This window comes from Mytilus trossulus, unplaced genomic scaffold (genome assembly GCF_036588685.1).
Source record: "Mytilus trossulus isolate FHL-02 unplaced genomic scaffold, PNRI_Mtr1.1.1.hap1 h1tg000261l__unscaffolded, whole genome shotgun sequence".
Lineage (NCBI taxonomy): Eukaryota > Metazoa > Mollusca > Bivalvia > Mytilida > Mytilidae > Mytilus > Mytilus trossulus.
In genome coordinates this window covers 146,204-257,218 of record NW_026963321.1, presented here as the reverse complement: position 1 = coordinate 257,218, position 111,015 = coordinate 146,204, and the positions used below count along the sequence as shown (strand labels likewise).

Sequence of the window (111,015 nt, the reverse complement as noted above, 5' to 3'; positions counted from 1 at the left end):
TTAACAAATTTTATTTTTAGACAACAATTTCTGGAAAGAACTATACTAATAATTATCAAAAATATCAATTTTACTCAAAAATATTTTCCTCCTTAAATATATACACGGTAAAACTAATGTTCTAAATGCCTAGTTTTGTGTACACTTAACCTACACAAGGCCTACATTGACTATCTACTGTGTGTAGATAAAACATGATTTAAACTACATGTAAACATTGAGTTTTATCAATGGGAACGCAATTGTGTTTAGTTTACGTGTGAGTTACACTAACACAACACCGAATTTAGGTCAATGTGAACACGGCCTTAGTTTTTCTTCCAGTTAACATTACATACAGTTTGCAGTTAAAGTTTTTAAAACATTTATTAGATTCATAAAGTATCCTGGATTTTTACCAAACTTGTATTAATTCTTTTACATTTTTATAAAGTCGGAAGACTTTTATAGCTGACTATACGGTAAGGGGTTGTTGCTTTTTATGGCAGCACAGTGGCTTGTAACTGCTTTTACCCATGATATTTGGAAAGTTGTGCCATTGACAATCATAACACGTTTTTCTTATATATAAATTATATAATAATAATAATATCAAGTTTAAGTTCCGTTGTCAAATCTTAGATATTTAGGGGCCAACAATAACACAACTTGATGTAACGATGTATCAATGAGGGTATAAAAGATATCACTGAAAAGTATAGGTTGAGTCAAACATAATTTTTATAATTCTATTGATTTCAATTTCTTTTTTCTCGTTTTATTAGATCTCTTTAATTTTAAACTTAATATATATATATAGGTAAGATATACACTGACTGGCTGACAAGCAGACATTTGGATAATAATTGCGCACCAATAATTGAGTGTTGGTAACTTAACGTCCAGTGGCAAATATAGCATACCTTAGGACAATAACAAATTTACAACACAAAGAATAGGTAGGACCTGTAACAGAAGCCGTCCGAAACTTTGTTGGGGAAATTTAGACTTCCACTGGAAAATGTGGGTAAATTGGACCCCTAAGTTGTTTAAGGCTTCTTAACGTGAAGAGAGCATGGCATTCTCTACACGAGTCATCTGATTCAACCTATCCTGACCCAACGTGGCTGCGTACTTGTTTATCCTCAGTGTATATCCAAAAGGACGCCCCCACTTTTGCAAGGGTTTAACTGCTGGTAAAAAGAAGTATATGCTCCTGCCATTCTTGGGAGTATGCACCATTGACACACTTTCTACCACATGAATAAACCACTTCAAAATGATCCCTTCCAAACATAAAAGGAAACACAGAGGCATAACAAATTCCTCGAAATTTCATTTCACAAACAGCTTATTTAAAAAAATAATCATTCTTCTATAAACATTATCCATATGTTACAATGATAGGGGATCTTTTTACAAAAAATCCTTAGAAATGAATTGATCCTTAGTTCAATGAATCGACATTCATGAATTTTTCATGACTCCGTTTACTTTTATTATCTTGAATTATTTGGTGAAATGAGTCAGTGTAGAAACGTAATCAGAATAATATCATTATTATCAATACTATCCCGATTTTTTTTTTTAATTCTAATAAGTTTTAACCAACGTTAATGTTGATAATCATTTGTCGTTCTTGGCCTCAGCTTTTATATGTATGAACTACATGTATATGCCACTGGACGTTAAACAAACTATTTGCCACTGGACGTTAAAGAAACAATAATCGGTCTGGTGACATAAATGCAACATTATGAAGACAACCAACATATTATTGCTCAGAACTGTATTTACTGTAGGACACGTAAATCTGAAATATCATAACTGTCTTCACATGAAGACAGCAAGGAAGATCTGTGAAAAAATGCATATCTTTACTTTAGCACAAGAGGGAGCTGTACTTTGCATAACGCATTCTAATAACAGCAAGGACAAACGCAGTCAGATTTATGCACTGGCAGGACCTGAAAATGCGTGAGGGTTAGAACTATTAAAAAAATTCATAACCTTGGTATAAATTAAATTAGAATCGATGCTGTCCGAGATCCTGTAATCGTGATTTGGGTGAGAAAAATAATCAAAAATAGCTGAGTTAGACTACATGAATGAAGAAGGATAACTCGATATGACCGATTTTACTAACAAAGTTATAAAATAACCTGGTATTGTGTAATATGTAAAGAGGAACATTGGATTATCGCTGGTTACATGATGATGAACTCGTGCATGTCTTAATGTAAATTATCGGATATAAAAAAAAGTATACTACATAAATGAACTTGTTAAAAATCCTACACTTATATTTTGTCACAGCAAACTTCGTACTATAAAAAAAAAAAAAAAAAAAGTAAAAACACAAAAATACCGAACTCCGAGGAAAATTCAAAAAGGAAAATCAAAAATCAAAAGGCAAAATCAAAAGTCCAAACACATCAAACGAATGGATAACAACTGTCATATGATGGATTTAAAAGAACTGAATCCATTGTGGCCTTACAATTTATAACAAATGATAGCACCGTATTTGAAAAGTTTTGCCCCAGTCAAATCTAAAATGACGATGGACGATAATAAGTTTTATAACAAAGTTAATCATTTGAAATCTTATGTAGCGAAATTTTTCCATATCCTCTTGATTTCAGTTTAATAGAAAACATGTACATAGAACTTTTCCATTATATAAAGCCATACCACTTTAAAACTCATCATTTTTATTTTAAGAATTACGTCCTATACATCGGGCGCAGAACATTTGAGCGAAAAAATTAAAACTACTAGGGGACATTTGACCGCCAACGTTAGAGCCCATTTAAGCGCCGGATTAATCCGCTCACCTATATTTTGATAGCCCATATTAGCGAAAATTTACCTCATTGAATATATTTTCATCATGGAAATACAAATAAACTCATCAAAGATACCAGAATCAAAATTTTATATATACGCCTGACGCACGTTTTGTCTAAACATAACTCACCAGTGACGCTCGAATAAAAAAATTGCTTAAAAGGACAAACAGAGTACAAAGTTAAAGAGCATTGAGGACCAAAAATTCCTAAAAATTGTTGAAACGAACAAACTAAAATAATTTGTGTTGGATTCCGATGTAGGATAGACAAAGTATTTATAGAGGAATGTGCACCACAATCGAGAAAAGTTTAAGAGAAAGAGCAGTTGCTAATCCAATTCTATCAACAGTATTGTACAGGGGGTATATCTAGAGCCAATTACGTACGTTCTCTAGCTTATAAACTCCAGGCTAGAACAGACTATTAACATTTGATTTAACCTTTTAGACTTTTCGTTCTGCATTTTAATTGAAAGGTTTTATATTATTTTGTGTTGTGCTGTCTTGAGTATATTAGTGCTGTATTTGAATGGACATGTCTTAAGTCTATTAAACTTTTCAAAATTTATTATATATTATTTATTTACTAAAAAGGGTTAAAAATATTTCGCAAAAATGGGCTTTGACAAATTTAATTTTCGCTCAAATGGGTTCTACTTTGGCGCTGAAACGTCCTATTTTTTCGCTCATATGTCCTATCAATGCGCTCAAATGTCCTCCGCCGTATACATCCTGCCTTTTGCACATCATTGATGTTCCCCAATTCTGCAATGCATACATTTGTTATTATAGATTAAGTACAAACCAGGCACACCTTAAGGTGTCATACCACCAATTAAAATTTCCTATATAGATAAAAAAAAAAAATAATATTTTTGCAATATTATTCTATAACAGAACAATATACATCTTGAGATCCAAGTAACAACTTATAAGAATAAACCATTATAGGTCAAGGTACGGTCGTCAACACAGAGCCTAGGTTCACACCGAATAGCAAGCTATAAAGAGTCCAAAAAGTACAAGTGTAAAACCATTCAAACGGGAAAACCAACGGTCCAATCTATATAAAAAACGAGAAACACGTATGAACCACTCAAACAAACGACAACCACTAAAGATCAGATTCCTGACTTAGGATGTCTGTTTAAGGGATAGTCGGATTTTTATGTGTCTATGTTAAATTCAAAATTTTATGTTTTTAGTGTATTTTGACTTAGGTGGTGCTTATATATATTCAGTTATTAAAAATAATCTTACTTTAGATTATGATGTTATGCAATTGGATTTTAAAATAAATAATGGTCGATCATTATTTCTAACTGTTGCCTACTTAAATGAAATGTCCATACCTTTGCAATTTTAAGGCCTGTTGCAACTGACAATTTCTGACCCTATCCATCATATTCTATTTTCCATTGTTCAATTGCAGTAATTATTTAAAATCGTTAATTTGTTCTCGTTCTGAATATGCATGAAATATTTGTGACTGGACATAAAGCTTTTAAACAATCAATTAATCATTCAATCCTATTTTAGTTTAGGTCTCAGATTACTGTGTTTATAAGTACAAATAATTTAAGTTTCACAGCCTAGTACAAAGAATTCTTCCTATATAATTGAGGTTATCATGAAGTTGTTTGCGCGAACCGGCTTGCTTTAAGCTTTACCATTTAATATGGAATTTGCATTTCTAAAGTGGTCTATTCAAGATCACAACATAGATTATGTTATCAATATCGTATATTTTTCTAATGCTTATCCACGTTTGATTCTTTAGCATGTGTGGTGTAGTTCAGTTTGCAATTCTTCTTGCAATAAATGATCTCCAAGGGTTATGGTCGCGCTACTTTGTGTAACAGTTCCGGTCATGTGACAAATTTTCGACTACCAAAAAGTTCCTTACTTATACCTACCTGCCGGCTGCCAATAACAAGAATATATCAAAAATAGACAATTGATAACCTTATGGACTGAAGATGTTTAATCAAGAGCCCACTACAGATTTAGAGAATGATTACATCTTTGTCAAAAAACTGAATTTAGAATGTAAGTATAAGTAATTTATTGTGCTTCATATACCAAAGTTTGTAACAAACACTTAGAAATTGCATAGATATACATTGTACCATTTTGTTTACTCAAATTGTAATAAATAGCCTTTTTGTCATAGATTACAAAACTTCAGTTTACGTTTAAAATTCCAATTTTAACTACCCTTTATGTTTTACTATTCGGCTATTTGTAGTAGTTAAATACGTTTCATTATGGTTAGCACGCAAGAAACTTGTATAGATATATATTTGGTTCTAGTCTAATTTGATTTTTGAAAGATAACTTTATGGAAATCGATCATTCCTGATAGGAGTTTAACAAGGATCTTTAGGGTCAGATAAGTTTAATATAAATAATGTAGGCGGTTGTCAAGAATCAGTATAATATTTTCATCGCTTTCAAATCAAATATAATCTCAATGTATCTGTAAAATGATCACATAACCCTACGAAAAAGAAACGCATTTAATTTCACTGACAGATCTAGATAAATTGATGGTGTTGTTTAACTTTGCGGTTCTTTAATATCAGCGTGTCCTTACATCTCAAATATATATATATTATATATATATCCGTTTAATCCAGGCATTAGAAAATAAACTACTGAGACAAAAATAAAAAGACTGTATGAACTTGATTCGACACAGGAAAGCGACTTATAACTAGAATATACATGCTTATCTAAGTTTTCCTATTGTCAACTTCTCTTTCACGCGTTGTTACATAAACATGATCAACACCAGTTTATAGCCATGGCACTTATGGTCTTGACTGTATTGTTCGTAAAGACACGATTGAAGGTGCATGTCTTTAGCACATACTTACCAAGTTGATTAATTGAATTTATTCTGTTCGGACTTGACGCGGTTCCGACTGCTTTTAGTCCCGGGCCGCTTCACTGTGACGTTTCGGGTCATTTCTCCAGGGACCTCCAATGCATCTTCTTGCAATTTATAGCCTTATTTATTAAGTATCCAAATACATTTATAATCTAAGGATTCTGTCGATTAATCAACTTCTCCGTTCACTCGTGCGGCAGTTTTAAATGTTATCCCTGTCTTTACTTCAAACCCCTAGGATTTGGGTATTATGAAAATTGACATCATATAACTACTTCTATAGGTGTGTCGCGCACCAATTGGTCGCGCACAAACAACAAATTTCAGAGTATAATAGTTAAAGTCAAAGCCAAAATCTTAATCCAACTTACAGTTTGAAGTCACTTAGGTTACACATGTACTGTTTCGACACTAGAGTATTCATGACCATGGTAATAATGTTTGTTGAACTTTAAGGACAATCAGTTCAGGTCTTTTTATCGATGGCTCTAATCAATATACTTTATTAGAAATTCGCGCCATTTTAACAATATAGAATGCTTGTGTTGTTCTTTGTAATGAGGTTTTTTACGAACTTGTTCTTGCTCAAAATGCTCCACTTTAAATGCAGATATTGATGTTATTTAAAAGATAAAATCATCTGTTTGCTTTGTGTCCAGTGGCAATCATTTCAAACTCGAAAACAAGTCACGTGTATTAATTGATTTAGTGTTTGCATGGTATTTATTAACGGTAACGATAATTATTTGAGACCTCTGACGAATCACGATAAGGATATTCTTACGAATCACGGTTAAGTTTAAACAATTTGACGCTAACGGTAGCAGAGGTTGACTGTTTGACGCCTTACGATAAAGGGCATCCATACCCTCATATGATTCCAGGTGACGTTGTTTGTGTATATATATATATATTCTTTATTGCCTCCAGGAGGAGAGTGAAAATTATGAACATGATAAACACAATAATTAAACAATTGAACAAAATAAACAATTAAATTAAATCAGAAAATGTCATGATCAGTTGAAGTGAGTAAATTGTCAGTCAGCGACCCCCCTTGGAAAAGTTCTGGATCCGCCACAGTTTTACATCCGGCTCACATCAAAATAGTTGCCGGCTTAGAACATGTCTTACTGTCGGAGGAGAGATAGTCAGATGAATATATTTATATTTTCTAATCTATCCTTCGGTGTCAAATTGTAATACGACCTTGTCTTTCTAATCCCAAGACATCACCAAATATATGCACAATATATACTAATTCTGTAACTATAAAAAATTATACCAAACATTAAAGTTACGAATCGTTTTGTGCATACACACAACATACAAGAGCCTAAAGAACAACACATTAAACATAAGATTTACTGATGTTTTCTGGATTGGTAAGCAGTTCAAATTCTACTTGTGACACCCTTTTTCCGTCATGGCATTGAAGCTGGTGATATATTGTTATTATAGAAGGTCTTAACCTAAAAAGTAGACGCAAGTTTTACTACGTCAAATGGAAAAATTGAGTTCACCCCCGGTATTTGGTGGGGTTCGCGTTGCTTAATCTTACGTTTTGTGTTTTGTTTACTCTAGTTTTTGTTTGTCTTTTGGTCGTTTTTCGTGTTGTATCATGGCGTTGTCAGTTTGTTTTCGATTCGTGAGTTTGAATGTTCCTTTGGTATCTTTTGCCTCTCTTTTGTATGTTTATCTGTGACACCAATAACGATGGGCAATTCAGAATTTTATTTATAAGTGATGCGAGACTAGGTTCAGGCATAAAAATGAAACATCCAAAAAGGAAAGGGAAACTTTAAGTTATCCCTTGTGTAGTGCATGTAGTTTTGTTTATAAATGCTCCCCCACGCTATCAATGTATATGATAAAGTTTTAAGGGGTCAAACAAAGATGGTTGTTATAATACCCTCTGCTCATTGCATAGCTCTGAAACATATACGAAAAAATGTTCGATATTGGAGATTTTTTTTTTAGCAATATATAGGCTAAACATAAACTCGAAATCATATTGTTCTGAGATTGCCACTTTAAACAACCCTTGCAACACATTTTTAAGGGTCCTACTTCAATTTGGGAACCGCTATCCAGTATAAGTATCTTTTGCTGAATGTATGAAAGTTATGGAAGCACCATTTGTTTTGTTATAAAAATTTGGTTTCGTCCTGCATGAAATCATTGCTTCGGCACTAGACGTTTAAGCAGACAACAACTAATCAATCCGATAATTGATAAATAATAAGTAAATTTTGAATGATCTGGTATATCACATTTCTTCTATAAACATGATACAAAAAAGTATTTTTCAATACTTTTAAAACTATTGAAATAAAGTAAAATCTATGAATTTACATTAACAATTCAACAGATCAACTCTTTCTTTAGATAAATTCTCGCTTTTTTTTAAATATCATTTAACATATGATATTCTCGATATCCATTCAGATTGTTCATTATATTTTTTCATTATTGGAATTCACTTTTTTTCCTTTTCTTATCCTTTTCGAATTTTTCCTCTATGTAATGTGCGGTTACTTTTTCAATGATCAGGTTCTCTCTATCGCGATTTGTTTATTTGATTTGACGGACCTTTGCATATTCTTAATTTACAAGACTTCAGTCTACTTAATTTATTATGCAGATTTAATGCCTTACGTAAATAATTCAATTGGGATCGATCTTGTAAGATCATGTAAGCTTTCAAATTTTATGAAAGGCATACTTGTTAAATATTTTAACGGTGATTTAAACCTAAAATCGAGATGCAAAATCTGGCTTGTCAAATGCGACATTTTAATCTGATCAAATTGTATTTTACCTGCGGTACAAGTTAATCAATAAACCTTCCGCCAGGTGACGTTACTGTTGTCGTTGATAAACATCTTCACGAATAGATATTGATACGTTGGTGTATATTTCTTCAAGTGGTGTCAATTTTTAAAGGTGTTAATCAGTGAAATTGACATATTACAGCATTGTTTTCATTTACTGTTCTGCAACATAATAACATTTCATTACAAACAGTCATAATTTTTAAAAAGGTAAGTGTTTTAAATGCATAGAATTTCTCAGTTAGCTCTTTTTGTCGTATAGTTTACCTTAGCAACGAAATAAGACTGTTAAAAGAAAATGTTGAAATATTTTAAAACATCGATTTACTTAGTTGCATAAAAATCGATTTCTGATTTGTTGTCATGAATGTATAATATGATCATGTACGAACTTGATAACAATGTACTAATTATGTCCGGGTATTTACTTTAATGCCGTTACTATTTTGATTGGATTAAGGTATAGCGTGTGTATTTCTAATACGGCACAGATTTCAGTAACTCTATGATCCAAGGAGAATTTACAAAGATTTTTAAATATAGCTTTTGATAGGTATACATGTGTGTAGTAGGATACATTGATAGAATAATCGGATTAAGATACGTCTGAAAGAAGTCTAATTATAATACCCCTTAAATATACAGCCCGTTCTCTTTTCTTTCAAAAACGTATATATAAAGGGACTTAGACTTAACATATCTGATCATATGCACTAACCACTAGTTTTGTTAAAGAAGGGTGATAGAGTAGGACAAAAAAGGTAGGAGTCAACAATTATAGCTCGATACATGTATAACTTAATATACTATAGGGAAATGAGGTTTGATTGCAAATGAAACAACTATCCATCAGAGTCGAATTGGGATTTTAAGAAAATATATAGGTACAATGTAACTGTTACGCCTTCACCATTAAACAAAATCCATAGTCACTTAAAGTCAAACCTTGTATAACGATCATCACTCTTCTTTACTCGAAAACAAATCTCTTCAAATCAACCGCTACCCTTCTGCTAAACTGCTATTATTAGTTACATTTCAAAAACGTCTTCAGGATTTAAGAAATAAGTGTTAACAAATCGTTAAACATAGAGATTACTGTTGGCCAATTATTCGTTAAGTTCAAGTTTAATGTGTAAACATTCAATTTGTCAAACACATTTTTCTTCAATATAAATCAAATAAAACTACATTTGAAAAGAAAAGTGTTATTTTAATTTGCATAATATAGATTTTCCGTTTAAATTTAATGTGAGATTTTAATAAAGCGCCAACGATTCATTTATCCATGTTCTTTAGTCAATGTATACAAGTAAATCATTCACGTTCCGCTGTATGATTCCATAAAACTAAAAATAAAGGCATCTACATGTTTTGCTGTTGCTGAGTGTCAGTATTATTGACGTACATTGAATACCTCACATATCCTTTTATTCAAATATATCTGTTTAAAGAGGTGAGGTCAATTTCTGCTGCATTTACAGGTACTAGTATTTCATTAGCATGCCATTTAAAAAACATTACGATTTGCATAAATTGTCAGAATTACGTCTTCATATTTATAATTTGAATTTCTAACAATATGAATGTCATATAGTCATTTTGAACATTTTTCAAATAATCATAAATTGATGAAAATTACGCTTTTAATTTTTTCTGCAAGATTTGAATAACGATATTTGTCCAAAGATAAAAAAATAGGAAAGGCATTATAAACCGAAACCAATCTAAAGTCCATTCTTCGTGTCTTTTATGACAAATTGCAGCGATTTTTTTAATATATATTTAGAAGTGTCTGAAATAATGTATATCCGATTGCATAACATTTTTCATTTGAATGGTATTTGTAAAAATGTTGAAAAAAGATCTTATAAGTAAACCATTTAACTGTAAAAATGTTAAAAAATATGTTTACATATATAATTTGGACTTTAAATTACATGTATATGATGGCTATAAAGCCCATTAGCAGGTACTTATCGGTACTTGCAAGATATAAGAGGTAAAGTCACAGTTCATAAATTTTGAAATTATAATTCACTTTAGTTGCAACTCCCTTAGTGAAGACGGATCTTAGCAGATGTTGATTGTTCCGTTTATGTCCTTTAGTTTATTTACCTCTTGCAATCGTTAAAAAGCTTTGATACTTTTAAAAGACATTATCAAGATCCTACCTCTAGTGAACTGTTAATAAATGTAAATCCATGCACATGCACACAGAAATCGGTATCAGACTATACTTTCTAATTTTTTCCCTCTCAAAATTTCAAAAACTTTCAAACACGGATTCTGAATCACTTATGTTTTCTACATAGAACAATGTTTTTTTTTTTTTTACTTTCAATCTGTTTATCTTTCTTCATAAATCAACAATGCATACAGGGAAAATTAGTGGCAATCTGTCATGTTGTGTCCTTTTATGGCTTATTATGCGTAATGGGCTTTGCTCATTGTAGAAGGTGGTCCGGTAAACTAAAGTTGTTATTTTTTTTTGGCCATTTAGTCTCTTGTGAAGAGTTGTCTCATTGGCAATCAAACCACATCTTTTTTTTAATATTCAAGTTAAATGTTCCCGCTCTTATGTTTGATGAACGAGGTTCAACTATCTGCTTTTAATTGTTTTACTTTTATCTCAACTATTTGGTTTTCGATATTTCGCATATTTTACAAAATGATAATAAAACAGTTTTATTTTGTTTTAGGGGCAATGCCTGGTGATAAAAAGGGAAGCTGTGGGTCACAGGTAAGTTTCTGATATATTATTATGATTGGTATAGCTAATGCATCATTTTCCTGTAAAATGGTAAGTTCCGTACGTTCAAATGTTTCTTTTACTAGTAATATGTTCTATATATACTCTAAAGAATTACTAAAATGTTTGCATATTTATTACTAGTATCACGAAAGAGTTGTCGTGTATTGCTTGATCAGCTATATAAGGTTATGATATTGGATTGATTGATTGATTGTTGGTTGCTTAACGTCCAGTGGCAAATATTTCATGCATATTCAGGACGAGAACAAGTTCACAATAAATACAATAGGTAGGTTGATATAAAAGAGGCCATCTGGGATGATGGTCGGAGAAATTTTGACTGCCACCGGAAAATGAGGGTATATTGGATAGGGACAGAAATTTTGCCTTGCAACAGGCCACCTACGGAACCCCCAAAGAGTTGTTGCAAGGGTTCTTAACGTGCAAAGAGCGTGGCACTCTCTTTACACGAGGCATCGGATTTAACGTCCCTCTTCTGACCGGACGTGACTGCGAACTTGATACATCCCGCACAGCCAAACGGACGCCCCACTTTGGCAAGCGTTTTACTGCCAGTCAGGAGAAGACCAGGTGACCATATTTCTATACCCCAGTCACCCTTGGGGAATATATAAGGTTATAATATTGGAAGCGGAAATCACATGGAGAAGCCTGCTTGACTAACAGCCCACGCCCGATTGCCTTTATCAACCAAAACAAAATTTACCCAGATTTAAAGTCGGCAAAGCTTCGACAACTGCAACATAAGGTACCAGGTACTTTGGAATTAAGGTAACCGATAAACGGGGTATGGTGTAATGAATACATTGAATTTGGTTGGGGTGTACAATGTAGAAACATGTAATCTCGCGTTGTTTTCTTCGATAAACACATTCTAATCAGTGATATTAAAGTGTTATAATGAAATTGCTATCTCAACTTTCAAAATGTTTGTTTTTGAAAAAAACAACATGTAGCATTTAACAAAAAAAAATCACATATTTGCATCAAAAGGTGTATCACGCACACCTCCATACATACTAGATACTTATTAAGATGACAGTTGGATTGGGTTTGAACCCCCACCGCCCCCTAAATCTACCGTAGTCAAGTTTGCAATTCTGTTTATCGTCATATCAAGAGACTGAAATAAGAAAAGGTTTAACAATAAAACATATTTTAAACTATTCTTGAATCGGTGAAAAGTCAAGTACCTATCCAAATATTACAATTATGAGAACACTGATTATACAATAATGTAAAGAATTGTCATGTAAATAACAATTCCTTCTACAAATAGTTAAAAAAACTCAGCTATATAATTAAGTTGGATTCCCATTGATCAAGTACACATTGTAATTGAGCCTTTCTTGACATATATTGACACGATACAATGTTAAAATTTGCTTAACACACATATATATTCAATAATAGTATACAAATTACATATCATTTACATTTACGGTTAACAAAGGATATTCCTTTAAATACAATTCAAAGACTGTTTTGAAATGTCAAGGTTGCTTTTTAAAATCGTATAATCATCATGCCTCAGAAGTTCTTTTTAACAAATATATACAAACAAAACAAGGTTTTTTCCACCATTTCTACATAAGGAAATGCATTTACCAAGTCGGGTACATGGATGTTGTTTTTCTTCCATTTGATGTGTATGAACATTTTGGTCTTGTCATTTGATAAGGGCCATTTCGTTTTGATTTTCCTTGTCGGAGTTTTTGAAATTTTCCATCGTATCAAGCTGTATCTGAATACGTTTTAGGTATAACACAGCTGCAAAACGGTAGTCTAATTAAACTCCATGGTAGCTGACACATAACTCTACCCGTATTCAAACAAAGCACACTGCATGTATTAAGAAGTTAGAATACGGACAAACGGTATGAATTATTCATGCTGAAATTCTTATCTGAATAAATCTCGTAGAAACTACGCAATAGTCGATGATTTTTACACGATTCTTTCTCAAATGCACGTAGCATTGTGTTAAGCTTAAAATTTATACTGAAACTATTTACATGGTATACGGCCGAGAAAGGATCATAAAGGCTAAAACATGTTATATACATGTTATGTGTTTATCTCTACTCACTTTTCAGCCAAATAAGTGTTAGCAGAGACATATAATACATGTATTATATGTCTCTGGTTTTAGTTTGTTTCCCTTTTAATACTTTCTTCATAAAGTTTGAAGGTTGAAATATTACATTTCCTGCCCTTTTACAGTTTTGCTTTTGTTCTGTGTATATAAGTTTTGCAACAAAATATAGCTTGATGCCTTCTGAAGACTTAGTCCTTATTAATTTTACAAAACTTTTTTTCTGTCTGTTCGTTTTGTTATTGAAACATATGGTGTACATATAATATATCGACCTAGTGATAGATGAACAACAACATTCATGAAAGCAAAAAGTGTATTTTATCTTAATGACATTTTTAGCAATTTCACTAATATTTTACTCTATTAATCTATTATTATCATTTCGCTAGTATGAAAAGGCAAAAGATGAAGTATACGTGCTGATGAGATTTAGGAACGAGGTTTGTGAACTGGTGAGAACTGCCTGTTATAGAGAAAAGAAAGTCATCGAAAATTATAATGGAAGAGTTCTGGGACTTGCTTCAGGGGTAGGTTGAATATAGTATACTTATTTACAAAAGTTGTTGTTGGTGCAAAACACGCTAACTTTAAAGCATATAATAAACAAGAGCGAGGACAAGGATTAACTATAATTGACATGTCTTCTTTAAAGTTTACACAAGAAAGAAAACATACTCATGTTGTTATCGTTAAGATTATGTTTTATGATATCGTAACACAGTTAATGATAAAATCCGTTAACGACGTTTAATCCACACGTTTATGTTATTGTTTCATGAAACATAGAATCTGAAATCTATACGATCAAACATCTATATTTTATGAAGAATTTACTCTTATTTAGTTTATAGTTCTGTTTAATAGAATTGAGAAAGGAAATGGGGAATGTGTCAAAGCGACATCAACCCGACCATAGAGTAGACAACAGCCGATGCCCACCAAAGGGTCTTTAACATATTTATTTATAGTGGATTGGGAAACAAGTTTTGCAATTTATATTAATCCTTTTCCACTTTGCGGGTGCGAGTGCTGCCTTGTAGCAGCATTAGCCTACTCTTCGAAAACTACAAGGGTGTCTTTAACGTGCAAGAGATGTGTTTCTCTCTTAACACGGGCCAGCCAGTTATCGTACCCTTCCAACGGACTATCATCGCTTCCTCAAGACCATACTCGCAAATGGTGTCAAGGGAGAGCCGAAAATTGAGTTCCTGAAATTTTCATCCCAAATGGGAATAAAACCAGGAACCTTTGAGTTAGTAGTCCGATGCACAAACCACTTCACCACGGCTCTCTTCTTATTTGGAAGATAACCACAAAAAAAGATTTTGAAACAAACGAATTATTAGTTTTAGCGGTGTAATTTTATATGTTACTATCATTGCAGGTCACGATATACGAGGGAAACTGGCCATGCAATCAAGGGGTATTATTGATGCAATTTGTCAACAAAGAATGTGCTGAGCGGTGGCTTAACAGTGACAGAAAATTCCGAGACAAAGAGTGGCCTTTACCATCATCAAGTTTAGAAATTATCATTGCACCATTGAAATATAAGCCCCCAAAAAGTAAGCACTGTCATGTATTTTTTTATAATCTTGAAATTCATTTTCATTTTGTAGTTCGTGGACAGAAATAAAAACTGATCGTTGAAAGGTTGAACTGTTGTTTGATGGACATTTACCGTCCAATATTAGATAAATCAAAGTGCTTTTGTATTAGAAAACCCACCAAAGCCATGGCAAATACATATTTTTACAAATATTAAAACAAGTAAACATGTAGATATAAATCACTTTCTACAGAATCCCAATTCAAATATAGAACCAAACACGTCAATAATTACAATACATATTCAAATGTTAATGTTAAGGGAAAAAAGAATATTACAACATTGATATTTTCTCCATTTGATTCGGTTTTGATTACCGATTGACAGGTACCTTCATGTTAGAAACACTTTTATATTGTACCGGTACCGTAAGCAGTGTAATTCAGATTCTTTGTTCAGTTGCTAAAAAAAAATTTAAAACAAAAGCGACTGTATTTCTGGTTTTATCTTGTTGTTTTTGTTGAAATATGTTTAATGTATCGGTTTGGAAAGTACTTTCAATATATATTTAAATATGATTACAAATATACATAGAAATAAAAGATAAATAGTTGGTTCCATATTTTAAATGTTAGTATCTCCAACCTTTTTGCACATTTTAAGACTCGTATGTGAGTATGGATTATTTCTTTTCTAGGTCATTTAACTTTCCAACTAATAGAGTTGTCTGATTTTATGGATGCGCAGTTCCAGGACCGATATGTAGACAAAGTTACCCCATTACTTGACAGTTTTCATGTAAAACATGGCGTTGTTGCTTCTTATGACATCGATGGTTTTAGAAATGGTTGGTTTAAAAGGGGAAGTTACTGTGTATTGAATGCATATGATTCTCCATCCAATGTGGACGCATTATATTACTCAGGTATGTATCGTCAATTTTGATATCGATTTCTGGTTTCGAATTGTAAACAAACCAATTTCAAATTCCTATAAAATATGAGATGCATGCACTTCAGTAAATCAAGAGTGTGACAAAACTGATTGTTTTGGAGAGGTAGAAGTGTCTATTTTACATTATTGGTAGTTAATTTTTCTTTACCTAAAACTGGAATGTTCAAGATGGACAACTACATGATAACTTAGACTAGGAGCTTGAAAAATGTAAAATACTAGAAGATTGAGTTCCCCGTGACAGTTTTGTGTTTTCTCAAATAGACCGGCAATATGACGTGGACCTCTTACAAAATTATTCCCCATATATATGAAAATAATACACATTATTTTGAAGTTATTCCAGATTAAACAAAAAGTGTGTAAGAAAACACAAAATAACGTATTACATATATCATAAAATACAATTTAAAAATAAATTAATTGAAAAGTCTTTCGTGGCGTTATAAAAAATAGTTTGAGTACATTTTCTAAAGTTCATTGTTTTTTCAAATATTCTATTTATGATAACTAGGAGTTGTTCTTTTATCAAGTTGAACATATTCATAAGATTTCTAATTACATATATATGAAACGGGATAAGTACCAAGTGACGTTATCATGGTCATTAGGCTGAATATTAAAACATTTCCTTTGCACTTTGCAGATCAGTACGGTCAATTAAAAGAATACAGACAATCAGCCTGTAGGACAGAAAATGTAGTTTTTACGTTGGATCCTGAGCTGAAGCCACCAAAGGAGTAGTGTAATGACAGTCTTATCTTTCTTGCATTTCTGTATAGTAACTTACCTCATTAACCAAACTTTCTACCGGAAAAGAACATAGATTATAGCGTTTAAACATTTTCTAGATCTTTCTTGACCTTGATGTTCCGTCCATGAAACGCTTGCATTGTTGGTATTTTTGTATTTTTACTGATAACAACAAGGGACACAACTCCTATGATATAGCTGTATTAGCATAGATTTAACCACATTATTGGAGATGTATAGCCGAAATGAATTGCTGTTTAAATTTTTTGAAATTCTTCTCAGTTAGATAAGTATATTCTCGAACTTCTGTATACAAGTATATAAACATGAAAACGATATTATCACTGTCAGCATAGTGAACAAGAAATTTCAAAATAAAATTTTGCAATGGTAAAAGACTATATGCATATATCAAAATTAATTTTGAAACACATCATTTATTCATTGTTTGCTGTAACGTGATATGGTGTTTTGGGGTTTTACTTATATGTGAATTTCTTGTATATGAAGCAAAAGCACACATTAATAACATACACAAGTGCATGTGTCCTCAATATATAAACAGTATGGTCGCAATATAAGCTTAGCAAACTGGATTTTTCAAGTGTTTGCTTTTGAAAAGTTTAACAAAACTCATTCTTTATTATGTTGTCTCTATTACAGAAAACCAAGCTGTGATATTTGTTAGTATATTGCAATATACAAATATATATTTTGGAAGTTGCTTACATTTATTTTTTTGTCCAGAACAGTTTCTTATTATTGTTATTTTTTTTATGTACGAGACAATTATTATGTAGATGTAGATAATAAATCTTTGTATTACAATTATGATTGTCAGCTTTCTGTTCATTGTCTGGTTCAGTTTCACCCCGTATAACCCCGATACAAATGAATCCGGACGTTGACGCGTTCGAAGCGATAATCAGGACAACATTAGGGATGACAATAACTTTGAATGCCTCTCTAGAACTTATTTGAGTATATATAAATATGTCAATGAGCATGTTAGTATCTTTATTCAATTATACAGTTGTTGTAAGTTTTAGATATTGTATAAAACGTTTGATTAAACTGCTAGATGCAAAACGCACAGACATGGTGCAATTTCATACGGTTTACGATGTAAACAATGCTGAATATCTTTTTGTGCATACACCTTTGAGTATTAATACCTTAAGCAATACTAAATAACTATACATTGAATTAATACGTGCCTTCAAATGTGCCCTATAACTTAGAATAAACGCAATATCATACAAAATAAATTTTCTCTGACTGTATTGTTCGTTCCACCAAATGTGTCGCGTTCGTTGTGCGTTTTGAAATAATCACTGTACAGTTCGTTGACAAAAACCGTGACAAACACTTTCTTGTCAAGGTTTTCGAGATGGTGTCGGCGACCCTTTTTCTATATTTTATTGTAAATGTTTATCTGTTAACTTAGTCAAAGTAGTTGAACTAAAAATATCTGTCATACAAAGCCAAAATTGAAATATGTAACTCGCGTACATCTGTTTGGAATGTTTCTATTGAAAATTGAGACTTTCAATGTTTTTCCAGATGAAATGAACAGTTAATAAATATATTCCAGAGAAAAGAAAGTTTCAAAAAGTATAGAACAGTCATTAAAACTTTAATGACTTCCTTTTCACAATTTGAGGCTCTTCCAAATGCCGATGTTGGTCCAAATTCGCCTAGACGAAAGCAGACATACATGAAGGAGCTCGTTGAACTTAATTTGCCGAATGCCATAGATGGCATTCCAACTGCTTTAATTTTTTTATTACTTTTTTTACATGCGGAGCTTTGTAGATGTGATGTGATGGCCAGTGAGACAACTGTCCATCAAAGTTTAAATGAAGTTGGCGTATAAACTATTATAGTCCAATGTACAACATTTAACAATGAGGAAAACCTATACCATACCGCCGCCTAAAAAAGGCCCCGATATGAAAAAAAATATGAAAAAAACCCCGATTAAACTAACGGTTAATAACTTATGAAATGACAGATCTATATAACCCATGTACTGCAGGATTCTGACGTTGGACCGACAAAACAAAGTGCGGCAGGTTCAAACATGTGAGCCCCCAACCCTCTCCTTAACATAGAACACTGGTGTAACAGCACAACATGATAAAAAAGTTCAGTTGCAATTGACTAAACTCAAAATGTCGGTACAAGGCACAAAAACCATATACATAAAATATCGACAAAGGAGTAAGTGTAGTAACTGATAGTTATTTCAAAGCGAATTACAACTAATAAGTAAATCGTGTATCCAAAGTGTTTTAATTAGTATATCGTACGCTTTTAGGTAAAGACGTAATAGAACGCACGAACTTGTGCAATGCCAAATATGAACAGTATCGAGAGGATGTACGGTATTATGAGTTCTCATAAGTGTGCATAAATTGTAATAATGTTAAGTGATGTTTTGATTTAACAGGTAGAGCAAAACTTTCTATATTGCGGCCAATTGTTTTTTTTTTATTTATGAAAGAATTTGGTGAAGGGTGACTGGGAGATATGCTATAAGTTATCATGATCACTTTGGTCTTTTTCCGATCGGCAGTAAAAACTGACTGTTGGCCACCCATTTAGTTGTGTGGGATGTAACAGTACACAGTCACGTCCTGTCCGAATGGGAATATAAAATCCAATGTCTCGTGTAAAGAGAGTACCACGCTAACTACACAGTACGAACCCCTGCAAAAACTTTAAGAGAGGTCTATAAATAGCCCGTTGAAAGGCACCATTTGTGTCCTTATAAAATATACATCATTTTATCCAGTGGCAATCCAAACGTCCCTGACGTTATTCCGGAGGGTCTTCTCACAGGACTTACATGTATGTGTTGCTACTTTGTGCTTATCCTGAACATGCATGGCATATTTGTAAGTGATCGTTAAGCAACCAACAATCAGCCATTACGTACGCGTGTCATAAACAAATAAAAGGGTCCATATATTGTTAAGTACCAACAGTAAAGAATTAAGAAACACAGCAAATGTCTAAGGTTAGGTTGTTGATTGATGCTTTGCTAACCCATAATTTACCAATGACGCCAAGGGTAACTGGAGAATATAAATATGGTCCCTGTGGTCTTCTGTGAAATAAATCAAAATTTGAATGAAATGCATATGGGTGAGTATAGAATTTAAAGGTGTTTATAATAACCAGAATGACCTGACCAATCATTTAGATTTTTGCACCACAGTAGAAAGACTGTAATGTTCGAGGAATTTAAGCATAATCTTTATACCATAAAAATTAAACAAACACAAAAACATAATTAAAGAAAGCAAACCAGTTAATATTGAGTGTTGTCTCTTCATCTTTATATCTTCACATTAAAGTAACTGTATTACTATTGATGGCTATCAGTTACATGTTCCTTGCATACACCTATTCTTGAGCCTTAATGTAACTCTATGGTAATCTATGACCCCATTGGACCCGCCTCTGAGATTTAGGCCAAAAGGCTTAACCTATAATCCATTGATTATATTTGATTACTTTCTATATCAAATAGAAGATGCGGTATTGAAACAGCTCTTCGCAAGAGACCAAACGAAACAAAAATGAACAACTATAGGTCATCGTACGGCCTTTAACAATGAAAAAGCCCACACCGCTATTAAGCACACCGAAACAACAAATGTAGTCAGTGCATACGAGAAAACTAACGGCTCAATTTTGGCACAAAAGTGTGAACAAAAAAATATATACAACCACTGAATTACAGGCTCCTGGCTTTGGACAGGCACATACAGAATATGGCGGGATTAAACATGTTAGCGGGCACCCAACCCACCCCCTAACCGTACATTGACTGTTGTATGGTAAACACTTTCAAATATACTATGAAATTAGAAATCGGACGTGTGTATCTGTATGCTTTGTCATAGTTGCATCTGTTGAGTTATTGCATTTTCCTACCAACTCACACTTTTGTATACATGAGGATTTTTTTAAATGTAAAAATTTCCTCCAAGTGTTTTTCGACAATACAACTGACATTATGGGTTGCTGTCTGCATGTTATGATGGTAAATTATTATTTTCAAACACGCATATTGGTTATAATCATATCAAAGCACAATCTAATACATGCAAAATTCATTGACAAACGCAATATTTTGTCAACGAAGCGTACAGTATAAAAAGGTGTAATGACAACAAAGCGTACACAACATGAAAATAGAGTCATTTTAAAACGTGTATTTTTTTGTTTCTAGATACAACATAAACAAACGATCTTTATAAGTTTGTTGATTTATACTATGAAGTTTCCAAAAATGTATGTTTTAAAAACTATGAGGTACGAGAAACATAAAGTTTTGAATGTTTAAAAATACCAAGCACGTTTTATCATTGATATCTTCGTTCGTTTTTTGATGTTTGTATAAAAAAAATGTCACATTTTTGAAAAACCTTTTAGTAACTCATGAGTATTATGGCAAAGAATATATTGGTGCAAAATATACGAAGAATAGATATTGGATTGTCTTTAAAAGTATGAATTCCTTACTGTCTGAACTCAGTGCTATACGGTGTGCTCGACTCGGACGCGTCAACGTCCGGTTTCATCTGTATCGGGGTTATACAGGGTGAGTTTAAAAAATACCAGAGGGAAAGTCAAATTAATAGATATAAAATAAACTGACAACGCCATGTCTAAAAAAAGACAAACAGACAAATAATAGTACAGAAGACACAACAAAGTAAACTAAAGACTACGCAACACGAACCCAACCAAAACTGGGGGTGGTCTCAGGTGTTCCGGAAGGTTTAACCTATTGCCGCTTTGACATGTTTGTCTTATATATGGAAACGATACAATATACAAAACAAACATTGATTTTCACATGGCAAAATGTTTCTGCTACTTGAAAAATTTCAATGAAACTTTCTGTGTATACTCAATTAAAGCGCATCACAAGTACGCTAAATTTAGTCCCAGTTATTTTATTAATGATACTGGAAGATTAGCCCATTTTCTGTTTTCTTCATTAAACGGAAAAGGTTTAATAGATTAGTTTGTCTATTGTAAACGCATGCATTATAGGCCCAGCACCTGCCAAAAAAAAAAACCCAAACAATCCTTTGAATAATAAAAGCATATTTTTCATCAATTTACCTGTTATAATATCCAATTTAATTTGATTCCTACACTCAAACAGAATTGACAAATCAACTAATACATTAATTTTAAACGATCATGAAATTCCTTCTCAGATGTCACACTAGTGGTATGTGGTGCAATTTTAACACGATATGACATGAGAAACGGTTATCTATTTAGATTGGTAACTGAAAAATGAAATGAAACAAGTTTGCTTTTATGTCCATTTCATTTGACAAAAAAACAAACGTTTGTTACCCATATATTGAAAGAGTTAAATTAATGATTTTCCAACCAGAAAATCATGGAAGGGGTAATGAAGTGATATCTGGAGAACGCATTTTACCAGGTTTTTTTTCTGATTTTACAAAAAAAATAAAAAATATCATGGTTAAGTATTGATAGTTCTGTATCTCCGATCAGTTTTAACAACTAGATTGACGCCACTGATATTGGAAGTTTCGTCCTCGAGGGTTTCACTTCTCCGGGAGTCGCTCTATGATATAGACATGACATATCATTGATACGATCTACGATCATTTTCTGTAAATTTGATGTACAAATAAAAGCAACAATTATTTACCGTAATATTAAAAGTCATATAAATCGATTGAGAGAAAACAAATACAGGTTACAAACTCAATTCAAGAAAAACACGTTAACTATAAGAGGAAAACAACGGAAGAACAGAAAAACTGAAGTCCAACAAAAACAAACGCCAATGCAACATACGCAGAAACAAACTATTTGCTAACAAACGTCATATTCCAAACTTGGTATTGGCCATTTTAAGAAAATAATAATGGATTAAACCTTGTGTTATGATCTGTTATGGCTAGCCAAACATCCTGTTTATATAATTAGTTATCAAAAGTACCAGGATTGTAATTTTATACGCCAGACGCGCGTTTCGTCTACATAAGACTCATCAGTGACGCTCAGATCAAAATAGTTAAAAAGCCAAAACAAATACAAAGTTGAGGAGCGTTGAGGACCCAAAATTCCAAAAAGTAGTGCCAAATACGGCTAAGGTAATCTACTCCTGGGGTAAGAAAATCCTTAGTTTTTCGAAAAATTCAAAATTTTGTAAACAGAAAATTTATAAAAATGACCATATAATTGATATTCATGTCAACACCGAAGTGCTGACTACTGGGTTGGTGATACCCTCGGGGACGAAACGTCCACCAGCAGTGGCATCGACCCAGTGGTGTAAATAGTTATCAAAAGTACCAGGATTGTAATTTTATACGCCATTTTATATAACAATGTTAAAAATTCTGTTAAAATGACACTACGAGGAATACAGTAAAAATAAATGCGTGCATTATATAAAATGTCAAATCATTCGACACACTAAGGCTTATCCAAAGAAAAGTAGAAATACCTATTTTGGAGCAATGCCCCCAACTTCATATCTAAGTGGCCTTCTGACGGTTTTGATTAGTATCGTGTATGTAGAACAAACACCCATTTCGATACCAATTTATGAAGTTTACCCAAAACAAAACCGAGCTTAGATTTACGTATTTGATACATACCCAAAAAGGTAGATTTTTTCAAAACAAAAAAAATAGACACTGATTTTTATATTTTTATGATTTTTATAATAAACATAAATTAGGTACAAGTATCTCTTAAGTTTATAAGTCTCTTTTTACAAGTATTGTGTGTTTGAAAAAATCTCAAAAATACATATGTATTGTTATTTAGAAAATTGAAGATAATGTGGTGATCATGAAAGGGAAAACAGATATTCTTGGACTTCTCTATCACCATATGAGAAAGCATCATGACAATTTATAAACAATTAACACAATGAACATGAACACATTTTACTTCAAATAAAATTCTTCATCCATTTTTGACAATGTGCACAACTAAAGACTCTGTTATCTTTAGTCAGAAAGAAAATTTACTCATAAAACAACAGGATGAATGACCATAAACAATGCTGTTTTGTATGCTATGAATATTGAAGTTAATGCTAATAAGTCCTTTACCGATCAACTCCTTTGTGACCAATTATATTTATTGTCGTTTATAAGACCGTTTAGTTTACTATCATGCACGATGTTTAGCAAATCTTTTTGAATCATTAAGTTATGTTTTCCCGAACGAAATATATTACTAGTGAAATAGTTCACTCCTTGTTGCTTGTGTTGCTCATATTTGGTTTTGTGAGAGCTGTTTATGACGTGTTTTTATACATTCTTAAAACTTAGGGCTATGATGTTGCTAGTCTGTCTTCGATGTATGATTTTTAAACCTCCTATCCACATCTCTCTTTTTTAAACAATTAAACCAATAAGGATATCAACATGACATATCTACATCAATCGAAGAATATATTAATTCTATTTATTAATTTTTGTGCTTAAAATGGGTAAAACATGAAAATGATCGATTTGAAATTCCTCCCTAAAATGTTATGCAAAGAACAAAGAACACAGCAAAATCAATGGTTTTGATTTATCTATTTTATGTGTACATTTTTCAGTGCAGTTCTTAAGAAAGAAGTACTGTCTGAGTTGCTGTTTTTTTAATCCTTAAAACTCTTTTTATCACTCTAGTACACAAATCTATGATTCCTCACCAGATTTGTCTATTCTTTGGCCGTTTGACTACGCATGTCGAAATTCTATTAGGTTTCAGGTTTTCTTATATTTGACCTCAATCTTAATGAGGAGACATAAGTTGTTGAAATACGCATTTTCTGCATGGTCATTTGCAATGCTAATGTTATTATCAACTTTTACTCGAAATGCCCGACACAATATTTAGTGTTGTTGTACCTTTGTTTCCCTCGGTTTTGGTTTGTGACCCGGATCTGTTTTTAGCTTAATCGATTTATGACTGTTGAACAGCGGTATACTGCTGTTGCCTTTATACCTCCCTAAAGTGTAACGTTATACAATACACACATTTTATTTTCGATTGATGAGTTTGAATGTCCCTTTGGTATTTTCGCCCCTCTATTGTGCATTTGAATTCGTTAAGTTAATGTTATGTTCAACTATTTAATCGATATGCCTAACTCAGTGGTAATGTGTTTAATACTTCTAGCATATTGGGATACAAGATCAATGAAAATATCTTCTTTATTATATAAATAAAACATAAACTGACAACTTTTTCTGAACAATTATAACCCAGGTATATAAAACAATGACGCTTATACATACTATGCTTTAACAAAGAACATTATGAAGTGTTTTGTTGTGCAATATAAAGTAAACTACTCAGCGGTGAATAATAAGATTAAAAGTAGTGCAGCTGACTTGGTGATAAAAGAAAGGTAATTCACGTGTGATTTTGTAACTACTACTTCATCAGAAAATATGACCAAATGATATAATATAGTTAAAAAATAAACAGTCCAAACATTTTAGTCAGCTAAGTCTTTGATAATATCTACAAAATTTGACTCAAATTGTAGTACTGTAAATTCAGAAATAATTGCGAGGTTTTTATTAATGCGAGTAAATTCGATTGGGTGAGTGTAGCAATAAGAAGAACCCGCATTGAAATTCCCAAAATATTGACCTGCATTAATCTTTTTCGAAATCGCAATAATAAAACTTGCATTTTTGTCCATTCTTGAAGAATCGCAATAATAAATGCAAGCAATCATTTCTGAATTTACAGTATTCAAAATTGCATAACATATATGTTTAATTGATACATCGAAAAGAAGTTTTAAACAATGTCTTAATATTAAAAATTGAGTTAAATAGGTGACATAGTATTAGAAGTGAATAATTAAAATATCGTCCAAGTACTTCATTATTTGATTCTTCTTTTTGAAGGATATGACTTCTACACTAAATCTGTTCCATTCTTTTCATGAATCTGTAACTTTTGTAAATAAATTTCAAAAGGGCACAGCTGTACTACGAAATAAACATATAACTAATTGCTTTCATGCTTAGTGATTAATTGTTAAAACAAGATGTATTTGGATAAAAAAGTAATAAATAAGATGACATATTAACAAAATTATATGCAGTTTAATCACAGAATCTCTAGTTCATCACAGCCAATACTTTGATTGAATTTGAGTGAGTTCTGATATTCCATCTGAGTTTAGACAAAGTCAACGAGCTGGAACATTACAGTTGTATGTCTTCCTCCTTTTGTAATGTCCTTCAACTCCCTTCTCATGTTTTCTATTCGAGCTGAAAAGAAACAAAAAAAGATTCTCTGTAACATTCAATTAAAACTTCAGCGAAACAATCAATCAAGTAACTTCATTGCCATGTCCGAGGTTATTTTCAACATTTAGAGTGTTTATATAAAAATTCGTAAGGGTTCCGCGGAACCCGGTGTCTCGTCTACATTTGCGGTTAGTCGCAAGCTAAAAAAAACCGGGGGGGGGGGGGGGGGTGTGTTTAACACATTTTCACTAGATACTATCTTTTTATTGCACAATTTACTTCTAGATACTGTCTTATCATAAACAAGCTTCTGTCCAAGTTTTGTAGAAATCCAGAATAGTGTAGAACATTTCAAAATTTTTAACCATAGGGTATATGTCTGTGCACGTCGTCGTCAGTCATGTGTGATCGCTATGTCTCACTTTTGCGCCAAAAGTCGCAGGCTCGACAAAATGTATGTCTTGCTTTAAAACAAGGCATATATCATTACCTTTGTCTCACTCTCATTACTACTTAATCTGCAAGTTTAATAGTTTCATACTTTATGACCAGCAAGCATAAGTTGATTGTTTGTTCTCCCTAAGAACTAACTTTGATATTTTTAGTATCTTCATCTAATCAAAACATCGCAATGCCAGAAGATATTATTGGTAACATTTTATTTGCTGAATGAATACTTGTATAGATAATTAATTTGAAAAGATCTCATTTAGGATTTGTTTGAACTCTGAAATTTAACTTTGGCTGCAAGGTCACTTTTGATTTGAATATTCAGAAGAGTGAAGGAAAGCCAGTTCTAAATTTCTGGTTTAAATTCAAAAGAAACATAAAACAAAATACTGTGGTCCAAAATTTCGTGTTTAATCAGTGTCGTCTGCCAATATGTTGGGTTTTATGTAAACTGCCGGGTACGTCATTCTCTCACCTAGTATAATATGATACACACACGTAAGACGTCGACAGTTTTTAGATAAAAGTCTTACCGTATTTTTTTGTCTCGCTCCTTTTGAAGTTCATCGATTTTTCTTAGTTTTGCTTTATTAGTCTGATTGGTCTTTTCGTCAGTTTTTGAAATTTGAACATCGGTAAACTACAGTTCCCTTAATTTACAATTTTATAACACTCAACATTATCGTGAATCTGTTTTGTGCAACCACTTACGATCGTTATAGAATTCCCTGGCTTGATTTAATGAGTTGAATCTATGAACAGCCACCATTGTTCGTGACGTTGTCCACATTCCTCTCTCATTAACTATCCTGTCAGTCCATACAACAAACGGTTCACCTCTCTGGTATTTACTATCTTTTGTAAGAAGGTCTTCCATTGGTTCTTTTACATATTTATTCAACGCTTGTTTATTCATAACTTCTGGATATTCTGTCATTACATAGGTACTGCATTCAATATCTGAAAAAAAAAAATAATAAGTTTTTTTCTCTTCCTTAATTAAAATCATTACATCCAGTTTGATTAATACAAACACTCTTAAATCTTCAATTGCAGAAGTACAATGTCCTACATGCATAATACACGTCATAGTATTTACGGTACCAATTATACTTCAACGCATGCGCATCTCGACCATAAATGTCTTTTCAGTGATGCTTGAGGCCAAACTATTTGAAAAACCAAAACTTATACGTTGAAGAGCGGTTTAAACCAATAATGGCACAAAATAATGCCATATCCGGGCAATAGGTACTGTATTCGAATACGAAAAGACCCTTGTCATGCCAACTTTCATTTCAATAATCATTCAAATTACAAAACAAAATAGGATGTCCGAGTACACATTATACATTATATGAGTAGAATTTTGTAAACAATTCACAAAAATTAAATCAAGCGGTTTTGGATCAGTAACATATAAAAAAAGGCGAACGAATGGGTTTAAACTGTTATTTTGTATATTCACTATTAAATAATTGTTCTCTGCTTTAATGTGCATGCAACCAAATTTAGCCAATACATTTCTTTATTTTATTGTATTTCTTCGTAAAAAGAACACGTATCTTAAATACTTTTTTTGTAATTGTAATCGTTTTCGGAATGCTACAATTTAAACAAGATATTGTATGGTACCTAAATAAAAAAAAATGTATCCTGAAAAAGTCCCAACTTTTACTATCCTGGCATGAATACATTCCTTATATACTAGCATCTTGTGACACCCTTCATAACCAAAAGTGATAAATATTGTCTTCTAGAAACCTAGTAATTAAATCATGAAAGAACATAATTATATGAATATAAATACCTTACCATTCATAGGAATATAATTTATAGGTAAAATAAGTAGTTCCACTCCGTATGGTTCTGGGAAGGAGGAAATCTTGAAGTCAACATCATAATGAACCCATGTTTTAGCCTGATCCACAGATGGAAACCATAGACACAATATGACGTAGTCTGTTGCATATTCCTCGTTTCTACTTCCAGTTTGCTCATACCAGTAGTCTCCTTTCCTTATCATTGGAGACTTTATATGCCAGTTTGTGAAATCTCCCATTACACTTATCTGAAAAATGTTAGTATTTTTTATATCAACTAATGCTTTATAATAAAGTTTCTATTATTTATTATGTTTTCATTTATTTCACGTTGTGCTAAATTAATTAAAATGTTTAGATATCTTGGAAATAACTCGACATAGTGAATCTAGATATACATGTACATTCAAAGGTACGAATAAATGCCATCTCGTTAGGATGTCGCTTAGATGACATTTTTTGTTAGATGAAGTCTTAATTTACATGCCTATTTATGGCTTTTCTAAGTTTTAGACTTTAATAACCAACATGTGATTATGGTTTACTGTTTATAATAAATAGTATTATTTATTACCATTGACTACATTTCTACAGGACAATGACCAATATTCTTTGAAATGCTTTTCCTCGATGTACTTTTAAATCTTTAAAATATTTACATTATATAACATGAGTTTGCTCTTCAGAGTGTAAGAAAAATTTGGGATGATTGATCTCGAAAAGAATGGTAACCATACATCTAGTAGATGTTTAAATACCTTATCTGGAGTTGCTATTCCCTTCAAGTGACCAGACATCTTCAGAATACTCTTGTGTCTTTGGAAGGATCTCTTAATATCAAACATTGCATCCTTCTGTGTTCTGATGAACAGGTAAGCTCCACTTTCAGAACGAGCAGGCTGAACAAAAGAGCAGAAATAAATACTAATTCAATACAGAAATCATCTCCATCCAAATAACAATTTATAAAAGTAAACCATTATAGGTCAATGTACGGTCTTCATTTCGGAGCCTAGGTCCACATACATGTATATGAAAACAATTGTTAGAGTTATATTAAAACTACTTATTGAAAAGAAGAAACTCGAATGTCGGAATAATTCACAGTTCCTGTTCCGTGCAATTAAAACAAAACGTTTGTGATATTCATGCCAAATAAAAACAATATTGTCATTCTTTTTCATATGATGCCAAAATATTGATCAATGAGTAAACACAAGACTAATGGGACTATATATAGCTAGTTGTTCAAATCATCATTGGGACTTTTACTTCTATGGCCTTGATTTGGGTTTTTTTTGCAAAAAATCGGCAAGCGACACGTCATAGATTGAAGTAATTATGGATTTATGAATCTTGTTAACACTTTTTGTTTGTTTTCAGTACATACATTTCGCTAATTTGAAAATATTATGATCTACACTTATACAAAGTTATCTTGACCTTATAATCATATAAAAATGACGTTATCTGTAAACTTTAAAGTTTTTGTTATGAATACAAAAAGTTTTCTATTTAAAATATTATATATAGTTTTACTTACTCGCTGGATATTTGACTTGTAGTCAGTCTATAAAATAATAATAATAAAACACTTTTAAAACGTTATAACCCTAATCATACAAAACACCATATCAAATTAAGGTTTACACATTAAAAGTGCAAATGTTGGAAGATAAAATAACTGCAAAATTCAACTGTAAGCACGTTTTACAACCATTTGTCATAGTTCAAATGACTTTAACACCAGTCAACAGCTTTTGTATTATAGAATGAACATCTGAAATTATCAATATTTAACAAAAAAAATGTTTTTTTTCTACATTTGTTGTCTTTACACCTATTTGCGTGAAGATAAACGCAAGCAAAGTCTCATTAAAAACCGTCTCAGGTACAAACAGAAAACATTGCTTGTATCGATAATCTTTTCTAGGAACTGCATGATTGATAAAAAGGATTCCAGAGCAGTGAGTGCCTATGTTGAAATTTTTGCTCAGTTTTTCTAATGGAATGAACTATATATATTTTCAGTGGTTGTCGTCTGTTTATGTGGTTTATAATTGTTCTCGTTTTTTTGTTTAAATATAGATTAGACCGTTGGTTTTCCCGTTCGAATGGTTTTACACTTATAATTTTTGGGACCTTTTGCTGTTCGGTGTGAGCCTAGGCTCTGTTGTGAATACCTTGACCTATAAAAAATTCTTTTATAAATTGTAACTTGGATGGAGAGTTGTCTAATTGGCACTCATATAACATCTTCCTATACCTATGTATATATATTATCTTTTTATTACTTGTGTACTTTTCATGTAACAAAGGTACAACTATTAACTAATCTAATGACATATTGGTATCATACCTGTGGAGCAATGTTTAGTGGCAGTCGTTGTTGAGTGTCATATTCAAATTCCATATTCCTGTGTCGGACCTGTAACAAATTAAAAGATGATAAATAAATTGGTCCACTAGAGAGCACCATATTTCATGAGAAACAAAACATTGCATAGCCTAGACTGATTTTTGTTCTTATTTAAAAAAAGTTTGTATTATCCTTTATGTATATGCTTGATACTTTTCAAGTACACAGAATAGTATAACGTCAATAGTACCAAAGAAAAGAGAAACATTGTTATATCGGCACAAAATTGGTTATTCTAAATTTATATGGATATAAAAAATACTGCGTGAAATCATTTTATTATGCAAACGTTCTCATATTTACGCTTTACCTTTTCTGACTAGTGTTATCTGTTTTAAATTAGTCTAAACAAGCGTTATTTGTGTTGCAAGTGCCATTAAGTTATAATTTGGAACTTATTGGTTGTTAAAATGTTTCTACATTATTATTATTATTATTATTATTAAGTTTTCCTGTTTTCTATTTCACATATTAAACTCAAGCGTTGGAAAATGGATTTGGAGTAAAATTAAGTGTTAGATGTGACTAATATGACTAATATGGCTATTTTTAGAATACAAAGGCGGATGCTTAAACTGACCCTGAGCTCCTTAGCAAGTTCATTTAAAATGCATTAATTTAAAATTATTCTTGTGCCTTGCTTGCAGTTACGCATATCTATTATATAAAGTATAGGGAAGCTTCTGTGCATTTGCAATTGCATTAAAGCTGAAACTATGTTGAACACATGAAAATGTTATTTTTATAAAAGAAATAATTAAGCTGTTGTGTAAACATCGTTTCATATTGAAAGTTCAAAAGGTGGTTTTTTTAATCTCTAGATTTATTAAACATACAAATATTTAATACACATGCAATTTTTTACACAAAGTATAAGTGAAGACAACATTTAAAAAAACCACAAACACAACACATATTTGTTATCGTAATCGTCTAGAAAGAAAAAAAATGGTTATACACATTCAATCATGCCATTAAATGTCCAATAAAACCACCAAATGGCTTTTAAATACATTTCATATTAGTCTCGTCACAATTTAAGAGTTGCCAACCTGTTGTATCTAAGCATTGATTTTTTTAGTATTAAAGAGTCGGCTTATAATAATACATGTATGGTCCGTGCTTCGATTTTTATTTTCTTAATGGACGTCAACTGGTGTAATTTGAACACCATTAACTTACTGTTGGTGTGGTACGAATGTCAATGACTGAGACAACTCTCATCCAAATCACTTCGGTTAAAAGTTACCAAATTATCAGTCAAAGTACTGCCTTCAAAACGGAACATTGGCTCATACGGAAAACAGCAAGCTATAAATAATGACTAACGTAAAACAATTCAAACAGGAATTCCAATAGTTTAATCTTTATAGAAAAAAGAGAAAGGAGAAACACCTTTGAACCACACCAATTAAACGACAACCACTAAACAACTGACCCCTGACTTAGGACAGCTCTATGAAATTAAGTCTACCGAATTTGCTACTAATTATTTAAACAAAACGACACGAATATCTATTCAATTACTTGTAGTTGCAATACTGAAATTTCGTGCACTGCTGTACAAAACCTAGATAAAATGACTAATTGATACTTTTCATTTCTTCACCAAGTCAACTATACTGTTACAAGCAGTTATACAATAATTAAAATTGCATTTGATCTCCATGAGAAAGCACTTGTTTAAAAGATAATGTAATACGTGTATATATACATAATTTATCTAACACTAACTGAAGCTCTTCCTTAATTGTTGCAAAACCATTTCAATTGAAAAGGTGTTATACAAATTATTGTTGCCAATAAATTTTGTTGTGCACAAATTTCTTAATGCCCGCAGCCAACTCAAACACAGTGCATATGGTATTTATGGTGTGCCCTAGAGGTTGTGAAATGACAGTTAAACATTATATGCCAATGAAAGCAAAGAAACACTATTGCTTGAAATGATTACAACGTCAAAAAATATGTTTTTCTTTTATTTAACCAAACTCTAGCTACAACTAAACACAGCAACTTGCAATTACAAGCTCACATGCTAGCTATATGACCTCTGACCTGTTTCTCCTCAGGACGGAGATATATATCATCAATATAACGTCCATCTTTATCACGTGGTACATCCGGGGTTTCCGGCTGTTCAATATCACGAGGCGTCTAAAAGCAGTATTACTTTTCCTTGTATTAAGGAATTTCTAGCCCAAACATTTATCAAATAGCAATGGCTACGAGAAAGCGATATCACAAAATAATATTAGACCAAAGGAGAGTTGAAAGTTAGGTTTAAGTGAATTGTTTAGATTTCAAAGCAAACATCAGATCTAGAAATAAAAATACTGAAAAGTGAAATGCTGAAGTATATAAGATAGTAAAATAGTGCTCGTTGACGTACTATATTAAATACACAGATATCATTAACTGCTATGTGGCCCACTTACATCAGACATTAATCGTTAAGAAAGACAAACTGTAATAACCCGCTTAAATGCAGTTATGCAATTATATGCGTTTAATCTTTTTAAGATACACCTGCCGTCAAAAATTAGAATAAATACCTTGGGATCGTGCGGTCACATTATTCACATTTGTGATGACGCCAATTTGTTTTCATAATATCCACTTTGCTGAGGATAGGAATTTGTTAATGGATGTAATTCAAAAACAATTGCAATGCAATGAAAAATTAATCTATAATACATTGTAGTTTCTGCATATTTTGTTGTCTGTAACAAAATTTTCTAGAAATCGTCTTTCCAGTAATTGTGAGGCACACAGAAGTAATGAGTTATAATTTTGTTTAATATACAATGTTATTCATTTAAAAAAGCAAGTTTTTTACTATAAAAAGCATAATTTCTTTGTTAAAGTATATAGACTCAATGTATATAGCTGGGTTACGTGTTATAATCACATTCAAGCTAGTTAAGTATTCTCTAGCGTAACTCTACACAATAAAGTAAATAGCACTGCAATTCTTTCTGTGCTGTTACAGCATACATGCAGGTAACGTTTTTTTTATTGAACAAACTTGCTTTATTGTAGTGCATAAATCTCAAAACATACATTTTAATTTCAATAAATTATCACAGATAAAAAAAGTATGGATGTGTATCAATTAAACTAGCGAAGTACTTTTTATAAATATATTTTGATAAAACTAAATGAAGGCTTTGCTGTTAAAGCAAGTCATTGCAAACAAAAGGCAAAACTATGGACATGCACATTTACATTCAATACAAGAAGTTCAAAGGTACAGAAAAGGGAGTTAAAGAGGACCAAGGTTTAAAGACAACCACATGAAATAATTATATTGAAACATTCCTTTATGGCACATACAAGGGAGATGTAAGGATTGGGAATACAATAGTGTGTACAATGAGGTATATACAACTACTTTATCAGCTTCAAATTAAATAAACGCCTATTAAAGTTTGAATCAAACATGTGACAGCTGATCAAAATTCCTAAAAAATCGAAAGAGAAGAATAATATGAAGAAAAAGCATATGTCAACATATAAACTCATCATAGATACCAGGACTAAATTAAGTATATACACCAGACGTGCGTTTTGTCTAAAAAGACTCAGTGACGTTCGAATTCAAAAAAGTAAAAAATGCCAAATAAAGTACGAAGTTGAAGAGCACAAAGACAATATCCAAGATCCTATTACAGTTTGAAATTGGTAACATTTAAGAAATGTTTTTTTCAAAGAATCAATAAGATTTCATGGATAATTTCTTAATTCACGGTCTCTGTATACCTCTCATCACAGTAAAAAAATGAGCATGTGATATGCGCTTTGTTATGGTTTCTTATGATACAGCAGATTTATAAATTATAAAGCTTTTGATAAAAATATAAGTCTTTTAAGAGAGACGTGTGTCGTTAACTATCATCAAATATTATAATCAGTCAAAGGTAATTTAATGGTTTGGTATACAAAAAAGCAAAATAAAACTACCAAGATCAAAAAGATATATAACAGTTACAAAACGTTGTGTCTGTTATACGAATTCGTGCAATTTTAGTCGAAATCTTTCAAGCTAATGTTCGAGTAGTTGTAGATTAATAAGCTAGTGTAAGTAGAACTATAGAATTTCAAAAAGGATATATTTCAGGCAATGTGTTTGTATCTGAAAACCACAAACAATCAATCTAGTTTAAAAACTATAGAAACATTCTGTGTAAATTTGGTTGCATTCTGTCATGATTTAAATAATAACTTAAAAAAGTGCCATGCGGAAGATGACGACAGAAATTATCCATGCTTGGCACTATCATCAGATGGACGACGAAGAACACATCAATCAAAAGATACCCCAACATTTTTACATGTTTGCCTACCAAGCCATAAGGCAGAAAGATTAAATTATTTCAATGAACACAAGTGAATCACGTTCTTAACCTTGTTAACGCTTAAAAAAACAACTACGTCATAGAAAAAACTGAAAAATCTACAAAAATAGCTCTGTTTTAGTAAACTCTCTAGTATTTTGTTAAACTAAAAAGACTAAAAAGTATGAAGAGAAAGCACGTTATTCTAAAAATTATCTAACACAGTAAGCAATGAGATGTTAAGAATTCAAACAAGATCTCAGCTTACCGGATTACGATTCGTCAGATGTGTGTGGTAAGCATGTGAAGCGTATGGTTTGAAATTGCCTTCATGCATTTCGATTCTGTTATAATCTTTTTTATGTTGAGCAGCGCCTGGTGGGCTTATTTTATCATAATTGTCATTTAAAAGCATTCTGTTGTGGTATGGAATTTGCTTAAAACGGTAGTATCCCTTTAACCTAGACGATTCTGGAATATCTACATCGTTGAAGTCATATTCGTAATCGAAATCATCTTTTAGTCGTGGTACTAATCTGCTAGCATCGTTAGTATGCTGCATCTGTGAATTGATAACATCATTTTTCGTATTATATTGGTCATAAATGGGTCTTTGTGGTGATCTAATATCACGCTGGAATTCACTTTCCATTCTACTTTTTATTCCATCTGATTTTAAAGCAACAACTTCACCATATAGCACATCATTTTCTGCCTTAACCTCCAGTAATTCTCTCTCCATCATTTTAAGTTTAGCAGAATGTGTATCATTTCTGGACTTGTATTTGTCCAGTTTGCCATCATGGTTAACAAGATTATTCTCTAAAAAGCGAAGGCGAGAATCGTATGTTCTGTACCTTTCCGCCATTTTGTTTTGAATCTGATTTGGTGAAGTTATATAAGATCCAGTTATAATATTGTATTTCTGATGAAGACAGAAATCATTGGTAGAATATTTCAACGTATGTTGTCAAGGGATATGTACATCTCGCTCAGGTAAATTTAATTAACGTCAACAGTCAACAATCTATCTATATGTGTTTGAATGTATTTGAATACATTTATTGTGGGATATTTTTACCTTTTGAGACATTCAAAAGTGTAAATGAATAACATTCATATACAACTTGTTTGAACTTTAAGAATATTCGTCGCTCCATAATATTTCTATATCATTGTATAAAAGAAAAAGTAATCGCTTCCCTACATATATAAAACATTTTGTAATGTAAGGTGTTATGAAATGATTGTAAACAGGATTTTAAACGGACGTCATTTAACTTTCTTTAATTTCTGCATCTTGCGTCTTATATCGTTCAACAATAGTACAAAAATTAATAAACTTTCAAACATCAAAATAGAATTCATAATCTTGTGCCAAGGTACAGGAGGTTGCTATTTATATAATACGTATACATGAAGGATCCTTTTATATTCATTACTGGCGCATGAAATGTAAAGATAAATCTACAGAGGCATAAAAACTGGGCACAATAACACCAAAGTGGTCGTAACACCTAAACACATCTGATTTGAATGATAATTTTTGAAATGATTTAACGTTGAAATGAGGATAAAATAATCCTCTAGAAATTTAAATATTGAGCATATGATACCTTCAATTAGTCAATACAAATATAAACATTCAGTCAAAAAAAGAAAAAGATTACGAGAGGGCAAGTGACTCCTGAACATCAATCGTATATATCTGGTTAAAGAGTCAAATGTTTCTAACGGACAAATTGTTTATGTCTAGGGAAGAAATCAGTCATGCATTCTACGTCAAAATAAACATGTAAATTGATTTCACTTCATAAACATAACAAATCACGCAAAATGTGAACAAGAAATGACGTATTAAACATGTTCAAATGACGTATTAAACATGTTCAAATGATGTATTACACATGTTCAAATGATGTATTACACATGTTCAAATAGCACCAAAGAAACAAAATTATAATCTATTCACTTTTATTATTTTTGGAATTATATAGTAACTCTCCCGGCTTGTATTATCATGAATATTGTTCTAGCAGAGGTAAAATATTAAATAAGCTGACAAGTAAAGCTCAGGACAAAAAGATGAAAATCAGTACAGAACATTTCGAAAGGTATCGTATGCAAGACTTTCAACATTAAGACAAAGTTATATCATCTTTGTGAATATTGAAGAAAATAGTTACAAAATTCTTTGTCGCTTAAAAGCATATTTGCTGAAACATTAGTGTTTGTTAGAAAACATTTTTTTTTAAAGTGGTACAACTGAATAAAGAAAAATTGTTGTAATTTGAAATGATAGATTCGTATCAAAGATCTGTTTAATTGCTTCCTAACATAACCAAGCTTCTAATCTCAACAAGAACAACAACAGGATGAATTAACCCACAATAATAGGGAAAAACTCTACAGTTTAAAGGGGGGTGGGGGGTGGTCACTTAAAATTGTAAAATTACTTTACTTTCATAATTTCTGCTAAAGTTTAAGTTTTGGTAAGAAATAAGAAATATGAAAACAAAATTATTACACAGTGCATCATAAAAAGCCCAATATTAACGATGCAAACTTAGATATAATTAATTTATAAAAACAACATTGAAACAAGGTTAAGTTGTAACCTGCTATTTCTTAAAACCATTATCAAGGTTAAAGATTGCTCAACCAGAACAAATTACAAAAAAAGTGTGTTAAGAATAAATAATGAAAAAAGTTACATGCATGTACGCTCAACAACTGAAATTTGCGAGTATACTAAACCAGCAGAATGAAAACGTTTAGCGAGTAGGACTTGCTTTGCGAAAGGCAACTCATTAAAAAATACCATGAAAGATTCACTACAATTTCAATAAATACTTAGGTCTACAAACTAATGTTAGATAATGAATAGAAAAGGTTAATCTTACCTTATTATGAAAAGAATCCATCTGAAAATCGAAATTTGTGAATTAATATCGGTTATATTAGATATCATACATCGGGTCATTGTTGTTACTTTTTTCAATTCCAAATCACACTACAACAACAAGAGTAGAATAAAAAAAAATACACTTAAAAATGTATATAAAGTGGGAAAAACACGATAGCTTAATTCACACTGTGAATGAAACAGTAACATAAGAAAGTTATTCCTGATGTTTTGCAAGTAATGATATCTTCCAGTGAGTAATATAAGTCTTTACCTTATATGCATCATCATGCAATGTACAAACCTTAATTGGTAAACAAAACCAGTTAAGTTATACTTTAGAATACATACATGATGACATTTTGAATAATATTTATTTACCTTGATCATTGATAAATAGATGAAGAAAGGAAAAAAATTCTGTTCATAATTAACATATTAATATTATTTACCTCTTTGTCAATCTCTCCTCTATATGGCTTTGGCTGCAAAAATAAATCACAAAACAATTACTACAAGACTGCTCGTTTCCATATGAAAGTAAAATCCCATTTTCAGTTGAAATTTATCTATGAAAACATATTCCGTTTTTAATTTGACAATTTCCACTATATATCAAAACCGTTGAATGAATAAGATATATTCGTCTTCCACCCACATTGGTTCAGGATTTGATAATTCATCATAGGTATTAAGGAATATTTAATGTTATGCACTTGTCTATTTTTATTTATTGTCTTTAAATACGCTGTCAGAACGTGTAATATCTTTATTTGGTCGAAATTAAAAATCAGACAATACTTACTTTGTCCATTTGCCCTCTGGTTCGCTGTGAAAACTGTGGAGGAAAAACAAATTTAAATAGTAAAAAAACTCGTAAAAGATACCACGATTGACATTATGTACATCAGACGGTCTTTTCGTCTAAACAAACTCATCAGTCACAGTCAAATGAAAAATAAATGCAACAAAATAAAGTTCCATACCCAAAATGCAGAAAGGTTTTGCCAAAAACAGCTAAGATAATATATCCCTAGTGAATTAAGAAAATCCTTAAGTATTTCGAAAATTTCAAAGTTTTACAACCAAAAGTGGCATATATATCCGATGGTTGTAAATTAAAAATAAAAATTACAATAATTTGCAAATTTAAAATGCCTAGTGCGTCTGATGTTTTCAGGTTTATTTCAAAGTTATCTTTCTTTCTGTACAAGAAGAAGTATTCAATCTTTCCATATACGTTATGGTTAAAATATAGCTAGAAGGCTTGGTTGATACTTAAACATGACATTGCAAAGATTTAAGAAATTTCGAATATACGTATTCACTTTTTCGGGTCTCATTCCTGTTTTCATCCAATATCCTTTTCTTATACATTTGAAAAAGGTAATGGTATGCATTCATATTTCGCCAATTAGCATAACTTTTTGTGCATAACATTTACTAATACCTATTTCACTAAGAAAACAATTAACCGTCTCCAAGCGTTTAAAGGAAATCCAAAATTACTTTAAAAAATTATCTGTAAATCATAACAAAAAATGTACTAGTATGAAGATGCAAATGTAACTCTGTAAAGATTTCATAAAAACTTACATCTCCGTAATCTTTCTGTGTTGTTCTATTGCCATACTGAAATTGATAAAAAAAACCAACTTTAGCCAACCCTTAAACATATTTTCGATAGTAGAAAAAAAAACCATCGAATTCAAGAAAAGAAATAAACAATTGAAGTTTCACATTTTAAGTCATTGAACTGCAAATTCAATTTCTGTAGGATCAAGGAATCTCAGGAAAATTCTTTTAACATAACCTTTAAGGGAATCTATCTAATTCCATAGCAACGTGCAATTTTCTATTGATAACTTTACATAAAGCATCATGTTGATTAAAAACATTTTTACAACCAAATGTTACAGTATTTAAACATCTTTTGGATGCAATAGTTTTTTGTGTCTGCTAGTTTGCTCATACATGATATGCAGTCTAGGATATGAAGTTATGTGGTTGTTGTTTGTTAATGTGGAGTTGTTGTTTGTTAATGTGGATCATAATAGTTTCACATTTCTCGTTTTTATATACTAGTATTCTTTTTTATATACTAGTTTTACTAGTAGATTAAACCGTTGGTTTTCCAATGTTTTTTTTTCACATGTAGTTTTAGGAAGAGGGACGAAAGATACCAGAGGGACAGTCAAACTCATAAATCGAAAATAAACTGACAGCGCTATAGTTAAAAATGAAAAAAAACACAGACAAAAAAAGTTCACATAACACAACATAGAAAACTGAAGAATAAGCAACACGAACCCCACCAAAAACTAGGGATGATCTAAGGTGCTCCGGAAGGGTAAGCAGATCCTGCTCAACATGTAGCAGCCGTCTTGTTGCATATTTGATAACAAATTAGGTAAATAGTATAATTTGGTAGGCTTTCTGTAAGGTGTGAGCCAAGGCTCTGTGATGAAGACTGTACTTTGACCTATAACGGTTTACTTTTACAAATTATGACTTGGATGGAGAGTTGTTTCATTGGCACTCATACCACAACTTTAATTATCTATCAACTTACCTTATCCTGCAACTGTGCGTCATTATATGAAGAGGGTTGATCGTTGAATCTCTACAAAAGATTATCAAAATAAGGAAAATCTATTCAACTATATCAATTTGTAGGCGATATATATTTTGTTTGTGTGAAAGGAACAGGGTTTGTTTTTTGTGTTAAACGATAAAAAATGCATATAATACTTAAATGAATACACATATGGTATTGCTTACTTTCATATGTTTTGCAATTTCCTGTTTTTAGGAATCTAAGTTTTTGCTTTTCGACCTAAAGGTGCAAAAATGGCTTTAACATGGCAACTTTTCCCTCACAAATTGACCAAAATGCATGCATTTATCAAATTATGCAAATGCTGAACACTGTTTTCAAACATATAAACAAATTCAGAGCAACAGCAATAAAGGTAACCTCTTTTGTTTTTCTGGGTAATAAAATGGAAAATTAGTAGTGGACAACTCAAGCATTTGCTACTTACAAAAATATAGGCATAGTGTTTTTCTTTTGATAGTACTTATTTGTTTTTGTTTCTTTGAAAGGTTAATACCAACTGCAAACAATTATACAATAGAGCACGTCAGTTATAAAACGACTTGTCAGTGTGACGAATAATCATTATCAAATAAAACATAACAAACATACAAAATTCGAAATTCGAAGCGACATCTACTGTCACTATGAAAACTCAAAGCCAAAAATGTACTATTGGTACTATCACCACATCTTCCCATACTCAAGTATAACTACCCGTAGATAGAGGATAGTTCCAAAGATTGTTTTAAATAACCTTTGATCAAAAGATGTTCTATTAGAATTACATAATTATCAGAAGAGAATTTCGGCGTTATTTTGCATTTTTAGTGTTTATTTTATTGTTCCTTTTACCAATAGTACTTTTTCAATTAACAAACTGAAACAGTGGTAATAATTTGAGCAAATATACATACACGTCTATCTGGTGAAACGTCTCTTTCTGGTGGTCTTTCAAATCTCTAGAAATCAAAGAATCATAACTATGAAACGAATGTAAAATTCTGGTGCAAAGCTTACATATATTAGCAATAGTTACCTACTGCAATGTAAAAAAAAATCAAATACTTCCGTGAAATTAAGATATTGTCGGATATGCCGGATAAGTTAATACTTTCAAATTTTGCCAATAAAATTATTGTACAGGTTTTACATCAAAATAAAGCATTCAATTTGTAATGGCGTAAACAGTAGGTGGTACTCACTCTGTCTGGGCCATTCATATCTCGTCTTTCATAACCTCCCTGTAAATTATAATTTCAACTTATTATTGTGTTTTCATTAATAATGGAGTTTTATATAAAAACAAATGTTCTATTTGACCATACTTCAAATCTACTAGGGTAAAATTTGGGCTTCTAAAATTAGCGAAAGTTGATGTTAGCATGGAAATGCGCACTTTGGTGTATCTGTCTTTTCGCTGTTGTCTTCTTATAGGTGATGTTGTTCCTCGGTTTTATATTGTCATCCGGATTTGTTTTTTCTCAATCGATTTATGACTTTCGAACAGCGGTATGCTTCTGTTGTTTTTATAGAATGTTGCCTTTATTTCTAATCCCATTGAAAATAGTTACTTTTCTTTATCAAAAATCCTTAAAAGAACTAAAATAATGGACGTTTTGTACATAAATTCTACACTTTTAATTCTTTTGTTGGAAATATGGATTTCATGATTGGAGAATTTATGAAACTTCTCACTCTCATTCGAGTGACCTTATTTAGCTTGTATGGGTTCATCATTCTATGTCATACTTACTCTGTCTGTGTATGCACCTCGCTCCCGATCATCTGGTCGTCTATCGTACCCCTGTAACGTAAAATATTTTGGATGTTACTACGATTCTAATTGCTTTTTTGAATATTAGAAACACAGGCTTTCCTTCATTTTAAACTCATAAAATATACCAATCTAACAATTTAATTTGGTATGCAGTTGAATCAAATGTAAGGTTAAAGAGCTCAAATAACCTAAAATTCAGAAAGTTTCTGCCGAATACGGCTTAGGCAATGTTATTCGAATAATACAACATTTTATAAACAGTTATATCGATTACACCCAACTGTGTCTTTCATTGTAAAGAACAGGGTTTAAAGTGTGCTCCGTCGTCATGACAGTATTTACTGAATACATAATCAATGCAAAAAAAAAGAGTTTAATAAATATCCTACATAATGAGCAAATAAATGGACATTCTGTTTATCATTTGTAAACAAAATTTCAGACATCTTTTGACAAACTATAAAAAGCTTTTGGTGTGAAGCGTTTAATTCTTAAAAGATTATACAAATAGTTTCTTTTTAAATTTTATTTCTTGTTTAAGTTTAACAATCTAAATGATACAACTTTTGTGCAGCAAATTTTCTGTTTGTACATAAAGAATAATCTTTTGCGTAATCTTGCAACTACTTCTGCAATCTAAGTAACCTTAAACAGTTTTGCCTTTCACGACTCTTCTTTACTTTGATTGACAAAACTGTTATTGGAAAGGCATATAGTTTCAAATCTGTTAAATGCAAAATTTGTAACAAAAGTTATTCCAAAAATAACACGTCGAGTGCGATTTATACGGGTCATACATATTGCTTGATTGGTGTTAAACGCCACTTTCAACACTATTGTGCTATTTCGTGATTGTCAGTTTTAATTGGCAGAGGAAGCCAGAGTGCCCGTGGCGCACCATCAACCATTGATAGTAAAACTGACAATCCTAGTCAATTGAGATTGGATTCGAGCGAACCTGCTGCGTGCAGAATTCGAAATCACAACCTCAGTGTTGACAGGTTAGTAATACAGTAGACATGGCCATCAAAGACCTTCGTATTCGTAGCAGGGAAAGAGAATGATTTACACTTACTCTATCTGATGGTCCATTCATGTCATCACGTCTATCATATCGCTGAAAACAAAATAAATATTTTTTCAAATGTCATACAAAATATAAGACACCAAAGATACATATTAATTATGAAAAGGCATCAAATACACCAGTATTGTAAATGAGTATGTTAGACGCGTTCCCTTAACAGAAGCTTCATCAGTGACACTCGAGAAAAAAAAAACATGGAAGAAAAATCTGTAACAAAGTTGAAGAGCATTGAATATAACAAAAATCCAACTTTATTCGATTCAGACATTATAATAAATCTTGTTCGGAGCGATATTATAACTGAATGTAGTTCTTGTCTTAGTTTTGCCTCGAACTTCTCCTTTTTAATGTTTCAAAAAGATTTTTGACATATTTATGCTAATGAAATTGGGACACATTGGTAAAAACAGTGGTAAGATTAATATTTTCTGTATTTTTGTGAGAAAAAAACCGTGTGCACAACAAAATTAATGTTAATTTGGCTAAAAAAACTAAATACAACAACAAAAACGGAAAATCAGACTCAAAAGCATTCAAATAAATCTATGAGCTAATAAATACAATTGTGTTATTATATAACACAATTATTCAAATAAGCATAAAATTCATTAAAAAAAAAGAGGCAAATAATCATACTGTAAGCGAACTAAACCTTCAAAAAGCACATAAGCTAAATGTTTTTATTTGAAGCCCAAATGAATATATGTAAGCAAGCTGGAAATAGACGAACTATACCGGTCGATCTGTGTATGCACCGTCATTATAATGGTGGTCATCTTGATATCGACGGTCATAGTAGCCACCCTGAAATTGACATTCTGTTTAGATATGAAATCGCGTTTCTAAGTTGTATCCTTAAAAGTTTACTCCATAAGAATAGCAAGTGTTCTAGTAATGAAGCGAAGAGAAAACCGTTTTATTTATTCTATAATTTTTTTTATCAACTTAGCATATTGTTCAAGTCAATTACTGTTTATTCTTTTATTTTCGTGGTATAAATTGTCGTGGAATGAGATAAATTGCGTTATCATTGATATTTGATGTCGTAATTTGGCCATAGTCTGCATAGAATTTATCATTTGTTGAATATTCGAATTCGTGGTTTACCTGTACCCACGAATCCGACAAAAAATCATATCCAAAGAATAAGAAATTAACGTGCTATAATTGTCCACAGGTCAATACTACAGTAAAAGAAATATATGCCCATTTTATTATGGCTAATTGATGAGAATGCTGTGTATTTATTGCATGTAAATTGAATCAACTATCACATGCATATTTGCAATGTAATGTAAATGATGGCGATCCTTAGCTTGTGACTGATATTTTAACCGTTCAACCATTCCCCAAGGAATATTACTAGCGGATCTGCTTTAGTTTTAAAGACTTCGCACAACTTAAACAAATGCGTGTTCATTTTACAAAGATGTGTGTACAATTTGAAAATTGTGTGGAAAAATATTATTAAAAAAAATCTTGCGATAAGAAAAAATATACCTCTTTTATAACTTTGAAGGGCTTCGAGGTTAACTTATAAATTCAAACGACTACTTGTTTTGTGTTATCCTTTGTTCCTAACGTTACAATTTTTATTACGATCTAAATTATCAAAAAATCAGAATCGATAATAAAAAAAAAAGAAAAAGATAACGTACCCTGTCGGTATACGGTCCTTCTTGTCTGGGGTCGTTGTAACCCTGAAAATAAAAATAAGATACGTTAACTTTGCGCCTTCACAAGTATCTTAATCCACCATATCAAAATTAGAATACGCCTTAAAGATTACAGAAACCATATGATATAATAGACTAGTATATGATAGCACAACAGAACACACCAAACACCAACTACTCGACTCGAAACAAAGACAAGCAACTGTTACAACAAACATCCCATTGTCCAGATATACTTTCTGGGTACAGTAGCGAACTTTAATAGGGTTTAAACAAGTTTGTTGATAATGATGATGATGATCCAGGTCTATCAAAAATAAGTTTTTTTTAGTCTTTACTTCACTAATATATGTGAAATGATCATATATTATCCTAATTAACCCTTGAATTTTTGATTTTTTTAGGCTTCTTTTTTCGTTATTTTTGCCAACAATTCATATTTTTTTTAATTTTATATGCTCTCCTCCCTTATTTTCCCCAATTAAGTATTGTGTGAACATTTTGCTCCTTCCTTTATGTGTTTGCCTATTATTCTCTTATCTAAAAATAAAATCCTGACCCTCACAAGAGTAAAGTAAAATGGTCCGAGTACACAGTTATCGTCCTTTACGAATATAATCCTTAGTGTGGACAGTGTGTTACTTGCCATTTAGAAAAAAAAATCTTCCAAATTTATTCTCCCTATTGTGTGCCACAAATAGCAAGTAGGATGATAAAATGACACTACAAAAAAAGATTTGGTCGTGAATTTTTAAAGTAAAGTACTGATTTGGTCCAGCTGAAAAAAAAAGTTAGAAATCAGCACTTCGGAAGCTGTCATAATATTTCAAGATCCCCTTAACATAAAATTGTCCATATTTTAAATGTTCTATAATTTAGATATAATTTGTCCAAAAAACACACTGTAAAAATATTAATTATGAAGAAAAAGCTCAGGTGGGATTTTTAATTTTCATTAATTATATAAAAGAAATGCACTACAATATAACTGTGTACTCAGACCAAATGTGATTGATTGATTGTTGGTTGCTTAACGTCCAGTGGCAAATATTTCATGCAAATTCAGGACGATGGACGGCGGACCAAATGTGGGGTGAACATATAATTGATCACAATCTGATGAAAAAGCCATGGCCAATTTGCCGGCGATTTGTTTCATTCGATCAGATAGGTAAATCATGCTTTAAATAGCCTGATAGGTGTTAATTATAGTACATGATAATACGTCACGTCATCTATTTTCATACCTTGAACAGGTATTCCTACATAAACAAGGCCAAAACTATTGATTTTTTAATATTGATTTTATTTTATTATTAACATCCTTTATGCAAGGTGTCATACCACGTAACATGCCAAGGAGCCAAATAACACGGAACAAGTTCAAATCTTGATTGTCTCATTCTAAATATATGTATATCATTCTGTACTTTTCCTGGTCTTTTAAGGTTTTATCGTCTATAAGATAAGATACTACATGTTTATATTTTAACCCGAGAACATCTTTAATACCGTCAGTAAGTCATAGATCACCCTGTGTTACTGACACATGTTATATTGCCTTTTCTGTCATTTTAACAAATCGGACCTTCGTTGTGATACAGATGCAACAGCTTCTTGATGTTTTACCTACAATCACGATTTGTAGTGTAATTGATTGTTCTGTTGTGTTGTTTTATTTTCTGATGACTGAAGTACCGGTGTAGGGACGGTGGTAAACATTTCAGAACTAGTAACATAACAGTTTGTGAATTGGCGACAAAGTTGTTGTTGACTGCATTTGTTACATATGATACCATGTTCAAAAATGGTTTCGAAAAATAGTTTGTGTTGTTTTGAAACTTGTATACAATGGCCTTATTTTAAGTTATGTGTATATAACCCCCGCAACATGTAGGTTTCATTGCTATAGAATTAATTCTCGTGTTATTGGTTATCAGTTTGACGGCAGTTGGTCCTTCGATATATGTAATAAATGTAACCACATTAATAGAAAGTAAGTCAAGAGTATGGATAGTCTAGGAATGCACACAATAAGCAATACATTTTTTCTTTTCTTTGATACATGTAAAATGATAAACTAGTAAACTATATAGTCAAAATGAACCAGAATGACTCTATGAATTAAGCAAACATCCGAAAAAATATGATAGAAACATTAAAATTTAATATAAACATACAAATTTTCTGATCGAGATTCGAACCCTTTCTTTAAAACCATCATATATTTGCAGTTCTGTGCTCTACTAATGGAGCTACGGCGATGCTTATACATATCACTCTTATTAAGAATCTATATCGGTACAATTTATCGATGTTACAATTTTTATGTAATAAGAACACTCTAAACCAATTTCATTTTTGAGTGAACAAGTTGTATGAATAACAACAGTCATAAAAAGTATAACTTTTTTTTGGTTTGAAATGTCCTTCTTAGGGGATTCCATGTTTTTCTCACATAAAAACACCTGAAAATCCGCATATTGGACTTTCATCCTTTTTTAGGGTCAAATTAACTTTTGATCACACATGTCATAATATATGTAAATCGAGATATTGATCAAAAAGCATTTTTATTTTTTGTTTTTATAGTAAATTTTATTCTTTTGGCACTTTTTGAAATTGGCCCTTCTGTGAAAAAAATCATCGATAAATTGGCCATACCTCTTTTCCAAAATCTTTATATATAAATAAACTACAAATTTTATAACAAAATTTCTACGTTCATTGAAGTTGACAACTCATAAAACTCAACCGTATATCAATTAAAATTTTAGATCTGAAAAGATATCCCAGTTTATTACTCTGATCAAGTATAAAGGGCAGAAAAAAGTCCAATATGTTTTGTTTACTAACTGTCGTAAAGAATAATTAATCCATCTGGTCTTTTTGATACCATGAATATAAACATACTATGCAAACACTTTTCAAGTATTAAAATTTCTCATTGCTGTAAATGAAACTAAAAATTGAGAAATTGCTTTCTATGTGATATATGTTGTGTAAATATGAAAGGAGCACGATAACAAACTCGACGGGAATCTGTGAAAAAAACCTGCAGAACAAAGACCCAATCAATCATACTTCACTACTTACGATTTAAAATAAATAATACTGCATTCTTACCACTTAAACTTATCTTCAATTGTATATTTATAATTCGGAAGGAATTTTTCGTAATCTGATACAAGTATCATTGTTCTTTTGATTTAACGTTGTTTAAATAAAAGTACATATAAGGTTTTTTTGGCACATAAGCTGTTAAACGATCACTCTTTTAAAAAGGGTCAAACAAGTGTCTTTTTGATTAAGAATCTGTTGTTCTTGTTTAATTTATTCGTACACCAGTTTCATTCCTGTTAATTAGAGATGTTTATATAATGTTCCCTCTTGTCCAATTTTTAACTCCTTCATTTTCATGATAGTTTGTTTAATATTTTAAACATATTGTTTATTCAGAATACTTTAGGTTAGCAATGTACGATTTTATTGCATGTAATATGATTGCAGCAATTCTATATTTGATTGATGTTGGCTTTATGTCCAGTGGCCAATATGTCACCCATGTTCAGGACTGGTTTGATATTGGAAAACTACGAAATTTACATGTAGAGTGGGACGAGCATACTAATTACACTTGTTGCAGTCAAACTCTAGCCTCGTAATTGAAATGTGTATTAGATAATGCACGGGTAAAAATTAAACAAATGTGATTACTAGTATATGAAACTTATGCATTGGACGGCTGTTTCATGGCCTTAATCGTGTTCTTTGTCGCCATGTTTCCTTCTGTAAAGCCTCCATGTTTTCCATGAAAATGCATTAAAAAAAATACGCTTTTTGTTGTTCAAATATTTAGAAGAATCATTCGCATGTAACGTCCTTTGCTATTTGTTCGATGTACAAATGTATGTTTTATTACCTCTTATTTCAAACATTGTCACAAACTTAATACTTACTCTGCCTTGATCCATAGGTATTCTCGAGTCATCACGGGCCTACATGTATTAAAAAGAATGAATTAACATACAAAAAAAACCTGTTAAACATAAATCTGTAGGAAAAATAAATCAATCAATTAAAAATAGAAGCGAATTGGACAATCCTACACTTGTAGCAATGTTGAGAGAGCATCGGATTCCAACCATCTATAAGTTCACTTTACATAGCCTGTCTAAATATTACCATTGTCATCCAAAAACGATTTATAAAGAAACTGAAATTGTTATATTTACAATGGGTGTTTAATTATAGAAATTGTGATATTTTTGGGCTGAAAGACAAATCAATTAATTGATTCCATCCGATGTTACCAATTTGTATGATTGAAAACAACTAAGATCATTATTCAAGCAGTACATTTTACACATTTTTCGTTTATGTCGCGCTTACAGTTATCGTGTTTAAAAAAAATGCATATCATATTAACTTGAAAATGTAATTGTATTCATTTAAATTCTATATATATAATTGTTAGTATGCATAATTGATAGAAATGAGTAAAAAATAAAGTGCTATCCTATGATATGTATAAATGTTTAATAATAATTAAAATTGGATAAAAATTAACGATCTGCATGTATCTACTTAGAAATGGAAATAATCTTTATTCAAATTTCAGCTTTATAAAAAAGAAGATGTGGTATGATTGCCAATGAGACAACTCTCCACAAGACCCTTTATGACACAGAAATTAACAACTATAGGTCACAATTTGATCTTCAACAATGAGCAAAACCAATACCGCATAGTCAGCTATAAAAGGCCCCGATACATGTATATGCGACTTTTGTCTCAATAGGCAATTCTGTCCAAGTTTTAGGTTTAAAATTTTATTTTCAGATTCAACATGTTAATAGCATATATATTTTGTCATTACAAAAGCTGTTAAGATAAGAAATATACGCTGTGTTTTGAAAATTTATATGAAGTAAAAGCAAGTGAGCTTACATTTTGCATGAAACGCGGAATTAAAAAAAAGCAGTAATTTCAATTCTATAGTGTAAAGCATATGATATGAACTTTATTTCCTCAGCCTGAATGGATCATTAATGGGTGGGTGCCCTAAGCTGTTTTTATATGGTTTGTTACGTACTACGTTCCAGTTACAAACTATTCAATATCTATTTTCTTTCGATTTTGTTAAATATTAAAAATGTATTTATTTTTCAAATTTGTTTAAACTTTTGAACGTTTCAAGAGAATAGCGGTCATTAATTGCACTCTAGTATGACGAATTCAAATTTAAAATTAAAAACGAGAGCAAAACGAATATTTTTTTAAACATGTAAACATTCTATGCAACAACAAAAAATATAGATGACACATATACCAATGCAATACAAGCAATACATGATGTGTTAAATCACATGATGTGGCAAAAATGGCCTGAACGTATGTTTGAGAAGCGATCAAATCATTATATACCCTTCGAGGGCGAGGTTGATAAAGCCTCTGGTTCATTTCCTCAGTGTTGTAATATGTTTGAGGAAACGGCCTGGTAAAATCTGAATTCTGAAAGAAAACATTATAAAGCATAACAGAACTAAGTCCGCGGCGGTACATCAACATCACATTCTCGATGTGAGGAGAGGTGGCAATGATTTGTAACGTCATTGATTGAAAAAACCTTAAGATCATTATAGAAAATTATTGGACCAAACCCTCTTTCATTCTCTCTCTCTCTCTCCCTTTTGATACTTATATAAATATTATGTAGAATTGTCAAACTATTTTTCTTTTCTTCTCAACTTTTTTTTACGTTTTTAAAAACTATTTTCCAGTGCTAATTCAATATCAGTTTTTACATTGTGTAACTACGATTTGATTTTGCCAATGTGGAATATATTCATGGAACTGGAATGCACAGAATCTGAATTCTATTGAACTGATGTATCTCACATTAAACCTTTATCATATATTGCCATTGAAACACACTCTTCTTACTTGCAATTCGTTATGAATTGATATTTAAAATATTGTATTTAGTATATGCAGATATTATCTGCGCTATTTGTAATATAAATGGTTAAGAACAACAGAATTTTTACACATGCACACATACATCTTAATTTCGCAGATTATCATTCAAAAAATAACAAGGGAACTGAAATGTCATTACCTTTGCTGCCCCAAAATCATGTCTGTAAGTCGATTCTTTCATATACTGAAAAAGAAGTAAGTATATTTTAAGCTTACGATTGTCAAAGTATTCATGACTTAATTATAATATTTTACATTTGAATAATATTTTAGTTGAATCGGGATAAAATTCTTTTTTAAAGGAAAACACAAAAGATGAATACACGACAAAGGTATCCAGTCTCTAAAATTCTGAATTAAATAATTCTTTTTTATATTTAGGTAATATCAGATATTTCTTATACTTGAGTCTTATATTCCACAGTCGATAGTCTAAGTGAAGTTCCACTTTAGTCGCATGTGGAACAGTTATCACTCCGGTGGAAAAAACGCCTCTGTGTTATACCAGAATCACTTGTTTTAATTGAATCGTTACATGATCATGATGTAGAGCCATTCCACCCTTATCTTATTTGAAAGTCTATCGGACAGTAATGTCAATGTCCAATAGGAGCGTCTTTTGGTTGTGCTGGATGTTTAAACACGCAGCCACGTCCGGTCGGAATCGGACGTAAAGTCCTTTGTATCGTATTGCTAGACACCTTGCTTTTACTCTTTGATGGTATAAGTGAACACGAAAATGAGATTCTCAAAGTGTAACGATATGTAAAATAATCATTTGTTTCACATAACTTTGACAACTAAGCTTTGAAAAAACTAAATAATACTAGCACATCTAGAAATACAGCCATATACTTAAAATATTCACACCCGAAAATAAAAATTAAAATACTACTATACCTAACTCTACAAGGTCAACACAAAAGGTCATTAGCCAACAGAATTTTATATATCATAAAGTGATGCTTCTAATTTTTACCATTTATCGAAACTAATCACACGAATGAACAATCAGAAACGGAAAGTAGAAAATTAGAAAGTCAAACCAAATTGAAAAATGGACATAGACAAATCATAACTGTACAGAAATAGTTTAAGTGAAAGAGTTGCATTTGCATTCGTTGATGGCGCAAAAAGTATATACTATTATTCCTCCAACGTAAATTTAGCATACAGAAATAGTGACTGGTTCTGATGTCTGTTATTAGTTTAGTTTTAAATATCCCAAACTTTGAACTGTTTAAATTTGTTATACCGCCATCCATGTCCAAATTATATTGTCTTTTTGTATATTTAATTTCAAGCATCACTATCTACAGCTATACATAAATGCTCAAATATTATTGCATGCAATATCAAGTGTAATCTTTCTTGATAGTTGGATTTTGTTGTTGGCGCTGCAGAACCTTTGAGAGACTTACTGTTTGGTGACCTTCTCAAACGAGACAGTTGTAAGCATTACTATTGTTTTAAATATTGGATTTTATCCATTTACGATTTTATTTTGACAATAGGTTGATTCTACAAAAGTTTCGTGGTTATATTAAGCTTTTTTTTAACTAATATATCGTCATATGTGAATATTACTATCAAGCATCATGCAACGAAAGTATAGACAATATGTACTATACGTGGCAAATCTTGTTTTTATATCAAGGAAAGAAAAAAAAAAAATTCATGACATTTATAATTTTCAAAGATGAGCTTTTGCCGCCAACAGTGAAAGCTTGAACCAATGTATGTACACAGCATGGCAAAATTAGTACAAGTTACACATGATTTCATGGAATATGAGAACGAAGAGAAGAAGTATTATAAAACATTTAGTTCTTGAAAACTAAACAATTAGAATGATTTATGAATTTTAACTTTAACCTTAAAAATGACAGTGTATATTATCACTAGCACTATTATTCAGCACGTGCATGCATGGTTGTAAAATAAACAAAATACCTTTGACCAGGTTGGCCTAATTGGCCACGAGTCCCCTAAAAGCTGTTAAAATAAGGTTATATATGTACAAATGTTCATGTTATTCCAAAGTATCCCTCTATATCAAGACAAATAACAGTGTAAACCGGATAAGTATAAATAAACAAAGATACAGAAATGTATAGAAAGATAAAAAAGTTAAATCGAATTTTAATCGGCATAAATCTCAAATAGAGGGATATTTTTAATGTTTAAAATAGTATATATTTGTTTAGGGGCCAGCTGAAGGACGTCTCCGGGTGCGGAAATTTCTCGTTACATTGAAGACCTGTTGGTGACCTTCTGCTGTTGTTTTTTCTATGGTCGGGTTGTTGTCTCTTTGCTACATTCCCCATTTCTATTCTCAATTTTATTAAAAATATAAGGAATTTATGAAATCTTTCCAAAATGACAAAACTTTATTGCACGTCACGATAAAAAAATATTCTAAATCACTAATAAAAAAGTTTAAACTACTCAATACCACCTTGGACACCTTAGGGAATAAAGCTTCATCTTTTGGAATACTCGATCCATAAAAAAATATAATACTTCAAGATTATTTTTCTCCCTTTTATTATTGTTCGGAATTCATAAGTGTTTTTTCAAGTGACATATGAACTTACGTCCATTTAAGTCGCAATATAATTGAAAAATTAATACATCAATGCAATGGATGATACAGATCAATCATCGTGTTCGAATTGGCTATTCCCGACTTTCGATACACAAAGTTATCGGTCGTGATCGGAGTTATCTTTCTTGCGTGCAGGTGAGGCATAAATCATCGTTTTGTATTAAATTCGGTAACTCTGTATGACTTCTATTTATTTTGTATAATAAGTCCTTGTGCTTATACATGCAAATAGAAAACAAGTAATTATGTGTACAAATGTGTATATGAGGTTTAAATTATACTTACATAGGAGGACATCGTGGAACTGAACGAGTGTATGCGTCGTGGCTGCTGTTTAAAATCTGGTACACCTATACAAAAAGGGAATAAGTTAATGATATAAAAAAAAACGTTTTCCTTTGATGGCGAACACAAAGACGATATCTATGCCATAATACATTTCATTAGTTTCAAAAACTATATATAAATATATAACGTCGAACCAAATCATCAACCAATGTTAAATAATTATATAACAACTAACATGTCTTCGATCACCAAAGGTTACTGGGGAATAGAAATATAGTCACTTTGGTCTTCAACCGACCGACCGAAAATAAACCCTTGCCAAAGCAGGACGTCCGTTTGACTTTACGGGGTGTATAAGTACGCAGCCACGTCCAGTTAGTATGAGGACATCAAATTCCTCGAGAGTGCTATCTTTTTCTGTAAACAAAAACACTAAATCTTGCAGCAACCCTTTGAGAGTCCGTAGACGGCCTATTGTAAAGAAAATTTTCTGTGCCATAATTTTTCAGTGCCAGTCCAAATTTCCCAGACCTTTATCCCGGACGGCCTCTTTAACAGGACCTATCTATTTTATTTGTTGTTAATTTGTTCTTTTCCTGAACATACATGAAATATTTTCCAAGGGACATCAAGTAACCAAAAATCAATCAGTTCATGTTTAACTATATTATGAACCATAACTACCGTCTAACCATTTACCAAAACAACAACTACCTGAATAACAACCCTTGTAATATTCTGTCAAAACAAATAAAACTAACAAGAAAAGAAAAACATAAACAAAACAAAAGAAGTTTCGTATAGGGGTGAGTGGTTCCGAAGAACACCCTGTAAGATCCGATTAAAAAAATAAAGCAGTTTCATAATCGTGGAATGAACGAAGTTTGGAGACTATACTCGAATACGGACCTGGTGTCAATTGCAGCGCATACATTACATAGCGAACAACCAAGATAGAAAATATCCGAAGTAAACACTTCATAGTGTTTGTGTATTGATTCTGTTAAAATAAGTTATTCGTATGATGTTATGCAGAAACATTTTATGTGTAGAGCATAATTCAAGTGTGTGTGTCTCTCTCTCTCTCTCTCTCTCTCTCTCTCTCTCTCTCTTTCTTTTTCCCAATGTAAATATATTTTAATTAATTTGATTTCAAAAAGGTCTAACTGTTACAAGGTCAACATTTGTCTTTAATTGTAAAGCAATCGATCAAACATTATCATTTAAACATTTTATGAATATTTTTTTTATAATTCAGATCAAATTTAAATCACCTTGAAGTAATTATTGAGATGGCAGGTTTGATAAAGTCATTTATTTTCCTACTATTTACAAAGTGACTTAAGCATAAATTATAATATTTAGATTATCTTTTTCAACAGGAATCATATAGAAATTAAATGCCTTGTAACTTTCTTTAGACCTTTTTATACGGAATCCAACACTATGAATTGACTATTTCAAACTAAGGCTAGCATTAAATTATTCTAAGTACTTCATTGTTGATAAAATATCTTTAAGATTTTGACTTACTTTGGCAAGTTTAATAGTACGTATAAATTGCTTTTGTATAATGTGTCAATCGTCGTATCGTTATACAATAGAATATGATATCAATGCTGATTGGAGATTTAATGATCGAAGCCAGCAATCCTGCTATAAATTAGGAGGGGCAAATACAATGTATTATAGAAAATATAGCAACGAATTAACATCGACTTTTGATAGTGTGTACCCCGCACAATTTTTTTTTTGCAAATTTTTAATTTAGACCAGGGCCTTGAAGCACTAAATTTCTCTGTGCTTTGTTTGAAAACACATACTGTGTCAATCGTTTCCCATTAGTATGATCATTTTCAAAACAGAAAAGTCTTTACAGACCACCTTTGACCGTATAAAGACGATGAAGTTTCTTTTCGTGTAAGATGTTTAATCTCGATTCGTGTACTGTTAGATGTCTATCAAATCTCGACTAATATTCCATCAACAATATTGTCCTGTCATTTCGTTACAACGTATAATATTGAGGTATATGTTTCTTTTTAATCAGGTATCGAAGTTGAAGTTTCTTTAAAAATTTTACGTAACTTGTTAGTCTAAGAAAGTGCCATATGCTTCCCTTTTTTAAACTAAGAATTAAGAGAACCGTGGTGTTGTGGTTTGGGCATCGGACTACTAACACAAAGTTTCTGGTTCGATCACAGTTCCGTGGAGAAAATTTAGGGACTGAATTTAAGGCTCTCCCTTGACACCATTTGCGAGTATGGTATCAAAAAACGATGATAGTCCGTCGGATTAGTATAATTAATGGCTGACCCGTATAAAGAGTGAGCAAAATCGCTTGCAAGTAAAAGACAGCCTTGTAGATTTAGAAAAAGAGCAGGCTAATGCAAACGAACGCGTGTACTGTTACAAGAGCAAATTTATCTCTTACAGCAAAATGTCTTTGAATTGATAATATTAACGTATGCATTTCAATTGATTTTTCAAAGGACAAATATAAAAAGATAGATGCAGTATGGGTGTCAATTAGACAATTATATATAGCCATGATCAACCCAAATCGCATCTAGTCAGCTATACAAGACACTTGTGATGACAAATTGTAAAACACGTCGAGATAGAAAACCTACGGTCTGATTAATACTATAACAATGAACGAACAAGACGTGTTGCAGGCAGCATCTTATTCTGTTCTATCTTTCAGAATGAATGTCTCTGAGATCTTGACAATGTATTGATATCTAAATTCGATCTGAGTTGAGAGATTCCCAAATTAAATCTATTGTATAGTACCTATGGCATCAAATTGATGCATACATGTTAAAAGCAAAGCAGCTTAAGCTCTGGTATTACTTTATTAGTAGTACCTTATTTTATATTCGTTTTTAACCGGGCCACAGTAATCAACTGTTTTCATTGTAAAGGGTTAATATTTACTTTCATATTTTACAGTTCCACTAAACTCAGAAGTGTTATTCTATGATAGAAATCAATATATAGCATACAGGTATCTCTTCGTTTTTGTAAGTATCTGACGTCGTTGAATAATTTATGTCATTTTACAAAATTGTTCAATACGACACAGACATTTTTATTCATAAATGTTTTCATCAATCTTTCTTTAAAGTTCAACCTGCCTTAAATCAAACATAAATAAATACTCATCGATTTAGAGTTTTATTAAATATATGAGTTTCATTCTTTCTATGTTTGTCAAATCTATCACGTAAGATAAAGCCTTTACAAATATAACATAAGTATACCAAAACGGTTTTTCACAACTGCTATTTTAAATAGTAGAAACAGCGTAAAACAACGACCTAGCTTTCTCTTATTTACATTTCAGATAAGGAAGAAATATTTGTCAATATTTGACATGACGGCTATGTTTAAATTATAGATTTTATAAATCGTTTGTTAACAATTTCAAGTGGCATTTACTTGTGGCCTTAACGACAGTATGGAAGAATACGGAAATATTTACAGAATGTATTATGGTGCTTAGGTGTTCTCGTAACTTGTTTTTGTTAATCCGCTCATCTCCATGTTTGCTTCCAATATTGTCTACAAGTTGGTAGTCAGTATAGACATTATAACTAGGGATACTTTTTATTGTAGCCTATCAAAACATTTACTTTCATCGATATTAAAAATATACTTTATAAGGCCAGTGTACGAGGCTTAGAAACGTTAAAAGGACGACATTTACTTTGCCCCTGAACAGTTTCGTGCTGAATACGAAAAAGTTGATATTTTCAGACATCGATATAATGTTTTGTACACTTCGCCCATTTGTTTGAGCTAGTAGCAAACCCTTCCTTGGCCTTTGTACAAATGAGCTCCTTATGTGCTTCTTATCGGGGACTGTTATAGCTGACTATGCGATATAGGCTTTGCTCATTGTTGAAGGCCGTACGGTGACCTTTAGTTGTTAATTTTGTGTCATTTTGGTCTTTTGTGGATGGTTGTCTCATTGGCAATTATACCACATCTTCTTTTTTATACTTACAAATATTGAAACAAGAGGCAAACATCTGGTCTCAAATTAAGTGACCGTTAAGACGATTCTAACACAATGTAGCGATACATGAACTTAAACTTTTGATTAAATTTTTCGTGAAGATTGAGATTATTATCATGTTCACGATCTCTTCTTTCTCTCTTTGTTTCATTTTCTGCATAGGAATTTCATATGCATGTACTATGTAATTGATGTCTAGTAATATACCAATTATGCATGTGGCTTTTAACATTTCTTATATCATATTACCATTATAGTTACAATTTTAACTTTAATAAATAATTACTTATTTTAAAAAGAGCAGCTATGCATTGAACCTTCAATCATTTCCATATTGTAAATTGCCACTTTCAAGCCATTTGTGAAATTGAAAATATAAATTACAAAGCATGTTTGAATAGGATACGATCCAGTTCAAAATTATGAATTATGATAAATAGTGTTTACTCAATAGAAAATGAATATTTTATATTTAGTAATTTCACTGTAGGAAACTTGTTAAAAAGTGTTCAATATCAATCAGTATTTGGGAATATTTCATAACGGATACAACACGATCAATAAACAAGCTATTAAACTTGATATAGATCAGTTGAATCGACATTTATAGCTCCTTTCTAACACCGAAGGACACAATTTAAAGTCTGAAAAGTTTTTAAATCAACGTTTTCATTCAATAATACTTGATATATTTTCCTTCGTTTTGTCGTAGCATTTTATTAGCGTGAAATCAGTTAAATTCAAGTAGGTGGACAAGTCACACGAACTTAAATTACTTTATTTTTTAATTGAAATAAGGCGAAATCGACATATGAGAATTTTTGTTTCTGTCATGACAACGATACATGCGCAATCTGATATCACTCTCACTAGTTCAATCGGGATTGAAAGGATAATTTGTTGGATAGAATTCAAGTCGGAAATGTTGAACAATGAAAGAAAGATTAGTTAAGCTAGAATTAAAATGTTAAATAGAAGATACGAATAGTAAATAATGCAAACCGATAATTTAATTGATTTAAAAACTAGCTACTTTTAAAGTACACAAAACATTGCTAAGGGGATTGGATACAATTAACTTTATAACTTTATATTATTAAGTTTTCATCAAGCTTGTTTTCATTACCTAGGGCTTACGATAGGGCTTACGATAAGCTTATTATGATCATTATATGAGATAGATACAAAGCACACACGTAATGTTTTCAAATACTTTGAATTCAAGCCTAACAACTCTCGCTAAAATATTAGAAAGCTTATGCACGGTTATCGTGCTTTAGAAAAGTGTTATCCTGGGCTTCAGGCTATATATAAATGTACGCCAGCGTATTTGATACATCTTGATAGTACCATTTACATCGTTTTGATCCAAAGATCATTGTGTTTTACAAGCCTAACAACTCTCCCTAAATATTAGAAAGCTTATGAACGGTACTTATGCTTTAGAAAAGTGTCATCCTGGGCTTCAGGCTAAATATAAATTTACGCCAGTATTGCTTCACCCTGATTATATCATTTTCATCGTCTGAATTCAAAGATCATTGTGTTTACATATTTAACAGTTTCTTCAAACACCATTAAAAAAAGTAAGAAAAAACATAAACAAAGAGAAATGCGAATATCCCCTAGTTATCAAATTTCCCTTATTGAAAAGAATCATTTGACATTGACCGGTGCTAAATGTATTTTATTGTTTTAAACCACTAGCATTCACAAATTTATTGATATAATCTTGAATATGGCAAATTGACAAGAGCTTGTATTAACCGAAATGCGATAGGTTATTTAAACGACAACACTTTTGCAAAACATATTAAAATAAATTACAATAAAATATTTGAACTTACCTCAAATATATAATAATGTTATATTTCCAATAAAAACGATTTCAATGAATTAAGATACTCGATTATAGGTAATGGCTCTTAATACCTTTTCCAATTAGCAACGGGGGGTTGCGGTATCTCACTTTCAATGTTTTTCTGAATTAAATATACGGATATTTAAGTTGTTAATCCAATGTTTACAAAGCCGTTTACGTTTGTATATATTTATTATCTGTCAATAGTGTATAATTTAAATGAAAAATATAAGTATCAAACTTCTGTGGTATAAATCTAATACGAAAACCCTAGTTAAAGAACCACATGATCCGAAACTAAACCATTCCTATTGCGAATTCCACGTTGATTACAAAAAGACAAGGGGCGGTAATTAGTTATCAACGAAGACGGATTTTAAATGACAACACCAAAGCATCGACTTGTGTGTCATTCATAATCTTAACAGGTTTAAACTTCTAACATGGAAGTTTTGATAAAATCCCATACATATAATGTTTGAAATGGGGATTTAAACGATATTAATTCCTCCTTTTTTACCCAATATTGCAACAAAATGTTCATTGTAAAACGTAATAATTTTGTAAGAACGGAAGCTGTTATATAATCTCTGTTTACTTTGACGTTATTCAACTATTTTTACAACTAAAAGCAAGAACGATTGGTTTAGAATGGTTTCTTTTCTTTTCTTCGTAGGTTAAAAAAAAAATGTGTATTTGTCGATGTGGTCTTTCGTATTTTTTTAAACATAAAAGTTGTTTAAAGGCGGACAAAAACGGAAATGAAGAATCATGTAGCATATTGTTCAAGAAACTAAAAGATTCGAATAAAATCATGTTTTGGTGATGTTTCGTGTGAAATTCTTTTTTATATATTGAATACCTATAACATCCATTCTGTCACCTTTCTTTGACAGTTATCATTGTTGTATAAAGTTTGGTTTTATAATACAAATTGCAATTTGTTCATAATTTTGAATTAGTTGCAATAGGTGGAGAGCAACACTTCTAGTCAAGTTCGATAATTTAAACAGTATTAATCATATCAAAGCAAATTGTATTTTTTTCATCTTTGATACGTTTAAATATATGAAGTTTTTTTAACTGTTCTGATTATCAATATACTTCGATCAATATTTGGCAAGACTATTGAATCTGAGTAACCTGAGGTCAGTATTTTTGTGATTTTATCTTTAAGCTCTTTCGAAAGTTGAAGCGTTTATCCTCAGATGATTCCACGACTGTGGCATGGATTATGCGAGTAAATTATCCTCACATTTTATATGAGCCTGTTGAAACAATGGAGTCTGTAATACAACTGATGTCGTTGATTGTTTTATATACGTATACTTCTGGTTAATTTATTTTGTACACACATAAGGCCATTCTTTTTATTGGAGTTTTTATTTATGTCGGTACTTTTTGTTCAAGTTTGCTTTGCAGTTAGGTTTTACTGGCCGTACGGTTACCTTTGCATGTTCATTGTAGTTGTGAGCTACTTTGACATTTTTTCCTGGTGAAAGATTTTTCATTGTCAATATATAGCGAAATTGAAGTTTGTTAATAACGATATCTTCCTTTCATTCTTCATCATAAAATCTATGGGATATATACGTGATCATATGTCACAAACGAATATAAGAACCAGTCGCAAGAAGAAAACCCGAAAGGAATGTTGACTCGAAGCTGTACACGTCTACTATATTATTTGTTTGTAGGTCTTTCTGTTATAAATGTTCTTGCGTGTTTTTTTGCTGTATATCTGTCACCTAGTGTTTTAGCGATACTTTTAACATAGTCATACAACGGGAGGTTTGACATGCTATTAAACCAGGTTCCTCTTCCAAGTCAGGAATATAGCAGTTGTTCTTAAATAGTTCGTTTCTTTGTGTGTTTCCGTTTGTTTTGTTGACCTTCGGTGTTCTTGTTGTTTCTTTGTTTTCCTCTTATAGTTGATTTGTTTCCCTCGGGATTGGTTTGTAGCCCGGATTTTTTTCTCTCTCCATAGATTTATGACTTTTGAACACCAGTATACTACTGTTGCCTTTATCTACCTACAAGTGTTGACTGTTTATTTGTTTGTACGTTTTGAATTCTTCTAATTATGAAGTACAGTTGAATGGTTCTTTCAATCAGTCTTAAGTGAATTCAAATATGTTTATGCTAAAGCAAAAGGAAAAATTGAGATTGTTCACCATGTGCTATAGTTTAATAACCACAATCGATCCTCACGATCCCTTTAGCATGTGGATTTGGACAAATGTGCAATATCGATGTATTACGAAGATTATAATAGATAATTGTATAAAAAAAGAAGCGGGATAGTAAAAATCTAAAGTTGAAAAATAAAGTGACAATGCAATGATAAAAAGAACGAAAAAAGACCACAAAAACACAATTCTGGAAAACACAATAAAATAAAAACTTTTGAGCAATACACCCCAACAGAAAGCTTCTAGGAATTTAAAGCTCCAAAGAGGGGTTGAGAGATCCTAATAAACATGTGGCACCTGTCGTGTCAGTCATGTAAATTCGTTCCTTGTACTAATTATAATTCGGTAAACCACATACAAAAAAGAGTACGGGATCGTGGTAACAGCAATTGGAACATGACCGTCATCATATGGGGAGAAAATATCCTATAAACTGACTTAAACATTAAAGCATGATGATAAAGTGACACTCCGCAGAGTTGCAATGACATGTCCAGAATGTAACAATAATATATAGTTACCTTGTTCTTCAGCAAATAATAAACATTGGTTTCAAGAAGAAGTGATGTTTTTTTTTTATGCTAAGTCACACCAATTCCATGTTTAGGTCTTCAGACAACTGTTCCAAAATGTTTTTGGCAAACGAGCGCAAATAAATTTCAAATTAGATGACATCACTGTCATTATTTTAGCCCTAAAATTAAAGACCAGTTCATTGGTGTTTTTCAAAAATATATAAGTTCTAGTGACACATGATAAGGGTGATGTAATGTATGTTCTTCTGGCCGACAAATTCAGTTGTGATGTCACTATGATCTTTTTCAGGTAAACGACACATTCTGTTTGTTTACTCTTAAAGAAAAAAAACTCCGAAAGTCATCATTGACATAAAGAAAAGCTAATGTAAATGTCGCAATTGAATTACATATCTAGGATATTAAACTCAACAATTTATCTTGTTTCATATACTAGTAATTATCCGTAACATTCGCTGTTCAGTATGATATGAGAAATATATCTCTTTATGTGGATAATAGATTACAGACCACAACCATTAGAGACGAATTACTATAGATTTATTTTTATATTTTTAAAAAATCTTGAAGATGTCTAATATCTGGAGGCAGAAGGTCCTGGTCAACTGCTGGTACATTGCCTCACTGGTAAGCTCAGCACCAGTCAAGCCTAAGAACTCCATTAGGATGTGTAATATTCTTTGGTAGATAATCCGGGTTAGCTGCAGTTACACTGTCTTTCCTATACTCATCAAGTTTTCTCAACATAGTTTTTACTTTGATTGGATTTTCAGATGCAATATTTCTTGTTTCCGACGGGTCATCTGCAATGATACGTAGTATACTGATATAACAAGTTTGACACATACATACATACATTTGAAATGGTTTTTTTTTCGTCAAAAATAAAAAGAGACGATTTCAATACATTTAACATATGATATTGGCGTTTGTATGATGTCAATTTGCACTTTCTCTTTGTCTTGAAACTCTTGTGACATTCATTTATTTATAATTACTACTTAAACCATGCAAGATTTCAAATCAGTGTCCAATAATGTTACTTTTTTTTCACGTCTAATGTGACATCATGTATTTTTAAAACGAATCCAATCTGCTGGAGTCTCCTCGATGTCATATATTATATTAATAATTATTCTTTTTTTTCTGATTTTTATTTATTTTATATTATCTTTATCGATTTGTATTTTAGTAAAGTTGCTTTAAGAAAATCATTACACTGAGTTTACTGTGCGTATTGCTATGTGTGTCTTTGTTCTAAATAAGCTACAGCTAAATGGGAAAGGTTGAGATCTCACAAAGCATGTTTAATCCCGCTGCATTTTGTGCCTGTCCGAAGTCAGGAGCCTCTAGCATTTGTTAGTCTTGTATTTTCTAATTTTAGTTCATTATTATGTTTGCAGTAAAGTCTGACGTCCTTTTTCACTTAACTAGAACACAATTTTATTTAGGGCAAACGGAGGAGCACCTACGGGTGTAGGATTTTCTCACTGCGTTGAAGACTCATTGGAATGAAAATAAACAACATGTCTATTCCTGTTGTATACATCTGATTTTACATAAAAGTTAAAGCAGTAAACATTTACCATAGAGGTTGAATAGCCTGACTTCTGTATTACTCGGATCAATTGGCGATGAAACGAAAGTACTGGCATTGAAATTATACACACGTGGATCTCCAACAATTATCTTATAGTTATCAACTCTGAAAATATTGTTTATAAAAAAAATATTGTAATAAAGTTCGAATATGTAAGTCGTTTTAATTAAATCAAACCGAACTGTTAAATACATAGTAAAGTTGGAATAATCGAAATTACCGAATTGTAATAAAACGTAAAATTAAACATGTCACCTTTGATTTAACTAAATAATTTTGTTTTGACGATTGAGGCATTGGAAATAAATTATGCTTTAAAATTTGAACTGTAGATAACCTCGATCTTGATATCTATATCATAAACGGGAAGCTTAATACAAAAAATTATGATAAAAGAGATGATTTTTCATTTCCTATTGTTAATTATCCATTTTTAGATGGTGAGGTTCCCTTGTTACCATCTTATTGTGTTTATGTATCTCAACTTGTACGATTCGCTCGTGTTTGTAACAACGTATTAGATTTTAGCGTTTCCCTCGGTTTTAGTTTGTTACCCCGATTTTGTTTTTTGTCCATGGATTTATGAGTTTTAAACAGCGGTATACTACTGTTGCCTTTATTTAGCGAGAGAAATTTGTGTATTACTGAAAAATTATTACACCAGGGTTTTCGATATCACAAACTGGTCAAAACATTTACTAAATTTTATCACCGGTATAAGGAAATAATTCGTAAATATAACTCAACATGCAGACATCTTATACGTTCAGGTATTTCACATCCAATTTTTTATGGAAATATTCTTTATAAAGCACAAAAATGTCAGTATTCTAAGAAACTAACAAAACCTTTAAATATACTTATTAAAAGGGGATATAGTTACGAAACTGTTGTCAGGTCATTAAAGATTGCATATTTTGGCTTTAACATTGATTCACTGATAGGGTCTTTGCATCGGAACTAAACAAATTTATTTCTAAAAAACAGTTGTTGGCATGACACGGGTTATGTTCTTCTCATATATTCTATGATAGTATGATACTAAACCCCTAATGGGAGGGATTGTACCTGATATTCATATGATGAAGACATAATCTTTCAATCAGTTTAATTGAGGTTCTGGAGCTGGCATGTCAGTTAACTGCTAGTAGTCTGTTATTTATGTATTATTGTCATTTTATTTATTTTCTTTTGTTACATCTTTTGACATCGGACTCGGACTTCTCTTGAACTGAATTTTAATGTGCGTATTGTTATTCTTTTAATTTTCTACATTGGCTAGAGGTATAGAGGGAGGGTTGAGATCTCATAAACATGTTTAACCCCGCCACAATTTTGCCCCTGTCCCAAGTCAGGAGCCTCTGGCCTTTGTTAGTCTGGTATGATTTTAAATTTTAGTTTCTTGTGTATAATTCGGAGTTTAGTATGACGTCCATTATCACTGTACTATTATGCATATTTTAGGGGCCAGCTGAAGGACACCTACGGGTGTGGGAATTCTCGCTACATTGAAGAACCATTGGTTGCCTTCGGCTGTTGTTTGCTATATGGTCTGATGGTTGTCGCTTTGACATATTCACCATTTTCTTTCTCAATTTTATTTGCAAAAACAATTAGTGTTTAAAAACCCACAGTTCACAACTTTAGCTTCTTCAATTTGAACACTATAGTATATACCTTAAAGCTGCAGACATTGCTATATCGTCATCTATATTGTAAACAAATTCACTTCTTGCTGAACCACTGCATTCCTTTAAATGTTCCCACTGACTTACTGAGTCTAAATGATCCGACTCTACTTAAACATATAGAGTCATGGTTTAAATAGTTGCATCATGCAGCAAAAGTTCATATTATTATTCAGCTGCTAGTGGACTTATTGAGAATAAATGTATATTTATAATTCGGGTCTATCTAGTCTATGACCTTACATCTTCCTATATCTATTCATAGCCGAAAATCTCATCTTCACTTAATATATTATTATTAATTTCATGTTGTCCAATCACTGTGCTGTTACAACAATTATGGTACCGATTTGTCTGCATCAGATGCGCATTTGCAACAACATTCGTATGTCATGTTGGTCAACTTTAATGTCTTGATCAGTCAAGTTAACCGTTTAGGAAACGAAGTAAAAGAGCTATTCTAAATATGACAGGATTAATCATTATAATTATAACAATTAAAGTCTTTGCATGAATCGCTCAATTATTGCTTTAGTTTAGTTTGGAAATTTGAAGACTTTGAGTTCACCAAAACCTCTTTTACCTGAGGTCTGTCAAAGTTAGTTTTGATTATTCATTTGATTTCAGAAAATAAACATTAAAATTAATTCTCATATGATTGAATGGAAAACTAGGAAGCTTTATTGCTGCCATGTTTGCCTACCAATTGCACTAACTGATGAAATATATAAAAGGTCCTCAAATTATTATTCAGTATTCGTTATTATTTATGATTACACATGCATTATTTTTTAAGTCTATGTTATTCTTTTGTCAATTATATAGAATATAATTAATTCTTTTTGCTCCTCTATAAACATTGATAGTTAAATATATACCTTGTTGATATTTGGCAATATCTAAGATTGTTGAAAACCAGTCAACAGCATGTATCATTCTAAAAGCAATACAAAAGATTCAAGATCAATAGTCGATAGTATAATTTGAATTGATATAGTCCTTCGATCTTATTTGTGAAAATTTTGCCTTCGTAGTATATCCATTTGTTTCTTCCTTTTACAAATGTGGCCTTATTTTCTGTAAAATGATCCTTTAAAATTTATTTATTTAAACCTTTTGTCGATGCAAAAGTTAAATTTGAACTTGAAACACAACGTGACCTTCTGTCGTTGTTAGTTCCAAACATCAAACAAAGTTGCTCTGTAGATGAAGAACCAATTATTCAGAAGGTCTACAGTAACGTCCATCGCTTTATAGGTAAGTTAAAAGTAGACATAAGAAGTGAATGAATCGTGAACACGAAAGCCACAAGACAATGCCATAAACAAAACATAAAAGTACAGATAAGAATACGATAACCACAAGACAATGCCAAAAAACAAAACAGAAAATGGATATAGGAAGATGTGGTATGAGTGCCATTTAAAAAAACAATTTATAAAAGTAAACCATTATAGGTCAATGTACGGCCTTCAATACAGAAAAGTACACATTAGAACACATTATTAACAAAAAAAGCACAAACAGCATAATGATGTATAATAACAAGATCATATCTCTTATGGTTTTAATACACATAGTGGATATTCTTTTGGTTTTCTTTTAAGTAAAACTGGAATTAGTAAATGATTCTCACCCATAATGTATACAACCACTTTGTCCTAAATATTTTGGACTGTAAACAAGTCCGACTGATTTTGTTCCTCCTTCCCATAAATCTCCTTTGTCTCCTCTCAAAGGCAGGTTGCTAGAACCAAAGTCAAGATCACCACCATTCTGTAAAGATATACTTAAATAAATTTACAGTTGATGAGTGCTATATTTCTGTTATTATCAAAATATTGACCTAAATCCGTCGTAGAAAACTTATATATATCATACATAAATCATAATGATCATAAGAATGCAAATTCTTTCTTCTTGTGTTCTATCAACACTCATATTTAATAAATGACAATATTCGGAAGGGAACATTGCATTTGTAGTCAATAAAGGTAAGACACACATATATGATGAGGCATATATTTTACAGATATTTTGATAATACTGTACATTCGGGTTTTAATAAACTCAAAGCTATGGTTTTACCAATTTACTCATATCTAAACATACGTTTACTTTTATAAGCCTATCTTTTTCCTATATTTTTTTCGGACTATACTTCTTTAATAACCCTCTACACATTCTTCTTGACCTATTTTTTTGACGTTAACTCAAAAATGTGTTGTTAGGTGTATACTAGTATATGAAAAATAATAAGTGGTATTGAAGGTCTACTTCAGATATATCAGACAACGTAAGGAATGAAATATTGTGTACATACATCAGCGAGGAAAATAAAGACCGTATTATCCATGTAGTCATTTCTTTCCAATGCATTGACAACCTTTCCAATTCCATAATCAAGTGAAGATACCATTCCTAGTAATCACGAATAGATATAAAAACTGCTCAAGTGAATGAAAATTCTATAACTGATTCATTATTGTTTTTTTCTTAAATTTGAAATCCCTTTTGATATGCACCTGAAACTACATATCAAAGTAAAATTTCTATCTTTTGAGAAGAAATTTAAAATTTGTAAATGCAGGAAACATGTTTAGCTTCCATTGCTTTCATGGTAGATAGTTTGGCGTTGTCTGGCTATAAAAGTGTCATAATACCTGTTATTATATTACTTCAAAAAGACATAAAAAAAAACCCATGAAAATGAAACTAGATATTTGATGAGTCTGAAGCGTTTTCTTTTCATTGAAGGTTAACAGGAACTATAAAGGGTCATTGGCGGTACAAATTTACTTTACAAAGAAATATGCGTAAAAGCATACTTGTAACGCGTAACACATTGTTTTTTTTTCTTTTAACGCGTCGAAATAAAAAAAATCAAGACAATTGATTTGCAAAATATAACCATTCGACAATAAAGAATGTGTGGTTTCATGTGTGTTTACAATAACAGGATGTCAGTAAATGATTGCCCTTTTTCAGACCAAATATTTCCAATGCAAAAAATCAGTCGCATATAGGGTTACCAATTTATTGATTTTTTTTTGTATCTACAGTTGCAAACGAGGTAGTGGGGATTTTATAAATAATCATATATATAAAATAGGAAATTACAAACCTGATCGGAACTGCATTCTAATCTCCTTTCACTGCATTAGTATTTACCAAGAGTGAATCATTCAAACTGTTGGACGAGCTTGTTACAGTGCAGTTAGGAATAGAACTTACTCAATAAAATTACCTAGCAGTAAACAGATTAAATTTTGAGTAGCAACATTGCTGAAGAAACAATTTTTGAACTTAATGGCCGATGCTATATTCGGAGAATAAAAGATAGCATGGGAAGTAATAAAACACCAATCAAATCATTGATCAATATAAGTTATAATACAAATTTTAGTTTTTCATGAATTATAAAAATAATACACTTATGATTGGTAAATAGTTAACAGTTGAGATAAATTTACCTATAAAATTAAAACAAAAGTATATATTTTTAAATACAGGGAGAGGTTTAGGATCACAAGTTTATTTTTTACAAAAAAAGCAACCCCAGACCTTCAAATACTTATGAGTATTTAAATAAAATTTCTATGATAGCCCTTCTTTAAGTCTAACAGCTTATTTTGATTTATAAAAGGAGGAGTTGTTCAGCACCATTGAAATACAAATGAGACATAGAGTTTAAAGAATATAATTGTTATATTCAAAGATCATCTCAAGCAAAGGAGATATACATTTAAAGAGCATGAGCTTAGAAGCAGTTTTCAATATAGAACGATCGGAGTTATTCCGTTTTAAACAAGAATCTGACAAGCAGATATCACTAGATCCTGTAACCATATCCCTTTTTTTTATAGGAAATATGAATAAAGTTTTGCGAAATAATTAAAACAAAATATAAAAAAAATCCTTTGTTTTGCAAAGTAAAGGGGAAACCATCCAAAACCACTAATGATTGTTTCTGGGTGCAACTTATAAAACATATCGACTATTTTTTTTTTATAATACATTACTTGATTGGGCCAGACCTAGCCTCTTGAAGAAGTATGCACCCTTCATGTAAGCCAAGGTTAATTATAGAGTTTCATAATATTGTACTACAGACTATCAAGTTTCTTGGTCTCTTTTGGAGAGTTGTCTCATTGGTAATCATACCAAATCTTCTCTTTTTATATTCACGGTGTATCAGGTAATTGCGATTAGGCATTCATGGATGTTGGGTACTACCTAACCTTCATCGCGTTACAAGTAAGTTTTAACGCGTATTTTTTTTATACGGATCGTTAATACGTCATCGACATGAATGGAGACACACCAAAGTTAAAAAAAAAGATAAAAAGGACCAAAATAAATGAGGGCCTATATCACCGAAAAGACATCTACAGAAAAGTCAAATCCAGGGAAAATTTACTATTTCTGAAAATGTGTTACAATTTGACTCTTGATATTTTCTTATAGAACAAGTATGGCATATACAAATGGTACGGTTACAATATATGCATGCAACAGAATTAATATCATTTATATTTACCCTAATTAGTTTATTCACACGTTAATTGCAGGATAAAATCAGACATTCAGAGAATGATATATCCTAACAACACATTGCTGTTACAAAAATACAAGATTCAATTTGTAAACAAGAGAGGCGAAATATACCATAGTGGCATTCAAACTTATAAATAACAAACAGGCATTGATGTGGTTAAAAAAGAAAAAAGAACAACAGTAGAAAACCGAATGGACCAAATCAAAAACTAGGGGTGATCTTAATTGCTCTGTAAAGAGGAGCAAATCATTTACAAACATGTGGCACCCGTCGTGTTGCTGATCATATTAGTACAAACCCAGTAATAAAATATATGCGTTTTGTTAAAATAAAGTGGTCCACTCCGTATGTTACACTTACCTAAGTACGTTTGTCTGTTTGCATCGGTGACATTAGGATACATGTCCTTAAATGTTTTTGGGACCTAAAAGATAAAATAAGTACAAATAAGTGCAAGATGAAGGAAAAATACGATTGCGCTATTTTTTCTATCCTTTGTTCAAACAAAATGTATTTCTATAACTTTTACCACACATGATATATATTCATAAATTATGCCTAAACAGTTTAAAACGAGACTACAATACAATGTTCTCCAAGTCAAAGAATATGTAAAAGGGCTAATACCTTAACATGAGGTAAAATAGAAAAAAAAACACCTTGGTAGTGATGATAATGCATTCATTTATCAGATTGTTGAACAGTTATGATAAACGTAACTTATAACATATGATCAAAGAACATTGACATTCGTGACATAGAAGGACTTATTTGTTTGGAGACCGTATGTTGCTGTAAATCTTCACATCCACTTCATATCAACTTTGGCGAATAGTTGTCATCTACTGTTATATTTAACATTGCCATAAAGGGCAAAGTTTGGCTACCCAAAAAAAACAGATTCAACCCACCATTTTTCTTAAAATGTCCTTTATCAAAATCAGGGAAATGGCAGTTGTTATACTATCTGTGTGCGTTACATTGTCGTTTGGTTTAGGTTGCACTTAAGTGATTCTGCTGTTTTGTTGTTTTCCTCTTTTTTAGTTTTTTTTTAGGACTACTAATGCCTTTATACACCATCTCCTTTTTATTATATTGATTTGTTTTCTCATGAATATAAGTTCTTTGAATCAACTCAAACCGAAAAATTTATCCCTGTTTAAGTTTATGAGGAAACAGTGATTAAACACTTACCTGAAGTGGGAAATGAGGAGTCGTATAAGAGATTTGTAAGAACAAGGGAGATGTCTTTCCGTCGTTGTTTTCTATTATCTCAACAGCTCTGTCTGTGAACAAATCCTGAACAAAAAATATTTTAGATTAAAACTAAATAATTTTCATTATATTTTGTCGTGGCTTATCTCAATGACGATGGTAGTATAGTTGGTCAGTAGCTTAATAATGTTGAGTTGTAGCATGTAAGCAATTGATATTGGTATGGTTATTTTTTTTATAACTAAAATGATATCATTATTTTTAGAAAGGGTTGCTTCTCTTGCTACATATATCCTTTGATTAACCGAACGACAAAATAGTTATTAAACAACATATTATATCAGATCAATTGTATACTGTGTGATAACCAGCATGAGAATGAATGCACACTATATCACATGTACATATCATGTACACTATTTTCCCTTGTTGCTGAATTGCTGATGTATGTTCCAAATTTTTGCAAATTTATTTCGAATTGTGCATTGACATTACGCATATTTTTAGACAAGATTTTAAAAACATATTAAACTATACATTTTCCATATGAAAATATCTGACGAGAAAATACATACCATGATAAATTTGTTTAAACTCGCGATACAAAATATGCATTGAAATCAACTGATGAAACGAAACTCCAGTATATTATCTCTACCTGTCGAAGTAAAACTTTTTTATTTTTGTAGCATGTCCTCATATTTAATTAACAAAACTAATTTCTTAGTCACGATAAATAGAAAATATTGTTTTATATTTATAAGAATAACCCTATGTTTATTTTAAAAAATGTAATACCGTAGAATATGAACCCTCTGGTGGAAAATAAATGTCCTCATTTTTCCAAAAGTCATAGTTACCACCTAAAATATACATGTAATATCAATATAAGAATGATACAATCTGAAACAGAGTGATTGAAATTGTAAGTCAAAAATAAAATATTAAGATATTTGTAACAAGAATGTTTCCTCAGTACACGGATGCACCATCCGCACTATCGTTGTCTGTGTTCAGTGGACCGTGCAAATATGAGACTGTCTCTACTTTGGCATTACAATTAAAAAGATCATAGCATAGGGAACATGTGTACTAAGTTTCAAGTTGATTGGACTTCAACTTCATCAAAAACTACCTTCACCAAAAAGTTTAACATGCAGCGGGACAGACGGACGAACGGATGGATGAACAGACGGACGGACGGACGAACAGACGAACAGACGGACGCACAGACCAGAAAACATAATGCTCATAAATGAGGCATAAAAATATATATAATTCAACACAAGTCCGATGGGATAGATAATGCCTAATTCATAGCCGGATGACAGTAAAAGTATCAAATATAAAAAAGAAAATTTCTCCAATTATTTTTTACCAAGTGTTTAACTTAAACTTGTGAATACAGTTTACTACCATAAGAAGCTATTTTCATAATATTTAGCTGTCTATGTTGTGTTTTGTGCGCTGTGATTATCTTTTCGTCAGTTTTTTCCTTTTTTTGCCATGTCGTTGTCAGTTAATTTCCGATTTTTAAGGTTTTGATTATGCTTTGATATCGTTCGCATCTTTTTATAATAGAAATAACTTGAATAGCATCAGTCTCAATAAATAAAGGCAACAGTAGTATACCGCTGTTCAAAACTCATAAATCCATGGACAAAAAACAAAATCGGGGTAACAAACTAAAACCGAGGGAAACGCATTAATTATAAGAGGAGAACAACGACACAACACCGAAACGGACCAAGCAACAGACAAAACACCACGAGAATAACAAATATAACATCAAAACCAAATATATGAATAAGGGATAGACAAGTACCGTGCCACGCCTTATCTCAAAAATAAGAGAAAACACAAACGACTCAACGTTAAAATGCAACACACACACAGAAACGAACAATATTATAACAATGGCCATCTTCCTGACTTGGTACAGGACACTTTTAAAGGGGAATAAAAGTGGTGGGTTGAAAAGGTGCATCTCATTGTGCTGACATGAATTATCATTGATATGGGTATATTTATAAATTTACTGTTGACAAAATTTAAATTTTTTGAAATACTAAGACTTTTCTACCTCAAGCATAGATTACCTAAGCTGAAGTTAGCAAAACTTTTAGAAAATTTGGTTCTCAATGCTCTTCAACTTCGTACTTTATTTGGCTTTTTTTGTTTTTGTACTTTTTTGGATTCGAGCGTCACTGGTGAGTCTTTTGTAGACGAAACGCGCGTCTGGTGTATATACAAAATTTAGTCCTAGTTTCTATGATGAGTTTATATACTTAGCTTCTTTATAAAAATATTTTTATTGTAGGATACAAGCTATTCCGTTAAATTTCCGTTATAATTTCCTACTCTAATTATTTATATACGTAAAAAAAAGTTAACTTCAAATACATGTAAAGCAAAAAATGGAATAGGATGCATCAAATATATAGATATGCAAGAAACCTTTGTAATAATTATTATTACGTAAGGATTTATATAACTAAATGATCTGTTAGCGATAATACAAATGAACTAAAGGAAAATTTCCCGATATGACCAAAACGTTTTAAAAGATAACTGTTTTCTACAAGTTATTTACATTTGTTTCTAAGAGTATTAAATCAACTTACCAAATGACATTGAGTAGTAATCACCTCCTCCTTTTAAAATACCCAGAAATGAGTCAAAACCTCTTTTTGTCGGTATAACATCTTCACTGCAGTGACCAAGATGCCACCTAAACAAATATTTGCCAGATTATGATATAGTTCAATATGCACATAAGAGCCTTGCATCTTTGATGAGTGTTCTTTTGTAAAAGTACATACTACTAGTTGATTAAATAAACATTTCAATGGGTATTTTACAGTTTTGTATTGCTTCCTAACGTTAAATATTTTACTGGTTGGTTGTTTGATATCATGTATATATTGACAAGTCTAAATTTAAAGTTTGATGCAAAAACCCGGATTTGTCCAGTGATTTCTCTTTAAAAAAGTTCCCGCATCAAAAAAGGAATGCAGAAGTCATACCAGTTTGAAAAATGGCACAGAACGTGATTTACCCTATAATTATTTTGGTGGAGTGCCGGTATCTAAAAAGTAATTAAAGAGTTGAACAAAATTGAAAAGTGATATTGAATATAACACAATATACATCGTGCAACCCAAACCCCACTTAATCCCAAAAAGTCAATTCTAATGCAATATAAACTCGATTTGCCAATAAATATTCGTACAATTATTAACAGAATGTTCTTATTTATCATAAAATGTCAATATTTTGCATCGGTTTGCTTATAAAAAAAACTTTCTTCAAGTGATTCGCTTATGTTGAATTATTTAGTTTTGAAAGCAAAATATCAAACTCCAGTAAAACGTTCAAATGATTTTAATCAGGTATTAAAAAGTTAGCATGTTAATAATTTTTGAAAGCTGATATGTTGATGATAATGGTAAGATTTGTAATAATTATGTTTTAATGCAAAAAAAGTACAGCACATGCTACAAACCCTAAATATATGTTATAATGTACCTACTTTCCGACGATATGAGTGGTATATCCACGTTCCTTCAGAAGTTCTGGCAGAATGGTTATGTTTGTCGGTAAAAACTTTGGTTGATGATTTTCAACGACAAGCCACTGCAAAATGCACATGGTAAAGGTTTAAGTATTTTTACAAAAAAACATGCATAATTTTTTTGAAAGAATCTACCTAAAAAAAATATTTTTACACTAAAGAAGTATATTTTAAACAATGTAATCAGCTTTGTAAGAGCGAAAGGAAGCAATTTCATCTATGAGCTCTAAATGCAAACGACTATATATTGTAAACAAACTTATGCTTGCTATCGATTTATTTTTTGCGACTATTTCTAGTACAAAGATAACGCAAATATAAATCGTCGCAAAACACTTGAGTCTTCTGTCATATAAATACACCACGAAAATAAATCACAAAAAAAGGCGGCTGAAATGGGCAAATGCGTTATAAAGTAACCGCTATAATAAGTTGGTTTACAGTATTACATGTTAAAACGAAGAATAAACAGAACAGAACTGTTGTTATTTTAAACCGAAAAGGTTGAAATGCTTCAACGATTCAACTACAGTACAATTATTGTAAAGTAACCCGAGGACCATAAACATAGTTATAATTAATTTATCCGGTTTCTTAAAATTATATATTGTATAAAAATACAAATCATTTTTTTAAAGATTATTTCGTAAAATGTCAAATGACAGGAAAGTGCACAATGTTTTTATTTGTTTATTCCTGGAGTAATGAGTAATGAAAGTACAGTTTTTGAACTACTACATGCCAACTATAATATTGAATTACAAATTTTGGGGAAAGCAGGAGTACGAAGTTATTAAACATTTAGATTTTAGATAGTAGAAAGGACATTATTGTACTTAAATTATTTGATAAAATATGTACCGACATTGTTTTTCATGCAGTTGAAATAGTTATTTACATTGTTCAGAATTATTAAGTTATTGAAATGTAAAACGAAGTGATTGAAAAGGTTTATATCAAAGGCAAGAGTGGTTAACCGATGTTAAAATCTTGCAAATCTGTATTAAATATACAAGCATGAGAAAAAATCTTGAAAGAGACACGTGCGATTCCAAATAGAAAGACTGGGTTCATTCACAATGTAAAATTTTTTTCTGCGATGTTTCACCAACAATTGACATATGATTAAAATGTTATAAAAGCAGAAATAGCCGGGGTATTACAAAAACTGCTCTAAATAAGTGAATTGGGTAACCAATGCGATTTCTATGTCTTAACTCACTATCAACGTGTTTTCACGGTATTAAACTCTTTAGATATAAAACAGTCGTCTGAAATGTAATTTTATGGTTATTTTTAAATTGCCAATACGATATTTTGACTGAGTATGGATTGGAATGGTCGTTTGTGATTGCTAATTCGATCGACACCCCTGTTTTTGCACATAAGGCGTTTAATGCAATTTCTTAATTTTTAGATTTTTAATCACTAAAAAAGATTTGAACATTTGATTCGGAATCTGGTTTAAAATGTTATGTTTATAGTTGATCTTCTTTTCTCACTGTATATGAATAACACTAACCTGTAACCCAGTTCGGAAAGGATATTTGCCCGTTAGGATAGCAGCTCGTGACCTGGAAAATATTACAATTGTATCATATCAAAATGTGCATGTTATTGAAGACAGCATCAATCAAATTCAGATTTTGATTCATTCGCTTGGTGATTTACTCATTATTTTTTTTTCTAATGTAGGATCTTTCAATATCATTTTGGTGTGTCGTTTTTTAAAAACATTTTTTTTTTAATTAGTACATGTATTAACACTCATACCTGTCTGAGTTCAAGAATATTGTTAGACATCCCTTTAACTAAAAAGCTAGCCTGCATAAAGAGGGACGAAAGATACCAGAGGGACACCCAAACACATAAATCGAAAATAAACTGACAACACGATGGCTAGAAAGAAAAAAGGACAAACAGACAAACAATAGTACATGTACAAATGACACAACATAGAAAACTAAAGAATAAACAACACGAATCTCACTATAAAGTGTATGGTTTAATTTTTTTTTTTTTTTTAATTTTTGCACTGCAACACTAATAAGACTTATGTTCCTCACATACTAAAGTCATTTTGTGTTGAGATGATACAAAGAGTAATTTTCTTTTTTCGATAACTTCATAATTTTCATTTGTAGGGATTAAAAATTACATATGTTTAAATCTTTATATTTATCATTACATTTAGAGAAAAAGAATCGTTATTTAGATTTCGTTAAAACAGAGTGACACACATTAAAAGTATATGCCCCGTGTTTATGTTTTTTTTAGATCATAAACACTAAAATTGTATAGTCATTTAACTTTTGTAATGTATGAATAGGAGCCACTATATAGAATTTGTTGAATATTGAAATAAAACCTACACATACAATCATTTGATATGCAAACTTCTAATTCTTTTATCCCTCGATTACAAAATTTATGAATAAGATATTTTGTTTCGCAACTCTGTAAGATGTAAGATAAATTTAGATTAAAAATATTGTATATGAATGAAGGGATGAATAAAAAGTTTATTAGAGTGCAACCTGAAAATATACAATATAATGTACATTGATGTTTACATACATAGAATTTACAAATTAATATATGATGGAAAGAATTTGTCATATCAATTCAACGAAATGAGACGTAGGAGTTTAAATATATAAGATCAAGCTGAGCACTTCAATAAGTAGATATATAGATAGTCATTAGATACACACTGTTTAATAAACCGTTTACTTTTTACTTACGGAGTACATACAGGTTGAACATACGAGTTTTCCAATATGACACCTTGCTTCCCTAACCTGATCAGATTTGGAGTTAACACGTCGGGGTTGTGCCATCCAATATCGTTCCAACCTAAAGCAGTTAGGATAATAATATCAAGGACTTTTCACTAATTAAAGCCATCATAAGCTACATTAACTATATAGGCGTTTTAGCTTGTCAAAATGATTTTTCCCCATCCAACTCTTTTATGATGTCTTTATAAAAGTATTTCTGAAAATTTTATTGACCAGTCTCCAGAATTTTGTGGTCAAATTAAACAGCGAATATCGAAGATCTGAAATCAACTCCTAATTTAGATACTTCTGAATATCTTAGAATTGATGCATTACATTTTTGTTTGAAATATGTATGCCATTTCATTTATTTACATTTGATTTTATGATTCAAATGTCTAATTTTATTTTATTGTTATAATATATCAATAAATTCCAAATGAACATGTAAATATATTCCATATGAACGTATTAATCAAGATACTTCAAATGAACTAAATTTAAAGATATTACAAATTATCAATTTATCCAAAAGAAACATAGCAAGATATTTAATAAATAACGCTTTGATTTGTAGAAGAAGTTTAGAAAAAAAGTTTTGTTGGTTTTATTACATATACAGCCCCGATATTAAATCAGGACTGTTTATGATATTTTTATATATATATATATCTGTGTTGAAAATCTACATACCTTGATCATCAGATAAAACTAGGACTATATGAGGCGGATTTTCTTTTTCACAGTTTGAACAGTTTGAATCTGTTAGAAAATGAAATGACAAAAGATTTTATTACAACATCTATGCACTACATTTGATATCTTAATACAAATTGGCACTTGTGAGTCATTATCTACCAGATTCATATATAGAGATGATGAATGAACCTGTCCTACATTCAACATGGCTGCTTTAACTTCTACAATTTCTTATTGGGCGGAGATAGAAAAGTTCTTCCAAAAAATTGAATGCACTAATTGAAACAAGACTTAAAATACATGTAATAAGAAAAAAATATTTTTTTTTTTTTTTTTAAACCAAGAAATTTTATCATGTTTTACCTTTTTATTCTCCTTTTTGTATAATTTATTAAAAAAAAACGGTAGTGCATGACCTTTTTAAATTATAATAATAACAACAGAAAATACATGTAGTTCAAAAATTCAAATGAGTAATAAAAATAGTATTTGGTATTTTCAATAGTCCTTCTTGCTGTCTAACCACCAATATAGATAAGCCAATATGATAAATACATGTTTCATTGTTAAATTAAAAGTACACTAATTAATAATTCTACTGTCATTTTTGTGATGATAAAAATAATCTGGAAAGGCGTTCGACACTTATTTTTTTATGTTTTCATACCACGACTAATATATGACTTTAAAAAGAAATAAATTCTAGAGACAGCAAAGTAAAATAATGGTTTGAAAATAGAAACAATGGAATATTTTTCCTGAATATAACACTTTTCAGGATATATCTTTAGTAATATGCCTACCTCAAAAGTAGGGGTTATACTGCATTTACCTTTTCCGCCCTATGTATGTTTGTCTGTTAGTCCCACATTTTTGTCTTGTCACACTTTTTTTTAGAAAGTACTAAACCATACTGACATCAGAAGCAAAACATGGGTAAGTATCAATGGGAAGGCTTTTTCGGATAAACTGCAGACAATTTTGTATTATTACTTTTCAATCACTGATTGCTTTAATTTACTTATGACCATTACTTGAAAACTGAGAATCTTGTAAACCTTGTAGTATGTAAAAAATTGAAAAATTAAAAACATTAAGATTCAGGACAAACTGATATATATATAGCATTTCAATCAACGGAACAATACAATTAAGAGTGGAAATGGGGACTGTGTCAAAAATACAATAAATATAGACCAAATAGCAGAAATAGACTGTTAAACTGAAAACTCTCGAAAATGTTCAAAAACTGCAAGGAAAACAAGATACGATGAACAGGAAAACACATATTAAACCTCTTTTATGCATATCATACAAAAGAAAACGTAGGCATTGCTCTCATGAACAGCCTATAAGACATAAGACACACTGTCAATATCGAGGTAACTCGAAATTTACTAGTATCTTTCTTATATTCTAAAAAAACAGCATCAATCATTTTTAAACTTTGTGGATACCAAATGATAAAAAATTGAAACTTTATAAGAATTTGACACAATATTGTTATCACTCTACCGATGGAGCGTATCATAACAATTTATAAGCCATAACATGTTTCCCCTTATCTATAATACTAAAATAACGAGGTCCAATTTGTCAGCCGTCATCACGTTAAAACGATGAATCAAAGAATTCAACTTTACATATAACTAATATAGTACAATGGTGTTGATTAAAAATTACACCACTCCAGGCCCCTTTGTTTTCCACGTAAATAATATTGCCAATAATTAAGAAGTTCCGGATCGAATCCGACACCGATACCAATAGTATATTCACCTATCTGTACGTTCCGCATCTGACAGGCGCACCACCAAACGGTGTATTTAGAATTTTGCTGTATACTGTTGAGTAAAAGATACTCCATTCCAGACCCTTTTGTTTTCCAAATTATTAATATTACCAATGATTAATAGGTTCCAGGTCGACGGGTTCAAACAGAAAGATTTTGAAAGTAGAGAAAACTGTGCCATACACATAGTTATATATTTTAATTCAGTCATGGACCCGCGATATCACGGGTTTGTTCTAGTTAATAATAAAACCTAAAAATCATAGACAGTAATTTCTCAATAAAACAATACATTTATTAACTGAAGTAAACTATATCCAATAAACACGCAGACTCCTCCGTTCAAAACAGTCTACTAGTTCTCTTACTTGTATTAAAAGGACGTTTCGCAAATAAAACATATGCATTTTTGAAATAAATTATTTATGAAGTGTAAAAAGGTCTTCGGAAAATTAAGACCATTAAAGTCTAATTAATTGCTGATATAGTTCGATTCAATCAAACGTAAAGCAAATGATTTAGTATACAAAATAACATTTTCCAGTATACTCTTGGGAGATTTCAATCGATCAACCGACTAGCTTTACTTCCAAACCACGAACTAAAATGAAATTATAAACTAATCAAATAGTCTTACAATAAATAAGATTAAAGTGTATTGCTTTGACTCGTGCATTTTATTCTTTTGTAGTTCGAAGAAATACTGTGCGTTGGAATTCTGTCAATCTGTATACAATGAGTTGCGGATTGAAAATTGAACAGCTACGTAACTAGATAATACTTTGTTTATGTAAAAAAAAGTCACTTATAATACTGCAGCTATTAACCACACAGACCTTACTCTACAATAAATAAGTATGAACTGGTATATCAGTAATGTGCTTTTATGGATACAAATATTTTAATTTCAAACAAAATTTTGAAAAAAAGGAGACCTGTTTTTTGTGCCACAATGCAACGTTTAATTTTTTGACAATGTTGTTCTGTTGTCCCTTCAATAAAAGACGAAAACAACACGTCATTAATCTATTGCGCCCGAAGCGAATTTCTTGATTTACTTTCATAAGGAACACTCACAGTTGAATATTTGAGACCCATTGGTGTATAAGAACCGAAACAGATGAAGAGCTATATGACCAGAAGTAGTAGAGATAACCAATCCATCTAAGATCAACTTTACCTATTGTAGTTATAACCTCAGTTTCTTTATAATTTCAAAATCATAACAGACAATTTTAGAGATGTTTGTTTTAAACCATTGGCGTTTCTGTTGTTCCGTTGTTTTCCTCTTATAGTTGGTGAATTTTCCTCGGTTTTAGTTTGTAACCCGGAGGTGTTCCTCTTATTCTATCTATGACTCTTGAATGGCGGTATACTACTGTTGCCTTTATTTATTTAGTACCGAAGTACTGATTACAGAGCTGATGATACCCTCGTGAACTTATAATCAACCAGCAGAGGTATCGATCAAGTGCTGTAAAACGAAAACCACACGTTTAAATTTGTTTCAAACGGAACGTTCCCAGTCACACTTCTGGATATGCATTCATCAGGAAAAATCAAACCCTATTTTTAAAAGCCAAGTATAAATAGAACTGAAATGGATGAAGACCTATATGACCAAAAGTACATACAATAGCTTAATTAATCTTAAGTAAACTTTGCCTTAGGGTTTTGAAACCTCAGTTTCTTTATAATTTCAAAATTCAAAAACGTAGAGTTTACACATGTTTGTTATAAACCATTCCAGTACTTTGATAATAGCTACTGAGCTGTTGGTACCTATTGGGACTAGTGGGGACTAATAGCTGAGGTATTGAATTCTTGCGTTTGATGCGCCTTTCTTCTGGATTAGCATACATTCGTCAAGAACACTCAAAGCCGAATATCTGTCTTTAGAACATGCGATATATTTCATAGTCTTTGGTAGTTGATGGATATGTGTTTAATTCTTATTTATATGATAAATTTACAGTTATACTGTGTGATTATATTCCATTTCTAGATTGATGTTTAATTCAAAGTTACCCAAATGTACTGACGTTCCACTTTTTTTGTATGCATTATAACATCACAGTTCAGTCAACCAAGGTAAAATTCATCTTCAAATAGACAGGTTTTAACGATAATAAGTAATTACATCAACTTCTCTTACTGTTCATGATATACAAATTTGAGTTTCGTTTGATTGTCCATTAAGTTTCCTTTTAAACTTTCATTCTTACTTTACATGCACGTTAACGTCCACGTGAATATCACCAACCCAGTGAATGTGAAGTAAAAAACTTACACAAAGTTGAAATAAGTGCCCTTTATGAACTTACTGTATATAAAATGACTATAACATACTTAATTTAAAGGTCTTGATTTTTTTATAATGGATTTATATATTTGGCACTTAAGGGAACAATATTTATAAGGAATGCAGAATTGAGAAAAAAGATGATCACATGCTGTCTTTGTTTATGGCATAGTAATGCGTGTTCTGTATGCTATAGAACAAAACACACTTGACATCTATCAATCCTAAACTGTTGTCAAATTTAAAATAAATTGAGTGAGCTGTAACCTTACATAAAATGCCTAATCTTTGACAGGATAACAACATATGGTAAGTGCTAGTTATTCATGAATGTTTCAGTTATAGTATCTGTTACTGAATTTCTGTAACAAGAGCCTAGAAACAAACATACATGGCCCCATTGTTTAAATATCCAAATTAGTTAATTAGCCTGTCAACAATAGTTAGTAGGCCCGAATCCCGCACGTAGCACGTGCTCTCAAATCTTAATTGATTATGACTTAAAAAACCAGATGTGGTATAATTGCCAATTACCAACTCTCCACAAGAGACCAAATGACCGGCACACAAATTAACAACTAAAGGTTACCTTACGGCTTCCAACAATGAGCATTGTCAGTTTTCCTGACGAAGGTCGGCAGTTCGACTACTTTCAGCAAATAAGTTCTAGGTAACACAGATTTTAATTCTACTAGTATATCAATGCTTAAAACATTCATGAAACTTTATGTCAGCAATACTTCTTGATATCATTCGCATTTTCGTTGAAAACCAATTTAGATAGAAACATGAGAATTCTACATAAATGAAGGAATATAAATAATATTCATACTTTGAAGATGTATTTCTCACACCTGACAATACAAATATATATTCGTTTCTTTTTTCTTTATATTTTCTATGGGAAGAGAAACTTAGCAAGTTAAGATATTACATGCAACTCACCTTTGTATTGCGATATGAAGACTGCAAGAGCAGTAAATATACACAAAAAGACAACTGCTGTAAGTACTAGAGCTGGACATAAGCGTCTTATTCTGTCTTTGGTTCCATTAGCTTTATAATTTTCTTTATTCTTCAAGAGTAAAGTCTCCGCTCGGTAGTGTGATTTATCTGCTTGGGCGTTTAATTCTTTCTTAATACAATTGGTTTGTTCCGTTTCTTCATTGAAATTGTCAGATGCCATCTTGTTATTTGATTGGTCGGTTGTACACGTGTTTTTGTCGTTTTCGCTCATTTTTCTTACAGGATTTAAGTTGGTCTCATTGTAGTCAATATTTCCATCAATACTTTTGAATTCAATTCCATTCATATTTGTAGTTAAAATGTTGTTAAGAATTGCAAATCCTATTGTTTTAAAATTGTCATCAACATGGAGCGATATTCATTGAAACTAAATTACATTTATGATTGATTCATATTGAAACTGTATTTTTATTTAGATATAGAACTTCATGGCTGATGAACACTAACGTCACGGTAGGTGTGATACAAAAAAAGTTTGACGGAAAATTATTTGTCAAACTAAAAGTTAAAGTAAGCTGACTTGAACACCCATTAGTTGACGTAAGTGTACTAGTATAACATATAAAATTATAAGGCCAATTGAGTAACGTCATCTGTTACCAAATTTTTATTTAAAAAGCTACATAAACAAATGCGCTAAATGTGAACCGGAAAATATAGTCATTTCATCGTTCGTTGCGATCCATAAAAGTATACATGTACGCTTGATATATTATACTTATATAAGTGTTGTACTTTATTTGTAATGTGTTTTTGTTAAAATTCATAATTTATGTTGAAGTCACGAAACCTTTAGGACATATTTCACCTAAATGTTTTTACCTCACAGGATTACAAAACGAAAGATTTCGAAATCCTTTAGCATTCAAATATTAAGAAGTATATCATATACGTATCGATAATTGTTTTTAATGCCATGCAAAAAAACATTTTACAGAGCTCTACATATTGCTGTATAATACAATATTTACATTTTCATTTTATTTGGTACATTTTTGCACCGAAAGACATCATTAGCCAAAACGAATTAAGATGCATACGAAGGAAAAAAATATATGTACCCCACAGACAGTTTAGGTTTTGGTCAAAGACTTATCTCATATATATTTTTGGGGTTTTCTTCCAACATCTGCCAATATCTGTCAAAATTGCAACTTTGACCAATCTTAAGGTATTTAAGATTTGGTAACAAAAAAAACCTGCAGAAATATTTGAATAATAAAACCTGAAAGTGAATATATACAAATCTATGATAATGGGGATCGTATGATATATTGATGGACTTTTAAAAAAGTCTCAGGTGTGGTAAAATTTCAGAAAAAATCAGTGAGTTTACACTGCTGAAATTATATGAAAATATCACTAGTGTACTTTAAATATTCTAGTATGGTTTACGTTATTTGAAATAACGTATTCAAATTATATTAAAAGTTTGGTCTGGTATTTTGTTTTTTAAATGGAAGTAGGAATTTAAGCACAATTTAATATAAAATTGATAATGGAAATAGGAATGTGTCAAAGAGACAGCAACCCGACCAAAGAGAAGATAACAGCCGAAGTCACCAATGGGTCTTAAGTGCAGCTAGAAAATCCCACAACCGAAAGCGTGGACGTCATACTAAACTCCGAAATATTCACAAGAAACTAAAATTAAAAATCATACAAGACTAACAAAGGCCAGAGTCTCCTGACTTGGAACAGGCGCTAAAGTGTGGCAGGTTTAAACATATTTTTGAGATCTTAAAATAATGATATCTGCTTCTGGTGTGAAACACCAACATCAGACGTGTTAAAGATATCTCTTGATGCAGATAATATATAACAGGCTTCAACCAATAACAGAGAGTAAAACACATGTTTCGGATTTTGTTTGTCTATCGATTTACGAGTTTTGATCCGTCAGTTTTAGTTTGTAACCCGGATTTGGTTTTTTTCTATCGATTTATGAGTACTGAACACCGGTATATTACTGTTGCTTTTATCTAAAAGTTATAATAATGTAGATATGTGCACTAAGAACATGAATGTATTCGGAATTTAATATTTAAAAACTACATGTTATATTTGTTATTCTCATCGGAATGTGTCTAATGCGTATTCCGTTTCTGCGTGTTGTGTAGTTGTTCTCCTCTCATATTTTATGCGTTTCCCTTAGTTTTTGTTTTTTGTCCATAGATTTACGAGTTTTGAACAGCAGTATACTACTGTTGCCTTTATTTACATACATTTTCATTCCTTTATTTATTTACTCAAATTCAATGTACAAAAGGTATCATCAGTTCGGTATAGTGCACTGATTTACCTACACATAATTATTAATATGATAATTGTTCCATCAACTTACTTTTCGAAAAATGATGATTCAGACAAAAAAGAAAAGTTTTTCCATTATACCGGCACCATTAACTTAAGTCAGATTCGGCCCAATTTGATTTTGATTTTGCTTGTTTATAAGGGATTTGAACTTCGAGATAACCAATGTTTGTCTTGAATCTGTTTTAATTGGAGACTCTTTTATGAAATTAATTAAAGTAAAACTATTATATCCTTGACTTTTTTTATTGATAAATTACCATTGACAAGATATCAACATTTAGTAAGCATTACTTATCAATGGAAATCGTAAAACGCAAAAATCAAACTCTCCATCTCCAATTCATAAGCTATTTAAAAGAGTTCTCTCCCTTTCAAACACAGATGGACCAATTCATACAAATTCTATTCACAAATACGAAGTAGGGATCTAATATTACCTTTTGAGTGAACGTGGTGATTATGGATGATATCTTATATCTTTCATGAATGTGACCTACCGAATTAGACTATTTACCGGATTTGTTATAACATTAGCAACACGACGGGGGCCACATGTGGAGCAGGATCTGCTTTCCCTTCCGGAGCAACTAAGATCAACCCCATTTTTTGGTGGGGTTCGTATTGCCTATCCTTTAGTTTTCTATTTTATGTAATGTGTACTATTGTATGTCTGTTTGTCTTTTTTTCATTTTTAGCCATGGCGTTGTCAGTTTATTTTCGATTAATGACTTTGACTGTCCCTCTTGTATCTTTCGTCCCCCTTTTATCGTCTTTATTAATTCAAGCTGTATTTGTTTTTCTTTTTCTTTCGAAATTCTCTGCTTACGTAAATCATTCAATGACACAATCTTTAAATTAAAAGAAAATTTGACAGTTACGTATCAGCTAAAATACAAATCATATTTCAATGTCTTCAAATATTGCATACGTCCGAAAGTACAAACATATTCATTTCTTTTAAAACAATAAAGAAACATCAACCTTTAAATTACAGATCTAATATGGAACTCACCAGTGTACTTTGCTATGACGACTGCCAGAGTTATACAGATAAACAAAACGAGTATAACTGCTATAATTACTATCACTGGAGAAAAACGTCTTATATTTGCCGTTGATCCGTTGAATTTCTGATTTTCTGTTTTCTTCAAGGGTAGAGTATCAGCATGGTATTCTGATTCATCTTCGTGAGCATTTAACTCTTGCATAATACAATTTGATAGTTTGGTCGCCTAATTGACATCGTCATATTCACTTGTATCATTTGATTGATGGCTAATGATCAGACTTTGGTCTTTTTCGTTTACTTCACTTACAAGATTAAATTTCATTTTACTAGAGTTATCATTTACATTGATAATTTTGGATTCTTTTCTATCCATATTCGCAGTTTATGTTTTGTTAAGAATTGAAATTCCTCTAATATTAGAAAAGTCAACTAAATCTCATGATAATATAGTAAATTAAAACTGAACAACATTTAAATGTGTTTCTTCATGGCCGATAAACACAAACCTTTTCGGTAGGGTGATACATATCTTTTTCATTTTTGTAAGTTTGTTCTAATTAAAATTTATTATATATCAGATTATTTCTGATACATGTATTGAGATTTTTTTCATAAGTCGACTCTTATTCCAGTGTACAAAATAACAAAGAACACCTATGGTTCTACAACTTTGGTTGAAAAACAGGTTAGACTGGATAATTGTTTTTAAAACTGCTTAAGGTTAAAACTACACGTATTTTTTTTAATCTAGCTGACGGGAGGAGTCATTAGTTGAACTATAATAATATAAAAGAAAATAAGATTAGGTCAACAATCGGTTAAAATATCTAAAGTTCCGAATCCCATATTCGAACTTCATGTAACATTGTAATATTTTATTCTTGCATTGTTACATTAATAAATACTGTTAAAACTAAACTATGTTGATCATTTTAAACAGCTACTTTAACTCTCCGGTTTGTATGCACTATATTTAAACCTAAAAAATATGGTCAAGTTTTCGTCCAGTGTATATCGCGAGGTTTGACTAATATATTGTACTTAGAAACGTGTTTGTGAATACTATGTTGTACTAAGAAACGTGTTTGTGAATACTATGTTGTACTAAGAAACGTGTTTGTCAATAATATATTGTACTTAGAAACGTGTTTGTGAATACTATGTTGTACTTAGAAACGTGTTTGTGAATAATATAATGTTCTTAGAAACGTGTTTGTCAATAATATATTGTACTTAGAAACGTGTTTCTATTTCTTAAAGAAACCTGAAATGATAAGAAAATTTACCCTATCCTGTATTTTTGTCATTTACAGGGTTGAGTGTAAACTTGTTACGAAACCTTTTACTTGTTGGTATTAAAACATATGTATATACAATCAACTATGTTTACTGTACTATTTACATGTTTATAGTACACATGACACAACATAGAGAACTAAAAAATAAGCAACGCGAACTCCACCAAAATTTGAGGGTGATCTCAGGTGCTTCAGAAGGGTAAACAGATTTTGCTTCACATGTGGCACCCGTCTTGATGCTCATGTTATTACAAATCCGTTAAATTGTCTTATTCGGTAGGTTACATTCATTCACATTCATTGGTGAACACAAATGATAAAATAAGAGTAGTAAAAGTTTGATAAATATATAAAACAATTCGCTGCACAAAGGTGTCAGTATTCACCTCATAAACTTACAAAACCTTTGAATAGACTTATTAAGAAGGGATATAATTACGATACTGTTGTCAAGTCATTAAAGATTGCATATTTTGGAGTTAATATTGAGTCACTGATAAGGTCTTTGCGTCGGAACTAAACACATTTATTCTAAAAACAGTTGTTGGCATGACACGGGTTATGTTCTTCTCATATATGTTATGATGGTATGATACTAAACCCCTTACGGGAAGGATTGTGCCTGATGTTCATATGATGAAATCATAATCTTTCAGTCAGTTTAATTGAAGTCTGGAGCTGGCATGTCAGTTAACTGCTAGTAGTCTGTTGTTATTTATGTATTATTGTCATTTTGTTTATTTTCTTTGGTTACATCTTCTGACATCAGACTCGGACTTCTCTTGAACTGAATTTTAATGTGCGTATTGTTATGCTTTTACTTTTCTACACTGGTTAGAGGTATAGGGGGAGGGTTGAGATCTCACAAACATGTTTAACCCCGCCGCATTTTTGCGCCTGTCCCAAGTCAGGAGCCTCTGGCCTTTGTTAGTCTTGTATTATTTAAATTTTAGTTTCTTGTGTACAATTTGGAAATTAGTATGGCGTTCATTATCACTGAACTAGTATATATTTGTTTAGGGGCCAGCTGAAGGACGCCTTCGGGTGCGGGAATTTCTCGCTACATTGAAGACCTGTTGGTGACCTTCTGCTGTTGTGTTTTTTTATTTTGGTCGGGTTGTTGTCTCTTTGACACATTCCCCATTTCCATTCTCAATTTTATAAAACAATTCGCTGTGCATGAATATTTTAAACAATTGACAGTGCTGAAATATATAATACATTCAAATTGCTCTATATATATATATATATATAAGAAGCTGAGGTATGAGTGCCACTGAGACAACTCTCCATCTAAGTCACAATTTATAAAAGTAAAACATTAAAGGTCAAAACACGGTTTTCTACACGGAGCATTGGCTCACACCAAACAGCAAGCTATACAGGACCCAAAACAATACAAGTGTAAAACCATTCAAACGGAGAAACCAAAGGTATATTCCATATAAATATAAAATAATACAAAGTGTGGTATGCATATAGAACAATTCAAGGTCTGGTATCTATATGATTCAATACAAATCGCAACTGTACAGCTAGTCTCGTATATAGTTTGCTCAATGTAAATTCAGCTGTTTCATAAACCACACATTTTGGGGATACAAATTGAATTATGAAGAATTACTTAAATTAAAGGGGCTTTAGTATAACTTTAAATTTTAAAAGTTTGAGTCATATAAATTTCAGGGTTGCCGCAGTGCCCTTGTTAATTTTACGAACCTTTGTAGGAAACATATAATGTCTACGATATTCAATTTCTATGGAATTGAAACCCCAGATAATTTCCTAAAAAGATATATACTACAGGACTAACAATCCTCATCTTGCAACGCATCTCAGTGGACAAAAAGGGGACCACTGGATTAGACTATTGGGAACTGCGACACCATATAGTTGCAATCATAAGTATTTTATATGTTTCTTTAGAATTTCAACAAAAGATGAAGAACTGGATCTTCCATCACTGTATTGGATACCTAAACTGCATAAATGTCCTAACACATAACGGCATATTGCTGGGTCTTTGAAGTGCTACACGGAACCTCATTCTAAATAATTAACATCCATTTTATCAACACTCAAAGCCGGGCTTCAAAGTTATTGTAAAACTGCCTATTTTAGAGGTGGCATGAATCAGATGTCGAAACTAAAATAATGCAAAGATCTTTTTAAAGTACATACAATCTGAGACTCTTTCCTCTTGCAATAGTATTCAAACAATTGACTTTTCTATACTTGACACATGTATCTCTATTACAAACTAAAGGACAATACAAATCGCAACTGTACAACTAGTCTCGTATATAGTTTGCTCAATGTAAATTCAGCTGTTTCATAATCCACACATTTTGGGGATACAAATTGAATTATGAAGAGTTACTCAAATTAAAGAGGCTTTAGTATAACTTTAAATTTTAAAAGTTTGAGTCATATAAATTTCAGGGTTGCCGCAGTGCCCTTGTTAATTTTACGAACCTTTGTAGGAAACATATGATGTCTACGATATTCAATTTCTATGGAATTGAAACCCCAGATAATTTCCTAAAAAGATATATACCATAGGACTAACAATCCTCATCTTGCAACGCCTCTCAGTGGACAAAAAGGGGACCACTGGATTAGACTATTGGGAACTGCGACACCATATAGTTGCAATGACAACATTGATGGTATAGATATTCTATCTAGTCCTTCGTGTAGCTCGGGGAATGTGACCAATATTTCAACTCTACTCCTCGACGTAGACGCAGTCATGATCATCGTCATTATTCATCACCTACTCTGCATGATGTCTCTATTAATGACTTGCTGTAATTTATACCAGTAAACTCATCATATATACCAGGATGAACATTTCTTATTTACGCCAGACGCGCGTTTCGTCTACGGCAGACTCATCATTGACGCTCGAATCAAAAAAGCGTTTAAAAGGCCAAATAAAGTACGAAGTTGAAAAGCATAAGCCGTTAGATTTTCATCACATTCGCACGAAATGTTAGTCATTACCTCTTTCAAAACTTCATTCTCTGTTCAATTCATGTTTGGAAACCACTGTTACAAACCAATACAAACTTACAGCTGTCATGTCGGATATTGCAAGATACAGACTTTTCAAACCAGTTTGCACTGGAAAAGATGAAAAACAGAAAAGATCTATTCTTAATCTTTTCTTAGCCAACAAAGGTCTCGATGGCGTCAACTTAAGCAATATCTTTCATCATAAATTATTTCAGTCGAAATTACCTCCTTATTCAAAAGATCAGTTGGTACCAATCTTTTCTTATACCTTTACCAAAGTTACCAATTGCAATTTAAATGTTCATTAACAAACACCTTTTGCAGGATCCCATGCCAACTTCAAGCCTAAACCTCCTGATTGCATTTGTGCTAGTTTCCAAGTCACATATAATCCGGCTGGCCACGTTATTACTGATGACCTCAACATTGTCAATAACACTTTCCTGTGGAATGAGTTACCCAAGGTTTGAAAAATCGTGAGCCTTAATCCATCAATTGGAAATACAACTTCATAATAATGATGGATTCAGTCAAGGATTGTGCCTGCCAGGTAATTGGATAAGCGCGAGAAGGAAGACGTAGATACTATTTCCGAAAATCAGAATTAAGAAACTTAATGGGTCTATCAATACCCATGCTTCAAAGACCCAGATGTTGGAAAACACTTTTCCTACCTCTATGACAAAAATGATGTTGTCCCCGCAGATAAAGTCCCACACAACATCGTCTACTGAACGGAGTGTGGTATAAAATAAGGATACAAAAAACGTGCAAATTTGCATATCCTGCAATGTATTACAAATTATTATTTTCGATTGGCTGTCCGTGAGGTCAACGAGGACTTTAAATGTCACATCGGCCTACTTTTCCCTCTGGTAACGGTAATTTTTTAATAATACACTAACATGTTTCTACTGAAATATATCCTTTCAGTATATAATTTCACATTTAAATGTTTTTTAGTCAAAAAACTTGTCGTACATTTTCATTTCGGTTAAGCTTTTAATTATCTATACTATTAAACGAGAAGACCTCATTTTTGGTGTCGCTTCTCTTCTTTCCACTATAAATTAATCAACACGGCTCTGTGTCCTATAGGTACAGTGCATATTCGCATTTGTCATCCATTCATACGATTATTCAGATTGAGTTATTTTGGGAGAAAAACGAGAAAAAGGCATCCGGATACTGTCCCGTCATTGGACGAAATTTTAAGTCTGATTAGACTTCCGGTTTGCGTTTTTCTGTATACTGTATTTTAAGAATTCTATCTGCTATCATTTTTAGGTTTACTATCCACGGCGGTCACATAGTTTATTAAATAGAGAGGGTCTGCATACATGGTATACTATATCAATGACCACCATGGATCAATTAGTACACTTACAATTGAAAGTAAATACACTATATTATTTATATAGTAATGGATGTTCATAATATACAGATAAGCGCTAAAATTATTCATGTGAACTTTTGATACCTTTTCTGAAATTCTCCAGTTATTAAATCTTTTACAAAATTCATTGATAACAAAAAAAGAAGATGTGGTATGAAAGTAACATACTCAATGTATTATGTTCATATTGAAATTGATAGAAAACCAAAAATTGGGAATTTTGGAAATAAAGGAGGAGGGATATAAAAAAACATTTTCCTGTCCCCAATAAACTATGACTTATGATACTTTTGCTGAAATTCCCCACTCAGGTAGCTTCCATTTGATTTTTATGGGGGGTTCTTGATGTTAAATAAAAACGGATAACAGCAATCATGGAACAATACCACACAGCAACTCCTGTCCTGCCTATTTTCTTCAAATTGCATCCTTGCCCCCCCCCCCATAAAAATCGAATGGTAGCTCCCTAAATGTATTGTGTTCATATTGAAATTGATAGAAAACCAAAATTGGGAATTTTGGGAAAAAAGGAGGAGGGATAAAAAAAACAACAACACACTTTCCTGTCCCCAATAACCTTTGACTTATGATACTTTTGCTGAAATTCTCCAGTCATTCAATATTTTACATAATTCTTCCAACAACACTTTACATACTTTCAACTACGCTCTGAATGCCCGCGATTTCGCGGGTGTGTTCTAATATATAAATTAGCGGCAATAATAGTTATCAATTGTACCAGGATTATAATTTAGTACGCCAGACGCGTGTCTCGTCTACATAAGACTCATCAGTGACGCTCATATCAAAATATTTATAAAGCCAAACAATTACAAAGATGAAGAGCCATGAGTATCCAAAATTTCCAAAAGTTGTGCCAAATAGTGAAATTAGACATTAAGCTTAAATCCTAGGCAATTATTCAAGCCCAGCATAATTTTAGGCCATTAGTGAACTCTGGAGTTTATGTTTTAGTTGGTTCATTCTTGATATAAGTAGTTCTTTAATTTAGTGATATTGTTTGTCTTAAATTATTGGAGAAAAAAGGATGTTTTCCCTTGAGAAGAATCTCAATTCGAAAAAAAAATGGCTTCAAATTATTCCCAAAAAGACAACTGTTTCTCCAAACAGTGCAGTATCAGTAGTAACTGTGCATGAATATGAATACAAACTGAAAAAAAACCCACTAATTTAACGTAATTGTAACTAACGCATTTTTCCCAACCAATAAAAAAGGGTAGAGATTCTATATAATTATAATAATTATTTTAAATGGTCAAAAGTAGACAAAAAAAAGATCTGATATTTTGCTCAAATAATTTTTGCAACTTTAGTATTATAATTGGATACGAAAATTTTCTTAGCTTTTTTTTGTTTTTTAAATACCCCCATATGGTATCTATTTGATACAATTCGGTCGAGTAGGTATTTACAATATTTTTTGAAAAATAGCGCGAATTCGCTTTGGATAAGAAAAGGCGGCAAATTGTCAATTATACATGTTACGTCTAGCAATATCGTGCGTAACGTCAAAGAAATTTGGCATTCGGTACTAAACTTTCACTTACACAGAGGCTTCGATGTATAAGTTAATATGATAGAAGATTTTGCAGTGTTTCATTTTTTTAAGAAATAGAAACTGTGTGCAAATAGCTGTTTACCGAAGGTTGTTGTGTGTAAACACCTATTTTAAAAAATATAATCAATGGTCTAAATAACATACTAGGTTACAAGCTAAGTCTTACAATATAAAATGTTAAAATTTATATTTCGAATTTGGAAAAAACCCAAATAAACTTTGAAATTATCTGCATTTAGAAATTGTGTAATTACATTTTTATAAAATTGTTTAATGTTTATTCGGTATACATTCAGGTAAGGTAACTTATTGCATCGTTCATGGAAGGTGTAGTTTACAGATTTGGAATTGTTGATTTCCCCCTATTATTCTTTGTTAAATTTTCACATTCAAAACATTGTGCAGAATTTATATTTGTTTCAAATAAAAAAATACCTTGCATTAGTAAAGTTTTATCTTGTCCAGTACAATAGAAAAAAATCACATAACATTGCCGCGATTGCATTTAAGAAAATAACCATTGTTGGAAGTTAGCCAATCAATTTCCCCCTTTTTAACCTGTGTACAAGCTTTTAAATTAGGTGGCAGGATAGAAATAAGGTGTTTCCTGGCCCATAAAGCCCCGGTCACAACAGATCGTACGATTTTTTGGTCGTGGAAGATCTATAAAATACAATGTAGTTGTCGTGGCACTGTCGTGCAAAATGTCAAAAAAATATTTCGAGTGGTCACATCAGCTACGGCATGTCCACGATGGTTCCACGATGGGTACACGACAGAAAAAAATGTAAATGTACAGTCGTGGGTTTATTGCAAGTCGGAAGTGCTACAGTCGTACGACAATCATGAGTTGCTTGGTGCTATTTTTTAGGTTTTCGTGTCATGGGATGCGCGTGTCACTGTCGTTTCACTGTCGTGCCACTGTCGCACTACAGTCGTGGGTCACTCGCGCGTTTGACTCCTGGAGGACTACTAGTATATATAGAAGGCCCGATTTATTGCAAGCTATTTGCCATTTGCTTTCAATATAGTTAAGTGTCATTATATGTTCGGTTCAAGTAAACGACGTTTTTCGTATTAGTTTATGTTATAATTGTTCAGCGAATTTAAATCAGGATGTCCCCGAAAATAAAAAACAAATGGATGATATTTTGCTCTTGTTGGAGTCCGGCAAGGCGCATTTTCAGCAGGGCCAAAAGTAATCGTTCTGGCGGAATAGCTATCCTTTTTTAAACGACAGACGGTATGTTTTCATTCATTCATTCCCGTCGACTTATATTCTTCCTAATAAAACGAGAATGTGTTGCACGACAAACGTACCACTGTCGTACGACAGAAAATAAATGTGGTGCGAGCATCGTACGAAATTTGGTATTCGTGAGACAATCGTGCGACTGTATTAGGAATGTATTGCAACAGTCGTGAGATTGTCGTACGATTTTATTTTCTTAAAATGGTTTATGTTTGTACCCACGACAATATGTTTATCGCACGACAGTCGCAAGATTGTGGTAAGACACTATCACGACAGCAAAATGACAGTGACACGACAAAAAATCGTAGAGCAAAAAAGGTGCATGTCCAATTTTCGACCCACGAAACACGGCAGCACCACGTTGCTCAAAATATCGTGCGTCTGTCGTTATTGTTGTCGGGGATTTTTTGGCATGGGAGAAAGGAAGAAAGACCATTCACAATGAGCGTAGCTGCCGTTAGGCACTTTAGGCACGTGCCTGTACATAATTTTTTCACAAATGTTTTTTTTTTATTAAAAAAGATAATAAACAACGTTATCTGTATGTAGATGAAAGCCGGTAAAGTTGTCAAAACTCGTTAATTATCGAATGTCATTTGTACACTAGTCTCTCGTCCTTAGTGTATGCAATATTGGATAGAAATGAATGTTTTTACGATTTCACCTTATATAGAAACTATAAACTAGAACTTTGGTTCAGATCATTTCACTTCTATCAACAACCTAGACACATGAGTTTTTTTAATAATTTGTTGTTAATTTTCAACTAGCTTTCCACTTTGTCTTCACCTGATTTGCCAATGTTGGTCGTCCGTTTGGCTGTGCAGGATGAACAAATACACAGTCACGTCTGGACAGAATAGGGACATAAAATCCAATGCCTAGCTAGTTGTAGAGAGAATGCAACTCTTTGAGGAGTTCGTACTTTGTCTACTGAAAGGCAAAAGTTCTGCTCCTATCCAATAATCCCTCATTTTCCAATGCATGGCACTTTTAGATTTCCAGACCTTCGTCCTGGACGACACCTATTACAGGACCTAGCTCCAAGTAGTATTTATTGTAAAAAAAAATATTCAGCGGTCCGGAACTTGCATATATACATGTTTTTATTTGACACTGGATGTAAAAAAATAATCAATCAACTGGCTTCCAGTAATTTTGAGTACTCTCAAATCAAATCTGCGTGTAATGGCCACAATTATTTAAAATTCCTAAGCAGGTAGGGATTTTACAGAAGGGGATATAAAGAAATACGAATTTCTTGAATTCTGTTAGTCATCGACTATGTCTGTATGTGTTTGTGTGGCTAGGGTGAAAGTTTAAGATTCAAAAGATTGATGGGTGATGTTTAGCTAAAAGGATAGTTCTATAGTAGTATCAGTTTGTACGTGCCTATTTTTTTTTAATGAAGGATCGTCAATATGTACTATTAATTAAGTTAAATGTATATATCAATCAGAACTGAATAGATATGATAATACCAAACTTTTCATCATGTATATTATAATTATCATGATAAAATAACCAGTAAATTTAATATTTTATGTACAAAATATTTGTGAAAAAATTATGTGCAGGCACGTGCCTAAAGTGCCTAACGGCTGCTACGCCCATTATGAATGGTCTTTCTTCCTTTCTCCCATGCCAAGAAATCCTCGATACAAATTCCTGTCGACCTCCTACGTAACGGCACACATTAGTAGTTATAGATTTGATCTCATTCAACAAATTAATTTATGACCTTCATGTGTATTTGGAGAACTTCAACGCAGGCAATTTCTTGGTATAAGAGAAAGGAAAAAATAACCATTTACAATTTGTCTTTCATTGGGTTTACCTCTTTTAATTAAATAAAAAAATCTTTCAAACGTACAGTTCATAAGATAAGAATAATCCCTTTGGACCACCTCCTTCCCCATTTTTTGCTTTGTTTTGTATTCTCCTTTTTCAAAATGGTCTTACAACATCCAGAATGTATATATTTTTTTTTACGTAAAAGACATTTCTAAGAGGAAGATCACAACCGATAGGCCAAAATATTTGAATAAATGGATGCTCCTCTTTTCTCGTTACGGAATATTACGTCAAGTTAGGTCAATTTTAATGTTCCCTTTTTTTCTCGTTACGAATATTACGTCAAGTTTGGTCACGTTCGTTCGTAGAATGTTGACAAACCTCTATTTGCAGAATTTCTTGGCATGAAATTACCTCCGTTGAAATTCTCCAAATCCGTTATACACATTAATTATAACGAATCTATGGTTATTTTTTTTCACGGCAGTATTGAAGTTTGGTAGGAGGAATTAATTCCTTAAGTGTAAGAGTCATGTACTAAAGCCCGATTTTTCTGGACACAAGCGATGGTAGGGACTCATTCTATGGTTGTTTTTGGTCTATGAAAGTGATGGCAAGGTTTTGAGATCAGCTTGGTTGTGCCCAGATGATTTCAAAAGTCGAATTACGGGGAGGTCTGGCTTGCGGATGTTTTCACGTCGATGACCATTCAGCGTTTGTCGAATGGTTATTCTGTCTCGCCAACCACAGGCACTTGTCTCAGAAAAAAAAATCCTATATACCTTATAAGTGTAATAATAAGGTATATAGGATTTTTTTTCTGAGACAAGTGCCTGTGTCGCCAACATATTGCATGCTTCATCAACCCTGATCAAGGAACACATATTCTGCTGGGTTTAGGAAGTTATATTTCAATACATATTGTACACAGACCCAGTAGAATGACAAGTAAATGTTTGAGTATTCACTATATTTGTTGCGGCAAGTCAGACATCGTCTGTTACCACAAACTTGAACCATACTGTAGTTGAAGAGCTTTCTGACGCGTTCTGCAGTGTGATGCAAAAATCAAAATTTAAAAATAGCTAGCCGGTTTGAACTTAGAGAGAGTGTCATTGAAAGAATTTTGATTTCAGGCAGAAAGAAAAAACAACGACAAGACATTGTTTTATCCCGCAAATATCAAAATTGGATTTTTTTTTCAATATGTATAAAATATGTATTCATTTGGGTTCTTAATTCAGTTAAAGAAAAAGAAAAAAAAATATTTAGAACTCTTGTCTGTGATATCTGTAGCGGCATGTTTTGTCAATAAGTTTCTGATACATAGAAAAACCACAATGGTCTCGTTGGAGCGTGTCTAGCTTGAATGATGGAGGTCGTGATTTAATCGGCTTAAAAAAAGGTATGTGCTGATTTCTACCGGTATTTTGTTGTCTTAAATGACGCTATTATTTAAGGATGTTCGCTTGTCATGTTTTAAAATTTCTGGGACTAATATCTCGAATACAAGCACAGACCTATATATTTGTTTCCTTTATTAATCCCCTATTAATATATAATATTATTGTATAGCAATATAATATTTCCCACAGAACGTAACCAAAAGTTAGCGTGCAATAAATTCTAATATTGCACTAGTGCAATAAATCTTCAAAATTCATGACGTCATCAACGTTTAAATCTTATTTTAAACCAATTTTTACTTTCAAATATTATATTGCTATACAATAAAAGGGTTATTGCATGAATATTAGGGAATATTGTCCCTCGTAGAACATATATTGCACTCGCAAGCTCGTGCAATATAAAATTCTACTCGGGACAATATTCCCCAATATTCATGCAATAACCCTATAATACTATGAAATTAACGCTTATTATTTTGAAACTATAGAGCAATTCAAAATTTTATATAGTTTAATTTAAACACTACCTTTGTAATGTTGATTTTCAAATATCGATTCAAACTCATAAATTCGAGGGCCGATTGACAGTTCTTTATCTAGATATATCAACATTACGTATCTGAAGTATAGGTATTATTTGAAAAAGTTTTTGACAAATATTTTATCAATATTACAACAAATTAATATCTTGTTATAAGAAAAAAAAAAAACTTTTTTTCTCATTCTTCTAATACATAATTTCTTGAAAAAACGTATCAAATTTTATTCCAATTAAAAATGTTTTCTGGACATGTAAGGGAGATAATTTAAACGTGACTTTAACAAACAAACAACAAACAAATATTTTATTTGCCAATCACGGCGCCCAGAATGAGCAGAATAATTATAATACAATTTTCAAACATAATGTAAAGTAAATTCAAAATAGGTTAAACAAAGTACATAATATGACTTTAACATGTTGATATGTGTGTACACAATAAATGTTTCACTTCTTTGTCCTTCTTGGCAAGGCCGTATGGCATGTCTGTTTAAAGTGAGGCAATCCACCGAGCGGAGAGAGGCGAAAAAATTTTGAGCATTTTTTTAGGGTGGTTCGGGTGCTTGAAACAGGAGAATTTTTTTCCAGCATTACCATCTATAATAAAAAATAAAAAATATAACAGAAATGCGGTTTTTTTTATTAACTAGCCTTGTAAGTAACAAATCAAGTTTCAATATTAAAGTTAATCTCTGTTGGTCAACTAAAACTTTCCGATTCTCCTGTGACCTGTACTATCGAAAAGCTTCAACACACGTTCTTGTGTATATATATATGTAATCAAATCAAATCAAATCAAATCAAATCATTTTATTGGTGTAAAATCCAAATAATGGATTGTTACCAGGACAAACATGACAATCATTACAAACATATAATATATAAATTTAAACAACATTCATATTCTTATAAGACTATAAATTTAAATGTTTTGGAGGAAGTGATACTTTTGCAAATTAAAAGTCCAAGTACAAACATTCGTATTAATGCAATTGTTATAAAATATATCATTACAAATACTATAAGAAATTATACGTACACTAGTTTTTCTTATCAGCTAGGCTGTTTCTTAATACATATAAATCATTTACTCCCTTGACAATAACGTTAGTTACGTCATACTCATTACAAGTAAACATAAATACAAATTTTTCCTCATCAGACATTTTGGTGAAATCTGGAATTATATTCTCTAATTCTTGAAAAAGTTTTTGCCTACATTTTTCTAAAATTTGACATTATAAAGTAAAATGATATTCATCTTCTACATCCTTTTTACAGAGAGGACATAATCTTTTTTCCAACGGTAATTTACGGTGTCTACCCTGTTCAATATGTAGATAACTATTACTTATTCTTATTTTTATAAAATTTGATATCATGTATCGATCTAAATCTATTAATAAAAAAAATTCTAATTTGTATTCTTTTTTTAATTTTCTGTATGTTCTTAATTTGTTTCCATTTGGGTTATTTTGGTCGTTAGAAAGACTGTCTTTCCAGAAATCTGTATACCTTTCAGCTAATTTTTTACCTACAGATTTTATAAGGCATTGTTTAGAGAATGTACATTGATTTTCTCAGACATGATTAAACCCTATTTTTGAAAGAGCATTTTTTAATTTGACCGCAAAACCATTATTTAAATTTAATAAACTACATTTATAGGCATTTGAAGCATAACTATCTTCTTTTGCATTTATCAAATGGCACCAATAGCCAACCGAAGCCTTAACAGCATCAATAGCAATAGGTAACATACCTATTTCTGCTAAAACTGCTGTGTTTACTGCAGCTTTATTTACACCAACAAGATATTAAGCAAATTTTATTTGGATTTTTGATGGTAAAAAAGACAAATATCTACTTTCAAGACTCGAATTATCTTTAACTATCATATTAAGTGCCCATATTTCAATGCAATAAAGTAGAATAGGTTTTAAACAACTTTCAAACAGTTTTAAATGTGGATAGATATTAAGTTTATCTGAGAATATAGGAGCTTTCTGGTGCAAAACATTGCCTTGGCAGCTTTTTTGCAGAGATGATTGACAGCATAAGTGAAAATTCCTGAGGGCTTAAATAAAATACCCAAATATTTATATTCATTGGTCAAATCAATTGTGTGTTCATTAAATGTAAAGTTATAATTTTTTTATTAAGGACTTTACCTGATTTATTAAAAATCATAACATTAGTTTTGTTTAGATTTACAGTTAAATTCCACTTATCGCAGTAAGTGTTGAGTTTGTCTAAACATTGTTGTAAGCCAGACTCTGATTCAGATATTAACACTAGGTCATCTGCATATAATAAACAAGATACATTTTTATCATTTAATACAGTAGGGTCACAAGAGCTGTCAAATATGTTAACTAAGTCATTTATATAAAGAGAGAACAATGTAGGGCTTAAAATGCACCCTTGCTTTACACCAACTGTGGAGCTGAAGGATTGTGTTAACCCTTCACTGAACTTTACTGAAAATTGAACCTCTCTATACATGTTTTGTAAAATTTTGAAAAATGATCCATTTATATTATAACAACACAGTTTGTGAAAAAGTGCATTTCTATTTATTGTGTCAAAAGCTTTTTTAAAGTATATGTATGTCCAAAAGCAAGTTATAAGCTTCTAAAAGACGAGCATCAATAAGAATAATATATTTATTATACATAATCATTAACCATAAGAATAGGTACAGAGAAAAATAGACCAACATTGTTACTTAACCGGATTTTTGACGTTCTAATGTCACAAGTGATCACAAGTTATCTGTAAACATTCTACTGGAAGACCTACCTGGACACATTATTCTGCACCTGGACACATTATTCTATAATTTTCATCCAACTTGAAAAACTGTCGTCAAGTACTTTAAGTAAAAAAAAAATGCCATTTTGTGACTCATTAGATAGGTATTTCGATTGACCCATATATTTCATTTTTAGTACTGTGATTTTTTTGTGTTATTAAGTCAACCTGTTGCTTTAATATATAAAAATGATAGAATCTGAAGCGAGACGATGTATGAAATATTCTTGATTGTACGATATCAAGACACAATACAGTATTTTAATTATTTACAGTTTGATGCATTCGTGAAACTATATCTAAACTTCTAACCATGAACCTTTATAATAAATACTATTCAAAATGTCAAAATATTTAGATGATTTTCAGGTAGCAAAAAGGGGCAGTTTTTCTGTCAATTTTGCATGCAGCTTTCCAAGAAATTAATTTAATACATGGATGATTTATATTGACCATTTGGCATTTTCCGTAATCTAAACGATACGTACATGAAGGTCATAAGGGACTTATCGATTTTTTTTTATCTTGGAGGTGGGGGCTGTTCAAAATACAGGGGGGATCAAGTTTGTTTCTGTATGTGGAAAAGGGGGGTTCAAATTTTTTTATAAATTCAAAGTGAGGGGATCAAGTTTTTATGCACATGGAAATAAGTATTTTACATTGTTCACGAAACAAAATGTCTAGAAGAACAATACAACAGTCAAATCAAAATATATTTTTACACCAGTTATATACAATTATTATTTAGAGTAACATAACAAGACTTAAGTGATGTAGGAAGCTGCATCTTCGATCATTATCCAAATAATTCAGTTGTTATACATATATTTCACTCACTTTGATCACTAAATTAACAAGCCCTGCCGTTGGGTCATAGATGTATTACATCTATGGTTGGGTTTTCTCTCTTTTATTTAAATTAAAAAAAATCTGTCAAATGTAGAGTTCATAAGACAAGAATAATCCCTTTGGATCACCTCACACCATTTTTTCTTTGATTTGTGTTCTCTATTTTCAACCCTCGAATTAAGGTTTCCGAATTCAATGAATTAAAACCTTGCTTTTTAACCGATCTTTTCATGTACCAGACAGACAACTTTATTTTAGTTTATTTAATAAGAAAATTGGCAAAGCCGTTATACACATGCATGTTGTTTGCTGGTGGTCCCCGTCCGTAAAGAAAGAAATAGCCGTGATGGTGACAAAGCAGAGCTTACATGAGAATAACTACATAATATGGAAAGTGAAACCACACTTCAAAACTTAAAGTCCGAAGGCACATAGAAGAAAATGATGCGGTGTTTTTAAGCAAAGGGTGCCGGGGTAATCTTCTCTGTTCATAATATACACGAAATATTTGCCACTGTACCTTTTTCTGTTCTATGAATTATAACACTGAGTTTTCTGTCTGTTACATGAAGAGAAATCCTCGCTACAAATCCCGGTCGATCTCCTACGGCAACCATTAGTATTTAGAGATTTGATTTCATTTAACAAATTAATTTAGGGACTTATCATTATTTACCTGGGTTGAATTCAAACATATACAATTTCTTGATCCCTCCATAATATTCACATTCTTTTTATTCCCCCAGTAAAAACATTTAAAAATTTGCCCCCCCCTCTATTTACATACGAAAAACACTTGTAATTTCACAGAAATATTATAAAATGAAAATATTTGAGGGAGAATTGTCTTGAAATAAGGTTCTACCATAAGGCCTTTTCCATAAATATAAGTAGGTAGAGCTAGCCAGTGCTTTTAGTAGTTTTTTTCTGACTTTTTATCTAATTTCCTTTATTCTGCTGGAAAAGGAAACTTGGTCCTAAGTAACTAAATAAAAACTTTTTGAAACAGTAACAACACATTATTTATTAAGAGGAATATCAGTTTCAGAGAATTTTTTGTTTGAATCAGAGTGATTCTTTAACAACGTAGGAGTTATCCCTCCCTAAGACAAGATACTTGTATCTAGGCCATTCTTTTTTATGAGGCAAAGTAATACCAACTCTTTCAATTTGTCTTTTAGTTTGGAATGTGGAATACTTGTGTAAAGAATGTATAATTTGAACGCTGCTTAAACTTAAGCTTTACGTAAGGCCTTATTGCAACCTCAACTGAGTCGCTTAACTTTTATATAGATAGTTCATGCTTTCAGCTTGAACAATTCAATAACTCATTTATTTTCATATTTCATTTACAAATGTGTGATAGTAAGTTTAAAATTTTGATCTAGTAGCCTAAAAGTACAAATTTTGAGGGAGTTGGAGCTATAAATGGACCCAAATGGATCTTGTTATGAAAACAAAAGGATACAGTGGGGTGTTCTTCATCTCAGAATCTTTATCAATGTGTGACAATATTCAAATGCAGAGTAGATAAATATTTATTCATGCATAGGATAATTTATTGCTGTACACTCTTCTTTCGTAATGTGGCGTGATATGTATGTTTGAACAAAATTTGGCACAAATTGCTATAAACTTCGTTTTGATTTTAATATACTTAATTTCTCTCTAACTAATAAGCTGATTAAAATAAAACTTTGCAGGGGCGTAGCTAGGTATTCAGTCAACTGTAGGCACCAATCGGTAGGGGGGCTGGGGCTGTTTAAGGCCGTCAACAGGTCCTGCCCTGGTAGGGGGTTCAGGGGGCGAAGCCCCCCCGGTCGGAAAAAGGTTTTCAGCGTTTTAGCTGCAAAATTTTATGTACAAAAATATTAAATTTACTGGTTATTTTATCATGATAATTATAATATACATGATGAAAAGTTTGGTATTATCATATCTATTCAGTTCTGATTGATATTAAACATTTAACTTAATTAATAGTACATATTGACGATCCTTCATTAAAAAAAAATAGGTACGAACACACTGATACTACTCAATAATAGAACTATCCTTTTGACTAGACATCAACCATCAATCTTTTGAATCTTAAACCTTCACCGTAGCAACACAAACACATACAGACATAGTCGATGCTTAACAGAATTCAAGAAATTCGTATTTCTTTATATCCTCTACTGTAAAATCTCTACCTGCTTAGGAATTTTAAATAATTGTGGCCATTACACGCAGATTTGATCTGAGAGTACTCAAAATGACTGGAAGCCAGTTGATTGGTTATTTTTTTTACATCCAGTGTCAAATATAAATGCAAGTTCCGGACCGCTGAATTTTTTTTTACAATAAATACTACTTGGAGCTAGGTATTGTAATAGGTGTCGTCCAGGATGAAGGTCTGGAAATCTAAAAGTGCCATGCATTGGAAAATGAGGGATTATTGGATAGGAGCAGAACTTTTGCCTTTCAGTAGACCAATTACGAACTCCTCAACGAGTTGCATTCTCTCTACAACTAGGCATTGGATTTTATGTCCCCAGTCTGTCCAGACGTGACTGTGTATTTGTACATCCTGCACAGCCAAACGGACGACCAACATTGGCAAGTCTGGTGAAGACAAAGTGGAAAGCTACATTGTAGTTGAAAACTTACAACAACTAATTAAAAAACTCATGTGTCTAGGTTGTTGATAGAAGTGAAATGATCTAAACCAAAGTTCTAGTTTATAGTTTCTATATAAGGTAAAATCGTAAAAACATTCATTTCTATCCAATATTCCATTCACTAAGGACGAGAGACTAGTGTACAAATGACATTCGATAATTAAAGAGTTTTGACAACTTTACCGGCTTTCATCTACATACAGATAACGTTGTTTATTATTTTTTTAATAAAAAAAAAATATTTGTGAAAAAATTATGTGCAGGCACGTGCCTAAAGTGCCTAACGGCTGCTACGCCCATTATGAATGGTCTTTCTTCCTTTCTCCCATGCCAAGAAATCCTCGATACAAATTCCTGTCGACCTCCTACGTAACGGCACACATTAGTAGTTAAAGATTTCATTTCATTCAACAAATTAATTTATGACCTTCATGTGTATTTGGAGAACTTCAACGGAGGGAATTTCTTGGCATAAGAGAAAGGAAAAAATAACCATTTACAATTTGTCTTTCATTGGGTTTCCCTCTTTTGATTAAATAAAAAAATCTTTCAAACGTACAGTTCATAAGATAAGAATAATCCCTTTGGACCACCTCCTTCCCCCTTTTTTGCTTTGTTTTGTGTTCTCCTTTTTCAAAATGGTCTTACAAAATCCAGAATGTATATATTTTTTTTTACGACAATGACATTTCTAAGAGGAAGATCACAACCGATAGGCCAAAATTATTGATTTATAAATGAATGCTCCACTTTTCTCGTTACGGAATATTACGTCAAGTTTGGTCAATTTTAATGCTCCCTTTTTTCTCGTTTCGAATATTACGTCAAGTTTGGTCACGTTCGTTCGTAGAATGTTGGGAAACCTCTATTTGGAGAATTTCTTGGCATGAAATTACCTCCGTTGAAATTCTCCAAATCCGTTATACACATTAATTATTACGAATCTATGGTTATTTTTTTTTCACGGCCGTATTGAAGTTTGGTAGGAGGAATTAATTCCTTAAAAGTGTAAGAGTCATGTACTAAAACCCGATTTTCTGGACACAAGCGATGGAAGGGACTCATTCTATGGTTGTTTTTGGTCTATGATAGAAATGACAAGGTTTTGAGATCAGCTTGGTTGCGCCCAGATGATTTCAAATGTCGAATTACGGGGAGGTCTGGCTTGCGGATGTTTTCACGTCGATGACCATTCAGCGTTTGTCGAATGGTTATTCTGTCTCGGCAAACACAGGCACTTGTCTCAGAAAAAAATTTCCTATATACCTTATTAGTGTTATAATAGGGTATATAGGATTTTTTTTCTGAGACAAGTGGCTGTGTCGCCAACATACCGTATAGCGGGTTATTTTCGCGGGGTGTAAATTTTCGCGGATAAAACAAAATCGCCAAAATAAATTCCGCCAACTTAAAAGTGTACATGCAAAGGTAATGTTAAAAATGTTGAATCCGCCAAAAGAATAACCGTCAAATTTTTTCGTATACCTTATTCAATGAAAATCGCGAAATTTTACAACCGCGAAAATAACTCGCTATATATTATTGCATGCCACATCGACCCTGATCAAGGAACACAACATTCTGCATGCTGGGTTTTGCAAGTTACATTTCAAAATATATTTTACACGGACCCAGTGGAATGGCAAGTAAATGTTTGAGTTTTCACTATATGTGTTGGCAAGTCAGACATCGTCTGTTACCACACAGTTTGAACCATACTGCAGTTGAAGAGCTTTCTGACGCGTTCTGCAGTGTGACGCAAAAATCAAAATTCAAAAATAACTAGCCGGTTTGAACTTTAAGAGAGTGTCATTGAAAGAATTTTGATTTCAGGCAGAGAGAAAAAACAACGACAAGACATTGTTTTATCCCGCAAATATCAAAATTGGATTTTTTTTTCAATATGTATAAAATTTGTATTCATTTGGGTTCTTCATTCAGTTAAAGAAAAAGAAAAAAAAACTATTTAGAACTCTTGTCTGTGATATCTGTAGGCATGTTTTGTCAATCAGTTTCTGATACATAGAAAAACCACAATGGTCTCGTTGGAGCGTGTCTAGCTTGAATGATGGAGGTCGTGATTTAATCGGCTTTAAAAAAGGTATGTGCTGCTTTGTACCGGTATTTTCTTGTCTTAAATGACGCTATTATTTAAGGATGTTCGCTTGTCATGTTTTAAAATTTCTGGGACTAATATCTCGAATACAAGCACATACCTATATATTTGTTTCCTTTATTAATCCCCTATCAATATAGTAGACAATAATAGTGCATTGACTTGACATATCAACGATATAAGGATGAGGCTTAGAAACGGGAAATGCGAGGCTGTGCCGAGCAATTTCCCCGTTTCGGGCCGAATCCTTATATCGTTGATATGTCAAGTCAATGCACTATTATTGTCTTTATACTGCAATCTAGAAAAAAACATTTTCAATTGTTGTTTAGTGTGTTAATGTTACTTATTTGGTTTAAATATTTGGAAAAACCCCCCTTTAAAAAGGCCTCATTTCACACAGGCCGAGAAATATACAACACGATGAAATGTACATCATTACCTGTTAAAAACCGCAACAATGGTGAACGAATTCGTTTGTTTACAGACTAAAATATCAACAATAAACATAAAACATAATGATTTAAAGGTTGCAAACAAATGTATTAATAAGTGAAATATGTTTTCCCAAAAATTGTAAAAGAAACAAGTTTGAGTCGTTAAACGCATCGTTGTTTACATTGGAAACAAGAACAGGTTGAAGAGGTCGTATGCATAATTACTTATAATTTCGACAATTTTTATTTAAATATTCATGAGGAAAAGTGATATCAGGTCAGTGACTGTATATGACATAGAAATATACGGTCAACGCATTTTGACTGCTCAAATAGAACGAGTGCAGTATAAATAATAATAATAATATGAAATTAACGCTTGTTATTTTGAAACTATATAGTGCACTTCCTTGTTATTGAATTAAACCGTTTCGAAAGGTTCCAGATTCAATCTAATGGATATTTCTTGCGGGTAGGGCACTTTAAATTTTATTTAGTTTAAACACTACCTTTGTAATGTTGATTTTCAAATATCGATTCAAACTCATAAGTCGAAAGGCCGAATAGGTGTTCTTTATCTGACTATATCAACATTACATATGTGAAGTATAGGTATTATTTGAAAAAGTTTTTGACAAATATTTTATCAATATTACAACAAATTAATATCTTGTCATAATAAAAATAAAACACTTTTTTCTCATTCTTCTAATACATAATTTCTTAAAAAAACGTATCAAATTTTATTCCAATTAAAAATGTTTGCTGGACATGTAAGGGAGATAATTTAAACGTGACTTTAACATGTTGATATGTGTGTACACAATAAATTTTTCACTTCTTTGTCCTTCTTGGGGAACAACAAATTGATTTTTATAACGGGGAGTAGAGCTGGCATATTTAGAAATAATACCACCTTATTTAAGAATACTGTATTATAATTGGATTTGAGAAATAGTATTTTTCACAAGTTTTCTAAATAGTGAGAATTTCTTTCCTTGTCCAACATGTCTAGCTACTAGTGTGCTAGCATCAGTCGGCTAGCATATATTATGCCACTGCAGCTAGAAAATACCATGTCTAAAATTATCATGACGTCTGAAGACCTCGATCTGTACATAGACTTTTCGTTAAGAATATTACACAAATGACATAACGGAGAAACTCAGCGGAGAAACCACTTAAATTTAAAAAAAAAGGGGGAGGATGTTATGGTACAACATCATTCTTCCTAAAAAAATATACTGATCCCGAATTTTATGAAAACGAATATTTTATTTGACTATGAAGCAGATGACTAAAAAAATATTCTGAGTGAATCTATATTTTAACCATATTTAACCTTAAATTTAGTGTTATTATAATTTCAGATATCATTTAAAACTAAAGACAACTCTTACACTGTCAAAAAACATACCCCTCTCTTTGAAGTTAAATGGTTGCTCCTTAATATCATGAATATAAGAGTTCCGGATTTATTTGGTTGGTGGCAAGTGTGTATTTTTCGCATTTTCTAACTTTTTTCCCCCGGTTTATCACCACACAAACTATAGTGGTTGTTCTCCGGCTAAAAATAGTACTGGAGGGAAATCCGTTTTATTTAGTACATAATTAGTGAAAAGCATTATTTCTCGTAATTTACGAGTAATGATGATATCGATATAACAATGAATTTTACACATAATGATATAAATATATACTATGAATATAATAAAACTTGAGTTTTGATTCTTTTATTAAAACTCAAGTTTTACTTTATTTTTGTAGAATAAACTGCCATGAAATAAACCCTCTTGTTAAAGAAGCTTTTGCAGCAAATAAGTCTATGTCTGAAGATGGAATATATACTTGGTACACTTTTAATTTGCCAAGCATATTTTTAAAGAATTTAATATTGATGAAGAACAATATGTTGATTTTGATAAACCTTTTAAACTTATAAAAAATTCACTCAAAAAAACTTTTAAATGTATAGTGAAGGAAAAGTATAATAACATCACTCTTCAAAAACTTTCAAATATTGATAACAGTTCAAAACTTTATCTTTATAGTAAACTTAAAAATGAAATTAAATTTGAGGACTACCTGCACAATCTAAACAATTTTAATAGTCGTCAGCTTTTAACAAAATTACGTGTAAGTGATCATAATTTGGAAATTGAATTAGGACGTTATAAAGAAATTCAAAGAGAACACAGACTGTGCAAAGTTTGTAAAATTTTAGATGTTGAGGAACACTTTTTCCTTCATTGCCAAATTAACAGTAATGTAAGACATTCCCTTATAAATGCAATTAAAACCCATTATCCTAATTTTAACCAGCTTGACTCAAACTCTAAACTTAAAACTATTCTAGATCCCAATAAAGATATTTTGTCTAGTGTTGTAGACTATATAAAGCAATCTATGGAATTGCGAAAATAAGGTCCACATTGGTCAATTATTATATACATCTATAATATATATAGATATATGTTATTAATATCAACTTCACTTTTTAAAAACATTTATCATGTATACTTATGTTTCTTGTCACTTGTGTATACAATGTACAAAGTTTGCAGTTTAACCCGTCAGGGTTTCATGTTCTTTTTGCAATAAAGAATATAGTAGATACATAAAGGCAGCGCTATTATATAACGCGTATGAGTACATGCATAACTCCCGTGATACTATGATAGTTTCTCTGTATGTGTTATCTACACCCACCCCTTGTCAATTCGACTCAGACTCTTCTGCCCAAATCGGT

General features: G+C 31.6%; 3 protein-coding genes across 16 annotated transcripts; 1 reads left to right on the top strand and 2 right to left on the bottom strand.

The window, feature by feature from the left end:
* The first annotated feature begins 4,794 nt into the window (after positions 1 to 4,794).
* Positions 4,795 to 17,527, top strand: LOC134701726 (uncharacterized). 3 transcript variants are annotated; one of them, XM_063562868.1, is made up of 6 exons: positions 4,795 to 4,879; positions 11,260 to 11,300; positions 13,821 to 13,958; positions 14,816 to 14,996; positions 15,678 to 15,905; positions 16,581 to 17,527. In XM_063562868.1, the coding sequence occupies exons 1-6, from the start codon at positions 4,810 to 4,812 to the stop codon at positions 16,676 to 16,678; spliced, it is 756 nt and encodes a 251-aa protein (XP_063418938.1). In that variant the 5' UTR covers positions 4,795 to 4,809; the 3' UTR covers positions 16,679 to 17,527. The 3 variants fall into 3 exon arrangements, with proteins under 3 accessions (XP_063418938.1, XP_063418940.1, XP_063418939.1); XM_063562870.1 differs by lacking the exon at positions 4,795 to 4,879 and adding an exon at positions 8,486 to 8,767; XM_063562869.1 differs by lacking the exon at positions 4,795 to 4,879 and adding an exon at positions 9,203 to 9,318.
* Positions 17,528 to 24,902: 7,375 nt separating this feature from the next.
* LOC134701723 (uncharacterized) lies at positions 24,903 to 60,301 on the bottom strand. 10 transcript variants are annotated; one of them, XM_063562857.1, is made up of 25 exons: positions 59,797 to 60,301; positions 53,923 to 53,987; positions 52,983 to 53,024; positions 51,169 to 51,213; positions 50,475 to 50,561; positions 49,007 to 49,045; positions 45,030 to 45,071; positions 44,107 to 44,175; positions 43,360 to 43,401; positions 42,261 to 42,311; positions 41,710 to 41,748; positions 41,422 to 41,466; positions 40,481 to 40,531; positions 39,505 to 39,540; positions 38,714 to 38,746; positions 38,361 to 38,393; positions 37,907 to 37,927; positions 35,272 to 35,565; positions 32,725 to 32,823; positions 30,607 to 30,675; positions 29,791 to 29,817; positions 29,006 to 29,146; positions 28,240 to 28,495; positions 27,136 to 27,384; positions 24,903 to 25,995 (listed from the first exon to the last, which is right to left on the bottom strand). In XM_063562857.1, the coding sequence occupies exons 2-25, from the start codon at positions 53,932 to 53,934 to the stop codon at positions 25,904 to 25,906; spliced, it is 1,914 nt and encodes a 637-aa protein (XP_063418927.1). In that variant the 5' UTR covers positions 53,935 to 53,987; positions 59,797 to 60,301; the 3' UTR covers positions 24,903 to 25,903. The 10 variants fall into 10 exon arrangements, with proteins under 10 accessions (XP_063418927.1, XP_063418928.1, XP_063418931.1 ...); XM_063562858.1 differs by lacking the exon at positions 52,983 to 53,024 and having other exon boundaries at positions 59,797 to 60,299; XM_063562861.1 differs by lacking the exon at positions 32,725 to 32,823 and having other exon boundaries at positions 59,797 to 60,296.
* Positions 60,302 to 62,589: 2,288 nt separating this feature from the next.
* On the bottom strand, positions 62,590 to 87,380 carry LOC134701718 (arylsulfatase J-like). 3 transcript variants are annotated; one of them, XM_063562852.1, is made up of 15 exons: positions 87,101 to 87,380; positions 78,647 to 78,715; positions 77,918 to 78,029; positions 76,696 to 76,747; positions 75,132 to 75,235; positions 74,224 to 74,330; positions 72,398 to 72,462; positions 71,579 to 71,683; positions 70,745 to 70,808; positions 68,150 to 68,247; positions 67,463 to 67,602; positions 66,705 to 66,763; positions 65,816 to 65,936; positions 64,125 to 64,243; positions 62,590 to 63,341 (listed from the first exon to the last, which is right to left on the bottom strand). In XM_063562852.1, exons 1-15 carry the CDS (start codon positions 87,294 to 87,296, stop codon positions 63,172 to 63,174), a joined length of 1,581 nt encoding a protein of 526 aa, XP_063418922.1. In that variant the 5' UTR covers positions 87,297 to 87,380; the 3' UTR covers positions 62,590 to 63,171. The 3 variants fall into 3 exon arrangements, with proteins under 3 accessions (XP_063418922.1, XP_063418920.1, XP_063418921.1); XM_063562850.1 differs by lacking the exon at positions 87,101 to 87,380 and adding an exon at positions 83,692 to 84,219; XM_063562851.1 differs by lacking the exon at positions 87,101 to 87,380 and adding an exon at positions 83,692 to 84,219 and having other exon boundaries at positions 65,816 to 65,933.
* Positions 87,381 to 111,015: the final 23,635 nt, after the last annotated feature.

Bases quoted from the DNA above. Each gene is read 5' to 3' on its own strand.
- LOC134701726 (XM_063562868.1), top strand. From the start codon at position 4,810: ATGTTTAATCAAGAGCCCACTACAGATTTAGAGAATGATTACATCTTT. The intron at 11,301-13,820 runs GTAAGTTTCTGA...TCATTTCGCTAG, and splicing joins AGGGAAGCTGTGGGTCACAG to TATGAAAAGGCAAAAGATGA. The intron at 14,997-15,677 runs GTAAGCACTGTC...TTTCTTTTCTAG, and splicing joins GAAATATAAGCCCCCAAAAA to GTCATTTAACTTTCCAACTA.
- LOC134701723 (XM_063562857.1), bottom strand. The intron at 51,214-52,982 runs GTATTTTGTTTA...CTTCTTTTTCAG, and splicing joins TTAGGCCAACCTGGTCAAAG to TATATGAAAGAATCGACTTA. The intron at 50,562-51,168 runs GTAATGACATTT...GTTTTCTTTCAG, and splicing joins ATGATTTTGGGGCAGCAAAG to AATTCAGATTTTACCAGGCC.
- LOC134701718 (XM_063562850.1), bottom strand. From the start codon at position 84,058: ATGAATGGAATTGAATTCAAAAGTATTGATGGAAATATTGACTACAAT. The intron at 78,716-83,691 runs GTGAGTTGCATG...ATTTTCTAACAG, and splicing joins CTTCATATCGCAATACAAAG to ATTCAAACTGTTCAAACTGT. The intron at 76,748-77,917 runs GTAAGTAAAAAG...AATATTTTCCAG, and splicing joins GTTCAACCTGTATGTACTCC to GTCACGAGCTGCTATCCTAA.